Source organism: Passer montanus, unplaced genomic scaffold (assembly GCF_014805655.1).
Source record: "Passer montanus isolate IOZ18808 unplaced genomic scaffold, ASM1480565v1 scaffold20, whole genome shotgun sequence".
NCBI lineage: Eukaryota > Metazoa > Chordata > Aves > Passeriformes > Passeridae > Passer > Passer montanus.
The window spans coordinates 7,905,702-8,030,991 of record NW_024366592.1 but is presented as its reverse complement, the minus strand read 5'-3'; the positions used below and the strand labels follow the sequence as shown (position 1 = coordinate 8,030,991).

The 125,290-nt window shown below is 36.7% G+C and overlaps 1 protein-coding gene across 3 annotated transcripts; it reads right to left on the bottom strand.

The window, feature by feature from the left end:
- Positions 1 to 14,359: 14,359 nt before the first annotated feature.
- IGF1 (insulin like growth factor 1) lies at positions 14,360 to 68,962 on the bottom strand. Of its 3 annotated transcripts, none has more exons than XR_005627377.1 (5): positions 68,654 to 68,962; positions 64,254 to 64,410; positions 29,499 to 29,680; positions 22,564 to 22,679; positions 14,360 to 17,705 (listed from the first exon to the last, which is right to left on the bottom strand). XR_005627377.1 is itself a non-coding variant. In XM_039708309.1 (5 exons), exons 3-5 carry the CDS (start codon positions 64,402 to 64,404, stop codon positions 22,620 to 22,622), a joined length of 393 nt encoding a protein of 130 aa, XP_039564243.1. In that variant the 5' UTR covers positions 64,405 to 64,410; positions 66,166 to 66,236; positions 68,654 to 68,907; the 3' UTR covers positions 21,021 to 22,619. The 3 variants fall into 3 exon arrangements, 2 of the variants coding, with proteins under 2 accessions (XP_039564243.1, XP_039564242.1); XM_039708309.1 differs by lacking the exon at positions 14,360 to 17,705 and adding an exon at positions 66,166 to 66,236 and having other exon boundaries at positions 21,021 to 22,679; positions 68,654 to 68,907; XM_039708308.1 differs by lacking the exon at positions 14,360 to 17,705 and having other exon boundaries at positions 22,259 to 22,679.
- Between the last annotated feature and the right edge of the window lie 56,328 nt (positions 68,963 to 125,290).

Here is a 125,290-nt window from a genome sequence, read left to right as displayed (position 1 = left end):
TTGCTACAGTATCAATACTTCAATTGCACTTTTGGTAAATATAAATTAAAATAATTAATTAGCTACTATTACTTCTAATTATCAACTATAATTTTTAAAGGAACTTCATTTATTCTGTTATCTTGTTGCAAAAGCATAGACTCATTGAGTTGGGATGGGATCAACCTCCTTGCTCAAAGCAGATTCAACTACAGCACTGTGTTTTGGAGGTCATTTGCAGGTGGGCTTGAACATCTCCAAGAGTGAAGACTTTACAACTTCTCTGGGCAACCTGTTCTGGTATTCAACTCTCTGACATTTAAAAAGGGTTTTTGCTACATATGAAACCAATTTCCTTTATTTTATGTTGCCTCTTTAACTTTCAATTGTTGCTATTGAAAATTCCCTGGCTCGGTCTTCTGTAGTGCCCTGCATCTGAGATTTATACACATTCTCCCTTGAATCTTTCTTCTCATGGATAAATGATCCTAGCTCTCTCACTCTTTCTTCCTATGTCAAAAATTGGTAATTATTTTTATTTAGGTGAGGAAATTTTTTTAAATATTTTAAATACAATTCTAAAGTTTATCACAACAGCCTTATTTACGTATTTTTGTTATTCCTGGTATCTATTTTATTATAGATATGCTGATCCTAAAATCATCATGTTTTTCCCCTCTCCCTATTAAAATATCTCCTAGGACCTCTGCATGTTATTTTAGTGTGTAAAGTGTGAATAATAATCAAATACTTCTCATTACAGTTTAAAAAATGAAAAAAATTACAGTAAGCATCTGCAGTTGTGTAATATTTAAGGTGCAGTGGTTGTAATTAATACTGTGGAATACTGAAGTACATTTATTTCAAAGATATTTTAATTTCTGCCATCAGGAGGTGTGTATCCTTTCACATAAACAGCACTAGAAAAACCGTATCTTAGGTCAGCCTGTTGGTACAATCATTTCCTTTTGGTTGACAGACTGTTCTTCACTCCTTCAAAATGGCCAAAAAGTATTTTCTCTCTCTTCCCTTTCCAGCATGTCGGCATTAGCTTGGAAAATAAATAATAAAAATCTCCAATTTTACCTTTCTGAACTGCAAAACCACTGACAGTAGCTACCTATGTTTTTTCCTAACTTCTATTTTCAGTAACACAAGATTCCTAGTTAGTCTTCCTTCTTCAAAATTTCTTTCCCTGGAATTAATTTGTAACTTTAAATGATAATATTTTTCAGTTGCAAGTTTGTGCTAATATCTAGTCTTCTCTATACACTGTCTTTCAATAAAGGTCAGTGAGGGACAAGAAAGAAATGTCACATCAAATGAAACAGATCAGCAAAATTCTTTTCATGGGGCTTATGCAGAGTAACAAGTGCTAAATGTTAAGGTTTTTTACTCTTGTTCAGGTTCTTTCTTACTTGGAGGCATGTCCCTCTGGTCAAGCATCTTACAATCCCATCCTGCAGAAATGTGTGGAAGGCTTTGAGTCTCTTTCTTGCAAAATTTTACGCATACAAATGAAAACAGCAAAAAAATCAATAGTAGAACACTTTTTTCCCCCACTGAATTATGACTTAAAATAATCATAATTTCATACAAATAGCAGGTTGTAAAAATAAATAATAAAACACCTTACTCTGAAATATATCAAAGTATCAATCAAGTACTAGGGTGAGTGATACAACATCCTCACTGTTTTTTCAGATTGATTTGAAGGTGAAGAGACATGAATTCCATTTGGATGTTCAGAAGAACTTCTTCACTGTGAGAGTGGTGAGGCACTGGAACAGGTTGTCCAGAGAAGTTGTGGATGTCCCATGCCTGGAAGGGTTCAAGGTCAGGTTGGATTAGGCCCCAATCTACCTGGTTTAGTGGAAGCTATCCCTGCCCTTGGACAGGAACCAGATCATCTTTAAGGTCCCTTCCAACCCAAACCATTCTAGGATTAGCTATGGAAGTAGAGGGTTTTTTTTCCTATCTTATTTGTTGGTCCAATGTGCTCTTCTTATTATTAACTTTTAGGTAATGTTTTCATTTACCAAATACAGCTTCACTTAGAAACCCAGTTAACTTAATAGTTAAAATCCTAAAATCCCTTTTCCCTCCCATTCCCTATGTGTTTATGAGCTTAGTGATTGTGAGAAATGTTATGTTGTTCATATAACATTTTCATTAACTGCATGATACTACAGGTCTTGTTTTGCACCAATCATATTGAGCCAAAATCTATGATTTATAATCAGTAAATTTCTTGACTGTAGCGGGATTTTTGCTCAGTTTAAGACCTTCAGAATTTGGTCTGTAGTTTTCTCTGTACTAAAAGAACTTGATAATGTTTTCATGAAATAAATCTAGTATTTTTTTCTATTGGTTTCTCCCTTCCAGGATCTCATTTCCTCTAAGACATCTGGCATGTAAAATTGGCTGACAGGAATGTTGCCTGGTGCATGAGCCTTGGAATGTTAGCACTCTAAAGCTCAGTGCCATATCATGAGTGTGTTTTTCATAATGTTGGGAAGGATAAGTTTCCAGTTTATTCTTGTGCACAGACTGAGGAATTTTCTTTTGACAGTGCCTTCACCAGTTGTTATATGTAGGAGCTAAACCTGTAGCTGGTATTGTACAAAGAGCCACCGTGTGTTTGATTAACCAGTCTCAAAACAAGACATCAAAGCTGAAAAGCTTGATTTGATTTCTCTCTGAATTGAATGCCATGAATACATTCACAAGGATTTTAGATGTTTTTTCCCCAATTTGTTTTTTTACTTATCTGTTACAAGGTTGATGGACTGTAAAAATATTTGTGTTACAGAATAGTCATGCTCTATGCCTTTCTAGTAAAACAAACAAAACCAAGCACCAGTCAACCTGAAATCATTCTTTGGCTCCACTAATACAAGGGGTTTCAACTGATCATACTTTATTTTGGATGGAGCTTTTGGGCAGGCTTATAGCTGAATTATTGTTAGTTTTTTAATATAAGGAATGTATAATTGAATTGTTCCGAGCTGCTGTTGTCTACTGCACATAACATATGAGTGGTATTATTCCATTAGTCAGAATTGCATCACATTTGAGCTCTCTCAGCTATACTGAAGTCAGGGAGCTGCAGCTTCTCTCCAAACCTTCTTAAGGTTCCGTGTCTGTCACCTTAAATCATCAGGTGAGTGCCAAATTCAACTAAGCTCTTTGAATATACTGACGCTAAAATTGCTGCGAGAAGTAAAGCTAAGGAGGAAACAGGAGTGGTGGGAGCTAGAAGAGGAATAAAAAGGTGGGGCTGAAAGCTAGGAAGCAAAAATGAATTTGTTAAAATCAAGGCTTAGAGAAACCAAATGTGCACTGCATAAGTTTCTTTAGAGATAGCCAGGGATAACTGACCAGGCAAATGTTCCCTATGCTTCAGTTTCTCAGTCTGTTTTCTCCTTGGTGTCACTGCTCCTCTTTCTTGCTCAGAGCAGGCTGAAGCTTTCTCATTTGTAGGTTTCCACTCGACATATTTGATTTTCCTTTCCCGTCTGGTTTTCCTTAATTCTGTATTATACAAAAAATTTTCTCTTTTGGCTGCTTTCCATCTGTGGAATTCCAAGGGGAGAAATCAGATTCTTTTTTTATCTAGTAAACAACAATATAACAGTGAAATACCACATTAACTGCCCTACTAACTGTAAATATTTTCACACTAGCACTGTAACAAATGTGTATAAACTCTATTGCTATGGAGGTAGGGAACTTGCTTGGTTTTTGTGTTATTGAAAGAGAAGTCACCAAAACCATGCATTTTAAAAAAATTATTTTAGAGAGCCAAACATTTTTCAGACTGTGCATAGTCCTGAGTCTCTGCTGAGAATTTGCTCCAAAGATAGAACTTAATATATCCATAGAAAGGGTACTGCATGAATCTGACATCTATGCTTCCTTCAAATTTCAGTTCTTGGTCTTGCACAAAGGAAATAGTCTCTTGTTTGTCACATGAAAAATAAACCTTTCTGTGTCACATACACTTACAGTTTAGAGGAACATTTAAAAGAAATTTATAAGTAGATTATTTCTAATTTCCAGTAAATTGTTGCATAACGCTGTGTGCATAAAGGATTTCAAAATTTACACCAGAAGCAGATTTCAACATTTTCCTTGAAGAATTAAAAACAAATGTGCAGAAGCTTGAATTTTGAACTCAACTTTATGCATATCTGTAATATTTTGCTAAATATTTCATAATTCATCTGTGCTGTATAGATTCAATGATATCACTTGCTTGTCAGACAATGCAGTCAGTGGAAGGCAACAGTCTTTTTATGTGTTTCATTTACGCTGCCATATTTTATCCAAGGCTGAAACATTCATGTTTTCTTGTATGTCATGTTTCCTAGACCAGTGGTTATTTTTACATCCCTTTGGTACTTTCCTTTCCAGACCATTTATGGACTGATGCAAAATCTGAATGCAGCATTCCAGTAGAAGCTTTAATGCTTCTGAAGTTGCTGTATTTTCTTTCCATCTTCTACTCTTCCTCCCCTCATTCTGAATGTGCATTTTACTATGAATTGGCTCCATTGGAAATGAAATAAATTGTTAAGTAAGTCTAGTTTGCTAAAGGTGAAGAATACTTCTCCTTGTTTAATGAAATTTATGTGCAAAATATAACAGCCTTCTTCATATTTTTTCTTTACTGTGCTTTTTTTTTTATTAGGATGGGACAAAGTGAAGAATACTTCTCCTTGTTTAATGAAATTTATGTGCAAAATATAACAGCCTTCATATTTTTTCTTTACTGTGTTTTTTTTTTATTAGGATGGGACAAGTTTATATCTAGGGGATTGTAATTTTGAATCTGTAGCATGATGTTACATGAGTAATAAGGTGTTCTAAATTGCTGTATGAGAAGCCTTGTTATGATTTCTCAGTCCTAGATTTTGTGCTAATAGGGAGATGAAGCATTGTTATTTAAAATAGCTCATCATATCCATGGCAGGATAAATTTAACACTTTCAGAAGACATTTTTCTCCACTGGCTAAGAACCAAGCCTGAAAACTAGAATTTTCCAGAGTTACACCTAGTTGTTCATTTGCACTCATTCACCGCAGTGGAGAAAGAAATTTCTTGAAAATTCCTCTTAATTTTTTTCTATAGTGAATCAAGCAGATGCTAAGCTAAAGTTGGAAGCTGAAGTTAGCAGAAACCAGAAATCACTTGCTCAGTGTTTCATGATATCTATAATTCTATAGAGATAGGTGCATGTGTTTGTTTATATCGATAACCGAATTTAGATGTTTTATCCCAAAGCTGTACCTGGGTCAGCTGGCATTCTTTTTCCAAGTTTTTCCCTGGATGAACTCTTCTGCATCCTCTAGAACAATGAAATGAGGAGTTTGAAAGAAGTGTTTACTCCTCAAAATGCTGCTTTGCTAACGTCACACTTGATCTTCTATATCAAAAGATTATTTACAAGAACAAGTTTAAATTCTTGAAATATTCTGTAGCATATTTTCCAAGTATAAGTTGGCAATCATCTGAAAACTGGGACTATAATTTCTTAGTTATAAATTTTGTCTTCTTTAGATCTTGAATTTAAGGTGATATGAATGGCCTTAAAATGAAAGAGTGTGGATTTAGATTCGATTTTAGGAAGTTCTTTCCTGTGAGGGTGGTGAGGCACTGGCACAGGTTGCCCAAAGAAGCTGTGGATATGCCCTATCCTTGAAAGTGTCCAAGGCCAGACTGGATGGGGCTTTGATCATCCTGGTATAATGGAAGGTGGTCCCTTCCAACCCAAAGCATTTCATGATTCTGTGAATGTTTCTCTTCTATCAATAATGATGTGCTTCCATACTCTTACTGCTTTCTTCTCGACCCCGTATGGAAACAGAGATGTCTTTACTTACTAAGCCTTTAAAATAAACAAAATCTTGGTCCTCTTCTGACCAGAGAGCATGACAAATAATTATGTGAATTTAGTGTATTGACTTTTCTGTATTCAAAAACTGCTCAAATCTCATTTAAGTATAAAAACCCTCTGTGAATGTCATTAGGAATATTAATGAATATTCACATTTTAGTTGCCTCCATTTGGTTTTGATAAGTCATTTTTTAATTGCCTGTTAGTCTTTTCTCTTATAAGAGTAAAGTTTTATTCTCCAGAGATTGAAGGAATTGTACTCACTACATGAATTTATTAAAGAATTCTCTTTTAATTGAAGTTAAAAAATTAATCAGCTGGCAAATTAGAGTGTATTTGTTACAGCTTGCTTGTATGAAGATTTTGCTTCCCTTATAATACGAGATTCTTAAACTTACTGGCCAGATGGTGTTCGGAAGAGGGGTCTCTGTTAACAATTCAAAAAGTATTGATTTATTTTCTTAAACTATCTCAAATTTTTTGTCTCTTGAAGTTTTTGCCATTTTGACAGCATAGTCTCTGTTGTGGAGTCCTGCTGATAAAGAATGCATTGAGAAACATGTAGCCATTGCTGCTTTCTCCTAATTCAATATCACTTGGTTATTTTCATGATTTAAGTTCCTGTTTTGATCCCATCTAGACATAGATTTCTCAAGTGATTATTAGAGAGAGACAAAATCCCCTTACCTTTTCTCTTGGCAGCTGAATTTTTATCTATGTTTTTTCAGGAAACCAATGAGGCTCTGTTTTGACAGAAGAATAATAAAAATAAACCTATTATTGTTATAATAGGTTATAATTGTTATAATTGGTATATCGTTAAGATTGCAGTTGAAACTAGTGCATGGTAAGTGTTGGCAATGGTTGTAGAAAACTGTATTTGTTTTCATTTACAGGCCTCTTCAGAAGGACTCTGATATCTGAGGATGGTACTCAGCAGTACTAAGTATGATTTCTAGGCTGATAGAATAGCAGCTTACTGCCCTTGTGAATTTGCAGTCTGGGAGATTCCAGTGGCTGAGACTTTCATACTTGTACAGCATTATAAATGAGATAATATATTTTATATATATATACATATATATATATATATATATGCACACATATCTGATATGTTTATCTAACACTATGTTCAGATGAATGGAATAGCTTAATTTTTTTGAAGTTATTCTGAAAAGCCTGGGTTGACTTTATGTATGTGTTTTAGCATACAGATTAATTTCTTTGGCAAATAAAGAGTTCAAAACAGTGATTAGCAATGATTAAAGGCAAACCTAAAGATGCAAGCAACAGATTTAAATGAGTGAATGGGCATTGTTCCATGATATATAAATATAGATAATCTCTTTGTAACTGGATAAGGACATTGTATAAATACTTGTATAATTGCTTGACAGCACTTCCTCTTGGTGTCAGTTCCTTTCTCATCAGGTCTATCCTGTAGCTGTTGCTCTGTTTTCCAACTCTAGAATAACAGAATGGCTGCAGCAAAGTATTTGGTTGTAACAGTGGATATAAAACCAGTGCTGGAATTCTGGAGTGCTGCTCTTGGTTTTGTTGTGAATTATCTGGGGTTTAGCAAATTAGCTAGAATTCTTTCTTTCCCTTTTGTTTGATGCAAAAAGAAGATAATTCTGCTTAATTTTCTTCTGAAAAACACTGTGATATGTTCCAGAAGTAAAAAGAATTATTTCTCCATGATCTCATAACATAATTATCTGCAGTAGTTACTGTCAACTTTTTTGTTATGTTCAAATTATATGGCATATCACCTTGATAATGTGTTCAGGCTTCAGTAATCTGAGCTACCACATGACACATTTCTAAACTGAGAGTATTAGAGGGGCTTTTGTCATAGATTATTATATATTTACTGTTATGTTTTAGCTTTTACATTTTTGTTTTTGTCCTTTCAGTTCCCTGTAACTTTTTAGGTTGAAATTTTGCAGATTTATTCTCTTCCTGAGCAGTATCTGTAGTTGTATGAACATTCTAAAATTTGGCAAATAATAGAGATTCCTGGTAAGGGGGCAAGCTGCATACAAAAGAATCCACTATATTATAAATCCATGAAAAATTATCATGGATAGTTTTTAGCCAAATATTGAAAAAAATTTCTTAGAATAGAAGAGACATTCCAAATAAAAATTGCATTTGTTTGTTCCACTGTTTGCACTGATAGATTGATAACCCTTTTCAAATTGTATATTGCACATTAAGTCAGCTTTTTGTGCAGCTGGAGAATCTCTCATCTGCACAAGCATGTGCTGCATACATCTAATGGTTCTTGCTTTTTCTAAAGCTTGAGAGACTTTTAGAAACTGATATAACAAGTCAGGAAGAAATCACAAGATACTGGAAGAGCACTGTGTTGTCATGGATTAATTCTGATTTTTTTAATCAAGGTCCCAAGGAAATTTACCTGTATCTGACACTATTGTGCTGACTGATATTGGGAAGTTATTCTGTCCAATTCATAATAAAATAAAAACAGTGTGATTCATTGATCACATTTGGGAATGTAAGAGGTATAATGGAAGTTTTTAAAATATTCTTTGGAAATTTTCAGCTTTAAGTAAATAAGTTACTGTGTTTATTTGCTGCTGGGAAGCTTGAAGAAATAGAAGGCACTGCAAGGAGGCGACAAAGTTTCTTGCTCATGGCCTAGGTTTACTCACACAAGAAGGCATATAGTGTGAAAAATATTTTCTGAGGCATTCTCTGGATGGATAATTATTAGAATGTGAGGAATGGGGAAGAATGTTTAGCGCTGATACTTTTTGTACGAAGAAACTTGTTTGCACAGAACACAACAGTTGAAAAAGGAGCAGAGAGTAAAAAGGGAAGTGCTTCCAGTAGTGATGAATGGTAAAGATAATGCCAGCAAGGATAGTTTTAGGACAGAATATATAATAATTGTCATTTTCTGAAGCAATAGTTTGTCAAGGTACTGGAAAATTACCTTCAGATGCAAATTCCATCACACATTTACAGAATGTTCTTTTCTTACAGTCTACAGCTTCCTCATGAGGGGAAGAGGAGGGGCAGGCACTGATCTCTTCTCTCTGGTGACAGAGCCTGAGGGAACTCCATGAAGTTGTGCAGGAGAGGTTTAGGCTGGCCATCAGGAAAAGTTTATCACCCAGAGAGTGGCTGGGCACTGGAACAGCCTCCCGAGGGGAGTGGTCATTGGGCTTCAAAAAGCATTTGGTCAGTGCTCTCAGGCACATGATGTGACTCTTGGTGTTGTCCTGTGCATGGCCATGACCCTTCCAATTCACAATACTGTATGATTCTATAGTGTGTTAGCTTAATGTGATTATATACACACTTCCTAGGAAGCTAACTCCAACAAATGGTGGTGGCAGCCCCTCAGTAAATGTTACCTGAAAAGTAAAGATCTGCTTGCATAAAGAAAAGAGAAGGTGTAAAGAAATTAAAAATCTTCATGTTGCTAAGAGTTATTCATTGACAAACTATTTGAGAATGCTCCTTCAAAAATCAAAGAAAAAATAAGTTGATTTGGGTTAGGGGTTTTTTGTTTGTTTGTTTTGGGTGGTTTTTCTTTTTTTTTTTTTTGTGTTGGACAAAGGAATAGAAGAAAATAAAGGAAAGGAGAAAAGTAAGACAGCATAAATGGAAACTAGCCAAACAAAATCTAGTCAAGAGAGTCAAGGGGAAGAGGCTTAGCAGTTTGAGGTATATAAAATATAGGCAGTCTGAAGTTTATAAATTGTAATTTATCTGAAAGACATACAGTAATTTAAAATACTTAAATGAAATATAGTTCAAATGTAACACGTATTAAATATTGTTGAAGAATGTCAGTGAAGGAAGAAAAAAGGAGAGAAACTAAAAAAGAATGAAACTCATTGCAAAGCCTTCTGTTGAAGTAGCAAGAGGCATATCATGAGCTCATAAAGGAAAAATATATCTATATTAATAAACTTACAGGGGAAATATTTCAAGAGTAAGAATTTTAATAATTGTTATAATCAATAATCAATATCACTTTCATTGTTGAGAAAGATTTTTTTTTTAATGGACCTACTTATGGTATATATTGATGTACTGATTAAAATAACTTACTGAGCCTTGGCCCAAGACTTGGATGGCATTTCATCCTGGTAATTCTGTTACTGCACTGGAGCTTAGAATAAGTAAGTTTAAAGAACCAGTTGGTTTCCTTTCAGAAAGGAAATAGAAATGCAGACAGACTAAAAGAGAGATCATTCAAACCAGACATTTTCTTTATTTAATGCCCAGGAAAGTTCCAGTCTGTCTCAGAATAGAATGGTTAGAAAGAAGATTGACTTTATCCTCAAAATTACAGAAGCATTCAGAGCCGAACTTGCTGGACTCTGGCATTCTGCAGGGTATGAAAACACAAGCTGTAAACTTGGAAAGTTTGAAAAGGAGAACCTGGATGTCAGTGGTTACCTCTGAGGGAAGTAGAAGAGTCCAAATTTGAATGTGAGATCTAAGTTTGTAAGGTGCTGGTGAAATTACTTGACTCGCTGGAGGCCTTGGATACACTCAGCATGCTGCAAGTTCAGCCTAAATTATCTTGATTTTCAGATTTGAAGCAGTATGGATGGTGAGATAGGTAGTGCAAAGAGTGAGATTAAGTATAGAAAGGCATGTTTTAAGATTAACTGGTGCAGTGGTTCTGGCTGGCACGGCAGAAAATAGGTAATATTTGAATGAAGATTAAAAGATGGGTAAAAAAAGATAAATGTTGTTTAAACAAAACATGAGCAGCAGGAAATATGTTTCATAGTAAGATTTATTTGCGTAAAAGGCTACTTGAAGTGCTTTGTCTGAATTCAATTGCTTATTTATTGATTACTAAACAACAACTCAATGTGCTTTAAAGCAGTACAGGATTGTTTTCAGCATGTTAAATTACCAAGAAATTTACTGACTGAATTGGCTCTAGAAGTTATGTGTACAAAAAATATTTGAAGCTGGGAAGTACCAACAACGATAACAATATCCAGATGAAGATCTGCAGGAAAGGCAATGATATAAAGCATTATTTGGAAAGTAAGGGTTTGAAGAATGTGAAATGAAGAAAACGCTCCCCCTTGCACAGTATGAATAGCAATTCTCATGGGGATTCTGCAGGCAGGTAGTTTTAATAAAAACCATATGAATTCAAACACAGGTAAGAGACTGATTCTCTTTAATTTGATTTAGAATAAAAATTATAGATGTGACACAAACTTAAATAATTAAGGAAAAAATGTATCTGAAATACTAAACCCTAGACAAAAACTGAAAAAAAAAATGGCAGTTTCTCTGTGGTCTGTTAATGGTGGAAACAACTGGTTTTCCCTGCTCTATCTGCTTTTGAACCCAAAATATTTTCAAGTGATTATAGTTGTGTTGTCTTATGAGAGGCTGAGGGCATGCTTAAAAGTGTAGCACTGGGCACCCCAAAAATTCTGTCACTGTGGCTTTGCCTCCTCCCCCTGCAAATTTTAAGCTGATTGAGGTATGTGCAGAATCAATGGGAGCTCTGATTTCATTCCATGTTTAGTCTGATGGCATTCAAACCTTTATCTCTCAGCATGCCCAAATCAGTAGACTTTATCAGCTTTTTTGTTACAAGGACTGGAAAGACTTTTACCACTTTTCTTATTGCATCAGGTCACCATGTAGCAAGAATAGGTGGTACATGGAACAGAAGGAAAAAGCAAAAAAGAGTGAAAACATTACTTAGTGGAGAGAACACATGCTGGGAAGCAAGTCCTGGAGAGCTTGGAGTCTGATACAAAGACAGTGCATTTTAATTAAAATGGTTGTTTTACCAAAGATTAAGTCCAAGCACTCCCCAAACAAACAAAACCAGCCCAATGGTAATCTGAAAATCCTGCTTTAATCTTTGTTTTATCTCAGTTTGACTAACACTTCTCTTCCTGATCTGTTCAATTTCTTCTCAGTGTTTTGGTTGTCAAAATACAGAGATGACAAATGACTTCTTTGCAAAAAAGCCGGCAGAAAATCTGTGTACGGCTGATGCATCGAGCAACATGTGGGGAATGTTAATAGCTCTGTCACCCTCTCAGTTGGGAAAACACTTCTCAGAGGTAACTCCTTTTCACAGAGATGAAACATTGGCTTAAAACCACCACTAATCCACTTCATATTTTTACTTGTTCTATCTCTTGTGCACACTTTTTAGATAAAAGTTGTAAGAGCCAAATTTTAGGCAGTAATGTAAGAATAAAGGGTATTTTAAACCAAGTAAAGCTGTAGAAAATATAGGACAAAACCACACATAGCTTAATGAAGTTGTCCATGTCCATTAAAAAAATCAGTCCAGTTCTCCATATTCAGTATAAACTTTGCACTAATAAAATAAGAATGTCTTCCATGACATTATTAACTGCTGTTGTTGATAGTCCCAATTTTCACTAAGCTTCCAGACATCCTGCTGGCCTTCATATAGCTATGATTTTCTAAACTGATTATTTTTCTTTAGTTCCAAAACCTGTTTCAAGTTAGCACAATAAATAAGATGATTTCCAAGTAAGTCAATATCCAGGTTTGATTAATATGCAGCAACTCTTAGATCAAAATTCCTATAAGTTAAATTCTCTGTGTCTGAGGAAGCAGACAACTGAAGAAAGAGGCTGAACACAGAAGTTTTTATTTTTTCTGAACTGTTAGTGATTTCTTGTACATTTCTTCAATCGGTGTTCTTATTTTGCTTGTGTTAGTATAGCCTACCATCCATTTGTATTTATTAACAGGCTGTTCATGTAAAATTAAAAACTTGTGGTAATGCAATACATGTGATTAACAACTTAAAAAAACTGTGATTAAGATTAAAAATAATGTATTTTTGCACTTTTCCTTGACTGCATTGCCAAACTCTCCATTTGTGATCTCTGTTGACTGAATCTTGTCATGAGAATGTAAGAATGAAAATGTGTTGAGTATTGCTGGGTGATTATTTTTAAACCAAAATCTCCCTAAATTGCTGAAGCATTACGATAAAACAGTGGGGGTTTAAGCATTACTGCCTGTAAATATTTAAATACAGAGAATTTTGTGGGAAGGATATCACTTCAGGGATTATGCAGTTAGAGACTGTGCATTTGGAATCTGGAATGTCTACTATGACAGCAAGATAAAAGCACAAGGAGTCAGAGTAAGGATAAAATGGGGTAACCAATCCAGGAAACTGTTTTGCCCTTTAGCCTAAATCAATATCTAGGGAAAAATACTAGAACAAGGCAACATGCAGTGAAACTCCTACCCTCCACTGATTCACAATTTTGATACTTTGGTGACCGGAGGCATTTTTTTGTCAGGTGGTAAGGCTGCCCTCAGACCTTCCAGCACCGGAGTTCAGTGGCAGAGAGGAGCATTTCCCACACCTAAAGTAGATGGAATCATGAAGCATTTCAGGCAAATGGAGGTACACAAATGTTTGGGACCACGTGGGATACATAGGAGGGCGGTAGGGGAGCTGCACTGTGGCGTTGTGAGGCTGTTCTCAATCACATTAGAAAGATTAAGGAAAATGTCTGAGTTTAGTGGCTGAAAAAGGCAAATAGTGCATCCATCTGAGAGGGCCATGAGCTGTGGACATGCACATTAAAGGACAAGTTGACAACTGGGAATGGTCTGCATAAATTTACCATCATCATGCCTGATCAGTCTGATTGCCTTAATATCACCTATAAACTGTGTTCTTACTGTCCACCCCTTCTCCTGCTCATTTAGGGAAAGGCTGAACACTGAGGGTTCTGGGACAGATTGCATCAAGGTTTCACATATGGTGCCACTCCACTGTCAACTGGGCGTTCCTGCTCATGTCCCTCTTCTGCTTTTTGTGCAGGTATAAAGAACTTGCCTCTCTTTCCATGGCAGTTTAGTGTTTAAAGGATTTTGGATGAGGCTCCTAATTTACAAACATTTAGAAAATACCAGATCACCCTGTTTTTCCTTGACTAGGTTCGTGTTATTTTTTTAAAAAAAGAACTCCCAATAGATTTCTGAAGCTTACCTTACAAGAATCTTCCTTTTCCTGCAAGATGCCATATTTATCATATAGTATTTATTCACCTACCCACAGATTCTCTTCTCAAGAATAGAAGTGATAGAGATACAAGTCAGATACCGGCTACCACTTAGTTCTTTTATAGTGAGGAGCTTTTGAGAGACCTCTGTAAACCAGAGTTCAGTCATGTTCCTCTGTGCATGAACACAGGCAGTTCCTGGTCATTCACTTCTATCAATTTTGTCTATAGGTTCCATAATTTCATCTGCTGACACTTCCTTTCATCGAGGCTCTTGAGCCACTTTCCATGCCAGTTCTATTTTAGGATGAATGGAGCCTGATCACCCTGCTAAGGTATGTTCTGATTTTGGTATTTTCTGAGAAAATTGAAATGTATATGCCAGGGAAGAGAAAGGAAGAATGCAAATTGCTGCAAAATCTGCATGGATGATGAATTTTCAACACATTTTTTATTAACCATAATCCTTTATTAGACCTCACAGAGGTGTAAACTATACATACAAATACATTAGAAAGGTACCCTCTTAACAGTAATGCTTCACATTTTGGACCTGATACCAAGAGGGTTGCAAACATTTCAGTACATTCTACAAACCAAAGGGTGCATTAGCCTTTATGTATACAGAGTGACAAAGCCCTTTACTGAAATCAAAGTAGATAAAAGTGAAAATCAGTCAACTACCTCTTCCAACCTTTACCTACCATAAATGCATATAAAAGCCTTTAAAAGCATGAATACACTATTATTTATGGAGCAAAGTTTACTGTTCTAGACAGCTCATAGAGAGAGGGGAAGAGAATGGTCAAGATGGCATTACATGAACTGCAAACTAGCAAAACGTCTTGATTTTTTGTATTATTTGTACATATCAAGAGCTCCATTTTTTGATTTATTGGTTGTTACTAGAAAAGCTTATAAGTGCTAGATGGGGAGAATAGCGCAACAAAGACATTGTTGAGGTATTTGGGGGATTCTGCAACACAATGATGTTACATACACAGTATGAAATATTATTTGTCATCAAGTAGTGACATTGTATTATGAGTAAGCACGAGAAAATAAAAAAGAAAGAATAAATCCAGTTAGAACTTTAATAGATATTTAAATGGTTTCTAGTAAATGAACACTTAACACTTGTCACTGTTTGGTTATAATGACTTGAAATGTTAATAGTAGGATTATTCAGTAGTGAAATCAGAAACTCATGTATCCACATTCATGCTTTGCATTATGGAAACCCCAGTTTTAGTCAGGATACAATTGAGGTCCAACACTGAAGAAAAGAGGACAGTTACTCTATGGAAAGGCTGCCCTGAAAAGCAAGTGCTACTAATCTCTTTGTTTAGCATTCTGGGTGGCTTCACAATAATTTGGGAGAAAAGAAAGCTTATACATGATTTGATTATCAGCAGCAGGTGGTGCTGCTTCTACTTTCATTTTGTTTCCTGACATTCTTAGTCTTGATAAACATGTTTAATATTCAAACCTAAGACTCCAAGGATTAAGAAACTGTGAAACAACCATCACATTCTGACAAAAGCAATGAGAGGTGTCAGACTACAGGTGAAGCTGTTCAGAATATAATAAAGTACCAATCTGCTTTCAGTGGAGCATTTTATGACTCATGTCTGATGAGACTTAGTTTAACCAGGCAACTATTATCATTATACACTTTTGAGAATTATTTTTTTTCAACTTGTTCAGGATTTCTATAGAATTCTGTTGGACTAATTCCTTAGAAATGGTAATAAATGAAAAGATAGGAGTTATACATTGTATCATGCACTCACTTGCATATGTTGTATTATATTCAAACTTGTCTCTAAGGGGAAATAATGGAGAGAACCATGATTCTTATTCAGTATTTATATCAATTGCATTTGAAATTCTAGTGTAAAAAAAAAGGGATATAATTCATTGCTGTGCGCAAAGTAAGGATGTTTTACCTCTTAATTGATAACACTTTAGTCTGTTGGTTTCGGATCCTTTGTCTTCGATCATTGTTGAAATTAGAATTTTTTCACACCATAAGTCAGGTTAATGCCAGTAAACCAGAAAGAGTGGAAAGTTAATTTGAGTTTTAAATTTACAAAGTTAAATATTTCACTACAAAATAAGAGTTTAATTTAATCAGTTGTTTATATAGTTATCTGGATAAACCTTTTTCTTTAACATGAGTATGTGAAGCATTCCAATTGGTCAAGTTAGAGTCCTTTTTGTTCTGCAGGTATTTTATTGCTGCTTCAGAGGAATGAAATTATACTAATGAATGAAAAATACAATAAAATGCAGCACCTTTGATTTAGTTAAAAAATGGTGTGAAAAATTATCTCTCAACTGTATTTGTCCTTGTTTCTTAAGAACTTCAATAATGTGTGAATATGTAGATATTTTAGGTGGGTGTATGTTTAATACTTGTACCAAAGGATGTTTAGCAGCAGAAGTATCACATTGGTGCTTTTTATGACTTGTGTGCCAAGATGGCAAAATAAAAAGTTACTGAACAACACAGAGAAATCAAAAATTAGTATAAATAATTTTGGGTATAGGAATTTGCTAAGCCTTTTCCACTTCTGATATAGTTAAGAGTGCTGTAGAGGGGGATGAATTATTCTACAAAAAACATATAAATGACAAATTAATAGTTGAGGTGATGACAGAAATTATCATTCTGCTCTGTTTATATTACCTATTATTCTTACTTTGAAGAGATGTTTACACTTTAAAAAATGACACTTAACAGAAGTTTTATGGAGAAAAATGAAATAGAAGATAAAATTTTAATACAGGTTTTTATAATATGGCCCTCAAAGTTAGTATTTTATATCTGATAAATATATTTGCCTGATGACAATGAAGAGGTGTCTTATGGTTTAAATATCTGGTCATTTCTTTAGGTATGAAAAATAATGACCAGACCTAAATTGTGACATCCATATTACACAATGTTCTTCTAAAATTAGATTCCAGTTGGATTACTGAGCATAATCCATAAGATCTGAAGAGAAAAAAGCAAGCATTTCAAACTTTACTTGACAGGAAAAAGAAAAGCATAATATACACATGCACATAGACATGCACACACTGTAGCACTGTCTATACCCATATATGTGTACATGTGTCTGTAGATGTGTATATATACACAGCCACGCCCTTTATGCAGCCTAGGGTAAGATTTCCTAATGTAACCATCAGGGAGGTCCTTCCTATTTTGGCCCCTGCCAGAATGGCATCTCTATACTCTATGATGTGAAATCAAATTTCTGACATTCCCATAACACGCTTTGACTTTTTTTTTTTTTTTTTTTTTTTTACAAAATGAAGATTTTTATATATCAGATACTGTGTGTTTGGGTGTTTATAGTCCAGGAGAATATTCCAATGCTGTCAGAAGCAACATGTTTAGTGTAGGATTAGAATGGGTAACAACTCTGTGTTGAAATCTTTCTTTCCTTCTTTCAAGACAAATTTAATCTAGTTGCTTTACTGAATGTCACTTCCACACATTAATTGGATAATTAGTAATCTCATTAAGAAAAATTCTTTATTTTATGCGGATTGTACCCATGAGAAAAAAATATCACTCATCTCCTCCTCCTTATCCCTTGCCCCCAGAATCAAAACAAAGTGAATAAAAGCAAAACAACCCTCCCAAACAAACAGACAAACAATAAAATTATGTTGCAACAGTCTTTTAACTAAGTTTGCTGGGTGGAGCAGGACGGAGGAAAAATGTTGGTTTTCAGTAGAAGTTGGGTGTTTGGAAGACTAATTTCCACTGACCAGTATCCTAAAAAGAGGGACCAGTATAAGTAGACCATCCCAAATAAATTATTACTATTCCTTTTCAGACTAAAAATAAAGCATTTAAAATATATTGATTATACCTTCATCAGAACAACATAAGTATTCTATTTGGCTTATAGGTTCCAAGAATCTCTTTTTGGGCTTAACTTAGCATAATTTCAAAACAAAAAAAAAAAAGAAATGTGAAATTTTGCACATAAGGATGCTCATAGTGACCACATAAAGTAATAAAAGAAAAATAATTCACAGACAGTTAGCCATATATTTCAACTTTTTCTCACAATTTGGAATGGGTGAAAATTTAAAAAAACAACAATTTCCTGTTTGGAATATTTTTTTCATTCCTTGTTCAATTCAGATGTGCTTGCATCTTTTGTGGGTTTTAAAACATTAAGTTTTCGATTATATGCCATGAGTAAGAAAGTAATCAGGTAAAACTAAAAATGTGTGCACAGTAAAAATCTCAATCACGTCATGCCACTGACCAAGCCAAACTCTACTCTGATTTCAGACTAGAGTGTGGCTTAAAAATCTCTCGTATGATATTGGACTTGCATGATCTGAAAGGCTTTCAGTCACATCAAGGCTTTCAGTTCCCTGACTACTAACACTTTTCTTCATCTGAATTTCTGCCTTGGAACAAGGATTCAGGATTTCATTTAAAATCTATGACTTTTTGTGCCATTTTGACTCTTATTCCTGCCCCACCTGTATCTATATAAGATTTCTTTGCTGTTTTTTGAGTGACAAAAAGTTGAAAAGTTATGGCTAGTTTTATTTCTATCTTAATAACCATACCTATGTAATTGTCATTTTCATACATTAAAAAAATATTTATGCTTTCTTTTATATTTTAGTCAAGTACTTTCTTAAACAAAACAATAGCACCACTTTGGCATTGTTGGCCAAATCAGTAACAGGTAAAGAAAATATGCAAATACACTTTTCTGATCTTGTCATATCATGCACTTTCTTGTTGAATGGAGAGCCAAGAAGACAAAGTGCTTGGCCTGAGGTCTTCATTTGTCAGATTTAATCATTGGTACTGAGAGAACAAGGAGCTCTGGGGCAACTGAGCATGGCTTCTTGTTGTGTATGGAATTCAATTCTGTAAAGAAAGCTGACCACTAATTCACCCTTCAATCTTACCAAAGGGATGTGCAGGGTAAGCTGCCTTGGGAAAAAAGGGGGCTATTTTCATGCATCCACCAGGACTGGATGCAACATCTCAGGTTTTGATTTTCTTGTCTCTCTTGGCTGAATGGTGCAAATAAGCTCATACAAGTCCTTCATGGAAATGTTGGTTTATAACTACATTTTCAGCAGAATAAAGAATTTATTGATTTTCCATTTAAACTCTTAATGACTAATTATGTTTACTATGGAGATGACACTTAAATTTTGCTACCTTGATGAAGGAGGGATACTAACTGAAGTGGCTTTAGATGTGCAGTGCTTTTTGGACTGACTGAAAGTAATGAGGCTTAATTCACTTTTTAAATTATGCATTCCAGTGATATTCTGTGTAATAGTTGGAATTTTAGGTATATTCTAGAAAGCAGAGATCTTTGATCTCTGTCATGTGACGTACACAATAGGGAAGGGTGAGAAATGTGCTTTTGTTTACCATTTCAGTGATTTATGAGAATCAATGGCATCTGGTGGGAGCCCTGTTCCTAAATATCTGGAGTGCTTTTAAAAATCCAGCTGAACATTTCAATTTCTCTAATTAGAAGTTTTTCAAGACAGACTGCTTTGTACTTTTGGGAGGGAGATGCTTTGGCTCATGTTTCAACTTCTTTAAGTAGCGGATTTATTGTGATTATTAAGCTAAAGCAGCCCTTTATCTTTCGTACTAACTGGTTTACCATGTGCTCCCTGCCAAATGACTGGAGATTTCTTATCCAAAGTGCATTCCCCACCCATGCATTTCTCACCTCTATGGGGCTGGAGCTACTTCCCATTTTGTAATATCATTTATTCTCTAGTAAAGCAAAGTGCTGACTTTGAAGTTTGCAGCTATTCAGTATTTATTTTAGTTGCTTTCAAGAATTGTTCCAATTTGTTTAGACAGTTGTCAAATTGTGATAAATATTTCTGTCTCTGAGTGACACTTCCTAATTATGGTTTTTCAACAGGAGAATTATGGTGTGTGAATCCCAAGATAAGACCAAAAATTTGAATTAATTTGCAGGAATTAATGCAAAATGATGTATAGTTATTCAGTTAAAAGCACATCAGTAAAAAACTTGTCTACAAAGAAACTTGCTGTCACAGATGTCTCAAATTGCTTGATACACTCACACCTTTCTTCCCTCTTCCCCTTAGAACTTCAGAAGAGACAGGGGACAGAAAGGGTCATGGGGCTTGAAATGGAAATCTGTATTATGTCTGTGACATCAAAATAATGGCTTATTCTTAGATTGCGTTGCAGAATTCTTACAGCCACTAAAGTAAAACTCCTTCCCTCTCCATCCCCCCTGCCAAAAAAGGCCTGTAGGAGCTGTGACAGGTATCAGAATTGCTAACTCTTTTATTAGATTGGTGGTAAATAATTTAGATTAGTTTCTCCATCTGTTTCTCTTTACTTTCTTCCTTTTTCAACATAACTATCTCAGTCAATGAGAGCTGTGACATATTCTTTTTATTCATTTACTGTTCTACTTTTACATTGCTATGGCAGCTTATTGTGCATATAGACATCCATCTCACAGAAAGCAGAGGGTTTAAAGAGTTGTATAGGAATACATTGCACTTCTTAAAAATACAAACCACAAATTTTCTATGGGAATAGAAAAGGAGCTACAATAATTTGTTAGACTTTTATGACCTTTCCTGCTTTTTTCACAAGGGACTGTTGAGGAGCTTGATATGCAGTCTGGAGAGAACTTTCTCTTGTGTTTAAGTCAATAGTTATTCACTATTTTTTTTTTGCTTTTAGAGCCCTTCCTTCTCCAGAAGGGATACTGCAGTAGAAAGTAAGGCAGATTTGAGCAGCTTTCAAAAAGAGATTCTTTCTTTATACATCTAATCTGCCACCTCCCTAACTGCTCCCTTCATACACTGTTTTCCAGGCTCCCTTTGGAACTGTCCAAGAAATGCTTCATCCCTTGCCTGAGCCTGCCACATGAAGCATGGTGAGGGGAAAAATTTGAATGGGACTGCATTGGAGTTCTTGGACAGGGTGGAACAGTCCCTTCCTCTTCCTTCCCTTCTCTCACAGACAGGTTTGATCATTGCCTTGGGACACTGTTGGCTGCTTATCCCCCTTCGCTGCTTGGCCAATCTACACTGGAACAGTCCCTTCCTCTTCCTTCCCTTCTCTCACAGACAGGTTTGATGATTACCTTGGGACACTGTTGGCTGCTTGGCCAATCTACAGTGGGCTGATTTACAAAAATGCAGCAGAGGTGTTATTCAAGGAAGAACCACTGCAGGGCCTATCAAGGTTACATGGCAGGGATTATCTGGGCATCTCTGACTCCCACAAGAGTGGGTGAATGGCACATTTAAGTGAGGGTGTAAGGATGTTATGGTTAATCTCTCCTCGAGGACTCATTCTACACTAGTAGTTTGGTGATTAGACTAGCTTTTCTGATTTGGAGAGATGCAGCCCAGCTCACAGTCAGGTAAGCCATGTCTGGCTGTGGGAAGAATTAAAATGGAGGGGAGCTTGAGTACCCCTTTATGATTGAACAGAATGCTGATATTTCAGGAACATTTAGGCACTGGTGGACTACTCTTTGAAGTCACTTGTTTTCCAAATTGTTTTTCAAATTGTCTCTCTGGGCCTGAACATGAGTTTGCATTCCACACAATCGGATGTCAAAACACCACCCTCCAAGCATCTAAAAGGAAACAAGTATTTTCTCTTGAAAATGGTAAAGTTATTTTCATGTTAAAATCTGAAGTAATTTTAGTTGATTTAAGCTGAATATTTTTGAAATTTGTTATTTAATCTTTGGCTTGGTCTTTCCATATTTGCTTTTACCTATTACCGTTTTGGCCAGACCCTTTCATGTAACAAACTATAAAATAGCACCGTTGTACTATAAAACAGAGATTTTTTACATACTGTTTGATATATGTGTATTGTTGATATGCTAAATTTTACATACTGCATTATATGGAGGAAGAAAGAAGTTACCTATACTGTTACAAAATAATTACCTGGAGGAATCATTACTGGTTTGAGAGCCTATGTATGCTTTAACTGCTTTTAAAAATCTTTTGTCTCACAAATTGCAAAAAAAATTTGCATGTTTGCAAGAGAAGGAAGAATAAAACTGTCTTAAAACAAATGCATGTATAACCCATATTTTGTCGAAATGCCACAGATGGAATTAATGGATGTTAAAATTGTATATGTTACCTTACTGCTGCTGTTACTGGGAATGTCAAACTGTGCAAATATGAAGGGGTAGACAAACGATGTTTTCAGACACTGTAAAACAAACAGCCTGTTGCTTTTAAAGAAGTGCAAATAAAAAAACCCACCACTTAGACAAGGCTGATGAATCACTCCAGCAGCCAGTGTTCATAGGTTAATTTAGTGCAATTGGATCCATCAAAGGCCCAAAAAATTTGTAGGCTTTTGAGGGGCACAGGACTTTAAGAGTTTTTGTGCAGGACATTTAAAACAGGTTAACAAACAGCAATATATCAACCACAGAATTTTTTAGCTCTGGTCTGGTTAAAATGTTCTGTTCTCTAAAGACTTAATATTGGAATGTTTAGTTGCATTGTTCACTGGGAGAATGCCCATTGGTTGAAATTGCATCAAGCTTTTTAAAACAAAGGTTTTTTTAAGTCTTCCAATGTTTAACAAATAATTTATTTACAGCAAAGTATCCTGCAGATGGCACATTCATTCTTCATTCTTGTGGATGGCATGTTCTTACATTCTGTAGTTTCTGTTTCCTGTGTTCCCTCTACTTGTGTTCTTCAAATGCACTTCCTGAAAGTTTAGAAAGAAAAATTTGTTACAGGTAGGTTTAAATACATTGTGTGGTCACAAAACTTGTAATAGCGAGAAAACAGTTGTCCAGAGTGTTGAACTTCTAGATAATTGTGTTTTAATCAATAATTCAGTTATCTACAGAGAACTTAACTATGCAGAACTTCTGTACCTGAAATACCCTGCTCTCCTAGACATAAACATTTTGACTGTTGTCATTCTTGATCTTGGCAGAAGAGACATCTGCTGCTGGAGCCTGGATGGGCTTAGGGATACAGCAGGTACCAAAGATTTCCTTTCTTTCCCAAAGATATTTAGAAAAGGAGGATGTAGAGGGGCCAGGGAACTTTCGAGTTGTAACTGCAGGATTTATGTAATCTCTTGGGCTTTGGTACCAGGTGTTTTCAAAATTGCTCTGCTAACTACATATTGCACAGATGGCACAATAGATTCCTTGGATAAGACCTTGAGGAGAAAAAAAATTGTGGGCTTGCTGTAGGAGCTGCAGCCATATAATTTGTATTCTCAAAACAGACAAGGTGATGTGCCAGGCAAATCAAGGGAGCTTTGGAGTGAATAATGCCCTCAGTTCCCTGTCATTCCACACACAGACCAGCATCAGCAGCAGTGATGGGGGTGGTGTATGCATTTCAATTTGATTTCCTTGTTTGCCACTCTAGTAAATATCAGCCAGGCCCAAGACTGCATATTCTGTATCAGACCAAAGCCAGAATTTTTAAGTGACTCTCCATATTTTTAATACTCATCAGAAGTCAAATACTTAGTTCAGTGAAATTATGGGTTTTTTCTAAGAAATGAAAAAACCAATGTGTGTAAAAGGTGAAGCCATGTGTATGCAGCTCTACCACTGCATTAGCTATTATTTAAGCCCAAAAATGAGTCTCTACAATTTAAAGTAATAACATTTTCTTGCTTTTCTAATGGACAGAAATAAAGTGGAAGCTAATTCAGTGCATTGGTTTTGTGGGGGTTTTTAGTGATTTCCCATAAAAAATACTCTTCTACATATAACCTTTCCATTTCCCTTCAGTATCTATTAAAAATAAAATCAGAAATTAAATTTAAATTAAAACAAATCAGAAACTTTCAAAGGATCACAAAACTTGAACTCATAGAGAGCTTATTAATTTTCACTGGATTTGTATTGGCTTCTGATGGATGTGAGAGGAATTCTTATTTTAAGTATGCAAAACAAAAATTAGGCAGTACTAGTAATTGTTAACTTAATTATAGCACCACCAAGTATAAAACATTGAGCCAAACTAGGATTTATCAACACTGACAAGCCAAAGTTGTTAACAGCAAAATAGTCATAATGAAGAGATGTTTTTGTAAGGAATATGCCATTATAGACTAGATTAATCATCTAGTCACTATTTCTGTGAACAGTTCAGAAGGATACTGGCTTGTCCTTATCCAGCTTTGCTAATATTGCTGTAGAATAGCATCAATCAAGTACAGAATCAGAAATGTCAACAGAATTCTTCTTATCCTTAAATTAGAATATATTTTGCTTTTCATTGCCTGTTTCTCTTCCAGCTTTTCCAAAATGACCTTTGCTGCCTTCACTTTTTCCTAAGTTATACATTAGTTTTCACCCTGAAGAGCTCATTTTGGGTGAAGTCTTAAATTTTCACTGATTAAAATCATCATTGCAGCATTTCACAGGAGTCTGCCAACACTAAGGATCCTGCCTTATTCTACAAGTGCTTATATTGGTTACAATGAGCTAAGAAAACTGGAATTTCTTTACTCATATGCCCAGTTTTTTTTTTTCTACACAGCAACAAAACAAAATATTCTCCTCAGTGCTGACCCTAGGTGCTCCTCCTTGAAGAGAGTTTACCAGCATACAGGAAAAGCTCTATGCTTTATTTTATTTGCCAAAAGTCATATATTCTTAAAGATTACAAACTCCTGATCCATAAAATAGACAGTGAGAGACTTAAAATGAAACAACAGCCATTTTGCATTGCAGTGACTTTCAAAGTCTATTTATATTGAAAATTAACTGTATATTTCTGAAATGAAAATATAAATTCTCTGTGCTGCTGTTGTCGTCTGACTTTGAAATGGCTTTATCATTCAAATAAAGCAGGTACTAAGATGCAGGTGTGTTTCACTTACAGATTTTAATAATGACATATAGGTGGAAAAAGAGTTGTCATGATGCAACTAGCTTTGAAATTTAAGGAAGACAGCAGGTTGCTTTTAGAACACTTCTTTCTCCAGAATCAGCATTTTGATACATTACTACCAATAAGTGGTACATGCATGCCAGAAAATGCTTTTCCCCACATAACACATTTTTTCAAGCATGAAATAGTAAGACCACTGGGGGGAAAAAAACCACAGACCCCACAACCAGGTGTGAATGCTTGAATTAGGTTCTCAGACCTGCGCTTGTACTGGTGTAGGAAAGTTTGGTTTGGTTCTCAAGTCTTTGAGAAGAAGGCAATCAGAAATAAAACTGCTCTGAGCTGACATTCAGGCTCAGAGAAAGGCAATCATAATTTTAAGATGAGAGATGCAAAATGTGATCAATTTATAAGTTAGCTAAAGAACAGGAAAGCAGATTTCCATCACCTTCAGCATGGCTCTTTGGAGATAAGGCAGTGTTAGCAGTCGGATTACAACTGCCTCAGTAATGGTCATTTGACTGAGCTGGAAGGATGCTGGGAAGCAAGCAGCAGCATTCTTATCCCATTAGGGCAGACATTCAAACCTCATATTGGCATTGAAAGTTCTCTTGCTCTATTGGTAATAAATGGAAAGTCTAATGTTTGTAGTAACAGGCATGATACCTTAGCTATGAATTCTCTGGGGTCTCTGAAAGCTTTCTAGTTCTGTGGGCAGTGTGATCACTGACATAAAAACAGGGCTGCAAAGCAATTCTCTGAAAAAGCCAAGCCCTTCTATCTGTTACACCTAAAAGTTCACTCATTGGCTTGGTAATGTGGCGTGGTTTCAACAGAAATTAAGATTGGTGCCGTGGTGCATATTTTGGCCTGTGAATGTATCTGAGTTGATACTGAGCCAATTACAAAAGAATCTGCCAGTCTTAGAAAAATTAATGAGAAATAATGCAATACTTCTTCTGTTTTCTTAATGGCATTTTCTGAAACTAAAAATACCAATATCTTTTCCCTTTCTCTCTTAGTCCCACTCAGTATTTATTTAAATTTTGAAGATTAGATAAAATATGAAATGTGTTTTTGAGAAAGTCCACCTCCTATTCATACTTTGTTGGTATATATATTTATGTGTATTTTTCTTATATAAGGTCTAAAGAAGAAAAAGGACTGTAAATCTGAGGAAGAGCAAAATTATGTCTAGATATGCACCTTTTTTGCCATTTTGCTCAGGTTGTGAGGGGATGACATGACACTGTGTTCATGAACAAGTTCAAGTTGTGCCAGGGCTGGTATAGATGGCATGGCAGGAAAACTTTTTTACACAGAAAACATTGTCAAGCCCTGTAAAGGGCTGCCTAAGGAAGTTGTGGAGTCATTATCTCTGCAGTTATTTAAAATATATGTAGATGTGGCACTTACAGACAGGATTTATTGGTGGACTTGGCAGTGCTGAGTTAATGGCTGGACTCAATGTTCTTAGAGTTCTTTTCCTACCAAAATGATTTTGTGGTTCTTTTTTACTAGATTTTAAAATCAGCCTTACCAGCCTTTACATTCAGTAGTAATTTTCAAGGTACCTCATAATCTTGAACTTGGAAGAACTTTGTGACAGTTTCTGTGACACTGCTTCATTTGAAAAGGTCACAATCTTCCCTCATGTCTACAGTTTTGGAAATTGCTCAGTTGTTTCCTTTGGTAGGGCAGTTGTTTTTCAAAGAGCTACTCAATAGTTTTCCAAATTGCTGTTAAAATTTAATTCACTTAAGGATAATTGACTTTAAGCATTTTTCAGAAGAGAAAGAAACAAACAAAAGAAAAGCTAGATGGTACCATGACACCAAAGACAGGACTTAAACTCCCCTTTTTGCTCTTGTTTTGCCCTTTAAAGCTCTAAATATAGTGTAGAACTAGGAGAAATCATTACTTTGTTTTCCAGCAGAAATACTGAAACTGTAAATAAGAAAAGATCCCTACTCCACTGATCTAAGATCATCTACCAAATTGTGCCTAGCAGGAACCATCTGCACAAGGGACTGGGGAAATAGACCACTTACTTAAGCACTAGAAACACTAAAACAAAACCCCAAATCCTGGACTTGTCATTTAAAAAGATTGAGGAGATGCTGAACAAAGACTGTCCAATGTATGAAATGAATAAGAAATCTGAGAGGAACTGTACAACCTCTTATATATTGCACCTAGTCCTACCTTACATCTTGCATCTAAATATGAAAATTTGAAAAGATTGTATAAATACAATAATAGCTATATATATTCACTTTCTATGAAAAAGATATAGATCTCATATATAGCATATCATATTGAGAGAAACATTGTTTAACAGAAACATAATTTGACTTAAGCATATCTATTATTTTAGTTAAAATCAGTACCATATCAACACTATGAACTAGCTAAATACATTCATCCTGGGAGAGTGTGTCCAAAAAAACTTCGAACACAATTGCCTTACTTAATGGCGGCATGTACAACTGACTGCAAAAAGAAAAGAGAAAGAAAAAAAATTAAATGAGGACATGTACTGGTTTTTCCTATTGAGTTCCACTTCTCTTCCCTCCAGTGTACTTTCCTTTTATCTATCAGAAATCTGAATAATAGTTTCTCCTACCTGTTCTGTATTTTCATTTCCTCGAACTAATTTACTTCATCCACAGATAAAAATGAAAATTTGTTTGTATTTCCCATCAGATTTGTTACTGATTATTGCCAAGTTCCTATTGAGAAGAATTTATGATTTCTTATATTCTATTCAACATGTTCCTTTACATGTACAGTTTCCTTAAATGTGTTTTCTTTAATATTAATTTATCTCTAATTTAATTTTCTCTTATGTGTTTTAACATTCCATCCTTTATTTGGGATGCATGTTGCTTCATTCAGTTTTGCAATATTTTACATCTTCTTGACCTCTTTGATCTAATTCCCTCACCCTTTTTTTTCCTCTTGTGCTCCTCATTGTCATTTTACTGCTCTTTTCACCACTTCATTTTTTTCCCTTTTTAATTTCTAGGATGATTTCTCCAGCAGCTATGCTCTCTCAATTACTCAATTACATACTCCCTTTTACATTTTTTTCCTTCTTCCAGTACCCCTCCTGGGTTCTACCTCCCCTGATGCTGCAGAAAGATACAAGGTCTTTCCTGTCTGTAAAAGACAATGCTCTCCTGCCTGTGTTTTAAACTGGGAAGAGGACATCTGCCTAAAGATGACATCATTCCTTAGCTCTCCAAGGAAAGTGGTGTGGAGATTCATCAAAGAGCTGGCAGGTATCTTGTCTCCTTTACTCCAATGTTTTATCCATTGCCGTAGCAACAAGCATGGGAAGGAGCACACTGATTCCTGGCCAAGCCTGTTTTCTTCTCTCCAGCTTTCCTTAAGTTTATGTGTGCCCTGACAGGAATAAACCTAAACCAGGGGTTTCTTGTCTGCAGTTGATCTCCACCTGAAGAAGTCTTCACTTGTTGCCCTGTGTGCCCTTTGAGGTCTCAAGGTGATGTTTCCCAGGAAGGATCACTGATTTTTGGAAAACTCTTGAGGAAGGAAGGGGAAAGGATTCTATTCTATGAATTGACTTATGGAAAAGAATGGATGCTGGAATGACTACAATAGTTCTTTTCATAAAGTTGATATTAAGGATTTTAATATACAGCACTGGTTTCTTGACTTCCTATGAAATCTTATGTTCCAGGTCTTGTAAGCAAAAATTTTCAGATAACTGCAGGAGTGGTGCCAACATGTGTGTAGGACAGACAGGGTCAACAGTAATAAAATAAATCATGGGGGGCTTACAGCAGAAGACAGATAATATGTAAAACAGATGTTCCAACCTCAGCCAGGAGAGACAATTGAACATGAGCTTAATGTAGCCTAGTCTAAGATAGGTTTTCTGAACTATAGTCTCTGTTGATACATAGAGTATACATACAGTACACATATGTGCAGTATTTCTGGTATCAGTGGAACAAAAATCTGGATACTCAGAACTCCACAGCTCTATAAATAATACCAATCAATGTTGGAAGTGGCTTGGAGAATATCTATATATTGAACTTTAAATAGTTAAAATGAAGTATACAATGATTGCAGTGACAATCCATTTAATTTAGTTCTGATAAATTTAAAAAAATGGAAAAATAATGAAGAAGAAAAAAATTTGTTCATTTAAATGTAAAATGAATAGCAGAATGTCTGATTTCCTTCTTGAGCACCCACTCTACCTCTACCTAACAGGGGAGCATGCCTGAAGAGATTCTGGATAGATGAGTTGTTAAATGTTCAGTGTTTCGTTTCTCTTTTGAAAGAAGTCTTAGGTGGTATTTATGATTGGATGATGTAGGTACTTGTCACTTACTACCCTATGGCAGTATGAGACCTCACAACTTCTGGTTCAGCAATTCTGTGTTTTATTCAGTAAAGAGATGAGATGGAACACCACTTCCCACTTATTTCCCACCTTGGCAACTATTTTCCTAAGTTTCACTAAATCTAGTAGGCAGAACACACCAATTGTTTTCTATGTTACCAGCCTTGATAGAATTTTCCTTCCCTAAAACACGTAGGGTTTTTTTTTGGTTGGTTCTTTTTTTGTTGCTCTGGTTGGGTTGTTGGTTGGTCCTTGGGAGTTTTTGCCAGCCCAACCTACCTTTTGTGCTTTGGGCATGTCGGTGTGGCGCTGGGCGCGTACGGACCGCGCGGATTTGGGCGGTTTTATTGGAGCACAATACATCTCCAGCCTCCTCAGGTCACAGCTCTGGAAGCAGCATTCATCCACTATTCCCTTGTGGTGCAAGCGTCTACTGCTGGATCCATACCCCGTGGGCTTGCCTGTTCAAAACACAAAGGGGAAGTTTTTAGGTTAGAAAGGAAATGCAAAGGTCTCAGGAGCAGTCATATTATTGAGGTGTATTATGTTAACTGAATCACCAATGGCCATTGTAGAGGCTGCCTGTGTGTATCTATTCTAAGACCCTGTTCTCAGACACCCCTTTGGATATTCCTTTCCAGATATTCCTGGAAATGGACAGTTTTGATCTCCATGTGTGGTTGCTATTTAAACATTTGAGCGAATCTATGCCTTCTTAGAAAAGTATTATTAAAATATTTTATCGAGCTGCATTAGCTTCAAAATTAGAGAGGGAAGACACTGAAATCTGACATTTGGACAGGAAAATTACCTTTTAGCTTTTGCATGAAAACATTGTTGAGCTAGCTGAGGTAGCTGGCGTGTAAATACCATAGATCACGACTGTGTTGTAGGCAAGTATTTCCTAGTAAAAAAGGCTACACTGAGGTACTGTGTGCAGTCAGAGTGTGTTCCAAAGGGAAATACTGTGTGCCACTGCACAGGCTGTAAGGTCTGCCAGCTCAAAAGTGGGAAGCTGGAATCAAAGTTACAAAGTAACCGATCAAATAGGAAGGTTGATGGAACAGATAAAAGTGGAAGATTTTTATATTCCATAGATTTGAACAAGATAAGAAATGGGACTGATATCACATGGCTTTCCTGTGGTTGCATTTGTGCCAGCCATCTATGGAAAACACTTAATTGGCAAATATTTTGCATTTTTCACTCAGCTCCAGTAAAGGCCAATATTTTCATTCATAAAACTCTTACACGCTTATATTTTTTTGTCTTTTTTTCCTCCTGTGGCTTATGATTTCCTTAGTAACTGCTGAATTCTCTGTTGTCCTACACAGAGATTAAAGACCCATTATTTCCTGGGATTGTTTGTACACAACCAAGTTGGATATGCAGTTGCCCTGTTATGACTAACTAGAAATGAAGGAACTGTAAATTCACAAAAAGTAAGTAGTTTCTTACTACATCTATTTTAAAATTCTGATAGAATTTGATTTTAGACAGTAAAATTCTGAAAAGATTAAGTGTTTTGTTTTGACATTTTCAGCATTAAATGTTTCCACTTACAGAATGATCCACATTGGTTAAGAAATGAAAAATATGGAAAAAAAAGGCAAGCATGCCAAGAGCCAAAACATGAAGTAACTCAATTCAGTCAGCTCTACCAATTTCTTTTCTTGCCTTTTTTTTTTTCTCTTCTCCTTCTCAGTTATATCACTGAGACCAAAAATCTGTTATTCACAGAGTTTGGCAGGAGTTTACATTTCAAGAATTACTCAAGTTAAATAAAAGTTAAGGATAACAAAAAAGATGAATATTCAGTTTCTCTTTGGGAACTTATTGCCCCCAATGCTGAAACAGCAAAGTCTAGGTTGATATCCCCTTGTTTGTCCTGCAGCTGTCAGTTTGAAAAGACAACACAACATTTTACAGTTCCCTGTGATTTAAACATGTATCCACTGATGAAGAACCTTTGAGGCCTTGGAATATTACCAAATTAAAAGACCTCTAGTGGTACAGTGTGTTTCACATTTTAACCAGCAATTCAGCCAGTTAAGAACTAACGATCCCTATGAGCTTTATAAACCCAGGAAACAGGGGTTTTAAACGTCTTTTTTACCCCCGGGGACCATAAATTAAAGAAAAAGAAAAACATGCTTACTTAGTATATTGCAATCCACTGGAGGCCTCTATATCGTACATTGCCTGCTAAATTATTTGTTTCATAAAACTAAACAGTAGAGCAAGCCAGGAGTAGATTACAGTAATATTTTGGTTTGCATCTGTGTGTGTTGTTTTATGTGTATCATTGAAAAGTACTACAAATACTAAGATGGGGAGTTTGGTTTGGTTTTTTTGTTTGTTTTTTTTCCCCCTAGATTATTTTCCCTCACTGAATTGTAAAATGAAAACTTTTCCCAGGAGATTTTTCCTGAAGCTTTTCCCTGGAGATTTTTCCTGATATCTGCCAATCTGGTTGTTTTAGCTTAATACTTTTAAAATTGAGCACTCCTGATAAAGTGTGTAGTGTCATTACTTTGCAGTATACCCTCAGCTGTGGGTCTTATGCCACATATGGTCTTGTTCCCATTTAAAGCAGGGAAAGGTAAATTCTGTTCCTGGATATGCAGGTGCCAGATGAACTGTAGGTACAAGAACTGGTTAGTTAACCTTCCTTTTCTTTTATCAGTCTGTCCATTTTTCATAAGAAGTAAACCCTAAAAACTTCTGCTCAAGTTATTTTACCCTTCCATGTCCATATTTAATGATTTATAAAGTTGATAAAGTACCTTTACTAACCTATTCCTCCTGCCTGCTTTATTTAGTAATCAGTAGCAACATTTTTCCACACCATATAAATATGCATAAATAGTTAATTCAAATCCTGAATCCTGGAATCTTTCTGGTGAAAATCTCAGAGTACTTCAGAATCATTTTTAGAGTAGCCAGACCAAAGACATCTACGTATTTTTCTTACAGAATAATAATTTTATAAATGACTATATAACATCTAATAGCTCTTCTAAAAGCTTGTATGGGACTGTAACAAGATGGGAATGGAATCTTTATCACACCAGTGATGATTTCATAATGAAACATGACATTAACTTATTTGTAGGCTTAAATATTCGTGCATCATATGGCATAATAAATACTCATCCTTTATATAGAGATAACATTAGCATTGGGAAGTCGGAATTTTTTATTCCAATAAATGTTTTCCCAAGGCTTTCAGAAGTCCAAAGCAATCAAGTATACTTAAAATTTGTGTGATACAGAAAGTGATATTACCTAAAGTGCTGTACAACAGAGAGAGCAAATTAACAGAAAAAAGATTCCTTTCCAGTATCATGATCCACAATCATAATTGAGAAGTATTTGATGACTAAAGTAATTTTTAAGCAATAGATTTTAAATTGCTGCTGACCTCTTAAGTGCTGCAGTATACCAAGATGCTATCACAGAGGAAGATGAGATAAAGAATTACAAGGAGATACCACCACTTCTAGAGATGTTATCACTGTTTAGCCCATCTGTTCTGGCAGGACTTGCAGGGTCAGATGGTCCCAGTTCATCAAGTTAACAAAGTATGCACTTAGATCTAGGCAAACGTTCAAGCTCCTACGTGGTGCGTTGGATTAAATCACATATTAAACAGTGAGCTCTCCTGCACAGGGACTGATATAACTAAGCACTTCAGTTGCTTTTTAGACAAGAGTCCATACTGGTAAATAAATGGCAGGTGGTTCTGCATTTTTAATATAATTTGTACTCCTTATTTTTGTTTTAATAGTATTGCCTTCAGTATGGACTGCACCTTTTGTGTCACTATACTGAGCCCACACAGTTCTTTCTCATCTTTCTGACATAATTTGAGTGCTGCCTCCAGCTGTTATCAAAAGTTCCTTCTATTTATTCAACCTTCAAAGTGCTGCCTGTGGACATACAACAGTCCTAGGCATTCCTTTTTGCTGATGTACACTAATTTCCTTGGAGGTTTCTTTCCTTTTTTGTCAATGGCTAGCTCAAAAGAATTTCATATCATGTAGGTCAAAATTTTCTTAATAGATATTTGGCTCTTATTTAATCTACTTTATCAAATCTGTGGATGTCTCCTTTGGTGCACAACAAGATACAAAGTCCAGTCACAGTGATGTCTCCTGAAAGCAGTCCAAGGTATCAGATTCCAATAGTTCAACAGCTGGCTTCTCCACTAACAACACTTCCCTTTAAATGATGCAAAGGCAGTGGAGTAATTCAGCAGGACTTGTTTACACTTGGTTTCTTTCTGTTCTTCCTCATCCCACCAAAATATCCTCCTGTTGCTGCCACTGGATCTGTTCTACCACTGGTTTCAATGTGAGAAGGACTGGTGTAGGTGGATACAGAAGTTTCAAATGTCAAATTATCTAGGCATTCTGTGTAGAACCATAATCTGCTGTTGTAGTATTAAAATCAGAAATCACATGAGAAGTAGCCCAGGATAAATGCAATCTAGGACTCTAGAAAAGAACTGGGGTTATGTGTTCTGGAACATTTATGTGACTTTGTATTGGCTGTTGTGTCTTTTTAGCCAAGCAGTAGAACTTGACTGGCATGTAGACTGTAATTCAGAAATACATCATAAATCTGAAAAACTGCACTTAATCCTAATCTAGTATTAGAGTCAATCTTCAACTGCAGCTTTTAAAGAATGGTGAAAGGCCATTGACCTATTAGAGTGCTGTAGTCTTGTACCAAGAAACTCAAAATGTTTCCATCAAAACATTGGGGTCAGGTGCAGTTTGGAAGCATTGACAGCAGCTTACAGCATCAGGAGGTATGGGAGCATCCTGTAAGGCAGCAGGTCAGTCAGTCAGGATTTTCCTCTGGCCTGAACAACAGGCTGAGAGTTTGTGTTGCTGTATTATAGCAGACTAATTGAATAAGAACCTCCTGTGATCCAGACTGGGAGCTGGTGGTTGGAGAGGTTTTGAGTTGCATGTGCTGTGTGCCTTATGGTGGCACAAAAGGCTAGGGATGCTAAGCTTGAGATTCATCTTGCTCATCTTTGGTCTCTGATAATTAGGGATCTAGTTTAAGATTGTGGTATCAACAGGCAGCTGTGTATTAACAGTGAATTTTTCCTTATTGAATGCTTTGCTTAATATTAAATTTATTCTTGTCCTCTGCAGGAAAGATTGTTCTTTCATCAGCTACAGATAAAGCTAATTGATCTAGCCTTAGCATACATGCACAGATTCTTCTAGGAAACTGAACTCAAGGAAAATGAATTAAATTAAAAATTATTTGTCCTAAATCACAGAATGTATGCACCTGGTGGAGTGCAAAGCTGTTCTCTTTCATTTCCAATTTAACAATTAAATATGACAAATTGTCCTAAAGAACATGCCAGCCAGTGTGCTGTTTAATTATGTATCTCTGTATCTCTTTGGCTAAATTCTGTATGTTAGTCTAGTACTGTCTATTTTTGCATTATAAATGCCTTCATATGCAAAATAAGAGACTGTTGATATCACTTTTCATCTCCCTGTAATCTTGAACAAATGGATTAGTGTTATATTGGTAATACTTCTTGAGGGTGCTCTGGAATTTCTCATCTGTATTTGAAAAATTATGAGTCAATGTTCAATCAGCAGGAAATTCCTGGGTTTTGATACTTCTATGAAGTGTTAAACAAACAAGCAAATAAACAAACAAGCAAATAACAAATCTTGGAGATTGTTGTAAAGTCCCCTACCAGAAATACCTCGAGGTTTAAATGTGCAAAGTAGGCAATCTGATTTTCATGTAAATAAGTTGCAAACATTTTGAAGTGACAATATTTAATATTTAGTTTCCATTTTCCTTCAATGTTTTGTTAATGCAAAAAAATTATTATGCTTAGACTGATTTTTGTTTGTATTCATCAAAATGAGCATATATTAGCATTTATAAATGCTCAATGAATGGATGCCCTAGCTCTGAAGTCTAATTTAATATGCATGAGAACAGAGGATAAGCTTTGTCAGTATGCAAAAGTAAAATCTTTATGAAAGCATCTGCATTTGTGAATATTGAAATTGCACTACAGCTACTGCTTTGTGGAACTACTGAGTCCAATGCATTGAGATGTTTGCTCTTTGCTCTGAAATCCTAGCAAGTAAGACTGGGAAAACATGGACACTCAGTACTAATCTATAAGAGAAATATATCAGGACTTCAGAGTGTTTTGCCTGAATAAGTGAGATATATAAGCTTCACCTTTTGAAAAGAAGATAGCTCTTTGATATTTCAAATGCAGAGTAAAATAACTATTTCACTTCTTTAAAGTCAGTGAGACAAGTGTAGCTTTTTTCCAGAAGATCTTAATTTGTAATTTGTATGACTGTTTATTTAGTCTGTCCCATAGTTAAATATTTTTTTCTTATAGAAATATCCTTTCATAAATATTTTTTTCCCTTCACTTAGAATTGGGAAGGAGTTCTTCTCTTCCCCTAAACTTATTTCCAAAGTACAGCACTTGTAACATCTTCTTCTCACATACAGGAGTGCTGTACTCTACTCTTGCTGTGGAATAGATGTTTTGGAGGCCGTCAAGTGTATTTTAAGCATGTGACAGAGCCATTATGCTTCACACAGTAATTCCCAAGCCATTTGCAGTGTGTGAAGAGATAGCACTACAGTTTTGAGTGTTGTGCTGGGATATGAAGCGGGAATTTCAGTGTTTAGATATTTTTGAGGAAAAAAGAACTAGAAAAATAATGGGAAACAATATTGATGTCTTATTTTGCACCAAAACAGTGCTCTGGAGGGTGAAAACCTTGCAGACCTAGCACAATTCACAAGCCTACATCATATTCCAGAGCTGGAAAGTGCCAGATGCTGCCAAAAAATATATATACTTTGGCAAGGGAAATGCTTTGCTGAAGAGAAATTCACTACTGCAAGAATAGCCAGGTTTATCAGGGTTTAGGACAAGCTAATTAGAAGCCAGTAGGTCATTGCTAAATCTGAATATTGCACCTTAAAGTGCATTGAGGAGGGCAATGATAATACAGACATCCATCCATAATGAAAATACATCCTCTCCTCTTACACAGGCTCTCACAGGAGATAATTACTGCTTAGTCTTGTGTGTGGTGGAAGTAGGAACAGTCATGATAGAACCTTTCATATCCTTCTTATCCCAAGCCAGTGTAAAACTGCATTTTATTTGGATTACCTAACTGGGTGAAATATAGCATTGCACATACAACTGAGTGAAATTGTAGCATTGCTGAAGTCACTGGTAAATTAGTGCAGTCAGGATTATGTCTTGATGAATCAGATGGCAGCAGTTACTTATATATAACCTGATCCAAGGTCTGCTAAAATCAATGGAAAGATTTCCACTGTCCTTAGTGGGCTTTTCAACATGCAGTTATTGAACACTTGCTATTTATTCCAACTTTAAAGCTCAGTAAGTAAATGTTATCTTAGTGGCATCTAAAGAGATTTCAGGGAATGGATGTGATGAGATTCCTTGAAGGAAGTAAGAAGAGGAGGATACTGATGTACAGTGTGAAGCTGAATGACTGATACGTGCTTAATGCCACTGACCACACAACACTCACTACATTGCTTTGCACTTTGTAATCAGAATTTTTAGATCTAAAGTTACTCTTTCTCAGCTGTAGGCTGAGAAATGAAAGCAAATAGCAAATGACAAACATGGTACTCTAGCTTTTGCATTTTGGCATCATCATCTGCTTAGAGGCAGAAGGTGGGAATGGCTGTTCCAAGTCCCATTGAATACATTTCCCATTGTAGGAGTGCACGTATTGGCACACATTACAATTTTAATTTCTACAGAATAGTCGTTACAGGAGGATTAAGTAGGTAGGCACAGGCCAATGTCATCTACCAGAGAGGGAGACAACTTTCATTTCCTTATTATAAACAAGTACTGGTTGACAGCAGCTGAACATGAGCCAGCAGTGGCCCAGATGGCCAAGAAGGCCAGTGACATCCTGGTTTGAATCAGCAACAGTGTGGCCAGCAGGACCAGGGCAGTGATGGTCCCTCTGCTCCTGGTGAGGTCACACTTGCAGTGCTGTGCTCACTTTGGGGCCCCTCACTACAAGAAAGGCATTGAGTTGTGTGCAGAGAAGGGCAGAGAGCTGGGGAAGGGTCTGGGACACCAGTCTGATAAGGAGCAGCTGAGGGAGAGAGCTGGGAATGTTTAACCTGGAGAAAAGGAGACTCAAGGGAGACCTCATCACTCTCTACAACCACCTGTAACGAGGCTGTAGTGAGATGAGGGTTGCTTGATTTTCACTTCCTCCAAGTAAAAAGTGATAGGAAAAGGGGAAATGGCCTCAAGAAGTACAAAGGGAGGTTCAGGTGGGATGTCAGGAAAAATTTCTTCACTGAAAGGGTGGTCAAGTGTTGGAACAGACTGATGAGGGGAAGATGGAGTCACCACCCCTGGAAGTGCTCAAAAAATCTGTAGGCACTTTGTGACATGGTTTAGTGAGCAAGGTGGTATGCAGTCAAAGGCTGGACTTGATCTTGAAGGTCTTTTCCAATCTTAATGGTTCTGAAGGTGTGGCAATAGAAGAGAAAGTAGGAGGGGAAAAGAAGGTAAGGCCAGTAAGGGCCTGGCTCACTCCTCACTGACACCATTAACTTCAGTGGGCTTGCTCTAATGTGCTGTGAGGTCTGTCTAGGAAGGTCTCACATCATTGCCAGGGGCTTTGCCAGGGAAAAGCGTCCAACCTTGTGCAATGATGCAGCAACAGAGCCTAAGGAATGAACAAGATTCATTTTTGTGCCTATGAAGTCCTGAATCTTTAGACTTTGCTATTGAACTTTTCTGTACAATGACATTAATTACTCCAGAAGTTACTTTGAGCATGGTCAGATGACTTAATGCTTTTGGTGAAAGTCCAGCATGTAGTTTTCCTACAGCCAACAGTTTAGATGTGAATAATTTCCCCCCAAAAATAATTTTTTATTGTTTGCTACTTTTTGCCATATTGGGATGCTTTTACTTGTGAAGATGGACTTGCAAGATTCCTGATTAGAATGTACAAATTAACCACTACATTCGGAAGGGAAATTAAGATAGAAAGATTGAGACAGATTCTTTGATCTTCTGAGATGCTAAAGAGTACTGTACCCTAAATTACAAAAGCTCTTTGTAGAGAAAGATAAGAACTAAATTTGAGTAATATTTATGGAATCTAACTATCAATTATTTACACCAGAGAAGGCTGTGTCACTGCCAGGAACTGAACCTACATCAACATAAGCACCAGGCTTTAACTATATACCTGTCTTTCTTTAACCACATTTTTGAGTCAGTTGGACATGTTAAAATATAATCTTGAGATGAAACATTCATTTGAGGTCATGATGCTCCCGTTAAATTTGTCAAAGGAGATAAAAGTGAAGCTTTCCAGGGGAGTACAGAGTCATTAGGGAGTGAGGATGAGGTCATTGGGATGAGAAAGGGACAGTGCATTGTGGCTGGAAAAAAACCCAGAACTAAAGCTAGCTAAAATATGGTCACATTTGGTTCATCTTTCTCTCACACTATCAGTTGTAGCTCCATCCTTTAGTGATTTGGTTTTGCAAGTAGAAGCTAGGAAAATCAATTCTAGTGAAAGGAACATAGAGAAAAAGAAGCCAGTTCTGTATAAGATGAAACTACACTTGCTGTCCTTGTCCTTCCAGCTCACCCTGTTATTGCTTAAGACATGCAGGGGGATTATAAGGGAACACTGGTATAGTGCAGGGAGAAATTAGTTCCAGTATAACACCTTAAGTACCAAAACTACAGTTTCTGTAGGATCCTTGAAAATAGAAATACTTGTAAGCAGTAAAGCTGTTTTATGAAACAAAGAGGATGCAATCCTTCTTTTGTGGGGCTGACAATCCCCTCTACAGTCACACTTCCCAAAAGGGAATGCAGTTTCTGAATAAATTTTCTTTCAGTTTTCACTTGCTAAGTTTCAGTGGCCTTTTCAGGGAAGTTCAAAGATTTTAAAAGTTCATTTCTATTAAAAGAAAACTTTTTATAAATAACCAGAATTATTACTTTATTTTATTATTTTCTTTCCAACTTAAGTTTGATTAATGATTGAAAGTTTTGCATCAGTTAAAGAGGCTTTTGAATGGCTTCTCTTATTTTGCAATCCTGTTGTCCTTTTGCTTCACCAGGCTTCTTCTCTGGGTCATAGGGGAGTACTATAAACTTTAAAAGGGCTGTGGCAATGTTGATCTGGCCTTTAAATTTTAGGTACTCACTGACTTTTCTTGAGCCACAACATCCACAATTATTTAAGCAAGTGGCTCCAGTTCAGCAGAAAAGCAGTAGGATGAATAACTATTCTGATAAGTGTGTAGAGTTTTGCATTTCTCTTATAGGTGCCATAATGTGTAAGCTTAATGGTGACTCTGTAAATCCTGTTAGATGTACTTTGTCTGCAAAATCATTCTTCCCAGTGCTTGGCCAGTGTTTTTCACATCATGTCATCCACTTTGTCTGAACTATGGTGGTTATTTATAAAAAAGTGTTGTGGAAAAAATTCTTAGGCATCACTGGCCAGTGGAGGGCTTACAAGTTGTCAGAGCAAATGAGAAAGTAGAACCAAGTAATTCCTATAAAATGCATTTCTAAAGGATCTCTTGTTGGTTATTAAAAATCACAGTCCTTTTTAATTCTCAGGTCTTCAACACCTATCACTCATTTTTTATTCTTTACATGCTAAAAAATCTCAAAGCCTGGAGGACTTTGAACAAATCTTTTGATCATCTGAAAGCAGAGATTCTGGGTTTTGTCTTGGACATAGACATCAGTATGAATATCTTTAGTGTGAGTCTTTAGATATTTAGTTCTGAGGTTATAAGTTATTAGCTGTGTTTGAGATTAAGAACCCTGTATTCCAATTAAGAGTTAAGATGTACAAAGGAAAATGTTCAGGCATACCCTGTTTGTACCCAGAATTTGGCTTAATAAGATCATAAATATCTTCAGATAACTAGCCTTAAGTAAGTAGTTAATTGTAGTTAATCCTACAATTAAATCTGGTATTGATATACATAAACTGAATCAAACAGCATAGAAAACAAAGCTTCCATACAAGAAAGCCACCTAAACACCAACCTCCTTGAAATTTTTTTGTTTTTGCTTCTTCTATCTGATTGGGTACAACTGAAGGAGTTGGAGAATGTCCAGGTGAGGTTAAATTATTTTTCAGATATTAGATGTGCAGTTGATTTTCATTTAATAACATATCCAAATCAGCTTTCTCATTATCTACTCAAATGTCATTGAAAAAATGAAAAAATACTTGCAACCTCCTGCACTATTAGTGTTTATACAGTTTACAATATTTCTTTCTTTCTTTTAGGTCTTCTGTAGCAAAACCTTTTAGAGTTCTTTCCATCAAGAGAGATTTTTTTGGATAAAATATGACCATTGCTCTCACTGAAAATTTGGGCAAAATGTATCCCAAATTAAATTGAATTTTTTGTGGTTTGGGAAAGTTGGATTAATTTTTTCCTTTGTTTTTTTTCTTCTAAATTCCTCTAAACTCCTCACTGCTTGCCAGAAAAGGAGGTGCCAAAACAACCCAAGGAGGATGTGCAGTCTCTCCAGAAGTGAGCAGTACAGCAAGTTTAGTGAGTGTGGCTGTTCACTCATTTTCCCCATTTGTGAAATTTAGAAAAGTTTCATGTCTGCAACCAGGATAAAATCCTAAATGGAAGGACAATGAAGTCAGTTCCACAATTCTTCTTGTCTAAAATGGGTCTGAGTTTTCCCTTCTTTGTTTCTAAATGATTACCTAAACTGAATCTCTTGTGATTTGGCTTAATTATTTTCAATTTCTCATCATCTGTTAGTTGGTTGTGTCTCTCATGTGTTCTTTCTTGACTACTTCTGATACCATTTCAAAACTTTTCTAACGAACTTCCTAAACTCATTCCAGAATTCTAGGTGTTCTTTGTTTATCCCTCTAGCAGTTAGACAGCAGGGCATTAAATACATTGCTATCAATTTAAACTTCATAGTTGTTTTGACTTTCCATTCAGCGTCATAAAACTGCTATGCAATCAACTGTGATCACTCTAAAGACAATACCCACAAAAATAAATTATTGCATATGATTTTCTCTATGCAGCTTCAGAACAGTATTGCTTTAAACCAGATACATTTAATGTATGTCTCCTTTAGAACTGGTGACAATAAAATAAACAACATCCTTGCTGTTTGTTTTTTCCCTCTAATCTTAATGATACAAAGCATAAACCAGAAGGTTTTTATACAGAAATAGCTGCACATTATGGACCTGTGTGGGACTGAATATCTTTCTCTCTTTGTCTATCTCTCTCTACTTGCATGGCTGTGATCTTTTGCCATACTACCACTTGCAAATAGATCTGAGCACTGGAATATCCTGGATATGGTTACATTATAGTGCAAACTGGCTATGTCTTTGGAAGGTTTGAATTATTCTGTGATAACTGATAACTGATAAATTTTACCGTAGCACATAAGATTTTCAAGAAGGGTTTCTGTCCTTTCAATTGCTCACATCAATTGCTCTTAAGGTCATGGTCTGTTGAAAAATTTAAACAAAATATTTATCTGACAAGGGCTGCAGTTTATTTCTATATTATTCTCAAGTTTTTGGATTTTTTTTTTAAATTAAGACTGTCTTTATGGTCAGTCATACATTATGACATATATGTTTGTTTGTTTGTTTTTTACTTCAGGTCTGAGTCTGAAATCCAGGAGGCTTTTTAATTGTTGAATCTCCTGGGCAGTGTGTGCTGTTGAAATGCCTGAAGACTGACAGTGACATTATTCATAGTTGTTGTTCTCCTGTGTTATTTGTGTACAAATTATGGCCTGTAGGTCCATTTCTTATTCACACTAGAGGGCTCCTTCACACTTGCTTAGCAGTGTGGCAGCACCTACAAGTCAGAGCAGTGGAAACATGCTGCAGTGCAAGGGTTTGCCTGCATTTCAGGACATAACAGGCTCCTGTGTCTTTCCCTCACAGAAATTGCTTCTGCATATTGTAACACTGGCACCTCATGAGCAGTGTCAGACTGTTCTGTGGTAATTTTCTCTCCTTCTTACCACAAGGTGGGAAGAACAGAAACACTACAGAACTATTTCTGAGCAAAGAGAAGTTAAGATTTGCTTCCTGTTCAGCCTAAAGGTACTCATGAGAATAATAAATATCATAACCAAGCCAGCTGATAAACTGCAAATCTTACCTTGAATGTTTCCTAAAATTAGGTAAGATAGTTGGAGACTATTGAAAATCATTTGGACTTGCCTTTCTGCATTTGGAGTGGAGGAGTTGATTTAATTTCAGTACTGGGGACTAGTGTTTTTATAGTTTAGGAAAATGCTTGCGCTAACTCTGCATGTTGCAGTAGTCTTTCCTGTCAATATTTGTATCTTAGCCTACAGTAGATCAGATAACACAAAATAACTAGAAAATTAGAAGAAAGCTTAACTGTTGGAAGAAGTTACCCCCATGTGACGACTATTCTTGACCTTTTTTTAAGACTAGAATTTCAGGACATTTCAGTCATCAGTTGTAAATACAGCTCTGAAATTTGAAAACTAAGTTGGTAGAGGAGATGTGAAATCAGGAAGCAAAACACTTCTCAAACATCTGTCCTGTTCTCTGTTATCTGTCCTCTATTTCACAACATGAATAGTTTTCTTAATTTTCTATACAGAAATTTCTTAGTATTAATCAGATTCAGCTTTCTTAATGTCTAATTTAAGTGAAGTGTTATGGCAGAAAAACCTGAAATTTACTGACAAAATAGCTGTGCGCTATAGTTCAGTAAACTTTTGGTTTTCTAAAATAACTGAAATCTCTTCAGTGTGAATGGCTGCGTAGAAAACAGCATCTATTCAAATAACAATATTGGAAATTGCTCCCAAAACACTGAGTTGTGTTGATATTTTAAAACACTGCTACTGTTTTCCACAGCTTCAGCACTCAAGCTCTGCCCTGCTCTATGTCAGCTTCATGCTTGGGAAATGTCACTGGAGTGACAGCTGGCGAAGTGAAGGCAAAGAGCAGAGAAGCAGCACTGGAAAAGGCAAAGAGCAGAGACAAAGCACTGAAAAAAACCCACTTGGAACATACTTCTGTGTTGTAGGGAGAAAGGATGCCAGAAATAAAGAAAGCAGCACATGGGTTTTAGTGTGCACATGTTCCATCCTATGTAAAAGACTGTTCAGTGCTGGTTGTATTTAAACATACATGCACCATGGGCAGCACATTTGTCAGGACTCCTTGCCGTTCTTCAATAAAGCAGCAACAGGGAAGATTATCTTTCTCCTACTCCAGGGTGACGTCACTACACCGATAAGTAGGACTTAGAAAAGGTTTATGTTCTTAGCACTAGATTTAAAGAATATAATGCTCCTTTTAGTATAGTAATTTCTAGCTCTACTAGTTTTCAATGTTTATCTTGTAAGATTGTTGGGAAATTCAGAAATCATTTCTCTGGCTGGAGAGGAAAAGAGTGGGGTGATCTAAGGATAAATAAGCTTTCTGCTGTGGAGTTCCTCTACCACTGTATCACATCTGGCAAGTGTCCACAAGGTCTCTCAAAGTGATATGTTGTAAAATTGCTAAAAATGTACTCTTTGAAAACTCAAAATATTGTTAAATTTTTGTATTGAAGTTGGTAGTAGTCATTGAGTACTTGTTTCCTAATAGAACAGACATTTCTGATTTATTATTTCACATTTTAAACTTTCACATTAGGCACCATACTGGATCAAGAGAAAGTATCAGTGACAGGACACTTGTTCTTTCCTTTTAATCAAAAGAAAACAGATATTATTGTACCATGTCCTGCATCTAGCTCAGATTAGTTTTGACTCATTTCCTTACAGAAATTGCTGAAAACGCTCCAGAGTTCTTCATGGACAATTCATTCATTATTGTCTCATTGCTCTGGCACAATTATATTAAGTTGTATTTAGTGGCTGGAAAAAGAGAAAGATGAAGAGTTAGCCCTTCTGGATGGGCTATATGGCATCTGCTATAGCTCAAACTGGAGTCAGTGGGGGGCAGCCCAATCCCTAAAGAGCAGTTCATCCTGATTTACTGCACAAAGTACATATAAGTGTTTGAGAATTAAATACTTCTGCAAAAGCAAACTAAATATCCACTATCATCATCTGAGCAACAGAACAAAAAATGTAGTAATCATACACATAAATTCTGATTGTTTGGCATGGTAACTAATTGTTGGAGAAGGTCAAGACACCTAATCTCCAGATTGCCTGACATTTGCTAATTTTAATCTCTGCCTTAATGCTGTTATAACTTAACCAAAAGTTAACTGTTTGCATTTCAGGTTTTGTGAATTGTGCATATTCTACAGGTTCATGAGGTGTTTTGTTTTCTTCTTGTAGAGGAGTTGGAAAGAAAAAGGTGCAGCTAAAACCACTGAGTCATTTCTGACAGTAAGATTGGAAGCTATACAATTTTGCCCGTTAAAATGTACTCCCCTCCTCCCTGAAGTGTAGGCCTGTTTTACTGAATAACTTTTGTTCTTCCACCATGTGAAGGTGGAATTTGGGGAAGAGGCAAAAAGGAATCATGGTTCAGGTTGGAAGGGATCTTAAAGATCATCTAGTTCCAACTCCCCTGGAGATTACTTTGGTTCAGATGTTTTTCTTGTTATACTTCCCTCACGATAATTTCAAGGAATTGTCATCTAGCAACTTTCCTGCTGTTTAGAGTGGCTGCTGTCATTTGTTACTGCTGCCATAGGTGAACCTGCTGCCTGATATTGACATTTCCCCATCTGAACACTGACGTGAGGTTTCTCTTAAAAACATTTTTTCTTGGAATCTACTGGTACTGGAGTTAAACAAGGTGTGGCTGCTTTGTGGTCAGGTGGGGTGGTGTGGGTGTTTCTGTAGAGATGCTTCACAGTCTGCACCAACCAGGGCTGCAAAATCGATATTTGTGTGTCTGTCCACTGATGGGCAATGGCTACTACCGGGGCAGTCACTGCCCAACCCAGACCTGGTAAGGAAAATGTGACAAGGTTGCATGTGCTGTGCGTTTGTGAGAGCAGAACTGTCCTTGAAACCTGGTTCAAAGATGATTCACCCTCAAAGGAGTCAAAGTCCTAGTTCAGGTAAGGTAGCTGCCAAACACAGAACTTTGTTAGCAACTTTTAAAGGCTCCTCTGTCTTAAATTACATTTTGTTCTGATTCATTGTTGTCACCTCTTTTTAGATGAGGTTTTTCTGCCTTTTTTGTAACACCTTTCTCTTATTGCTAATTCTCACCTCCCTATCTCCTTGATGCAATTCTTGATGTTGTGTAATGAAAGTTTTTAGAAGAACTGTATTAGAGTGTTGCCTCCTTTAAATTCATGATGGATACCTCAAAGCTCTAAGACTTTTTTTTTCCTATTGTTTCTACATTAAGAATACTGGAAACTTTTGAAAAGAGTTTCTATTAAATTTGAAACAGTAAAAATTTTCTCATGTGATTTCTCCAAGTCAAAATTATTTAACAGTTCTGAAAAATAATGCCTTCACAGTTCATCAGCACAATTTTGACCTAGCAATGATAGATATCCTAAATACAGGGAAGTCACTCACTTCAGAAAATTAATCTCATGGGAATATTGATAGATATGGGACTAGGAAAAGAGCATGCAAGGAAAGTGTGCTCTTCTCTGAGGTAGTTCTTTGGATTTATTGGCAGAATGCTGTGGAAAATAAAAGAAATTGCTTACTAGGCTCTACCACTTTATTGAGAGGATGCGAAGGAAGTGTGAAAAGTGGAATGTGTGGGGGAATTAGAGTGAGAGCAGAGTATTTTGTTGCTGGCAGATGTGTGCTAGGCTTCACCATTTTACTGGGGTGGTACAATTTAGTTGTTATGACACATCCAGGAAGAAAAACAGAAAACACGAGCTGGAGGCTTGGAGAAAATTAAATGATGATGACTCAGAACTTACACCCCAAAGTAAAATGAAGATTGAAACATTGCACCAATTTGTTTAGAAGAGAAATATGATGCATACATGAAAAAATGAGCTTCCTTCAAGTTATTGGAGCTTTGCACTGATCTTTAGATGAGGAGGGTAATATTAGAAAGTTAGTGTCAAGGTGAAAGGCAAGGATGATCATGGATAAACTACAAACTGAGCTTATATTTTTGCTGTCATTTTCTTTTCAAAGTATTCTTTTTGTTCATTGTGCAGTCAGCCCCACATCTGCTTCTGCTGAAAACAGAGGAAAAGTGTTTCAGTGCCTAAAAGTGTTATTGTTTGACTCGTTTGGCTGGGAGAATGAGTCTCAAGTAACCTATGAACTCTGTGCCATATTCCTGCAGTAAGCAAAGGGCCTGCTGGGGTGATCTACTTAACTTGCCATTAAGTTTTATGTAAACTGTTATAACATTGTTTTTAAAAGGGTTTGCAGGATTCTCTGCAGTAATATGGCATATATTAACTTCTAGACTGAAAGTAGTAGCCAATTTGTATCCCTTATGTAAACAGATGTATTTTTTTTTGCATTTACTGAACTGTCTTCCTAAGTTTGATAGGCTGTTACCTATAATTTATCATCAGTACTGCAATGTGACATTTAGCTTAAAACTTTAACCCTTGCAGTATTTAGGTTGTATGTGGGTGCTTCTAAAAAGTAGTATTGCGTTGGGGTCCTGAGTTGTTACCTGACTCAGGGGATTTCAAAAGCAGTTTTAAAAGGTGAATAAACATCATTGCCTCATTTTCACACGTGGTGAAAGTTAGACAAATACAGATAAAATTAGTTGGTTCAAGGTTATGTAAACCAGTTAGTCCCACAGCCAGAAATAGTCCTAACCCTCCCACCTGCTTACTCTTTATCTATTTTCTATCTAAAGAAACACTTTTCTCTTCTCTGAAATATAGAAGATGGTTTACACAAATTAGGCTTCTCATATTAGAAAGTCTAATTTCTGGATTCTTGGAATGCACAGAAAGGGACTGTGCTAGTCATAACTGCATACTGCTGGACTCCTACATTTCAACATCTCATAATTTCTTTTTCATGGTTGCAAAATGTATTATTAAATTTTCTGTACATGTGAGAATTTGGCTAGCAAGAAGATCATCTTACTCAGCATATCAATCAAGTGACTGTGTGTTTGATTCTGTAAGTAATCTTGTCCAGAAGTCTTGTGCACTGTAAGTAGTGTTTATAATTGCCTGGTGTTGAAAGGCAAGATGGTGGTCTGGTTACCAGAGAAATTCAGGTATTTTTATCTTTGCCAAAGAAGCTGTAGTACTGTCTACCCAAGACAATGATGTTGCATGGAGCACATCACCCCTTCTGAAAATGTAACCTCAAATCTCACTGAATACAGGCCAGCCTAAGGGGCACAGTGAGCTTTTATTTCACATTTTTATGCATCATAAAGACAGTGCTGGTGTTCTCCTTGATGGATTATCAGGAGGGCAAAGGCTACATCACACCACTGCTGCTGACTGTGATCACAGAAAGGCACAATCAGACCGACATTCGTTCCTCTGGTTTATAGCTCCAACATGCTGATATTCCAAAAGGACGGATAATGGATAACACCAGCTACTCCACACCACATGTCAAGTGGCAAGGGGTACGTGTCATTCCCTTTACTAGTACCTGGCAATGCTGAGCTCTGTTTATCACCAGCCACTTGGCAACAAGGACTATTCTTGGTCAGGGCTTTGCTGTTGCCCTGCAGAGCAGCTACTCTGGAATTTCTGCAGCTCACAGGAACGAGGCAATTCCTGTTGTTCCAGTGAGAAGATAATGTTTCCCTGGAAGGCCACTTAGGGTTGAAATAAAGGAGAGGAGGATTACATTCCCAATTTCTGTTACATGTTGTTCTCCATTGCTTGTAGTTGTTGGACCAAACCTGTATTAAACTCACTTGTGCTGTTACCTGCACCATTTACTCAGCAATTCAGGTGTGCTATGGGGTATATTTTTTTTTTTACTATTGATTGCATATATTTTGGTGCTTTTTGGCCCATATTCAGTGTAAAAGCCCAAGTGTTTTGCTGTCCATTAAAATGATCATGATTAGCTCTCTTACTAGACTATATCATTGTGAATTAGATTGGTGATGAAACCTTTTCTGTGTTTGGTGTCTGAATCCAAACTTCCAGTGTTAACATTGGCTTAACAAGCTTTATATTTTCTGCTTCCTTTATACAAAATACAAAGAGCTCATATTTCAAAATAAATCTCCTGAACTGTACTTTATTTAATAGCTGACACAGCTGAGATTTTAAGAAGCTGAATGCACATATAATGCATTTTAAGAAGTGACATTGCTATGGTTATGGGTTACACAACAATATGATGTCAGCCCTCTGATTGGTGCCATGGTATTTAGCAATGCCACTTGGACAGAAAAGTTCACACACAGAAGCCTGTCCAACAGTTCTAAGAATTTTATATCTTTTGAAGTATTCAATATATTTCTTTATGTGTTGAAGCACTGGCCTTCCAAAACCCTTGTTTTCATTTTCCAGCAATCTCAGTGAACTTGGGGTCATTGGATTGTTTGCTTTCTCACTGGCTACACTGAAATCAAGCAGCCATCAGCTAAATTAGTATAGCTTGAATGTGTCTAGAAAGAATTCAAAGCAGACCTTTATGACAGCGTTATGACTGTGCTTTTAACTTAGCATGAGGATATAATACAAACTTAAGAGGTAGAGGTGGTTCAAAGGAAAGGTGAATTTTAGTACTGGCTCAAAATGAGAAATGATGGGACTTTCAGATTTCAGCTGCATGTTTCAGTTTTATGTGATTGTAGATGTTCCAGAAATAAAACAATCTACTTTTGATACAAATTAAGTTTTGGTTTTCCAAGCCATCTCTCCATCTTCTGCAACTATAGGGAAACACTAAAATGAATACTTCAGCAAGATATTATCAATGTATACTGGCATTTTGGCAATCATAGCTTATCAATTCCTTTGTCTGGAGGGGGAAAAAAAAGTCAAATTGAGGCCAGTTTATAAAAAAAATCATATTTATCTGTTTAGGTTGTTCAGAACCTCCAGTTTTCCAAGTGTTATGTACAATATAGTGATGCAGAATGGAAAAAGGAGGAAGGAAACCAGGTGACATACTAAGTGTTTTTTTATTTAGTAGATTACTGTTCATTGCAAACAAGGCTTGGTGTGTGAAAGACATAGAATTTTTATGGTGACTGTTGAGAAATGGACTGATGGCTTCTGCTAAACACTCACATCATAAAATCACTTGAACGGATCCTCATCCAGTTGGCAGTTTCAACTGACTACCTGTATGGATGAGCCTAATTCATGTCACTACAGAAGACAGGAAATTGCTGAAGGTTTAGAAGGAAACTGAGCTGGCAGTGTGCCCTTGCAGCCAGCAAGGCCAATGGTATCCTGGGGTACATTGGGAAGAGTGTGGCCAGCAGGTCGAGGGAGCAGACCTGCCCCCTCTGCTTGGCCCTGGTGAGGCACATCTGGAGTGCTGGCTCCAATTTTGGGCTCCTCAGCACAAGAGAGATGAGGAGCTCCTGGAGCGGGGGCAGTGGAGGGTGACAAAGATGATGCAGGATCTGGAGCATCTCTCTTATGAGACACTTTGGGAACTGGGTCTGTGTATTCTAGAGAAGACTGAGAGGGGATCTCATTAGTGTTTATAGAATACTATAGAGGTCGGTTCCAAGAGGATGGTGACAGACTTGTTTCGGTGGTGCTCAGTGACAGGATGAGGACCAAAGGCCATGAACTGAAACACAAGAAGTTTCACCTCAACATGAGGAAGAATTTCTTTCCATTGAGGGTGGCAGAGCACTGGAACACTCTGCTCAGGGAGGTTGTGGAATCTCCCTCTTTGGAGACATTCCAAACCCATCTGGACTCATTCCTGTGTCACCTGCTCGAGGTGACCTTGCCTTGGCAGAGGGCTTGGACTACATCATTTCCAGAGGTCCTTTCCAACCCTAACAATTCTGTGAACTCTGAGAAGTGTTAACACAACTAGAGTACTTGATGAACTTTTAGTGAACACCTTCCATGGGGTCCTTCCTTAGCTGAAAAGGAAATTTAATTTGTGTTTTCTCTTAATTGCTTTTAACCTGTTCATCTAAAATCAGAACTCTTGACCAAGAGATTTCAGAAATTTAAAACTTTAAATATTTTTGCATTGACTTCTGTTTATCATCAGACACTTGGCAGCAAATCTTGTTCTTGGTCAGAGCTTTGCTGCTGTCCTTCACAGGAGGTGCTCTGGAATTTCTGCTGCTCACAAGAATGAGGCAATTTCTGTCAATCCAATGAAAGCAGAAAGAAGCTAATGAGCCTTTGGAAAGGTGTTTGGATTTGAACAAAACCAGAGGAGGACTATGTTGTTTTTTTCCCAGATTTTTTGGCAAAAGTGTTTTGTTAGTTCAGGTAGGATAGAGTATATGATAAAGCTGCTTTTGAGGAAGGGGCACACTTGCAGCTTTGGTTTTGCCTTTATCCTTCATTGTTCCCTGTATAAAGGGAAAGTACTACTTCACTCTATTGCTAGGTTAAATTAATTGACATTTGTATCCTACTTTGAACCTGAAAAGTTCTAACAGAAATACAAAAATTTTTTAGGAAATAAAAGTTTTTGCCATCTCCAGTTGAATATTCAATCACTAGGGCTAAAAAACTGTAGAAATATTAGGAGGAACAGATGATTTCCTGGGACATTTTAGTGTATAACATATTTGTCTGAAGGCTGCAAGAAAATACTTCTATGATGAGCACTTAAAAGGATTATATGAGGGAAATATTAATTCTTATTTTCTGCAGTGTTTGGATCTTGGAAGTCAATTAAGCTTGAGACCACCTATTACATAATGAAGACATTGATTCTTTTCCTTCTCCCAAGAAGTGTATATTCTGCATAACTATGGATATAATTCTTTTTGTTAAATGCTTTAGTCATTTAGTGATGGGCTGTGTGTAATAATGTAAAATTTATAGGCCTGTGACCAAAATTAAGACTAATACTCCCTGATTTTAAGGAATTCCTAGACACAACTTCAGTCATTGTTTCTTGCATTAAACTCTGTTTGCATTGCAGCATGCTTACAAGTGAGTTTAATTTACACATTCCTGTATTATTTGCTGTTACACAAAGTAATACTTTTTAATAATATTTATTCCTTATATTACAATGTACTTTGAATGATTGCAGTAAATTTAGGTGCAGTCAGTCTCATTGCAGTGGAGACAAGGTCTAAGCCACAAGTATCTGAAACTCCTAAATAAGACATCCTAAAGAATTTTGTGACAATTTAAATTAAATTCTCCTGGTTAAAAGACAAAGAAAATGATAAGATATGCATTGTCTCCAACTTTCTGCAGTGATTATAATTTTTCCAATGTTTGGTTTTCATCCAGTATTGTTTGTGGTGCACGTTGAGGCTTTGGCATCTTGCAAATGAGGTTAGTAGAAAGGTAGCATTTACAGTACTTATTAACCACTGTCTATTCCATAATGCCTCTTAGAATATTTATTCAAATTCAGCCATTATTATTTTTAGCTCGCTTGGGAAATTATTAGCTTTCATCTGATGCCTCACATATTTATTCTAGAAATAAGAAGATTTCATACTAAGCGCATTAATGTGTTTAACGTCAGAGGGGAAGCCAAGCCATTATGCCAATTCTCATTTTGAAGAGCTTTTAATAGTGATAACTTTTTCACAAATAGTCAATAAGGTCCATAAGAAAATTTAGATAAGTAGCTAAGGACCCTGACTTGTATTTCCAAAGATGCTGAAGCAACTAAAAACACAGACATATGCTTGGAAGGATTAGAAAAACAAATCAAAAATTAAAAAAAAAACCTACCTAGGTTCACCTGTCATTGTTTTTAGTGGAAAATAGATGACTGCTTTTGAAAAATCTCTTGAGTGTCCATCTGCCTCTTCAATGCCTAAAAATCTGACTCATATGCCTTTAGGATCTTCAAAGGTCTCACTGGCTATTCATGAGACTCATGCTGCTTTTTGAAAATAGAGGAACACTTCTCAAAAGTTGGTTTTGAATCTTTTACATGTAGCCATCTACCTGCCACAAAATCAAGACTAATTTAGGCACTTTAGCAAACAATTATGTATGAACCTGGACAAATTAGAGAGATGGGCAATCAGCAACATGAATTTAGCAAGGGTAAGTGCTGGACTGCATACCTGGGACGGGGCAACCCTGGTTGTGTGAGAGAGGTTGGAGAGCAGAAAGGGAGCTGAAGGTCCTGGTCAATGGCAAGTTCAACATGAGCCATCAGTGCCTTGGCAGCCAGGAGGGACATCCCTGCCCTGGGGGCATCAGGCAAGGGAGGGATTGTCCTGCTCTGCTCTGGGCTGGGGTGGCCTTGCCTCCAGTGCTAGGGTGCTTTTGGGTGCCACAATGTAAAACAGGCATTAAGCTCTTAGAGAGTGTTCAGAGGAGGCCATGGGGATGGTGAAGGGCCTTGGGGGGAAGCTGTGTGAGGAGTGGCATTTCAGCCTACAGTGTCCTTGTGAGGGGAAGAGGAAGGGCAGGCACTGATTCCTTCTCTGTGGTAACCAGTGAAAGGACTTGAGAGAACAACATGAAGATGTGTAAAGGGAGGTTTAGGCTGGATTTAGGGAAAGGTTCTTCACCCAGTGGGTGATTGGCCACTGGAATAGGCTCCCCAGAGAAGTGGTCACAGCACCAAGCCTGACAGAGTTCAAGCATTTGGACAGTGCTCTCAGGCACATGGTGTGACTCTTGGAGTGTCCTCTGCAGGGTCAAGACTTGGATTTGAATATCCTGATGCGGTTGTTCCAACTCAGCATATTCTATGAAGAACTGAATGGTAGATGATCTTTAAAATTACACTACAAACCATTCAGGTTGGTCTGAATAATGTTAAAAATCAGGAGTTTTTTGATGTGCGCATACCCTTTTCAAATCAGGAACAAATGGTATCTATTGATTGCTCAAAAGAGCCTTTATTTGCTGTATTTATACACAGAAAGAAAAATATTAGAAGTTCAGAGGGTAGTTCTTAGGAAAAACAGGTGACTAGTAGGAAAGCAATGGGAATCTAGTCAAGGGAAAATATTTGTGGTGTAATGACACTTATGGCCAAAAGACCTAGGAAAATCAATGATCAATGTTTTCTTTAGTGAGCATAGCACAGAGAGCTCATGAAATAGAATTCCTCAGACTAAATCCTACTATCATCAATGAGCTGAACTAAAGCCATGTGAAGTTAACAGATAACCGTGAGTGAGTATCCATGGAATCATAATTTTGGATTATGAAGAAACTCCTGGACAGGGCCAGCCTTGCTTATTAACATTACTATTTTATCTTTCTCTGGCATTGGCTTTGTCCCTTCTTCATTATACTACATATCAGATTTTCCTTAACATTTTCTCTTTGCCACATGAAAAAGTAGAACTACACCTTAAAAGCATTACATCCTAAAATAAAAAATAAACAAGATATTTCCACCTGTTTCATAATTCAAATATAATAATTTTGCATTCAGAATCAGTTGCAGGTTATTTGATTCTTGATGGGGGCAGGGAAAACCTTATTTATTAAAAATTTTTTGTTTTTCACAGATTTGAATTTCATCTGTTTCATATCAGAGTATAAACTATTTGAAAAGAACAGCAGACAGTAAGAATATCACTACTTATGAATTCTGCTCATTTTATTAGTCTTCATCTTAGTGATAACAGGAAATAGTTGTACTTTATTGTATCAAGTCCTACTGCTTTTAAAAACTAAAATGAAATGACTATGAAAGAAAAATTAAGGGAGTTGACTTAATGCCATTGTAGCTGCAGTTTGCAGCTATTTTTTTGCAAAAAGAAAGACGTGGGGGAAATTCTGCAAAATGTCTTCCTTTTTTTTTATTCAGTAGATTTTCTTGACCATTCCACATTTTAAAATGTTTTTATCTTGGAATAGCTATATTAAATCTAGTGTATGTAATTCCTGAAATAGTGGTGGAACTCCTTAAGCACCTGAAGTAGTTTTTGTGTCTCATATGAGAACACCCTTTATGTCTTTAAATGCAGAAGTAAATGTGAAGTGACAACATCATTTCTACCCCATTTTCCTCAAGCCAAACCAGGTGGGAATAGTACAATGCACAATAATAAGAGCACCTTGAAATAAGCTAAGTCATATACATATTTATTCATAGCAAGTATAAATAATTCTTCCTTGATTTTAGTGCTTGTTTTTTACTCTGCTTCAAAACAATACATGTACTGAAAAAGGATTATCAATGTCCTAACAACCTAAAGAACAGTTCCTGTCCCTATAGATGGTTTGGAAATTTTAACTACCATGATTACTGTTCTCTGCAAAGGGATCACTTCAGAGAACATAATGAAATGCCAATGTCTTGGAAGTGGTTCTGTGCTTTTCTATATTGCCTTGGATGAGGAGGGGTACTGGAATGAGGAGGGTAGAGATGCTTTGTGTTCTTGTTTCAACTCACTGAATGGTTTACAGCCTCAGTGGGATTCTTTCTTAGCTCAGTCACGTTACTGCTTTTAGAGGTGAGATCATTAGGTCAGCAGTAGCTATATTTTAAATCTTCCAACTGATAGAATAGTTTGGGTTGGAAGAGACCTTTAAAGATCATGTAATCCAACCCCCTGCAATTAGCAAGAACGTCTTCAACTAGATCAGGTTTCTCAGAGCCCCAGCAAACCTGACTTTGAATGTTTCATTGCCTGAGTATCTCAAAACTGTACTTGAGTGTCATTCTGTGTCTTTCTCCATGATGATACCATGAGAGAAGGCACAGCCCTCTAACAGAGAAAATCCTTCTTTAATGACATCTGATATTGAGCTGTCTCTGTAGGTTGTAAATATTATTGTTGTCTCAATTTCTTTAAAAGCTGGGAAATGAATACTCGTAGGAATAGAAATGATCTTGTGTGAACAGCAGTGTAAAAAACTGCTTCATTACTTATGCATGGGAAAAGTGCACCTTGTTTTGCAGAAATGAAACACGAAGGAGTTGCTAAACTTGTTATAACATGTAAGAGTATATTCTATATATTATATCAAAAAAGAAAAGATAAACTTTTCCCTTGCACTTTTACTGTGTCCAAGTGGAGTGCTTTCTCCAGCAGGATTCACACTTAGTCAGATTAAAGCCTGGGAGTTTTTAAGAGCTAGAGGAGCAGCTCTAACTAGTGTTACCTGCATAAGGCACTTTCTGGTCTTTGCTTAACTGCACTATACCATAGCAGCTAAAAAAAGCTTGGATTTGCTTTGATCTAAAATGGGATCTGTATGAGTGCATCCTTACCTCTGCATGGAAGTTCATTGTGTGGTTTTAAACGGATTAATTCCACCAAAATTTTGGCTCCCAATGGAGGGTCCTTACTCAACCGACTTAACGAGCATAAGAGTACAATTGCTACAGATTCCCTGCTTAATTTAGTGGAGAAAGAAAAGTATGTCCTAGGGAGAGTTCATAACTTAATGAGAACCCTGAAAGTTTTTTAGTCCTCTCACTGACTGCAGGATGAGCTTGAGTAGACTCTTAAGTCAGAATCCTCATTTAAGTGCCCAAAAGTAGATGGACTGAATCGAACCAGAATTTCCTTATTTTAGGTCACACTCTGTTCAGTGTTAATCATTCAGCAAGTTCATTCTGTATGTGGACAAATTAAAATTATGTATGTCTAGGAAGATCTGAATTTAAAAGTCTTTTGTCTGAAAAGATATGAAAGGGGCAGTACAGTCCATAACATAAAATACAGATGAGACCTTTTTGAATACATTTACGTTTGCTATATAAATCATGGAGGCATATGAACATCACCTATGCTTCCTACACCTCTATCCTCTCTTGAAAATATGAAAAAACCCAAAAAAACTTCACCAAAAAACATCATAAGGAACACTTTTACATTACTGAATTCCAAAATATAAGTAGGATTGTAATGCAAATGGTTTCAACTAGTGCCTCTGTTTTTCATTCAGTGTCCATTGATTTAGAGAGAAATGCCAGAAACAATTAGAAGAAAACTCCAGAAGTGTTCTAAAAGCAAATATATATGGTATTTTTGCATTTAATCTTAGCTATATATTTCAGAAATAAACATGGCTTTTATTCAGAACATGTATTTGCCAATAATACATTTGATTAAACTAGGAAAATTAGATATACTATCAGTAGCTTGCTCCCAAATTACACAAGAAGAAATTAGATACATTTTCAGTAGCTTGCTCTCAAATTTCTACAGTCTATGAGTCACCAGATTCTTCCTGCCAAACTAAATATGTCTGTAGAAGGCTGGAAACTTTAATGGAAAGAAACATAAAACTTGAAATACGTAGGAAAAACTAAGTTTTTTTCATGGAAGACCTGTTGACTAGTAATTCAGGAATTTGGGGGATGTAGAAACAAATTATTGCAACAATATTATTATTTATCCACTGAAGTTTCAAGGTAAGAAGCGTATTCAATTTAAACCTGCTATGTTAACCTAAAATAAATATCCTTATTAGCTTTCATGCAGTCTGAAGTAATCAATGAAGACTTGCAAAAAGAAGCCGTAAAGTTTTCATTATAGGAGTAGAAGATTATATCCAGTCTTTTTCATGGGGCTGAGCTAAAAGAAACCTTCAGCATAGTTAATGGAAATCTGAAAAAAAAAATCCCCTCTTGTAAATTGGATTTATTGTATGTGATCTGGAACAGCCTTCAAACATAATTAGGAATGTACTCATCTTTTCAGATGCACAAGCTGAATGACATCTTCTCTACAATATTCTCCATGACACTTAGATGTTTTATACCTTTGCATAAACCACGTATTTTAAAATTTTCTTTAGCATACGGAGTTTGTGTGCATAATTTAAGATTTTATCCATTGCCTTAGAAGGATATAGCTGTTAATGAACCTTCTCTTGAAGTCATACCAATTTTCAGTAGGATTTGTTTTACTTAGAACCTGCTATTTATAGGATTTGGGGGTATTAAGTGTTTACTTTTTTGGAGATAGAAATAGTGATCCTAGAATATTTATTTTCAGAAAGAAAACAGTCTGCTGAGCAGGATTGAATCAGAATGGTCTGAACCATCACCTTCTTTTTTCTGCATACTCAGCCTTGTGTAAATTTCTGCCCAATACACAAAGACACAAACAATATAAACAAATAGCTCTGTATAAAAAATATTATATAATTTCAGGTTTGTGTAAGTTGTAATTTCCCAAAGGAAGTGTTTTAACATTTCCCTACTTCCACACTTTTATGGGCACATAAGGAAGCAGAAGGGCCTGCTGTCTGAAAGCTTCCTCTTACTCTAGAAGAGATATATTACATAAATGGGAAGACTGGGATCACAGCTGAATTTCAGAATAAGATGGGAAATATTTAAATATGCTGTAGACTCAAGGGAAAAAAAAAAGCAAGAGACACATGAGTCCTAGAAAGTTCCTTTGATAAAAGGAAGCTGTTCCAGTTTTCACTATTAAAGAATTTAACGTGAGAAAAGAAAATGCATTCTGCTCTGCCTAGTAAGAGTAAGGACATTGAAAACATGAAATTTCTCTGTGTATGGGATTCAATCAGAAAACACAGCAAGTATCTCAGACTAGGGCTGGATTTTTGTAGGAATTTAAGTAACTTTCCACAAACTGGACTTACCGACTGGACATTATATGGTATGCCCCTCCAAAGATTATGGGCGTGTTAGAATTTTTGTTCTCAGAACCTCATTTACTGATGCAAACATGAAATATGGCTGTCATTACTTAAAAGTTAGGCCCAGCGTTTGGGCTTTATCTTTCATAATGGTTTTGCACTAAATGCACTACATAAAAAGTAGGAATTAATGGCTTTTCCTTCCTCCTGACATTGAAGTTCCTGTGGCTATTACCAGAGATAAATTTAGCATAATTCCTTCAATAAGCATACATTTGTGGTATTTGTCTTGATTTCTAGACTGAGAAATTACTTAACTGTTGGTTATCTCTTGCATTTGTTGTCATATTTTTGAACAATTAAACTCATGTCACAGGGAAATACTGACGTTAGGAATGGTTTAATAAGCAAGCCCAGATCCATCCTTTGTTAGTAAAGCTCCGAGGTGGCTTCAAGTCTTTATTGGATTTTCAGTGATGTGAAAGGGTTTGAAATGTGCCTAAGAGCTAAAGTGCTGAATAAGCCCTAAAGAAATGGCTCTGTGAATTTCTGCCTTTGGAATGAGCACTGTGCATGGAATGCCCTCCATGCACAGGTAGGAAATGCAAAAGGTTTTCTTTAAGGGAGTGTGTGGCTCTGCCAAACAGAATGATTTGCTTTGTGACTCCTGCTGCTGTTGATCAAGAATCACAAGTGCTTTATTGATACCAGAACAAACAAGGAGGTCCATAGGCAAAGGTTTTGGCTGATTCCACAGAGCATGTGCCAGAGCTGAAGTCAGGGAAGGGTTTTTCTCAGTATTTAAGATTCAGTGGAAAAGTAAGAGGGGCAGCTATGCCAAGAATTAATGTTGATCTTGCCAAGCGCTTCTTTGAGTGACTTTATCCAGCATGAGACTAAACAATGTATTAAATACACATCTAGCAGTTAGGGAATCAAATGTCAAGTAACAGCTTTCTGTTATTTGAGACCAAATTTGAAGCTTGGTCTAGTGCATAAAAAAGGTAAACACCACAAAAAGCATTAACATCTTTAATATCTACCAGCTAATAAGGGCATATATAAATTGAACTTCTGGAGAAAATGTACTTATTTGGTTTTGATAGTAGGCACTTTGTACAGAGATGTTTCTTGTTTAAATTTTGATCAATGATTTGTTTCCAGTCACTTCATTAAAATTATCAACACTACTGCAGTCTCTCTTAAGGAAAAGGTTGAAAAAGTATAAAATCCTTGGTGACCTGAGGAACTAGCTGTAGAGACCTGTTTGCAGGGACTAAATTTAGTGTCTATCAGAGGCTAACTCCTCTTAGATTTTGCAATCCACAGAGAAAGAAGACAGAACCTCTCTGTTATTAAGGAGGTAACTTAAGGAGATTAACCTCACTAAACTAAGGTTAACCTTTATTAACAACTCCTTATCCTTTCTTAATGTGGTAAAAAATGAGATAATTCTTTCAAAGACTGGCTTATTTTCAGACATCTTCCTCAATGTTTACTACCAGGGGCAACAAAGCACACATCAAACATGTGTCAGCTGTTTGACTGCACAGTGATATCATTCCAGAAGCCAGAATTGTTTTCTTTCTTATACAGATACATCAGTAGCTGTGCCTATAGTTCTGGTTCCCTGAGCACTGGCCCTGCAGACTTGGCTAAAGCATACCTGAGTTCCTTTCCAGATTAGCTTGTAAGAGGTAAGGAACCTAGGGACAGAGAGAGGAATACACTCAAATCTTCCATAGATACAATATTTGGACATGAATGGGGCATGTAGCCAGACCAAGCAACTTAAAAACACTCTCAGATCTTGCTGTGTGAACACAGCCAAGATGACCAGCATATGTTTGCAAAGATTTGTAAGACTGTCAGTGACACCAGAGTCTGTGTGTGTCCGTGGCAGCTTTTCAGCATGCCTCTGCTGGGCTTCTAACATTAACATTCCTTTCAATCAGGGATGCAGAGAGGAGCTAATGACTCATAGCTCCTACAGGTATAGAGTGCTTAAAGAACTGAGTGCCATGCCATCTCTTGTAATTATGCTGATAGGTTTGACAGGCCTAGAAACTTTAATAACATCTTAAAAGCAGACTTCCTGAAGTAAACAAGGAGCTCTTAACAAGAGGGAAATGGGAGAAGCAAAATGTAATTGCCTATTGCTCTGCTGCTTGTTTCCTCCTTTCTAAGGCAGCAATTCCTCCACATACACCTTAGTTCTACAAAGAAATGGGATCTCATGACAGCTCTCATTACCCCAAATTATGTTCACGGGTTTATCCTGATTTTCTGATGATTATAAACTAATAGTCTTACATTGTGCACAGCTGGGGTTTTCCCAAGGACAGTGCACGGTTTTGATTGTCTTAGTGGACAAAAAAAAAGGAGTAAAAATCTACAGTAATTCTCCTCAAAGCAGTTGACACAGAGAACATTAAGCTGGATGCCAGAAAAGCCCATTTTTTATGGGACTCACTGCTTTTCACATGGAAGCATGTGCTAGATCTTTCTCAGTCCTCTGAAGAATATCAGAGGAACTCCAGTGTCTCAGGTACCTAAATTCAGCTCTTTTTCATGTAAGTGATGGTTTAGAAGATTCACCACAAGACTAAAGCAGTGGTTTTGGCAGAAAAAAAAGGTGGAGTTTTAATTCATGAAGTTGATTGTCATGGTTTCAAATAAGTATTGTCATCTAACTTGGACTTTAGAAATTAGAAGACTGAAAATGTCTAAGGAATTAAGAAATCTGTTTCTTTATTGGCACTTGTGTATTGTTAGCAAGACTGCTATCTATTTATTGTAAAAGGAAAAGATATATTTTCAAAGGAGAAGAAACTAGATAAAAAAGAATAAAGTATTTTCTCCTTAGAACAAAGTACTAGATCTCGTGGTAGTAAGAGCCCTGAGCAAACATCATGAGCAAGAATGAATGATTGTTCATGAAATTCAACATTTACGAGAAATTCAACATTTACGAAGAATTTTTTTTTAGTAATCTACAAAGTAAATTCCTGTGATAAGACTTAGGCTTTCAAAGAAAAATTTCCCCCCTCTTAGGCTTTCAATTTTGTAAGTTTCCTGTAATTTCTCCTTTAAGTTTTTCCAACATTCTCTCCTCTCAGTGTTGCTTTGTAATGAGTGTACCATGGTAGACCTTTCTGGACATTAAAATTTAAGTGAATATTGAAGCCATCCCACTTGGCTTCATGACTGTCAGATCCAGAGGTTTTGAGATTGGAGAAACATTGAGAAAATCTGTGTTCAAGTGTAGCTGCCTTTGTAACTGTGGCCAGGTTCTCTGTCACCTTCTCCTACCAAAACCTAACACACATGAACCTGAGGGACAGAAGTTCTCCTAGAGAGATGTCCCTAGATAAAAGGTGGCAACAATCTGCTTTTCTCTGGTAAATCATAGGAGACAAAAAGCTGCCTGGGGAGTTGCCAGTGCGGGTTGGAGTTAAATGCGACCAAGGAAAAAAAGTAGATGCTCACTTTGGGGATTTGTGCTGTGTTTTCCCCTAAAAAACTTTAAAAAATGCTCCTTGTCAGTCTATCTAAAGACAAAAGAGTGGTAGAAATCACATTTGGCTTTCTCCTGAAGTCAGTACTTCTCCTTGTGTGTGGTGAGCAGCTGGGGCATCTCCTCAGAATCTGTAAAGAGTTTCCTTTTATAGCTAGAAAGTTGGGCAGAGTAGACTGTATAAAGGAAATTTTTGTCTTCCAGTCCCAGCCATAGATACAGCCTTGTGGCTGGGAAGCACAGAATTTCAACAGAAAGTAATACAATTATTTCTATCTTCATTTCCACCCACAACTCCCAAGGAATAGCCAGAAGCTTTGACCTTGAGTCTGAACCAGGAATTCCACCTCAGCCAAAAGGTATTCTTTATATTTGGAGTCTCTAGTGAAACACAGAATGATGGAAGAAAAAAAATTTTACTCACAGTTATTTCCTGTGCAAGTTAAAGGCAAATACCACTATTGATTATACTTTATTTAAAGGAACCAGAGTATGAGAAAAGAAGGCTTAAAATACTACTTTTATTGACATACTCTTTATAACAAAATAAAAATTTCTTTGGGTTTTTATCTCTGCAAATGATGTGGCATTCTTAAAAAGTCCCAAGAGATCAAACAACATTTTTAACTTCTGATAGTATCCTGCATTTAGTTGTAGTACATTTAAAATGAGGATCTCAATTTGTTTTACCAATGTTACTGGGATTACTTTTCTCTAGTTCTCTATTTTAGATTGAACTCTAACAAATAAGAGGGAGAGGGTTAAAACAGATTAATTTTCTTCCTCATAAAGAAGAAGTAGCCAGGTAGAGCACACACATTACTTGGCATCCAAGGGGTCACATACATGTCAGCTTCATAACATTCCTGTTGAATGATGCAACTGCAGGCTATTGATTGCAACTGTGCAAGGCTCCTGAAATGGGGTGGTCATGCATAACTAAAACCTTGCATAGTTATCCGTAGAAAACAAGGTCGACACTTATGGTTGTTGTTACATTACTTTTAGTGAAAACTCAGAATGTCAGAAAAAAACAAAGATTAGAGAGAAAGTCTAAACTGACAGCAGATAAAGGTCAAGATTGCAAAGGTAATGATCTCCTTTGAAACACTGGAAGGCCATCATGGTGTTTTAAATTAAGGATGACCTAGCTTAGGGTAGAGGTTTGAAACAGATTGTGAAACCTTAGAATAACTGAGACTGAAAGCAAAGATAGTTATTGCTAATGATTAGCATTTCACATGACCTCTTACCTTGAGGATCACAAAGTACACCTAACAGTAGGTCTGACTGCTGGGCAGGAACAGCTACTCTTGTGGAAAGCAAGCATGAGAGGTCTCTGAACCAGCAGCAAACATTTTGCTGGTAGAGAAACACCTGAGATACATACACAGTAAAAGAACAATTGCTCTGCTGTTCTTAGGATGTATTGTCTCACTGTTTTCTGGTGCAGAAACACCAGGGGAGGGGGTGATGGCAATCTTTACATGCACTCCAGCAATAAAACATTTGTAGAACACTCAAATAATCCCTGATGCTAATAAACGCAACAGACTTTGGTATATAAATGAACACCTAATGAGTTTGTAGGAAAATGTAAATTCCTGTATGAGAGATTCCAGTACTTTTAATACTGTGTTTAGCACCAGAATACTAAGCTAAATAGCACCTTGGAGTAGGTGCTTATTTACAAGAGTTGAGGTGTTAAATACAGAAAAGGAGGGTTCTTTGAATAGTGGATTACTTTGCATACGTAAAACTAAGGTTCCAAAAGTAAACTTTAATAAAATGTGCCAAGAAGATCGTGAAAATCTCTACAGTTCATATGTTGAAGAGATTAGAATTTTCTTTAATTTAGAAGTGCAAGTGTCTGCTTTTGTTTTATTGCAAGCAAGGAGAAAACATTCAGTGCAGTGACTCCATGAATAGAAATAAATAGGAATAGGGTGGGTATGATCAGAAAACCAAAAATGGTAGCATAGAAGACAAGAAGCTTCAGCCATGAAGGAATATCAAGGATATCAGAGAAGCACATATTGTTATTAAAAGTAAGTGCTAGCTTCAGAGGCTATAGGAGAACAAATTCTATCATGTTTTGAAAAATGTATTAATGAATGAATTCAGAATTAATATATTCCTAACTATTTGTTTTTTAAGTGGCAAATAGCTGAAAATCAGAAATAGATTTCTATTACATAAATGTTGACTATTTCTTGATCCTCACTATTGCAGAGTTAATTTTATCTGTTGCCTGTACTTTATTATCTCACCATGCATGAATTTTTCTCCACCTGTATTCAAATGATGAAGCATGTGGATACTTGGATGCAGTAACTTTCTGCTTGCTGCCTTCCAGCTCTTCTTTTTTTTTTTAAACCAGATGTTGAAGCTTAGTGTGTTTTTAATATGAAAAAGTGTGTACTTCAAGTGTTTACTAGTAGTCTGACATAACAGGTACATGTAGTTTTGCCTCATGAGTGTCTTGGGTTTAGTATGTACTCTCATTCATTTAATTTCAGTGACAGGTCAGTGGAAAGCAGGATCACAGCAGGTGAAATAGCGACAGCTGGAAAGTGGTGAAAAACAATAACAAGTCTGAAACTAAAAATTTATCAGAAAGTCAGAGAGGTTTAACACAAGCATAACATTATTCTTCACTGAGGCTTTATGGTAACTGAAGGCTTGAGCATCTTCCAGGTATAAGATACCAGTCCTAGCTGGCAGCCTGCATGATCATAGCTAAGCTCATTCACAGCAGTTGCAGACTCCAATGGATTACATGAAATTGTTTAGCAATTAAATGAAAGAAAGGGTGGACTTACTGAAGTAAAAGCCTCTGTCTCCACACACAAACTGAAGAGCATCAACCAGCTCAGCACCACAGAGTGTTTCTGGGCCAGCAGCAACAGAACTGGTTAAGGTAAGCAAACACAGGCCAAGGTAGAAGAAATGGATGTAGGACACAGTGTGCATCTTCACCTGCCAAGGAAGCAGAAGTAGTGTCAGAATTTCCCTAAAGAATCTTACAAAAAATGACTCCTGCACCTTGTGAATGAGAATGAATATATACTGTGATTTCTTGGACAATAAACATGGTACCAGGAAATGTCTCCCCATGAATTTGCAACTGCCTACATGTTCTAGTCCATGTATTTTGGAGATGGATTATTTATTCTGGTGAATACTCACAATCATATCTAGTTTGGGAACCCTGTAGTATCTATAACTTGTATTTGCTTCTGGAAAGCAAAATATGGAAGAGTGGAATAGACAGACAAAGGGAAGCCTGGAATAATATAAATAAAGAAAACAACCTTGAATTTCTTTGTCTCAGAGCAGGTAAGCTAAGAGGGAATATGACAGGTGTCTGCCAATGCACTGTGGGAAATGGGGGTGGCATAAGATGGAGAAGGGCTGTTTAAACTAAAATCAACATTGTCACAAGAATAAATGGCTCTAAACTTGCTGTAAGGAAATTTGACCCAATAGAAAAGTAGTTCATTAGCACTCCACAGTTCTCCAGCCACCTTAGAGACGAAAACACCAGGACAAAGCAAAAATGTTGCAAGGTTCTACTTGCCAGAATTACAGGAGTTGATGTGGGATCTTCTGTAGTAGAAGACCACGTTCACTGACTCTTACAGTTCCCTGTTACTATCAGGCAAACATTTGAGAAATTAACAGGAGCGTGAGTTTTAAACCATTAAAGATTTCAATTTTTACTTGTTGTAAGCAGCTGTGCTTCATTGACCTTCATTATTCCCTCATAGGCAGATGTGGCCATGAGGTTCCTACAGAGGTGGTGATTCTTTTCTCATTTACATTTGGTCACAAACTCTCTTTTTCCTGTACTTGTGACTGAAGAAAGGCCAGTTCTCAAGGGGTGTAAAATTGCCCCAATCCATTTACCCACTTCTTTTTGTATCCCTTTAAGTCCACCTAATTTCTTACCCAACATGCAAAGAAGATAGCTTTTTCTTTTAATACTAGAAGAAGATGTTTATGTATAGTAGCAGGACACTGAGTAATGTGCTTAATGCATATTCTGAACTTGTTTAGATCACTTGCCAAAAATGATAGTTTGGAAAGGTGTAAATCTGCATTTAATTTCATTCTCTTTCAAGGTTAGCATTAGCATTGCAGTCAGGTAAGAAGTTACAAATCTGTCTTCCACATACAGTTAAACTTGGCTTAAAACTGCTTTGTGTTAGCAGTCTAGTGCAAAGTATTTGAAAGTAAAATGATTCATCTTCCCTAAAGTTTGTTTCAGGGTTTCAGGGACCATTTAATCTTTAATATTTCTCCACTGAACTCTTGAAAAAAAGATGAAGTTATCTATTTTCTGATCAATTGGGATCTGATCCAGTGGGATATTGAGCCTTTTTTAGTCAATAATTTTTAAGAATTCTTATTTTCTTGGCAAGAGATCTTAGTGCTTTGCTGGATGAGTCTCTTATTTCCACTGTGAAAATAATGAACAATTTTAAATCCCATGATATATCATAAAAAAAATAAAAATTTTCCCTTTCACAAGTGTCTTTAGCCAACTTTGCCATGCAAACCCCAACAAGCTCCAATGCATGGTCATGACTTCAATGGCAGATGGAGAAAGATCAGATTATAAATGAATGATGATAACATGAGGCACTATTTCCTGTAATGGTTCCATATCTTAACAGCAATTTCTTTTTTCCTTTGCCATATTTTTGAATTTATAAGATAAATGTGATGCACCTGCAGTTTAAGATGGTTCCCAGTTCTGAGGAGGTAAAGCAGAAAGCTGTTTAGCACACTGCCTCAGAAAGCTGAAAGACATTACAAATACAAGAACATTATGTATTTAACAATTTGTTCTCGTATAACATTTGGTTCAGAAAGAAACATAAATTTTAGACATTTAACAATTTTTTATTTTTCAAGACTTCTCAGCTGGCTTGCATTTTCAGATAAATATCAGCACTGAACTACGACAAAACAGATTATCTACTGTTTTTCCTTTAGTGGAAGCCAAAAAAGGCTGCACAGTATAAACCACAGAGAATTTCTAACTTTATCTCCAAATTTAACAACACTCAAGAACTTTCAAACAAGTAAAAACTTTGCAGGAAAGAAAACAGGCTCACATGTTTGTAGGGTTCAATCAATTATTTGACAAATTAAGTACTATTTCATTAAAGCAAATACCAAAACATAGTTTAAAACTTTACTTCATCATTTTAATTAAACACAACATTAATTGATTCAATATGCCTATGATAAAATCAAAGTACCCATTTATATCTGAGGGGAATATTCTTAAGAAAATACAAAGTTGTAATCCAATATTGCTTCGGGTTCTCTACAATCAAGCAGAGTACTTACATTACCCCCAATTTGACTAGAAAGTTGAGAGCTTAAAAGAAAACGCATTGGCGTGTAGGTGGGGTCTATCGAAGCATCTAATTACATTAGGAAATTGAATACAGGTTCAAGATGAGCCTGGTTAAGCACTTCTTTTACTTGCATAGAATGACTGACCATATTTTCACAGCTGCAATTTCCTTTTTTTTCAGTAAAATAGTCAGCTTTTGCTACATTCCTCTTTTAGTAGTCCAAAAGAGTAGCACTACAAAGGAATGTCATATATGAACACTCTACATCTCATTCACTCCTTAATTCTTCTATGTAAGTCCCCTTTGTTTAACAAATTATCACTTGACACAAGTTGTATATAAGAATTCTTTACATACTTGGTCATTTCAGTAACATGTAAGAACATCTGCAAGAATTATAAGTATCGTGCAGAAGGCAACATTTTTTTGGAGACTATATGCTACAGCAAGAAATCAAGAGTTATATGTTCAAAATTACATTTTATTCCAGAGGGGTTGAGCCTGATTATCAAGCCATAGTAGAAATGTGCAATTATTATGAAATATCAGTATTCACTAGTAATTGTTATATAAATAAAGCATATATACTCTGGAGTGGATCAGGGCTTAAATACTGTTAACTTTGAGCAAGGAATCTGGGCTACATGCTAACCTAAATCAATATGTTCCATTGATTCCAAGGAAGCTTGGCAGGATGCACAGCTGAGGAACTAGCACATTACTTTTATGTCTCTTAGTGCCTTGCTCAATACTTAAAAAAAAACCCCAACCCTTCTTCTTTCAAGTATGTTGGAAAGGATGCCCATTTATACATTAAGGGAATGATTTCATCCCTTGCAATTACAGATCTGTAATTAGGTCATTAAGGAATGAGATAAGTGTGTTTTAAGTGTAAGAACAACTAAAAAAAAATATTACTCTCTAAGCAATTAAAATAAGATAATTCTTTCAACTACATAAATATCCTTGCAAAATACTAAGGGGAAAAAAAGTTCTTGAAGGATATAAATTTGCAGATAATGGAAAGTTGGACTAGAGCCAATTGACAGAAACAGAGGTCAATGCACCTACTGAAGTCAAATTTACCTTAAGACAGTTTATATTATTGTGCAGAAATTATAGGGTCAAAACATCAAACTTCACATGCAAACTTTCCTGAGAAAGCCCTCCCTAGGAGGGAAAACTTGGAGATGAACATGTAAAGGAATTTCCATTTTCTTTATGTACAATTGCTTAAGCTGTACAAATATGCAAGGTCAGCAAGAGTCGCAGCTGGTTTCTAATGTAGAAAACAAACTGAACTTCTCATTTACTTTTAATTTATGAAAGCAAAAACCAAGTAAATGCCACGATGCTGCCAGAAAATTGCTGCAGTGACAACATCCCTTAAAAGTTTCCTTGTGAAAGCATGAACATTTTCTCTATAACTGTGTATAATAAAACTGCAGAAACTTAACATGTGAATAGTACCTTTTTTCCTATAAAACCCTGCACCTGCAGAAAATAGCTAAAAGTTCTTGTTTTCAGAAGCATTCATTAACAATATAGACAATGATGTAAGTGGACCTTTTAATAATGACATAACTGAAATATTACAAAGTTCTCTGAATAGAAGTGAAATTTAAGACATGTATTTGCAATAGTTTACCCTTACAGTTATCTATGTAATTGCAACTATTACATACAGCCATTTTCCAGATCCCATAAAATTGCATGTTCAGCAATTTATAAATAATTCTCAGTTCTAAAATAATGTTATTGAAAAGTGCACAATACTCCTCAAGCCAGCAGCAGACAATACACAGCAAAATAAAACTAAAAAATTATTTGAAATAGTAATAAAGATTTACCTTCAAGAAATCACACAAGCAGCACTTAACTAATTGTGTTGAAAGACTGTTGATTTTTTCCATTGCTTCTTGAAAGTGCAAAGTCTGGAAATGAATTTGTTAGCAGTAATGATGAGAAAAAAGAAATCCAGAGAGATGTGAGATGTTGAGAGCAATGTCACATTTCAATATTGAGGACTTTATTCCATTGCGCAGGCTCTATCTGCTCTGATTTTAGCAGTGACAGTGAGATTTAGCAAACAGAAGAGGGATTTAGAGAAAATCCTCACATTTATCTACATTACACAGACACTGTAGACAGGAAACAGCTGGGGGAGCATTTGCCTCTCTCTCTCTCCCTCTTCTGGCAAAGTTACCGAGTAAGGACTTTTTTGGGCATGGTGACAAATAACATCATACCTTTGCATTTTAAAACTAGAGCACAGAAGCATATTTTTTTCCCTTTAAAAGAATGTGAATTAGTGACTGAGGGGTTAGCAGACAAAAAGAGCTTGTGCTGCCATGAAAAATAAGAAAACGTATTCTGGTTAACTTTCCAGGTAGCTGTGTGTGCATTTGTATTTATGTGTGTGTGTGTGTGTCTGCATTTCAAATATATGAAAACCGATATACCTATGGGCAATGTTTGTAAATATGCATACCTTTGTGTATATATACACACATTTTATTTATGCATAGCAGCATAGGTATTTTATTTATATAGTACAAAAAGGCAGGCAGGCAGTTATCTACTTTTCCCTTAATGTGTCTTTACGTTATTAAACTTGGCACGCCTATATGCTGACTACCAATTAAAACCTCCAACTCTCTCTGTGATTAACCCTAAAACAGCAGTTTGTAATTTGCTAAAAATAACAGAATTGTTGAGAACTCCTTGTAAAAAGGGCAAAATAGCTTTGTGATATTTCAACAACCACACAGGAGAAATAAAGTAATTTCCTAGAACTTACTGAACTATGAATATAGTAACACAAGTAGCCCAGTTTGGGGGGCTTCTATGACATTTATCTTAAATCTGCTGTTGTAATTATACAGTGATTGCCCCCACCCAGCCCTCCTTTTTAGTAGTAATCTTCAAATTTCTCTTGATAACAATTTAAATGACACTGGGAAAGAGATAATTCAACTTTATTCGTTCTGCAATACCTAACTTCTGCCTTTTTATTTTTCCTCAATTATGAGTATATTATAAATAACACCAGCTGGCCAGCAACATGCTCTCACGGGTTATGATGTCATTCAAATCCCTCAACTGTGTTAGTGGCTTGCAATGTGCTCCAAGCCAGCTGTTTTTCTATTTATAATGTATGCTTGCATTTCAATACTTAGCTATTGAGAATAAAGTTGTGATGTTGTTTTATGGACACAGTTTATACTTGTTACCCTTTGAGTTTGGAAGATGGCATTTAAAAGTAGAGGAATAAACAAGGCTGCATCTCCAGAGACCAAACACATGTCACAAGCAGTGCATGATTTCCATAAAAGCTCTTTCAGAACATTGCATTTTGTCCCTGTCTGCTTGCACTAAGTGAGGGTTGCACGCTGAGGTGCTAGCTGTACTTTATTACTGAAAATAACAATTGAGATCATGTTGGCCCAGATCTGTTGTCAGTTTTCAGATCCACCTTGAGCTATAGGGTGCTTGTCAGGCAGAAAGGACACGTTTAGTTATTTGTATCTTCTATGAATGGCTGATACTCTGCTCTGTGCAGTTTTAAGCAGTGTATGGCTAGCTAAGCTAATTAATCTTTGGAAGGCATTTCTTCTAATGTACCATCATGGCAGAAGCATAGGGGTCCTGGAGGTAAGTTTGCTTAGTTCAGATAATACTAACATTTCAAGTTATTCTGGTACACATTTGTACTGCAGGTGCTGTGTTTTAATGTTCTGCTCTGTTTTATTCTCCCCTCTACATTTCAGAGGTGGCACCATTCTGCACATACCTTGATGAAGCCTGCTGCAACTCGCAGGACATGTATCACTCATTCCACCAGCCTCAGAGAAGGATGTGGGAAGACAAATTAGAAAGCTCTGATAATCTTTACCTTTCTCAGTACTACAGATGGGTGCACACTCTTCTGCCTTTTCCTTCCTAAATAACAGAAGGAATACACTCCTTCCTAACCTGCCTGGGCTTCAAACACACTTCTCACTCCTCACTGCTTGCTTTCTTCTAGTTTCAGCAGGCCTCTCTTGCTTATGAGAGCAGCAAGCAGTAGAAGATTCAGCTTTGGGCTGTCAGGGCAATCAGAGAATTATAATGTCTCTAATCAACTAGTAATGCTGGTTCTCTCCACAAAGCCATTCTCAACACACCTGACCAGCCCAAGGTTCTGTCACACCTCACTTTCTTTTGGTTCTTGTTTTAAAGTGGTATTGTGAAAAGGCAGGAAAACAGAAGAGATTCAAGAAAGGTTTCCATCAGGGATTTTTAGACTTAGTGCAGTGCTTTTCATCACATAGCCCTTTTTTTTGTTTGTTTGTTTTGTTTTTTTACAGAAAATTAAAAATCACTTAGGTCATACTGATCTGGGGATCACTAGTTTCCTAAATATAGCTTCTATGCTGGTGATAGTATTCTAGTCAGTATAGCAGTCACTTAACTATTGGAGATTGGTTGATTTCTCCCTTGTTAAATAGAATAACTTTTTAACCACTTAAATGAAGTACTGTGTGACTGAATGATCATGCAGGTGTATACATTCCCTTAAATAAAATGCACCTGTAAACGACAGAGTTTATGGCAGTTTTCAAAGTATTTATGAAATATGTACAGTTTTCAAATTTGAATGTATGTAGCTATTCTACATTAAAAGTCAGTAGTATAGATATCCTTGTTTGGCTTCTTAGGTATAACCTTCAGCATTATAGTAGCCACAAAGACTATGAAATGTGTGAGAGATAGAACCAGGTATTTATGTGTATTTATGTGTCCTGACCCTCATATTTTGTACTTTAATACTCCAATGATTTCACTAACATGCTCTAATGCTATAGATCTCATGTGTCAGTTTTTCCAGGAGCAACTCTGTTTTATAGAAGCTAACAAATACAAAAATACACAATTATCCTAATTAATATATTGTCCCTACTTGAATCCTTTCTTAAAAGGTAAGAACATTGCCACAATAGCTAAAAATGCCTGAACTAGTGTACCTTTGTCATTCATCCTCCTCTGTTAGATCACTCTTACCAAATACAATTATTTGTAGCTGTTGTTTGGGGTTTTTTTACACTGATATTACAAGTTTTCTTACAGAAAACCAAGACAGAACCACTCTGTTGGATAGAACCACTGTAATAGATATCACCACTATAACTGATACCACTGAGAGGGTGGTAGGACATGGTTTAGGAGAGGCTGGAAGAAGGCAATAAACACAGTGGCTGGCAAACAGCTGCTCTTCATTATATAAAGAGGGTGGTAGGGCATGGTTTAGGAGAGGCTGGAAGAAGGCAATAAACACAAACAGCTGCTCTTCATTATATAAGATGGCCAAGACAAATTTGTCTTTGGAGGAAGCGATGAAGGGGAGAATTTTATTAACTTGGAATTCTGTGTTGAAGTTAGTGATTAGTCAAGTATATGGTGGAAAATTCTTTTCATCAAATTAAAAGTAAAAAAAAAAAAAATTGCTAATTGATTTGAGATAAAGAACTTTTTTTTTTAAAAAAAAAGCCTCAAACACCTTTTATAACGGTGACCCAAGCAGCATCATCACCAGATGAAATACAAGAACAAATTTAATGGGAAGGATGAGGGCATGCAGACTGAGCTGTCATTGCTTTGTCAGTATTGAAGAGACACCAAGGAGAAAGCAGTGCCATGAAAAACACTTTCTCATTTGGGCAAAACAAGGAGAGTGCAAGCTTCATGATTAGGTTTTAGGGAGGACCACAGAAATTAAAATACTTTGCATTTGCTGAACACGAGAAACACGACTGTTTCAAGATCAGGTTGGATGTGTGAGAAAGTCCAGAATCATGGCTTAGCAGTGGTTAAAAAAAATTATTTTAGTAACAGCTCAAAACTAATCCATGGACTTGTAAACTGATAGTGTATGGTGAAAATGCTATGATGAATAAGCTAAAATTACTTCAAAATGTTAATGTACAGCATTAATTAAAGTAGCTACTGTTTTCATAGCTTTATTTTAACACCTTTATTTAAAGGTATTTAAAACCTTGTTTAAAACCTTTTTTAAAACCTTTATTTAAAGGTTTTCTTTGCTTTCTGAAACAAATGTGCTGAGAATAATAGAAAGCCAAATATTGATCTTATTTTCCTACTCAAATGAAATATACATCAACTATTGGTTATAATTGTTCACAATATGAACAATTAAATTTTTTAAAAAATTATACTATATTATGGAAGCTACATATTAGTTGTATCATGAAATGAGCTATAGTTACGACTATAAAACAAAATTATAAAATATGAAATTTAATATGAAATAAACAAAACTAAAAAGCTCAAACAAAATGTGTTTCAACATTTTTGAAAGCATTTTTTAAGTTTTTTTTTTTTTAATACTGCTTTGTGGGAAATTTTGAAATAGTTTGTCCTGATTCAAAATACCAGCATTTTCCATTAAACTGGAAATTCCCAGTTTTTGCTGTTTGTAGTCTTGCTCTCACTTTCCCAATATTAAGTCCTGAATAGGTCATCTTTGCTCAAAAAATGTTGCTTACTTTCCTATTCCTAAAAGCAGCAAAAAGTCAGAATTAAAAAAGAGAGAAATTTAGGAGATATGACTGCATAAACTCTATCCTTGCATTTGTAGAAAGGAGGTAAAATAAGTGGGAATTGGGATGGGCAACCATTAACATATAAGTGTATGAAGGGTGATTTCTATGATTCATTTGAGTGCCTCTGTCACAGAAAGAAGAATGCATAACCTTAGATATTCCCTTAATTTCCCAGACTGTGTCTTCCACATTTAGGTGGAATGTAGAGACATATTAATTTTTTTCCTGAGTCCTCATTAGCATCAATGCTAAATCTGTGCTCATAGATTTTTATAAAATAGGGTCTAGCACATATGTTTAATGGTATTTTGCTTTTTCTGTAAGTTAGACACATGAATGCCAACGCCTATGTATGATTTTTTTTTTTTGTAATTGCTGACTTAGGAAAAACTGTAAAGAGAATGGAATACTGTAAATTTTATTACAAGCAGGTTGTGTATGTCCATACAAAGCAAACAGTGTAAGAAAATGACAAAAATGCCCATCTATTTCATCTTGGCCAGAAGAATATTTGCATGAGTTAGACACTTCAGAAACTACTCCTTACTCTACTTAAAAGCAAGCTCTATTTGGAGATGAAATAAGATGAAAAAAAAATAAATAAAAAAAAACATCTGCTTTGAGAATTTTAAATGTATTTAATTTGCAATTAATCTGGTGCTTATTGTATGTCTTAGGACTATTTCTTCTGGGCGCATTTCTCTCCACTCTCATGATTTACTACTCAGAAGGGGCTTATCCCATTAAATTTATACAGTGTTTTATGGACTGAAGCCAATATGTTCTGCACGTTCAAATACTGAGCTCTGTCACTGACATTTTTCAGTATATTTTCTTCAAATGGAAGTTACAGATAAATCAGTCACCTCTAGTTTGGCTCATTGATGTAGTGATACTCTGGTTTATTTTGAACAAAACATTAAAAGCTAATGGAAAAGAAAAATTAACCCAGGTCCATAAACAACCTAATCAAATTCTTAGATTTTGGTCAGCTATGCTTTCATCAAGAAACTACTGAATAATTTAAGTACTAAAAAGAGTCCACAGAAGCACAAAGTTTCTCCAAATAAAAGCTATATTGACTCTGATTCATGAGTGCTTCTCTGTAACAGACTTCACTGTCATTTTGAACAGAATTGTCTGATCAAATGACCAATTCTGATTTCCTTTCCCTATTTTCATCTTAAAATATGAAGTTCGTTGAACTATAGCAGATTGATCTTAACCTGTGCATGGATTTTGTGGTTCTGAGCAATATCTGTTTAGTAAGCTTGATGTATTTTACACTCTTGATTTTTATCTGCTTTGCTTTGGTAATATTATTTTTTGTCATTGGATGTGGTTTTAGGTTTTCTGAAAGGTGGTGGCAGCTTAGGCCATTGAGACCAATTTTGCAAACTTGTGGTTCTGGGCTTCAGGGCAACCTGTATGTAAATGAATTAAAACAAACAAAAATGCACCTTTGATCTGTAGCAGATCTTAAATATGGTTACGTTGAACTTGGCTCTTGTTATAAAACTTCTACCTTTGAATGACCTGAGCCACTTGAGTAATTTCTCCAACCAGTTCCATGTTTTTCTCTGTGAGATAGGAATAATAGTTACTTTAGGTACTTTGAGACTCAGAGGGAAAGCAGAGCAAACCATATTATGTATTTTTTGGAAAACCTTATGATGGCTGAAAGAACACCTCTGTATGTTTATAGGAAGTGACAAGCTACTGTGTTAGCCTTGCACATATTATGTCTCTGTCATCTTCCAAATGTGTTAAGCACAGCTGGAAGAATTCCCAACAGATGCTTCCTTTTACTTATTTTCTTATTTTTTAGTATTTCACCATTCACAAGTGTTCTTGTCAAAAACCTTCTTCACAAAACTTTTTCTGGAATGATTGTTGTACAATACAAGTACAATTAGGTATGAAAAATGTTTATGTTTCATTACTATGCTGCTTAAAGAAGCAAGGTTGTTATTTAAACTTAACTAAGAGAGGAGTAAAATCTCTGAAAACAATGAAATGTACTGGAAAGGGAACTGCATCCCAAGAAGTAGCAGACACCAAAGCCTAGCTTATGGATTACTTAGGATGTAAAGGAAGAAATTATTAACTAATCCTTAGTCTAAATATGGACACATGACTGGTTTATAGAATAAGGTTCTGGTTCTACAAACAGACCCATGAGCATGACATTTTTTTGAGGCACTGAACCTGCCTTTGTGCAGAAAAAAACCCCCTTTTTGCCCAGGTTACTGGCTGGGGTGCTTTTCATTGATAATGAACACGTGCAGTGCTAACTGCACTTCTTTTGGTGCTAGTAGGTGGCAACTACCCTTTAAGATTGGCAAGATCATTTTGAATCCTATGTACGCTTTCTGTGATAGTTCAGCCTCTTTTCCTTCACTGTTATGTAGAATCTTAGATTTTAAAAAACCCAACAGAGTAAAAAAGCATGATTATAAAGGTTTTCTAATATGATAAAAGAAAGAAGAAAGTAAGAACACGTTTTAACTTTGTTAAAGAAGGGCAAGTCCTGTGAGGAGTATCATGGGCTAGAAGTTTAAATGATGAAGAGAAATAAATATTAAGCTATTTTCTTTCATTGTTTGGAATTTTAGCTTTCGTCATAAAAGATTAAGAGAAGGGGGAGCACATTTACTTTGTGTTCTATGTTATCTGTTTAAACAAGACTTTCCTGTCTCTCTGTCTACTTTAGACCTCTCCTATTTCTATTTCCTAAATCTTTATTTTTCTCGCTTTTTTCTTCTTACATAGGATATTTTCTACATCAAAGATTATTATTGCTTCCTTAAAAAATGTTGCTTTTTGAAAACTTTTTTATGGGCAAGACCATTATCATTATGGTAAATAACTGAATATTGGTGCAGTTTTGAGATCATCGAACATCATCAATGTTTCAAAACACTTTGAGATTTGAAAAGCCTAGCAGACTCTGTAGCAGATTTTATCAGTGGACCAAAAATCTTTGCTTAGTATTTGATTTTAAAGTTTCTCGTTCTTTGTAAGTTTCTATTTTCATTCTTTTTTTCTTTTGACATAAAAGAAAGAGTACATGCAAGCACTGTATCTACCTATATTTTGAATGGTTATATTTATTTGGGAATTTTTTATACTTTTCTGTCTTTTGGTGAATGATTCATATTTTAACAGACTTTTTCACATATAGCCTGTGTGGCTCCAGTCATTGTAGTGGATCAGTATGGGACGAGGTCATTCACAATCACAAGTATGAGCCAGATCAGCTGTGAACACAATATCACATTTCAGCTAATAAGGCAGAGCAGAATTCAGAGTTGATGTGGTTTTGTGCTGCTTGCAGAAGGAGACATGGCATTTCATTCTTCATAACAGGATAGGGGTGAAGGCAATTTTTATGTGAGCTGGCATAAAGGCTGCAGGTACAGAATTAACCTGTCAAAACTCCAACAAATTTTAACAGGCACACTGAGTTTTGTTTGAAGCTTTGTGTCATGTATGCTGAGAATATTTTTATCTAGTATTAAAAGCCCTAAAATTCAGTACTAATAATTGAACCATAGACTTTAGCAAGATTGGAACATATTGGCTTGGAATCAGTTGTTTTTTTAAAATTCTAGAAATATTTTTGATACTCTTTACAGAAGATTACATTATTCTGATAGATGCATTAAATTAGTCTCTTTTATTCTAATATTTACTGATAATTTTTATCATTTTCTTCTACTCTTATTCCAGAAACATTGTTTACAGGGAAACAAAGAGTATGCTATGTGCTTTTCTGTCTTTTTGTTGTGATAGCTATATATGATTCTAGTCATATTGCAATATGTGTACACTTACTGTTCAGTTTATTACTGGAAAAACATTTCCCTATTTTGCCTGTACTTCTTCCATCATAAGAATCCATAACATTATTACAGCATAAAAATAACATCCCTTTCACTCTAAATTAAATAATGGGATTTTATGGTTGAAAAATAAAGTGCAGGATATGATAAGAATAAGATACAGTTGCACCTGAACCCTTTCATCAGCCACCACTGTGCATTCAGCTTCTTTCCTGAATGAAAATAGAATGTTTTTGGAAATACTCTGTAGCTTAGTAATAGGACAAAAAGTGTGGACTCAAGGCTACCTGAATGAGCACATATTTGGCATCTCCAAGAACATTTTCCAGCCTTGCAAAACACCCTTCTGAATGGCAAGCATATAATTTCTTGGTCTTTGAGCAGAGAGCTCAATTTTTCTTCACAGTTTACTCCTGCCATGAAAATGGAATCTCACTCCTATCTGGTAAAATTATTATTGCTTCTCTGCAGGTGCACATGGCATGTGGTACCCAAAGACTGGAAAATTGGTATTTTGTTCAGTGCCATACTTACCAGCAGTGTTGTGTTTGGTTGCTGTGCCTACACTTCACTGGGCAGACAACCCAGTCATCACCTTTTTGGGATATCACAGCAGGGTAGGTCTCACAACATGGTCAGGTCTTGACTCGAGGCTCAAAATGCACATCTCAGCTGGGCAGCTCAGAAGTCCTTCTCAGTTTCACTGTCCTTATGTAGTCACAAAAAACTCATTGACTAAAGATTGCCTGAGAAACAGCCTCCTGAATTTTTATGTGTCTCAGTCTTCCTGGGAGCAACAATTTCATGACCTTGCACTTCAAAAATCCAATGTGATCTAGAAGCATTCCGTACTAATGACTTGTACTTGCTGACTGCTACTGGGTTTTCTTGGCTCTCAGGTGAGCTGAGGAGTCTAGAGCAATCTTCATTCCAAACACATGGAATGCTTTCATAGCTCAGCAAGCACATTGCCTTTGGCTATCTCACTGCTATTAGGTGACAAACTAATCAGGTGTTCTCATGATACAGCTGGGAAACTCTGTCAAGGAGGTTTGTCACATAAAAACAAATGGCTTAACCAACACTTTTATTCTCCCAAAGGTGTGAAGACAAAAACTGATGCCAAAAGCAGGTGTTAATGACAGGTACTAGGTCCCCCATATTATCCTTGTAGTTGCAGATGGCTGGTTTTTATTTTCCTTCCTGTCTTGCACTGTTACATCAAGCTGTGCATAGTGAGAAAAGAGCTGTCATGGTCCATTTGGGCTTTATGCAGGGAGATATTTTTAACATTCTGCCATAATCAAATCTAATGAAGTCTGTATTTGATTTTTTTTTGTCATGTGTGCCACTTTTTAAAAGGTATTGTTTGAACAACAGGTGAGACAGAATGGTTTGACAAAAAGGATAAAAAGTATTTTCTCTTCATTCATAGCATTTGCTGGCTTCCTTACCACCCACAGAACTGTTAACATGTGAGCTTAAATACTGTTCAGAGTTATATGGGTAGTGAAATCTGTCCTCAAAACAACTGCTTGAACTGGTAAGTAATCCTAATATTAATGAAAATGTTCTCAGAATCTTGTCTTACAATAGAGTATTTTAAATATCCATATGTGTACACGTCTGGCATGAGTTGATCGTGTGTTATAAGAACCAGCTGAAGTTCATGATGTAACCATGTTAACACTTTTTAATAGCTTTTTGAGAACACAACACAATTGTGTTAATGATAATCAGTTAAAGACTATTTGTTCCAGATGTTACTTTTCTAGGCAAAAAAAAAAAAATCTTTCATATCCCTGCTTAATATCAAGTAGTCAGAAAAGTCCTAATGTGAACCTAATCTTTTTCTTTAGATAACATACTACTGAGCCATAGCTTGAATTGGATATGTGAATACAAGTGTGAAAGAAACATAGATGCCTAGAAAAGCTTTTTTTTTTTTTTTTTCTGGCATGGATCTTTAGTTCCCAGTGGCCTCAAGTCCCACACCACAAAATCACTATAATTGGCATGGCTGGCAACTTCTTCTCTTATTGTCAAACAGATCTTTTACAGTAAATTTGTAGGAACTCTGAAATTGGTCTAATACCAGAAGTATCAAAAGAGAAAAAAGAAAGCAAACCACACACAGATTCAAGCATACCATTAATTGACTGACTTTTGATAAACTGTACTATTAAGTGACCTATATCAACAAAAAAAGACACATTTATTTATTAGTTGCTTACATTTCAAAGGGTCATCCAAGATAAACTTGACATTTAATGCCTCATCAATAAGAAGGGTACATTTTACTAGACTTATAGTAAATAGACATGTCCAGGCTTGTTACTAATGCTAAATAAACATTTATCTTAAAGAATATATCTTCAGGAAAGAAAATAATTGGCACATTTGGAGGTGGGGAAACATTATACATGGAAGTCTATGCTGCAGTAGTAGCTGGAAAATATCTTTAGTTATTACAGTAGACTGCAAGAAATACCTTCTTGTAGGGCTTTGCACTCCTGTGTGAAATAGGAACAGGTATGATGGCCCAGAAACACTCCTGCTCTAGGACAAAAAAAGGAAGGAATTTCACGATGGGCTGTAGATTCCTACAGTTATGTGCTTCTCTGCATTGCTCCAGAGCATCTCTGCAATGAAGACATCTCAGGCAGAGGACACACACAAGACCACAATGAACGCGCGACCGCGTGAAGTGACAACACGAGATGAGCACACGACTTTCAGCCACGCCATGCACGTTCACAGGATGTCCTTGGCATGCAGTCAGCTCTTGTAAGGATGCTTCCTCCTTTCTTTGCTCTGTACCATAAACACTCTGTGATCCATCATCCTGCTTTTCATAAAGGAGCCTTCTCATTGCTGCCCTTCAGCATTGCCATTGGCCTTTCTGTGACTGTGTGTTACTGGTCAGGGCGTTGAAGAGGAGTGAGCAAGGGAGCAGGAGGCTCCAAGGAAGGAGCTGATCCTACTGCCCAAAAGGAAAGAAGTATTGTTCTGCCCTGGCATATCATTCTTGGCCTGCTTTCTCAGCATCCCCTGTCCTACCCAATGAGGTGACTACAAGGAGTTTAGCTGCACGGAACAGGTGCCACACATCTGCTGAGATTTCCTCCAATTTAGTCAAAGAACAAAGGAATTGCCTGTGAAGCAGGTGGACTGGCAGCGTGGAGAGTGCTATAAGGATCACTCAGGACTATAGAGCTCTTCAAAATGCCTGTGGGGAGGGCATGGATTGCCACTGTTGATATGAATACAGGGAAGACCTTGACCTTGTTGGATACTGCTCTTGCAAGGTAAGGGAGATATACCATCTATATCAACATGTATTGGGCATTAGGCTGAAGTAATAGTCTCTTTGCAAACAGCAAAACCTTTTTTTTTTGGTCAAGTGTAAAAGTCACTTCTGTTTCTCAATTCTACTTCTGTTTTACAATTTAAGATGATTTTATTAGCCTTACACAGATAAAAGAGTTGTAAAATATTGTAAAATCTGAAAGACAGGCCTATTTTCTCACTTGTTAAATACCAACACTCTTCCCCAAAAGGCATAAAATTATTTTTGCTAATACAGACAGAATCTATATAAAAAGGCTACCCATATTAATCACAGTCAGATTAAGCACTGACTTTTTTTTAGAAGCACTATATCATGTTTATGCCCTTGATGGTCTGCCTTGTTTTGATATTTTTATAGTGTTAGCACATTTTGCAGTTCAGGGAAAACCAGAAAATTGAAATACCAGTCATGCAGTGACAAGGTTGTTTTTTTCCAAAGTATTTAAGAAAAAATTTCATCCCCTAACAGACATATGTTTTTTTTGAAAGAACAATGGGCAAAGTGTGAGTGCCATTAGCCTTCTCTGTCATGCAGACTGTTGAATTCTCCACAGAGCTTTCTTTAAAAAGTATCTGTTATCCCATTTTCTGCATATGAATGCAGACAGAATGTCCTGCATAGGGAACAGTGGCCATGTAGACAGGAGAGATGTTCCACTGCCTTTAACTGCATCCTCATGACTGTAGACCTGGATATCTGATTCACTGAATTTCCCTTCCCAGGGAATGATGTACTCCACTTCCTCTTGCTTGTCCCAGATATCATGGTCACACCTTCTCTCCAAAGGGAAAAGATGCCTGCCAGTGAGTTTGGTCTGTTCAGCAGGGATTTGGAAAGGACATAGCCTATGTAGAGCTATAGGGGTTAAAGTCTAATATGAGATGATGGGCTGTGCTGTGTTAGGCATGATGTTTTGGAATACTGGGGTGGGCTGGCAGGAATGCAGATCATCTAAGCTGTGTAAGGAATTCAGAGCATGCTGGAGGAAAATTCTCTTAAGGTTTATTTCTTGACATTAAAACTGCAATGCTCTCAGTTTCACATAAAGGGGATGTGGAGTGCTAGACAATGTGGGCAGTCAGAGAGTCTGGTCTTGAGTGTGTTGCTGAAACTGCAACAAGGCAAACTGTAACTGCAACACAGCAGTTGACTTGACTCGTTCTGGCCATAGCCCTGGCATGGGTGTTTTAACATGTGCCAAGCTGATTATAGTCTGCAGGAGACTATGTGCCAACTGAGAATTGCTGGAAGGCAGGCCAACATCAAAACAGTTAGAGGGTAAACTGCTTGTTGACTTTGTGAGTGACTTCTGGGAAGAGGGGCAGCCTCTGGCAGCCTCTGAAATTGCTGAGAATGGAAGGAAGTAGTGTCCTCTCAGAAATGCAGTTTAGGGTGGTTATGAGAAAAAATAACCCTTGAGCTTCTTTGAGACAAGAGTTGTGGAAAGATAAAGTGAGTACATGGACTCAGTGTGGGGGAAGGGAATGAAGAAACTTGCTGGGTTTATTAGGAAATTGGTTCATTTTGCCTTGTTCACTCCAGTTCAGTCTGGAGAATTGGGACCCTATGTCAGTCAGTGAAGTCAGGAAGGTTTGGAAACCATTGGTCCTTATTTTCTACAAAAGCCAAAAAGAGAATGTATATAAGAACAGGCTGTTAATAAAAATGGGCACACATCAGCCCTTGCACTTTACTCTTTCTGCTGGTAATGGGCTGACCAACACCCTCAGTTTATCCTTGCCAGTTTTCTTCATAGGGACTGAAATTCATAAGTCATTGCTGTATTTCTTGGCTTTGGTCTGTGATTAAAATCATTGCAGATGGAGCAGGACTGGATAGGTAAACTTGTGGCACTTAAATCCAGACATTTATTCATGATAAATTGCATTTAGTTCATTAGATCAATCTCTCCGAGCATTTTTTCTTCTGCCCTCAATTCCCTGTATCGCTAGAACCAAAGGGAGTTGTAGTGTCTGCATGTTTTTAAAATAAACAGAAAAATCCTTGATGGTGCTGGACTAGATGTTCCTGATAACATGTTGCCAACAGAAAAGTTCTCATCCTTGAAGAAAGTTTTTCAAGTGGTCATGACACTCTCAATCGCGTAAGCCTCTCTTCAGAACAGACATTCGGTGCCCTCAAATGACTCTTCAGACTTGGCTCAGAAACAGGCTGACACAAAAGGGGCTAATTAACACACACATTTTCATGTGGAGGAATCTGGTTTCCAAACAGATTTTTACCAGTAATATAGCTGACAAGCTGAATCTGCTAGGACTGTTTCTTCCGTCCAATTTGAATGAAAATGGGAACAAGGGATAGGAGAAAGAGACATTTCATTCCAGTGATAGTACAGACATGATGAATTCCTTTGAGCCCAACTTCTGCCATGTTATATTTCTTCTTAAATGGAGCAATGCACAAAATATAAGAGGCAACAAATTAAAATACAGATGTTGCATGTGCCATTTACATATCCACAGAAAATGTGGGTATGAACATTTCAGGAGTGTGTATGCATTTATGGAGAAGAAACAGAATAGGGGTAAAAAGGTGGTTCCACGTTATAGCACTGGTACATTATAAACTCCATTTTTCACTTCTGCTATAGACTTCAGATCCTGTAATTTCCTTATAATGGTTGCAGCAGTATAGCCCTACTCTGCACAAGATATTTTTATACTGTTTGTGTGTCTGTCCAGACAATTGTGACAGGACTTTGAGGAAAAGCAGTGTGATTAGTAGAACCCAAAATTCAAACACTTCCTCTACTCCCTCACACTCTCCCCAACACCTTAGGAGAACAAATCCTTAATGTGCAGAACCTTGGGTTCTCCTACTTCACATTCTCTCTATTCCACCTAGATTGATTCTGAATTTTACTGCCACCTTTATGGGAAATTATACATACACCTCTCTCACACCATAGAAACAACTACCAACTGTTGATAGCTAATTGCTCCAGAATAATCCACTGCCTGTAGCCTTGTATCTGACAGAATATTGTAGTGGCTTCTAGTAAAGGGCTCTGGCGATACGAAGAGATTTTCCCATGTTTTGGTGAAACTCACAAGGAGTCCATTGTAACATTGTGCCCTTTGGATTAAGATTAAAGAAATTACTTTTTTGTCAGTTTATCAAAGGAAAATTAAAGTTCCTTAGACATCAGTTACATTGAATCTGAGCCTTTAATCATTCTGACAAGAAAAGATAGAGAATTTGAGCTAAAGAATGTGTTCATAGCCTTACTGTTGGATGGTTGGTATTTAACTCTGTGTAAACTACAGACTTTTACCAGAAAGAGTTTTAACTCACTCAAGTTATGTACTTCTGTATCATTTCAGTTTAAAGTATTCTACCACATATCACTCTATACATTTATCCCATATGGTAGACTGAATCACTACAAAAACAGATAAAATTCTGTAAATGTTTGATTCACAAACCTGTTTGGTTTGCATGCAGCAATACAAGGAACTCGAGCAGCAGTATGGGGGGAAGAAAGTTGTGATTCTCAATGACACTGCCTGGGCAGTCTTTATTCCATGTGAAACTCTATTTGCAATATTACCAAATATTAATATACTGAAAGCTGTTATAAATGGGTGCTGGACCAAATCCCAGAAAAACCTTTAGGAAATGCTTAATGAAAAAAAGTGTTGAACTTGAGGCTTATCTTTGAGAAAGTAAGAGAATGCTAAGTGGAAATTATATGTAAACAGAAGATGACCTGGTTAATACATGAATTACTATGCAGTTATTTCAGATTAGAGGATTTCCACATCTGACCAATAGAAAAATGTACAAACAAGTTATAATTCCAGAAAGAAAGCCTCCTGGACAAACAGCTGGGGGTAATTATGAGACCGTGACCAAGCCATCAACAGTGTAGGTGTTACTTTCAGTTTGGAGCCAAAGGGAAAAGGAGGCAGTTTAAAAAGTGCCCTGGGGAAGAGTAGGATGGAGCTGTAAATACAGTAACAAAGAGGGGCCACTTTAAAAAGTAGTAGTAGCAGTAGAGAGCATGCAAGGAATAAAAAAATATACAAGTTCAAAAGAAAAACAGATTTTTAGAAGCAGGAAAGTGCAGAAATAGCTTAGGAGTGGTCCAAAGTCAAGCTGAATCAGATGTTACAATCCCGCCACCCCCAGCAAAACCTAAATAAAATATGTATCTAATTTTCCTTTCTATTCTTCCTAGAGTGGGTTTGTGACACTCTTCTTCTCTTGCCCTATAGTTTCCATTTTTCTCCTTCTATATAATTTGCAGTGCACCAGAAGTTTTTTTGATTCCCCTGTGTTACGTGCTATTCTTCACTTTTATTGATGTGCACTTTCCTGGGTTGTCTGCATCCTTTAGCATTAATTCTCCTTTTCACTGCTATTTACTCAGTCTACCATACTGAGGATTTGGGATAATGAACTTCAGATGGAATGAAGTATACAAGAGAATTTTCTTAAAAAAGCTTTGCTTCTAATGAAACAATTTTTTTTTCTTTTTTGCTATGAGGGATGTCCAATCATTGAATGCCAGGGTGTAACTTCTGCCATGTAGTCTAACATTGTGGACAGATACATTTTTGACAAATGTAGTCATCTACTTTACTTTTCTGATGGCCTTTGCTCAACAGAACAGTGTCAAATTTAGTATTGCTAAATGAGATGACTGGAATTGTCAGTTCTACAGTGATGTAAGATGCAGAAAGAGATTTATCAGTGTTGTTGATCCAGAAAGAGTAATTTTTCTTTCTGAACCTTTAAAAATGTAAGCAAGACTGACCAGTTCCAGGCCCTGGAGGAACTACGAGATGAAGTTCAGTCTCTCATTCAGAGCCAAGGAAAATAATTATGACAGAAGGTCAGTATGCATTCACACAGAAAATAGGTAATGCGAATGAAAGAAGCCAAGTCCTGTCACTAAGTCTCATCTGAAACACCTGGTGCAAGCAGATAAGTAGCTCTCTAGTTTTGTTACAACTTGATTAAAGTACAGATGAATTTTTGGTTGATTTTTAATTATAGGCTTTCTGCTATGTGTTTTACCTTCAAGCTAGTTCAATTTTTTTCCATTTCATAAATTGCCTATTTAGATTTTACAACTTGCTTCTTGCCTTTGGACCTACTGTTTAGCGCTCTGAAATACTGGTTTATAATTTGATTGACACTAGGAGACAACAGGTACTGGTTTATAATTTGATTGACACTAGGAGACAACAGGTACACTACGTGTAGGTTTTGAACATTTTTTTAGCCTAAGTTTTTGTAGGAAGAACCATACAAACATCAGAAAATCTTTTTACAAAAAAAAAAAAGTCTTGAAGGCTGTTGAAAGAAAACGTTGAGCTACGAAAAGCAAAAAAATAAAAGAGATGTAACTCTAACTTGTTATGTTGGTGGGGACTGAGAGTGTATTCCACTGTTTGGGAGGTGTCAATTTGAGCATGCTCTCTTAGCCACAGCCCTTTATAGTGGCTGAGGTCTCAACTTGACCCAAGTGCATGTTTAGCCAGATGTCACTTGCGATTACAGGAATTTGGACTGACTTTCAACTAAACCACAAACCTGGATGAATGAATGTTGTTCCAGATGCATTATCTCATAATCCTAAAGAAAATAACATCTCAGATGAAAGGACTATAGAACTTTCCTTCGTATGAGCTTTGAAAGCAAAGGCTAATCCTGAGATCATTGAAAAGGTTTAACCTACCACTGCATGAAATTTTAGTCAAATAGAACTTAAGAGCTCTAATACTTTTAAAATCCCCTCTAATTAGTAAAAGAATATTGAAAATTAATTCAACTGGAAACAGTGATCTTGAGAATTACAACAATTTCTCACTTTAAAACATTTCTATGCATTTTTATGTGTTTGTTAGCTTACATTGTGCTAGTAACATCTCAGTCATGCATGGAATATGCTTCATTGTGGGGAACTCTTTGCACATACTATTATGCAGAAAGATCCCAGAGATAATAAAATTCAATAACCACTGAATCTTTTAGGTTGGAAAAGATCTTTAAGATTTTTGAGTCCAACCATTAACCCACTATCAAGTAAAAATTTGTTGACATAATGATTTTCATTGAATATCTGGAGAAAAGAGGACTGGGAGAAGGACAGTGAATGTTTTGGGGACCTTCAATCAATAAATAGCCACTGTACTGTTGCCTTTTTGCCCAGCCTGGAAATGAAACTTGAGGTAATTTTGGCAAGGAGGTAATATAAAAGAGGATCTTTAATGAAGGCTTTCAGAGGAAGTTATGGAAAGATGTTCACCAAAGCCCACCCCTACAGGGATGAGTACACATTTATAGGTTTTAGTAATTGATAAAAAGTACCAATTAGGAGGAGAAGTGGTGATGCAATTCCCTCCCAAGTCAAGCCTCTCCTCTGGAGCTTCCCTTCAGCACTAGTTGTACTTTGTTCATGAGAATGTATCTCCAAGAGTTGTTCTTGACCTTGGTTCCCAGGAAGAACCAAAATAGCAATGATTCTTTGTACCTTCCAGGGCTTGGAGCTCTGGAATTTGTTGTGTCTTTTTGCTTAGGAAAGGCCATGGAAAGGTACTGGGAAAACTATCCACTAATACAATGGGTGCCAGAGTTACAAATGTGTTTTTGAAGAGTACAGAGAACATATAAATGAAAAAAGGCAAAACCCAAACAGCATCAGTACATTTCTGATCATATATGTGTATCTGTATTTGTGATTAATATCATCAATCTTACTCTTCTGCGCTTCAGAAGACACTCCAGGTCACTAGTTTAGTTACTGGCTTTTAGCTTAAGACTTTGGATGAAATCTTCTCCCCGACAAAATATTCCAGAAGACATGAAAATAAGCAGAGCTTTCAAACAGACATGTTGGACCTGTATGTTCACTGCACAGCTGAAGGTTCACTGTAGTCAATATTGTGCTATCAATCTGGATTTTAAATCAAGTTACGGTGCGTTAGCATGCTGTCTTCTGTCAGCTGAGCTATTGCAAATCTAAGTGGGTCTTCTTAGCCTCTAGCGTGTGCAGAAATGAGTCTCAGTTTTAGTTGTTTTCATTGCAGACTGATCTAAGTCAGAGTAATTTCCCGTTGTTTCTGGCAGAGTGAACTGGCAAACAAAGATCACGTGTCGTACAATAATTTGTCAAGCAACTTGATGGTGTGTCTGAGCCTTTATTGAGAGCTGTCTGAGATATTCTAAAAAAATGTATGCCTGATAAAACTTACAGAGCAAGTTGATTTATATGCAGATGCAATAATTAACAAAAGTAGTCCCATTCAGTGAAATAAGCTTTATTCTGCTTTTGTTTCACAACTTGTTTAACCTCAGGTGATGCTCTTATCATCTTGGGAAGAATAGGGAGAATAAGCAATTACTGGCTTTGCTAAGAATAGCTGGTGCAAGAATCACCTGAAGTAGATTTAAATTCTTTACCTGTGCAACATAGATCAGAAAACACAGCTGTCACACAATTCAAGGTTTGTTTTCCACATATACATATAAATTAGCTACAGAAATGCTTTGATAGTGTTTTCTAAATGTGGTGTAACACAGCCAAGGAAACAATAATTTAAGAGTGCTGAGGTAGCCATCCAATGTCATTGCAAGGCTGCTCTAAAAAAATCTTTGAAAAGTCATGGCAGTTGGGCAAAATTCTCAAGGACTGGCAGACAGCAAAAACACTCCTATCTTCAAGAAGGATGGGGAATAAAAAGCAGCTGATATTGTTTATTTTGACTTTTTTAAGGCTTTCAACACTCCTGTAATATCTGCATAGACAAACTGGTGAAGTTTGGGTGATGCAGTGAGGTGGATTGAAGACTGGCTGAACTGCTGGGATCAAAGGGAAGCAGCATGAAGCTGTACTGGAGAGCAATCATGATTTGGGTTCTCCAAGACTGGGATAATGGAGCTAAAATTGCTTAACATCTTCACTTATGACATGGATAAAGGGGCAGAGTGCACCCACAGCAAGTTTGTGGATGATGCAAAATTAGAATGATTAACACACTAATTGGTTGTGCTGCCTTTTAGAGAGACCTTGGCAGGCTGGAGAAATGGATCAACAGAAATCTCCTGATTTTTAACAAAGAGAAATGTAAAGTCCTGTGTACCTGTGAAGCTTCGTAGTTTAGAAAGTGTTCTCCAACTTAATTCTTCCCACTGAAAGCACTCCAAGATACACACCTCTCATTTGCTCCTTGCAGCAGGCTGGAGAGGAGAACTGTAGGCACAAAAGGTAAAGCTCATGGGCTGAGATAAGAACAATTTACTGGAAGCAGCAATGAAATTCGTAAACAAACAGTAACAGCAACAATGCTAGTGACAGAGGGTAGAAGAAACGAAAATGTTATTGCTCACTGCAGCAACACCCGACCATAGGCAATTCCAGATGGTTCCTGCTGCCATGCTCCCATACTGCTCCCTCTGGCTCTCACAGGCCTACCACACAGCCCCCTCTGCCAAGCTTTACCCCACTGGAAGGAGCCCCTCCTCCCCAGAAGAGATTCCCTTCCCCACCTGGGGTGGTTTGGAATAACCACTAGGTCCTGGCCATTCCCTCTCCTGGTAACTGCAAAATAGAGCTCTGTCCTGGCCAGACCCAGAACAAAGGAATAGCCTCATTCATCGGCACAGGCTGGAGAACAACCAGTTGGAAATCAGCTTTACAGAAAAGAACCTTGTGCCCCGAGGATTCTAGTGGACAAGTGGACCATGGGCTAAGATTGTGACCTTGTGGCAAAGAAGGCCTGCCAAGTTCTTGGCTGTGTTAGCCAAATAATTTCCAGAGGATGGAGGGAAGTGTCTGTTTCCCTTTTTCCACTCCAGTCATGACCTCCCCTATACACAAAAAGGATACTGTTGTATGTGCTGGGAAAGAGCATGAAGACAATTTACGGACTGGAACATGTGGATGACAGACAGAGAACTAGAACTGGTAAACCTAGAGAAGCCTTACAGGGATATTTTCAAAGTGGAAAAGGGGGAGAAAGAGTGAGAAGGAAGTTGGGTTCTTCTCACTGATATCCTGTTAAAAGACATGAAGCAATGGAAACAAACTGAAACACAACATATTTAGGTAAAACATAAGAGAAAGGTTTTCAGTGTGAGTGTGTCCAAAGGCTGGAAGAAGTTGCCCACAGAGATTGCAGAGTCTCTGTTCTTGGAGACATTCAAAGCCCCCATGGACAGAACACCACACAAGGAGCATTAGTTGACCCTACTCAAACCAAAAGGGTGGTGTGTAAGGGGAGAAGAGCTGATATTTTTAGAGGCTTGATAGACAATATCCAGAGATTCCTTCCAGTCCCAATGATTCTATCCTTCTGTGGAATGAGTTTCAAGAACTACACTTTTCACACACTTTTCACAAAGTCTAGAATGTCAGCGTACCACTGTCATAACTTAGGTGACCAAAACAGTCAGAAAACCTGATTAAGAAAAATGTTTTGTGGATCACAGTGCACAAGAATTTAACCTTGACCTTTTTCCTGAGGTTGTGACAAATTAGTTGTGCACACAGGTAGCAGAGAAGTATGGCCAGGGCGGTTCTTTGGAAGAAGCTAATTTTGCTTCCATTTCTAGAGCCCATGAGAAAGTTTTGACAGTTGTCTTGGCATTCAGCTGTTTACAGGAAACCATATGCAGGACATGCAAAGCAGAAGTCTGAAACCATTGAGTATTCTTCACTTTTCATGAGACTATATTCTTACAGAAAAGTAAACTACCCATATTGACTTATCAATAAGGTGGAGAATATTTTGTCTCTTAATAAACAAGACTTCTAAAGTAACACCTCCCATTCACTGTGAAATACCCAAGAGAGTATTTTTCAGAAATTGAATAAAGCTATATTTCTAGCTCTCAGTATTAACTTATTTGGGATAACATTTTTTTTCTTGTGTGGAGGCAAATAGCTGGGTAAATTATACTATTATTACTAATTTGGCTCAAGTCACAATTATGATGTTCAAAACTAGACAGTACTTCTACAAATATCTTACTTTTTTTGCTGTCTGAATTTTTATATGTTTTAACTTTCAGCAGTAAATGTGTCACTCGTCCAGAAGCTTTATCCAAAAGTCAAAGTTGGCACACACTCCATTATACCAAATAATACCAAATAATGAAGAAGAATGGAGACTGATTATTAATGCAAAATGGCTTGAATAAGCGAATGAATAGAATGACAAAAATAGATTAAATAATTGAGTCTCAGAAAGGATGTTAAAATGTACGTCTTACATAAATCAAAAATGAAGTGTGTACCACACAGAATGAGTCATCCTGTGAATAAGAGGAAGATGAATTCAGATGTTATTTGCCACTAGTAATAGATGGTACCACTCTGGTTCTGCCAATCTGCTAAATAATAAAGATGGACCTAATACAGGAAGTCAGTAGGAGTTTTGCTTGGCTAAGGAATGTAGCATAGAGCACTAGGAAAGTAATGAATTTAAATATGAAATATCTGTTGTGTTGCCCTACATTCTAATCCTGTCTCCAGTGAATCAACTAGCTAAATAATTATTAGCATCACTGAGAACAGGGAAGAACCCCCTCTCCACTGGTAAAAATTAATTTCTTTGTTAGATGGAAAGTAAAATTTAAAGTAATCTTCAAATAGCCCATAAAATGTTAGTTTTTTATCAGAATAGTGAATCTTAACAGATTTTTTTTTAGTAATGTCCGTCAGTGAAGGACAAGGTAGAAATGCTCTTCATTTTAGAATCAGTAGAAATTTAATTTTTTATCATATGCCAGAAGAAACATGAAAGAAATGGTAAACCTACAGAACAAGAGTCTTTTAAGCATTAGCATTTAAATAATATTACATTATCAAATCTGAATTATATAAATAGGCATTACTACATTCAGCACTGAATATTTCATTATTGGATTAGAAAATGTAAGTTTAATATCAAATGGCATTTTCATATGGATTTCTATGCATGAGATGTCACAGATGAAGCTTGAAAGTTGCTATTGTTTTTAGCCATGTCCAGATTGGATCAGTTTTTAAAAGGCTCCTTCTTTGCTCTACATATTAGGCTGAAAAAAACCCAGGACAATGACTGCTATTTTATTGCTTTTACTAATCTGAATTCTCAAGTTTTAGTTTGTCACTGCTAAAGGGAAAGTAAAAGAAGAAGAAATAGTGGCATGATTTTAGTGCACTAAAAGTAGAAAAAAAAAAAATAGTGAAGTAAAAAAAGGCTTGAGAGACAGAGGGGAAATAAACTTGGCAAAAAAAGTCCTGAAGTGCAGGAAGGTCAGAACAGGAGAGAAAGCTTGGAGGAGACAGATGTGCCTGGGAACAAAAAGGGTAAATGCAATTTCTGGAGTAGAGCGAAGCCTTGGACTCATTAAAGCAGAGAAAAACAATCAAGAAGGAGACTTTGGGGAGCAAAGAGAGCAATCACACCTTGGAAGGAAAAAGAGAAAGAAACTGGGAAGTGGGCCTGAAAGAGGAGAGCAGGGGAGAATTGAGAAATGAGGTTTTGGGAGAAGAGATAGGGCTTTGTTAGGATGGAGTTAAGCAAAAAATATTGCTAAAGGCTCCAGCTCTCTGAAATGTCAGCCAAGGTGGCTGTCTGTAAATCTCTGGGTTTATTTATTTGTCTTGCCACAATATATAAAGGAATTTATTTAGTTAGTGAAATGCATTTTTCTTGCATTCTGCAGAGCCTATTCTCCCTTTGGTGTACATGCTAACAGGAGATTGTTGAATAAATCGATGGGAGAACAGATGTCTTTGAGCAGTTTTCCATTGGCAATTTATTCTTGCTATTTAGAATTTTTAAGAATATGCAAACTTTTGGAAAAGTTTGCATAGAATGTGCCTAATTCATGCAGGCTAAAAGCTCAGAATTTTGTACTTTATTATGAAATATGGAGGGCTGACAAATGGCTGGATGATATAACCCTGAATCACTTAATCACTAACATGGTTGGATTGCCAGTGATGTTATTGCACCAGAAAGTGCTCCCCTAAGTGAAAAACGGTTGTACACTGTATTCCAAAGACTATCTTGGGCAGTGAATTAAGTAGTCTGGACAATTAAATGATTTGGTGAATGCTGGAATAGATCAATCAGTCTTTGATTATGATGTTCAGAGAAGTAAAGAAGTTATGGAAAAAAAAGAGAGGAGTTCTGTTAGCAGTATAGTTATTCCACTTAATTTATGAGGTTTCATAGAATTTGTCCAATTATACAACCAGATATGTCACATTAGGAAAAAAGCCTTCTTCTTTTGCTCATAACAATTAGTATGTCACTTTTCAGGTGGGATACCTGAAGGTGGCAGAAGGCCTTGAAAAGTACTGTTCTTCATATAAAGATTAAGAGTAGGTAAGGAGTTTAAAAATTTCTTTCAGTATTTTTCTTTCTTTTCACTGTATATCAGCTCAATGCTTTGAAAAGTTTCCTTCGTTGTTTAATCTGATTGTTGGCTTACAACACTGAGCTGCAAACTGAGCTAAACCTAAACCCCAATGAATTTGCAGTGCCTCATCTACTAATGTCCACATTTTGTCACAGGCTTCATAATTAATTAAGTACATAACAGTGTGTTTTTACCTGTTGGCAAATCTATAGCTGATCTACTCTGAAGACAAAAATGAGGAATGCAAAATATTTTCACAGCAACTATCAAAAATACTATTTGTCTTCTAATATGGTGTGACATTTGTTTAATTTTGGAGTAGGTTATTAAGAACCAAATATTAAAGACTTCTTGTATGTTGGGAACACATCTAGTTGGGGATCCTGATGGTCTAAGTCTGTTCAATTTATATATAAAAATATGCAATATACATGTATATATAAATTTTCCCTCATTGAGTGTCACACTGACACATGCATGCATAAATTAGTCTAAAAACAAGGTAGATGGGTTGCACAAATTTTTTTGGGCTGTTGCAGTGTAGGTACAGTGGACAAACCAGTCCTGAAAACTAGAAGGATAAGAGTTCTCTGCCATGTCATTGAGGAGAAGAAAGGACAGACTTGTGATGTTAGATGCTGGAATTGTCAGGTTCCATGTGTTGAACCAGCTGCTGTGAATAGAGTGGTTCCTGGCATCTGGTGTGAATCATCTGCTGGTGGCTGGTATATGGACCCATAATCATCATATCACAAACAGGGAAACTTTGTCTGGAGTCCATTTGAATGCTGACTGTTGCAAAGGGTCTTTGTCTTTAGCAGGGATCGAAACCCAGGATGAATAGAATTCTGAACTATTCATTTAAATCTTGGCTGCAGGAAATATTATTTTCCTTATTTAGACTGGTCTGGAAAAGGTGGATGTCATACTTGTTTTGAATTTTGTCTCTTTGGGGTACCCATCTCAAAAGCAGGCTGAGCAGCTTTTGTCACATGTGGCTGATGCACAAAAGAGGCTGGCATCACAGGACTTGGCTTGCAGCTGACCTCTGGGAGTCTGCATCCACCGCCTCCCACGGGGGTCTGAGTGAGTGCTAGAGCCCCAACGGCTCAGAGAATTCTGCCAGCTTGCATCAAGTTTACATTAAAACTCGAAAGAAAGAAAAAAAATTCAAACCTTTCAAATGGAGAAACATTTTTTGAATTAAGATTTATTACTTGGTTTCATAATCTGTTACTTGACAGCAGCTGGCTATACAAAGTGTGGAGTCTATTGGATTAGTTTATATAACAGATGGTTCTGTTTTCAAATTTACTCCAAATGTTCAGATGCTTTAGTAAATTAATATTTCCCATCTGATAATAGCTCATGGATTCAGCTTTAATCTTTGGTCTTTCAAAAAAAAAAAAAAAGAATTAATAAAGACCACTGGGAATCATTGACACTCAATTTGAAAATGATAGCCTGGGGAGTGGCAGGGCTGGGGCAAAATGCATAAGAAATTGCACTAAGAGTATTGCACTGAGGTTTAAGCTAAAATCACAGTGCATCCAGTGTTAATGTGTACTTCTCAAAATATTTTTATTGGAAAATTTTGAGACCTGTTTAATGTCTTAATTGTGTACATTTTATGAAAATCAGTGTTGAAAGAACATAAAACAAGACCAGGACAATAAATTAATTAAGCTTCATGGAAGTTCTGTGAAGTGGGTAAGACTATCATTATAGTGCAACATCCTATTGCAAATAATAATTCTAATGAATGGTCCATCCCATATATATTTTAAAAAAATCATTGGAAGAAAAAGGAAAAAGAAATCCAAGACAGCTTTTAAGCACCTGCAGGCAATACAGTGTTGTCTGTTTCCTACTCAGTAGACATATGGAGATGTTCTATGTCTGCATGTCAACCTTATATCAACTTTCAACAATTTTTTTTCTTTGTCTTAACTGAAATCTTAAAAAAACCTTACTAAAGGATGTGAGGAAAATAGGACCTGCAACCAGTGAAGATACAGTTCCAACATAAATTTGCTCTCTGTATATAGATGTGATATAATACCAGTTTATATTGCATAGTACTTTTAATTAGGCAGCCCACCTCTTCTGTAGAACTCCAGCCTCATTAATGACTATGACAAATGGTGCTCATTGAAGATTGGTCTTTATTTGGCAGTTCTTCACAGTCTCATTTTTCAATATATGACTATATAAATTATTTATTGTGTGCCATCCAAACCCTGTCCTGAAAATAGAAATTTTACAGAAATATTTTTACTGGGCTCATGCATTAGTGCCAGTGGATCAGTTCAAAGAGAATATGTGACTGTAGACAGGATTTCAGAACACTGGAGTTACATGCCCAAACTCCACACAAGATGTAAAGGGAGGGTGAAGATATTTCAGAGGGCTGTGTGGATTGACTCTTAGGTTGAGTAGACAGCTGTCCAGGGATGACACATAGAGGGTTACTGAAAATAAAAAAATGTTCCTAAAATCTTTCACCTGTAAAATCTTAAAAATCTTACTCAAGAGTATGAGATCATACATCCTTGCACTTTGGACAGAAGCCTATCCCTTATCCTTGGTGAAATATCTAAGTTCTTGCTTTCAATAAAGAGCAGGGAACATTATTATTTCAGAATTTGTCTAGAGGATGAGGCAGTAAAGATTTGAGGTTACTCTTACTGTGTTGTTGGTTGTGCAACAGTTTACTGGTTAAGCATTCACTTGGCATTTTAGAAATCCAGGTTGCATTATTTTCAATCTCACTCTGATAGAGGAATAAAAAGTGTGCTCAACAGCCATTCCACTGTGCACTAAAGCAAGTTCTACTCAACAAGGCAAGAAAGAAGACAAGGTGAACCAGTATTTCTTAATTTAATGGCTAGGGCGTGCAGTTGAGAATGAAGGAGAAAATGAGTGAGCAGCTGCTACTCAAAACAGGGAATATCTATTTTGCTGCTTTTCCCTATGAGGAGTCCTTAAAAAATATGAAAAACCTACAATGGAGTGCAGGGCTTTCTGATCCAGTCCTGCTGCTGCCAGGAGCCTAAAGCTTGTCCAGAAAGTTTATGAACACCATCCTTTCATGCTGTGGCAGAGTTTCAAAAGCAACCAGTGTTTTTACCCTCCCTTCCTTGCATTCCCCAAAGTCTATTGTGTGGAAGTTTTGAGTATGACTCACCTCAGAAGAAAGGGAAAATTGAGACTGTACCTCCTACATCCCCAAGGAATGGCATATTGACTAGACTGTTGCCTAACAGGAGGCACCACCTTCTTGGTCAGTTAGATTTTAACAGAAATCAGTGGGAGTAAGCTTTTTAATAGATAAAAATGGGAGTTTCTAGAGCCAAATTAGGCTAAGAAAAGCATGTTGGATTGAAATAGGCCCTTTTTTTATAATGACATACCTCTCAATGAATAATCTGAAGTAGAATTTTAGACTCTTACACTGTGAGGTGATTGAGACTCATGGAGATGAGGTGTTTCCAAGATTGGGTTGAAACACAAAGGTGTTATAGGAGCTCAGAATGATTTAATCTTATTTTTATCAGAGAACTATGACAGACTACAGGTAAAACAGTGAAAGAACATGGAGTGGCCAGGCTGACAGTTTAGTTGACATTATAAGAACAGTGCATGTGAAGAGTAGAGCTCATCCTGCGGCCTCTTTGGTCTCACTGATCTCAGTTACAGGAGTAAGAGCTCAGTACACTTGCTGTGTGGTTTCACGCAGCACAGCAAAGAGCAACCATGTTGCCCACGTGAGAAAATTTTAGATTCTTTGACTTTCCCAACAACACCTAAGAGTTGCACCTAGGATCTGAGGCAGAATCTATTTACCCAAGGGAAACTTTATCTACCCTAGCCTTGAGAAGATCCTTCTGCCTCCTGCATGTTTCAGTCTCAGTGTCAGGTTTTATGGCAAAACTCAGGTAGCTCTCCCCATTGAACAGTCAGCCTTGAGCACTATGTACTACATCAGGCCTGGCTTCACTTGGAAGAGCTACATTGTCTGTATCTCTGGTTGTATCTGTGTATGCACGAGGGAGGCACATCACAGCTTCCTAAAGCAGTTTGCAGTAATGCATTAACACAGGAACAAAAATCAGACCAAAAAACCACAGGACATTCAATCCTGCCATATATGGTGGATCCTCACGTGTGTCATCAGTGCTCTGGGTTCTTGAGCACAGCTGTTTAGCACTTGAGCTGACAAAGTAATCTGTAGTGGCAGAAGGCTTTTGTCTTCCACTAGGGGGGAATGGATACACATACTTTGCTGGTGAGTTAACAAATCTTTGCTGGCTCATGAGCAGATTATGAGACTTGGGGGTAGTGGGTTAACTGGCCCTAAGGCAAGGATTAAGAAAGCCATAGCCTCAAAATAGAAACACACCCCAAGAATGATGCCTTGTTTTATTTTATATGTCTGTATTTCTGTGAGCTTTCGAAATACTTAGGTCAATTTTTTTTCCCTGTGACCAAGAGGGGAAAAATATGAAAATGTAGGACTTTAAGAAGAACACCATGTATTGCAAGATGCACAGTAAAAGTGTATGGGTAGGTGAAGCAGATAACATTTTGGTGACTGGAAGCTGGGTTCTCAGTTCAAAGCCCCTGAGCTGCCCTCACCATAGACACCAGTTCCTGTGCTACACACAGTGGCCCAAAGCTCCCTCAGTCCATTCACTGCAGTCAGTCGCAGCTGACAGGGCAAACCATCCTGTCGTGTCTACATCCAGTTACTGTGAAGCAAAGGTGACATGGCCTGACACTTAGAGACCTTTCCAAAATCCAAAACAGTGATGTGAAGATCCGGGTTCTTGAATCTTTGGTGGCTGAAGTTGGGAAAGCTTTTGAGTTTGGGTCTCAGTCAGGCCCTCACTGCTGTGGTGTGCCAAGGACTCCTGGCTTCCCAACAGCTTTATAAATGGAAGCTCTTCTGACTGTGTCTCCTTGGGCCTCAGTTACTGCTCTCAGCTTTTAATTTCTCTATGTGTTCACCCTCCTGTTAATGCCAGATCCCCCCTTTTCCCACCCCTGTGGGAATGAATTTTCATTCACTATGGGCCTCTCCACTTCCCACTGTAGTCAACAAGTGCTTTTCTATTGACTTCCATGCAAACAAGATCTGGCCTTTCCTATTTTTTCTCTCCTCACCCACCCACATCTGTCATCTATCTATTCTTATGCTGTTTCTTTAGACTTTTTATTTTTTTTAATTCTGTGTCCAATGTTATAAACTTCATAATTTTTTTTAATATTTCTCTGGCTCCTTTATGCACTGTAATCTGAACCTTTTGCTCTAAACCTCCCTAACTTTTCACACACCCATTCCCTTTTCCCTCTTTCATTTTGTTTCTTTTCCAGCATTTTGCTTTCCTAGTTTAACCTCTCTGACTGACATAGGAAACAGAAAAATAAACAAAAGTACTAAGACTTTCATACAGTAGCTGCGTGAGGTGGTGGTTTGAATTCATCAAAGGGTATTAGTTTTTCAAATTTTAATAGCCTGGGTAGGAATCTTGTTCATTATTAATCTGTGTTAGAATTGTAATGAAACACTGTGGTGGTGGTAATTAAATTTCAAGACAGATGCTTCATAAATAAAGAAGCATTTCATAAATATCAAATTATGCCACTATCCTAGCATGTGCAGGTTCTCTGTCATTACAGAGATGTGATAATTATCACTGGTTATTCATTACAATTTAAGAATGGATAAAGAATAGAAAATGTAGGCATGAAGGAGGGAAATACCTGCAGCACTGAGGCTGTACCTTAGATCTTTTATATGTGAGTTTTAGAGGGTTTTGCCTTTTTAAATCAGCACTCATTTCAGCATGGAAAATTAATATGTAGTTAAGTAGTACCTGTCTTCAACAGTACATTTAACTGTTTCATTAACAGTATGTTTCACTAACTGCTGAATAGCCCTTTTTCTTGCACCAGGCTCTCTCTTTGAACACTACTCTGTTCCCACTGGTGCTTTCATAGATATGGCAAATTTGAAAACTTATTTCTTTGGGTTTTAAAAATCTCTCTTGAAGTGAGACTGACAGACCTGTAGTTTCCAGTCCTCCTTTCTGCCCTTCTTGAAAACTGGGCCAACTTCCAGTGAGCTGGGACCTCTCTGGATTTCCAAGACCACTCAAAAATCATGGAGAGATGTTTTACAATTACTAAAGTGTTGCAGTGAAGTCCATTTTGTGAATTGGAGAGACGTTCCACTTACACATCACTGGCACACAACACTTCTCTATTTGCATATAAATAGCAATAGACCCATCCTAGTATTGTATCCACGTTAACATTTTGTGTGTGCAGCGGTGTGCTTTGTTGTGTAATTCCAAATCATGTGCTAAAGTCCAGTCAACACCTTTGTAGATTTAAATGCAAATCAAATAGTTCTGGCATTTAATTTTTATTAATCACAAAGTACTCTAAACTTTCTCAGAGTCTGATCTTTTCATCCTAAGCTTATTTGATCTTCATCCAAGTAACCAGCATGATTCAGTGTTCTCCCAGGATATAATATTATAGTTTGCAAAGTGATTGTTAAATGCATTAATAATTTCAATGGGATCATTAATAACATCTCTTGTCAGCGACCTAGCTTGGATAATAACTTTCTTGTGACTTGCATGAAATAATTTTTTTTTTTCTGGGGGGAAGGGTATCCTTTTCCAGAGGTTTCTAGATGTCTTTTAGTTGTTTTCCAGTGGCTGAAATAGCTTTTAACAGTGGTATGTCTTGAGGTTGATGCATTCATTTCTAAGAAAATGTGATAATTGGTTAACCAACCATTCCTCTGTAGTTGTCCTGATTGCTTAACCTAACAACTCCGCCAATATTTTCTGTAAATAACAGTAATTATATGTATTTTTCATAATAATGTCTTGTTGATACAGAATAATTTAAGGCAGCAAATGTCTATTGACAGAAATCATTAATCTAATAAAATAGTATGGCAAAGACATGTCTTGTGGACTGAAAATTAATTTGGCTGAATTTCAGTTTATAAGAGCAATGCTGGTATTTTCATATCAAGAAAGACACCGGATTGCAATGGGTAGCTCTCTGGCTGTTGGCATATTGTAAAGAAACCCAAAATGCAATGTAACTTGGAAAGAGACAGTAATCACCTTCATCTCCCCATTTAGCTCTGCCAGTTTGATAGATTGCTGTGTGGCAACATTCATTTTGCAGATCACCGTATCCTACTTGAATGACAGCAAGCTATCCCTGTGCACCTCCAAATTCCCTATATTGCTGTCTCCTGCTTGGTCTCTGTGGAATAAAGCAACTACTTTCTGCCCACAGTTCCTGCAAGGATCCCCCTTCCTTTTCTACCTTGCTATGGTATGTAGCAATGGAGTCAAAGGCCAAGGTGTTGTCCTTTATCAAAGGAAATAAGTCAATACAGAAAATTCGGTTGTGGAAACAACAATATATCCTGCTAAAACAATGAGAGGGAAATCCCTGCCAAATGTTATAACTCACTAGCAACCAGTTCTGTAAGTTGTCTCTCTGCACTGTCTGGTGTGAGCAAGCCAGATTTCACTGTTTTAGGAAAATGAGAAAGTCTTTAGGTAGGTCTGCTTGTAACTGTCCTTCACTGAAACACATTCTGCTGTCTCTTTCCATCTGATGTGTCAGTGTTGTACAGCTGAAGAGCAAGATTTATTATGCATTATCAGCAGCAGTCCCACCTTTCAGTTTTTTGCACATACGTGGAAATGGCAGGATGGGTCCATAGCTGTAGACTACAATGGTTACTGAGGTTGGTGTTCTTTGCACAGTGAATACAGGTGCAAGATAATTCATTTCCTGTTCCATCCCTTGCAATGTTCAAGACCAGGCTGGATGGAGCTGTGAGCAGCCTGGTCTAGTGGAAGTTGTCCCTGCCTATGGCAGGGGGTTTGGAACTAGACCATCTATCTAGTTGGTTGGCCTTCCAACCCAAACCTTTTTATTGTTCTATGATTCCGTAATTCTATGTCTTCTGTCTTTCTAAACCTAGAAATTTTAAATAATATTTATCAGAAGCATACTGTTATAATGCTACTTTTGGAGGGTTATCTTGGATATATTATGTTTCAGTCAATTCCCTAGGTCAAGTTAGAGCCTCCTATAAAAATCTTCATCTTAAGTCAGCAACCAGCGTGTGCAACAGAGCTGGTGGTAGCAGCTGGGAAATGCAGGCATTCCCACAACGACCGTGTCATTGTGTGCATTGGCATAAGCATCACTCTTGGAAATTTGCCCTCTTGTGCTTGCCCTCTTTCCCTACCTTTCCCAGAAAACAAAAAGCTCACCACTTCGTAGTGGTTGCTTTACTCTTCTGAATCATTTCACTGAAGCAAAGCCTAAAAAAAATAGGGGTACACAGTTAGCTAGAGACAGAATTTTCCAATAAACTCCAGCTCAGACAATGATTAGTAGAGTGGAAAGAAGGATATTCAATCTGGCCTTGTTTTACACAGCCCCTAAAGGTGTTATTTATTATCAAGGTACTAAACAAGATGATAGTCAAGCATTGTAGCTTCAGTTCTGTGGAGTTTTGTATCCTGTAACTTTGATCTTCTTGGCACATAGGCAAACTGGGTAAGTATTTATCTCTCCTATTCAGATGAGGGGCTGAAATTTATGTTGTTAGCATTACAGAATCATAGAAATTAAAGATGGAAAAATTTTATTAGATCATCTACAGTAGTAGTTCATCATCTTGCCAATACAAGCATTTTACTATAGAACAATGACTGCTTGCCCAAAGCCGCAGAGAGAATCAGTGTCAGAGCCAGGATTAAAACTCAAGGAGTTTCTGGCTCCCTGTCCTCTACTCTGACGGCGAGAGCATTCTGCAGAAAAGCTAGATTGTCCAAACATTAACAAAAACCAGCAGGGATGATTTGATTAATTCAGATTTGTTGCTAAAAGGCCTGTAGTGTTTTTGATTAGCTCTTGGGCCCTCATCAGGCTTAGAGGGGTGTGTGTGGTAAATTTCCTTTTACCAGTTTGTTACCTACAAGATCCTGAAGTGATGTGTATTCTTGAGAAACATGCAATTAAAACACTACTTCCAGAAAATCCCTATGGATCAGCATCTTTATGATAAATAGGTCAGACTTAATCCTGTAAGCTCTTGAAGATAGGGGCTATGTTTTCAATATGTCTATATAGTGCCTTACTGGACACTCTGAAAAGTACTGTGATATGTGTTAATAATAATAAATATTTATTTATTGGACATGAGAGGTAAAGTTAAAAGTTATTTCTGAGGGGTAGATTTTTTGTTCATAAGCAACTGCACCATGAAAATTCCATATCCTTAACTTGCAGGGCTATTTGTGAATACTGGTTATTCTGCATCCCATACATATTTTCAAGCATGAGTAGCACATGAGAGGTGCTTGATATTTTTATTATTACTGTATAGCACTCTGTATATATATATTATAGATGATTATGTAGCACCTACAGAAAGAACACTAAAAAAGTCAGTATTTGCTGCACAGCTTGATTTTCACTTCCACACCAGAGTCTTCACACACTTGTTTCTACAATGAAAGTATTATTATTGGTACTGGAGAAACTGCCTACTATTATAGATTTCAGATGTATCTCATTATATGGTCTTGTTTTCAGTAGCTAAACTTTAACAAAGTAAAGAAGCTTTTCATTTATATGTATCCACCTCAGATAGGATTTTCTGAGAAAATTTCTAAGAAAATTAGAAGAAAAATTGCAACTATTTTACATCTAAATCCCTGTGTTTTGTAACAGGAATAGAAAATTTGTCAAAAGGGGATCTTTATGTTGGATGCCTGCTTTCTTTCTGTTTTGAAAAAAATTTTCAGGATATTCTGAGATGTTCTAGAAGCAGGTTTTCTACACTTAACTTTTTCCCACTTAAAAATGAAGTTTTCCACTGGTCTGATTCTGTTTACTCTTGAACACCAAGTCTTCTGCCTCTTCAATGCTCTTTTGGTCCTTCCCCCGTTGTCAGATGACTTCTCAGACACTAAAAAATGACACTCAGTGTTGAGTCTTGCATTGCATTTTAGCAGGAATCTGAGAATGAGTGGTTGCACGCTGTGGCAATGCAGAAGATAATGAGAATTAACTCTGCATGCAGCTAAGGTTGTGCTTTCACAATCACTTGAAGATGATCTAAGTAGATGCTTCTGCCAAAAGTGGTGACCTCACCTATCCCCAGACAATGGTGGCATATTCCTGCTTCTTGACTTTGAAAGAACTAATCCAGATGACATTTACTAACTTTTCAGCTGAATTAGCTTCCTAACACTGTATCCATGAACATGATAGCACAGAAGTGGGAATAAGGTTGCTTACCTATGACAGGGACAGGGAATGTTAGCTCATACAGGCAGCAGCTGGAATTATCTTTAATTAGTGCTAGCAGTCATGTCTTCCTCACCTTTCCATTGATGATATATAATCTTTAAATCTTCAGTCAGCAGCCTGTCAGTGTAGAGATTAGTGAATAAGACATGGTTGGTAAATGCCAACAACTTTTTAACATGCTTCTTGAGATATTTATCTGCTATTTAAAAATATTATGGATATTCATAGGGATTTTGCTGTATGTCTGTATTTCCTTTATTGTGTTATGTACTACCTGATTTGCATATTTAATTTTGCTGTGGAGGATAGAATTAATTTTGTTTTAAATGTCTGCAATGTAAAATTTGGAAACTGACCTGACCAGCTAGACGTCCTTTAATCAATGAAATGTTATTGGGACTATTAAGTGGGGGGTCTCTCTAAATAACCTGTCATTAGGATTAATCATGCTCTGGAAAAGCTCACCTTGCTGTATTGAGTAAATAAATAAAACAATTAATTCTCTACAGATGAATAGTCACATGACAATTTATACATTGTTATATGAAATTAAGCCAATCAAAAAGCCTAGCCATCTAACCTGGTAAACTCAAGGACTGGTTAGGCAAGGAGAACAAAAAGATAAGGTTTCCTTATGGGAGTATCCATGCTAATATTTGTGCCCATCATCTGAGTCTTACCAGGCAACGCTGCTGTACCCTTCAGTTCAGGCATTCTGGCTTACTTGGAGCTGTAGTGTCCAGGCTGAGGGTAATTAAAGAATAAATTCTTCACTGTGAGTGCATTGGGACACTGGAACACATTGCCCAGAGGAGCTGTGGATGCCCCATCCCTGGAAGTGTTCAAGATCAGGTTGGGGCAGCTGTCCCTTCCAATGACAGGGGCATGGAGCTAGATCATCTTTAAGACCCCTTCCAACAAAAAAAAATTTGGTGATTCTGGGAGACTGGGACAGAGAAACTGAAACTGGTTGGCAAATTCATGATGCAGCTGGGAATAAATGGAGCTGAAGGCAAGAACAACCAGTAAGAGCAATCAATGACCAACTCAGCTGCTTTTCTAAACCATAGTCTGTGCCATGCAGCAGGGTGTATCAGCCCCATCCATGACTCAGGGGTATCAGAATAGTGCAATGTTATGGATGTTGCCATTTCCCTATTTTTCTGTTTTAAAAATATAAAAAATATAAGTATGGGTTCAAAATCAAGCACTTGAAAGTGAGAATTACCATTAAGATAATCCCTAAAGGATCATCATCCATGCTACATTTTCTGAGAAAGAGAGATATCAGTTGGGAATTTACACTGTTCCTCTTCAAGGTTAGCATATTTCCCTGAATTTCAAGGTTATACAAGCCTATGTAAAAAAACCCCAAAACCAGATGTGCCTGAAAAAATGAAATTAGTATACTTTCCCCTAATTTCCAGTGGAGGAAAAAAGGAACAGGTGAGTACATGTAAATAAATCAAGCATGCTGTTGTACTGCTGCACACAAATATCTTCAAATTATTTTTTAAAAATCAAAAATATTTTAAAAAGCGCCAAACTTTGGGATTAAATAATCCTTGCAAAATATAAATAATTTTCTAAAACCTTTGTAAGTATTTTTGTTTGTTTTTAAACTAAATCTGATGAATGCCACTTTGTACAGTATTGTCATGCTTTGTTTGGTGTCATGTACTGTGGACTAACTGAATCAGAGATCTAGCTACACAATGAAAATCAGACAGATATTAAGTATTTGTTGAATTGAGGCCAAAGAAGTAAAGTTATCATACAGTTCCATTAAATTATGCTTTAAATATAAGCACTAGATATGTGTTAACTTCAATTGAGTAATATGTAAGAAATAAACAGCTCACTTTCCAGCTGGGCATTTACAGCCTTTGGCAGGTAACTGCAGTAGCCCCAGAGAGATTTAAGTGGTCAGGTTAAGTTCTATGCATAAAAACATGAGGCATAAGAAGAGCTGCAGCATATGAGAACAAGGGATGATCCCAATGAAAAACACATATGTGCATTTCATATCCTGTGAATTCTCTGGCTCCAGTTGGAGATCATGCCATTGTTTCTAAATAGCTCTGATATTCCCCCCTGTGTCAGTGCTCAGCATTGTTAAAGTTTAATACTACTTCTGTGCTGTTCAGTTTTTTAGTTTTCTTGGCATACTCCACTGAGGAAGAGGAATGCTCAGGGCAAAAATGAATAACTTAATTGCTGGGCCAAATTCTGAGTCCCTCAACTGAGCAGAACTCCCACTAATTTGAGAGGAACTTTTGTTCAATTGACTGCATAACTTGAACCATTGTCCCATGTTAGCCTCTGGTAGCTTGGTTAGTCTCATTGCAAGATACACAGGGAAAACATCTTAATCTTGAGGAGCTGATTCTAAAAATGTGTCACTAAAAACCCTCTTCTAAAACAGTTTTTATGTTCTAGCTTCACTTTGATTTTATATTCTCAGCTGCTGGTGGAGCAGGTTACTTCTATACTAGCTGAGGCTTTGGTTTTGAATTATCCTGCTGCATCTGGGAGAGCAAGAATAAAATTTCGGACGGTTTTTCAATAAAACAATATCTGTTTGGAAATTACTTACATGTTCTTGCAAGATGATTGCTCTTGCTAATCCAGCTAACTGCCTCAAATTCACTGTAATTTCCGATAAGCAAGCCACTGGGAAACTTTGTTGTGCTGCATTCAAGGATGGTTGCAATTCACAGATGAATAAAACAGGGGGCTCTCCCTCCTCTTCTGTTTATGACAGTCAGTTAGCAATATGTTCTGTAATATTCCTGGAAGAAAGAAATAATGCAGCAAGAAATAGGGCATAAAAGACTATTTTTTAAGGCTTCTAGTCTGGCTTCATGCATGGTTGCTTGGTTCTCAAAGCAAAAGCACCTCATACTATTATTATATGAAAACTATTATTAACATTTTTATTGTTTAAAGAATTTATTTTGAAAAATAATTTAAAAGAGAAAACCAGCCAGCTTCTTGTGGCAATAAAGGTAAGTCTTTCAGAACTCCTCAAATTTATTTTACACTATGCATTTTCAAGTCAGAAGAGAAAGTAGCATTACCTTCGATGGAATTTAGATTTGAATGAAAAAAAACCCCAACATTATAAATTTCAGAGAAATAGAAAATTTCAGCTTGAATTGTCATCTCTTGGTCTCATGTACTGACATTCATGGGAATATTTCCATTCTGTTTTTCATGTCTTGTGACTGAGGTTATCACAATCTTATTTTAAATCTTGTCTTAATAACCTTAGTGTTAAGCCCCTTTTGATGGATTTAGGAAAAACAGTTTAAGACATTTGTTTTTCATTCAATGACTTAAAGTGGTGAATGACTTCACCGTAACACTCGTGAGTTGTTTTTATCTTGATAATCCAAAACATGCACCTTATTTTTGTTCTCAGTTTGTCAAGCTTCAATTTCCAGTTGTTCTTTCTTGATATTTATCTTCTTTAATTAAAAAACAAAACAAAACGAAAAAAACAAAATTACTACCAAAACTATTCTTATTTAATCACTAATAAGCTATTATCAGGTCATCTAGTTATCCTTGGACAAATTGACTAGACTGAGCTGTTCTGTTCTGTCATTCTATGACTAATTTTCCATGCTATGATTCATTCTTTGCTTTCCTGAGCACTGCACAAACTTTTAACATCTTTGTTTTAAGTCTGGACATCAAGAATTACACCTACTATTCTAGTAGTGGCCTCACTGGTGAGAATCACATGTAAAAATCACTACAAAATGCAGTATTCAAATTCTATTGCCATAGGGGCCAGGATAGTACCTAGCTACATGATAGATATAAAAGCTGTAATAACATTCCATCCCAACCTTTTCTTTGGTTTTGGTTCTTGTGGTTCTATGCACTCACCATGCCCATTTAGCTCTGAATTTTGGTTGTTCCAAAACTGTAAAGTGAAACCCATCTCAGCCCACAGTTCTTCCCTTTCTGCCCCCTGAATTTTGTGCTGAAACTATGCAAAAATGTGCATTTTTGTTATTTTTATTTAAACAGCAAAAATAGTTTGGCTCAACTGTGCTGAAAACTGGGTCATGGCTTGTTCAAAATATTTGCAGCCCTTTCAAGGAACATTGGTTGTACTTAGGGCTTGTAAGGAACTCTGAATTCAACAGTTTTAGGTGGCAGGTGAGAACATTGTCCTGAAATAAATGAATTTGCTTTTTAATGTTTCAGAATGTGCTATCGTAAGATATTCCTGTTCATTTTCTTCCTGTGAGTTAGTGATTAAAGTGAAAAGTTCAAATATTTTTGTGTTCAGAAGGTGTCACATTGAATTTAAATTAAGTTTACTGCATATGAAAATCTCTGCATAAGGAATTGAACTCAGGTCTGTTTTCCAACAAAACCTGTGCCTGTGATTTCATGAAAACAGTGCTTTGTATGAGCTGGGCTCAGTGTGGTTGGGCTGAGGGCTCACAACAAAGTCGCATTAGCTCAACAAGGCATCGTGCACCAGCAGAGGAATAGTTACAGCATGGAGGATGTCCTCAGCTCAAAGCAAATATAAGGTCATCCAACAGGAATGTTCAGGCACAGGTTGAATTACAGAAGCTTTTTTAAGTCTTGGTAGCTGACTTGGTGTGTCCTCTCAGACAGTCAGTCATAAATTAATAAAACCCAGCTTAAGTCTCAAGGAAAAAGTAGGAGAAAGGTTATATTGCCTTGCATGTGAAGGAGGCTGGCTGACAAGACAAACATAAAATGTCATAGAGTTTCAGCTGGTATATGGAAACTTGATTGTCTATATGACAGTAATGCACATTGCTGTTAAACAGTATATCTCTTGTGGTGTGTGCTTAATATTATGAAACTTCTGGTAAGTGGACTCCAATTCATAGATTTTAATGAGGACTACAAATCTTTTTGGCAAAACAGGCTGGATTTCCAGCAAATACGGAGCAAACTTTTCTTTGGAGTGGAACTCTGTAAAGTCTGCCTATTTCAGCCTTTCTTTGCTTTTGATCTGATGCAAACCTGTAGGCTTAAAAAAAATTCCTATTCTTCAGCAACTGTTCAGTCTAGCTCTGAAAGCTGAATCAGTCTGGATTTATGGGAAGAGTAGGTTTCATACTTTATCTCTAAATGAGAATCGGAGAATTATACCAACTTTGTAGTTCCATCATTCTCACTCTGAGAAGAACACCTAAACACCTAACAGCTAAAGTAAAGTTGTCAGTTCATTTATGTTATTTCAATAAATAGATGGCAGCATGTTTATAAGAATTCAGTTTGTTCAAAGAGTGAGGAAATCAAACTGTAGGCATGTGCTTTGGGATGGTAGTAAGAACCACAATTTCAGACTGGCATTGAGAGATTTTTAAAGGTATATTTAATTTAATAAATCTTTATGCCATGTCTTGAAATTGAAAGACAAAATACAACCCAAGAAGTATGGAGCTATTTGGCATGACTGTGATGAAAAAGACATGGAATCACAGGTTGCTGGATTTTCACATGAAGAAAAATGGAATTAAAACTCAGCAAGTTTTGAAAATTGTTGCAAATTCTAGACCCATTCCAGCTCTTTGAAATACTTGGGAAACCTTAAAGTAACTCAAGGTGTGAATGTTTGGAAAGAATGAGTGAACTTTTGGAAAGCAAAGTTCACCTGAGTGAACTCTGGGGACCAGACACCACATGATTCTGCTGTGATGAAGTCCCTGATGCTCCTGTGCAATGCAGTGGACGGATTGAAGGGATTTACAGTGCCAGGGTATCTACTGGACCCAAACCAGTTGTTTTCCATTTTCTTCAAAATAGTGTAGAACATGAAACCGAAGTCCGGTGTACATTGTTTTGGTTATATAAGAGTGTGAAGAAATTACAAGTCACTTGACTTAACAATACTTAGGAAAACCTTGAGTAGATGCCCTTAAGTCAGTATAAAGGTAAATTTTTCCATGTAACTGCACCTCAGAATATAACACATCTTGAAGACAAACTAATGAAGTATGCATATTTTCAGGGCTGCAGGAATCACTCATAATATTTAATAGAATGATTTGAAGGTTGGCCAAAATCCAGTTGGTAAAAACACTGAATATTTTTAAGCTTGTGATAGCAAATATACAAAGTCTTCAGGTATTCCCGAAAGCAGTCACTCTTTGCCTTTAGCAAACATAAGACATGATTATAGCTCAATAAAACACATGCATGTGTTCCTCTGTTTCTCTTTCCTTACACCTTCAATTCAAACTGATACAAGTCATATTTTTCTCAGGTATCAGACAAAAGTCTCCTTCAACTCACTTTTGTAGCTAATTTTCTACTTCAAGTTGCTTCTTGAGCTCATATTTTAACCAGTTGTTTTTTTCTTAAATGTCCTTCTTGTTGAATCTCGTCACTTTCATCAGGTGGTCTCATATTTTCCACTAGAGATTCATTGCTAATTATCAATCCACTTTGCTTCACTGGTGTTTTTATTTCTTTCTTCAGCATATTCTGATACCAGTTACTGTGATCACTCAGTCCAGAGATGTATATGTGACACGGGTTAGTCCACCACTCCTATGAGTCCCAGCAGACATCTCCAAAAGAAATCACCAGTCTGAAATCCAGAAACAAGGATCACAAAGTTAATCAGGTAAAGAGATGTATATTATTAACATTTAATGAAGAGGTTTATTTGTCTTATAGTCTTCCACTCCATGAGAAGGCCTTGTCAACTCTAGTGTAACAAGCAAACCCTACCCAGCAAAGATAAATACTAAATTTTTGGCCATCCCTTGTAAACCAATACCATCATGCTTCAGGTAGCTCTCTTCATATCTGCTACAATACCTAAACAAAATGGGGTGAGTTGAGGACAGAGTTGCAGCCCTACCTCTGAATTTCCTGGCTTTTGTGGGCTTAAGTCATACCCTTAATGTTATTTGAAAGTATTTTTTTGTGGTTTAATATATACTATAACTTTTTCTTTTGTGACAACTGGATTTATACTGGCTTCATCCCTAATACCACTGGAAACTGGAAGCAGGTCATAGTGCGAGCCTGTCTTCCAAATATTTTAAACAGAAAGTCACCATTCGGCACTCATCGCTCTTGTTCTCCAATAAAAGTTCAGTGTTCCACCTCAATTAGAATGATACCTCTTATGTCAATACCACATCCAACTTGTAGACTATTTGTCCTCCTAAATGTTGAAGGTGAACAAATGAACAAAAATCTCCTTGTACTTTTCTGTTTTCTGTTTTACTCATATGAAAGACCTGCGTTTAGTGAAAGAAAAGGTATGGGTTTTTTTCACCAGAAATTATTTTCTTGCCTTTTAATTTGATTTTTCTTGGTTGATTCGATAATTATTCTATGGTCAAATGTTTTTATGCTACAGACTGCATTCACATTGACCAAAATCTGCCTATCTCACCAGTAAGTGCCATTTAATATCTTCATATTAAAGCCATAGTCCTTGGTTGTCTGAGTAACATTACACCACATAACAAAATAAGTCCATGTGCAGTTGTTGATGTGAAGTCCTGCCTCCTAATGACTTCTCAGGTCACAGAGCTGAAGAGTATTCCTGGAAGTCAGATCACTTTAATCAGAATGCTCTTCATCCCCCATGTGTACACAAGCATTAATTAAAAGAAAAATCCTTGTCTCACCAATTCTGTGTAGCACTGACTGCCTGCAGAATAAAATATGTGTGATTCTTCCTTGAGGAGAAAGTTGATGGATCAGATCCTCCATTTATAGAACCCAGAGTCATGAGAGACAAGGGCATGTAGAAACCTGTGGTAGAAAATGAAAGAAGGGATCAGTGGAAGGAAAATTGTACAAGACAAGATCTTCAAGAATCCATGGGTACTGCTTGTGTCCCTATACAAGCAGGCAACAGAAAGTTCCAGCCCTGGGGGTTCTCCCACCATCATGCCATACATTTTCTTTTGGGAGAGTGATCTTGTGGTCCCTTCAATGCAATATGAGTGGGTGTTGTCACTGAATCACTAGTCTCACCCTGCCCAACCTTCTGCAGTATGTTCCTGTCATTTTTCTTCACCACTGAATGAACTGGATCATTCTCACTCATACAGCCTCGGAGACAAGCTGGATAAGAGGAAAAATCCCATAGACAAAGAGGTCAGAAAAAATCTTGAACAGCTGATCTGCCCCCTGTCTGATGGAAAAAACTTTGCTGACATCCCTTTTGTAGTTCAAAAGCTCTTGTTGTATATTCAGGAAGTGAGTAGACACTGAATTCTTTTTGGACGGACAGCTGTTGTTGGCAATTGCTTGGTTCCTTATATTGTCATAAAGGTGTAATTCAGCATTTCAAAGCAGTTTGAGAGAAGCAATTTTAGAACCTATTTCTAGACCTGTTTTCAGGCCTTTGTACCGTTTTTTGCCAGAATACTGTTAGGCTTGTTTTCTACTTCGTGCAAAAATTGATAGGATATAATTTGTGGTGGTGGCCATTGTGAGAAGTATATAATTTGGGGACTTGTTAGAATCTGTCTCTTTTAAGGCTATCTGTCATTGTTTTTTAATTTTATACATTAAATAATTAAGCAATAATCATCACTCTCACATAAATGGAAGGCCAGATTTTCTCCCTTTTCAAGAAGCTGAGAAGCTGAAACAGCCTTAGCCTTATGCAGAATGGTGAAAATTAAGTTCTAGAAGATATTACCTTTGCCAGCCACTGTCTAAAAGGGATTGCTCAGAACATTGTGTAAGGTCTACATTTGCAGGAGTAATCCCTTTATTAAACCAAACCTGTATAAACCCTCTCTTTCTTTGTTGTCTGATGTAGCTTTCACTTTGAAGAACATCTTTAACAAGAAGGAGAAACAATACCTTTTTACTCTTGAAAGTCAGTTAGGAAATTTTGGCATTTGGCAGATTGAGTGTTACTTTTTTTTGTCATCTTATTGAACCCCAGTTTTTCCTCACCTGTTACAAGATTCACACGCTTGCCCCTTAAATCTCGTGTACTTTTCTGACAGTGCAAAGAAGTCAAGATGTTTTGTTTGTGGTTTGTTTTTTTTTTGGGGGGAGGGGGCATTTTAAATACATTTGGAGATTGTCATGGTGAACCACATGACCTGTTTCTTCCACCTTCCTTCCTTTTTGGTGGCTAGTAGAACTGTGCACAGGGCTCTTGTAATCCCAGACTGAAACAGTAGAAACAGTATTTTTCTAGTAACTGGTGTAAGTACCATTAAACTTAAGTTTTTCATCTGTATAGTTTTGCAGAAACAACAAAAGTTCACAAGACTCTGAATTTGTTAAAAATGGGGCAATGTTCTGGTAGAGGGGACATTTTTCCAGATTTTCAAAGCTCAAAAATCTCATAAAAATGACAGTATGGCCTGTGAATAGTTTTAAGGTCATTGTATTGCTGCATCTCCAGGTGACAGATCAACTCTTTTTTTTGTCTCTGTTTCCATTCTTTTGGGCTGGTCTCTAAGTAGCAGAAGGAGTTTGTTTGCTCCCTCAAAATACATTACTGTACAGAGGAATGTGTGTGTCTATGCATGGACACACATAAGTGCACAAAACCACAGAGGTTAGTTTTAATTTATTTTAAAATGCGTAAGTGTATTTGGGAGATGGAAACTAAGAGAATTCATAATAAGGCTGAATGTAGTCCAGGAACCTTGTAAGATTTGAGAATAGAAAGCAGTTTTCCAATCTTTCATGTATGGAAATACCAGATGAGTCAATGGGTGTTCTCTGAGCTAGGAACTTCCAGGGCTTCTCTCTCTATGTCAGCAACATTGCCTTATAACTTGTTTTTAAAGGCCACCCAGTATCCACAGCCACCCCTGATTTAACTGGAGCTTTGGGTGCTCAGAGCCCCTGAAACTGGGCTTATGGCTGCCATGGTGCTTCAGGAAAGGCAGGCACACAAAAACAGTTTAGAGAAATTAACATCCGGCATTTGGGTTAATGTAGGACTTGCTAAAGGTGACAATTCCTGGTAGAAAATTGCACTAGAGATTTAAAAAACCCAAACCCTGCTTTCCCCCCCCGAGACCCTCCAACAAAATAAAACAAAACAAGGACAAAAGCAAAAACCAAACAACCAAAAAACCCCAACAACAACAACAAAACCAACAAAGGAAAGAAAACCTGACTTAATCATCGTGTAATAACACTATGCTTTTAAAATACTTTTGACCACAAACAGTTTGGAGCAACCAACTGCAATCTATTAAATTTCAGCTCAAGGATTTTACTTTTTCTCAACCTTTTCTGGTATATTGTATAAGTATTTTTAGGAAATTCATAGTTCTTATTGAGTTTAAAAGAAATATCTAGCTTTGTAACGAGAAACCAATTAATATCTATAGCTTCTAAGGTAGACTTTGGAAACTAAGGAGATTTTTCATTATTGATTGATGGATATGTTCTTTTTTTTTTTTTTTTTTTTCAGGGACTTACTTCATTTTAACTTTAGGGTAAAATCCAGCCTGATTTATGCAAGTGCCATTACGTAGAATGCTGGAATTTTATTACATATCTTTCTTTGGGATGAATAAAGTAAGCAGAAGTTGCCTTAGAGACTGTGTTTATCTAGAGCAAGATTTTTTTTTTTTAATATCTAGCTTATATGGGAGAGATTTTTACATATAATAATTCAAGAAGGATGAAGGTGTAAGTAACATAGGCAATATTTAAATGCTATATAGGTACTTGTAATTACAGTAATTATTTTTCCACATAGACCTTTCAGGAGTTTCAATGAGAATTGAAACCTGTTAATCTCAATGTCATGGAAATAATTATTTTTGCAAATGAATGAAAAATCAGCTATGTTTTTTGGGTAATCTGTTTTGGAAGTCACAAAGCAATGAAATCTAATGACTAAATCCTTCTTTCACAGATTTTCTGAGGCAGTTCATTATCAGCTATTCTACTTTTGTAGGGTTTATTAAATATTTTATGGAAAAATCCCATTTCACATGGTATACAGCTCTTTTAAGCTGGTGGTTCTTGTATCTAGGCATAGATGTGTGCTTAATGGCTAGAAGTGTTCTATAATGCTTCTTGGAAGCTGATTAAAGACAATTAGTGTTTGCTTTGGAGCTGTGATGAATTCAAGTCTTTTTAAAGGATTCATCTAGTGTCCTTCCTTTCCCCATAATTTTTTTTTTTTTTGGCTATGGCAGATACAAAGAGCTGAATGATTTGTATGAATTAATTTTTATCAAAGTTGGCATCAAAACAATTTTGAGTGGTGTCAGAAGAGGTGGGGATGTGGGGGAAAAGATTAGGCCTTTCTCTACGTGGAGGAAATAGTGTCCTTCGGGTAAAAAGTCTGAGGTGATGGGATCAGAGGGAGAGAAAGGAGCTGCTTGGTGAGCCAAATATCGATAGTTCAGTTCGTGGGTAAAGGGGCAGTAGGAACAGGAGGCAGATTTAGCTTGGGAACTCTGATTTTGGTACCTGATTCAGAACAAAACCATTTTCAGTTTGGTCCTTGTAACTAACTGATGGAAGAATTAAAAGAAAATGTAAGTATTGGGGGGGGAAATTACTTGGAAGCATCTCTGCCTACCAATTTTGACAAGAGAATACCGTTGGATTGGTTTCCATTTCATGCAAAAAATGGATAGGATATAATCCTCTAAGATTTGCAATGATGGGCATTATGCTGAATATATGATTTGGGAATGGGTTAGAATTTACCTCTTTTGAGGCTGTCTGCAGTTATTGTTTGATAAATTGGATGTTAAAGCAATAATCATCACTGTCACATAAACAGAAGACTAGATTTTCCCTCACTTCAAGAAGCTGAGAAGAGTGTTAGCCTTATGGAGAATGGCCAAAAGTCATCTGTACTATGTCTTCCACTTGAAAACAAAATAAATGTATTCATGAGTTTAATAAATAAATAAGTAACTCACTGCTTACACAAAACTCTGTTTCAGGGGAGATGCTCTGCTTAGCAGAGTGAATGAACTTTAAGCCTTCAGCCTTCCCATTTGCTTTTCTGGGGATAAATTCAGACAAAGGTAAGTATGTTTAATACAGAGTCTATGAACTATCATGAATTAACACCCTACACAGCATTCCAAATTCATATTTTCTGAGAAAAAACTTTAGTGTATACTATAATAAATTAGCAATACTACTGTAATTTAGTATATTGATAAAGTAATTTTACTAAAATACTTTTAGTAATGAAGCTATTCTAGAATTAGGCTTTGTCTTGCAGTTCATGGAGCTTTATATACTGAAGAATGAAGCAAAAAAAATTGCTTTGCATTTATGTGAAAGCAGGACTTTTGAAGAGCATCATACTAATTTTGTAAAGCTTAGCAAATATTTCTGAGATTTCCAGGAATTATCTTCCTGCGTAAAAAAGGTGGCAAAGGAACATTTTCTACTGGAACTAAGGTTACTGGGGAAAGTTCATGGTCTCAGGGAGGTTTTCAGGGTGATTAACCTCAGGTGCCAAGGCTGATCCACAGTATTTTTTCTCTGAGACATAACTCATGCTGATCTGATTTGATTAAAGAGGTCCAGAAGATCTTACAACTGTCTGTACCAACACTTGTGGATGCAATATTGTATATTCCAATATAGAACATGGCTCAGTAATAAACAAAGAGACAGGTGGGCCTGAATTAAAAAAGGCTCCCCAATACTTCTTTCTGGGCTCCTCATGTAGGTGATTGGCTGCTGGATAAACTAGATCTGCACAGAAGATCTTCATTGCTTCATGAATTGCTGTCTCTGAAGCTTTTGTTGCTCTGTGTAGATGATTAACACACTTGCAGATGCCTCTGCTCTTTCTAGTCCTGATGTTGTCCCAGGTAGAACACAGGTAAAAGTTCCTCCATGGAGTCAGTCTTGCACAGATCCTCTCAAAGACCCACTGACTCAATCTCCTCCTGGATGGAGGGAAAATAAATGTCTTATTATCAAAATATTGTGTCATTTCAAGGTTTTAAGACTTAATGAGGGCCACTGAAAGAGACACAATGGATTTGAGGTGCAATAAACACAGAAACTCCTACAGAGACCCTCTGGGACACACCAGTCTGTGAGAGTTTTGTAAAGAGGAAAGATAAAAGAAAGGTTAGATAGGTCTTCAGTGTGCTGAATGTCTCTCACATTTTTTCATAGAGTATAACTGAACAGTGCTTAACTCAGTCTAAAATTTTACTTTATGGTTGACCTTTTCTAGTTTAATGATGCAGTTTCAGTGGTAGGACACAGGAGACATGCCAGTGACAATGATTAAATAAAAAGAAAACCATTAAGAGAAACCATGTATATTGTTGCCTAGCAGAGAACCAAAACACTGTTCTCCTGAAAGCCACATGAATTTGTTTTCTAGATGTTAAAAAGAGCATTGGACATCAACAGAAAAGAACAGGAAGAGAGCACTGTATTGTAGTAATTGTCCTTTGGATAATGATCACACTTATTATAATATCTCCATATGATTTTTATATGAAAACAAACATTGAATTTACAAAATAGTGTTAGACTTAAATAGTGTGAAGGTCACACTCCAAGCAGATATTTCAAAATGTGCTTCACTTTACTGACTTTAATTACTGTCTCTCTCTATATCTATTTCCAGATATTATCTCAAATCTGATATGGATAAATGAAAACTTAATCTTTTCCCTGTTAATCCCTTTTGCCTTCTTTCTAATCAGTATGAATAATGCTAATCTGTTTACTCAGCCCCAGAACCCAGGCACAGCCTTTGGGTTGGGCTTGAGTCCAGACCTTCACATCCAGGCTCTGCCTGTGTCTTTGCCATCTGAGACCTCTGTTCAGGGCTGGGATAATTCTGTCTCTGAACATATCAGTTTATATACCTAAACTATATATAGACAGCAAAAAACAAGTAGTTTAGATCAGATAAATTTTTAGCAGGCCACAGCTGGATAAAGTGAATCCCTAGATGAGATGATGTGGGCCTGGATCAAGGATTTAGCAAAATGTGAGTATAGAAAAGGTGGAATATGAAAGACGATCTGGAGAAGGAACTTTAAGGAACTTTAAGCATCATTTTGAGACGTCTAGGCAAAAGGGTTGTTTTTATTCTGTCTGGAGTTAATAAGAGCTGCTGCTTTCATTTTTTTATTTTTTTAAATTTCTGAAGAAAGGCAGATCCCTGACTTTTGTTCTCTTCAAAACAAGAATTGAGATACATGTGTTGGAAGAATATTACTGAAGTCACCCAAAGTGTAGGTATTCAAAAAACAATGAGCTTTGAAATGGCATTAAAAAGCACAGTTTTTACACCAGACAAGGAATAGGTGCAGTAAATTAAACCTGAGCCAAAGGATTCTGTTAACTTTTTCCAGTGGGCTGATGGTGACAATTGATACTCTTTAGTCCCTGAAGACTTGAAGCTGTAAGAGTAGGCTACCACCCACAAGATTATGCTGCCTTCATGGCCTAGAATGCAGGCTGATTTTCCTGTGATTTGGAGAATTGGTTTTGAATCAATTATGTTAGGCACCGGGGCAATTCCTTCCTTTTCTTGACACTTGAAGTGAATGACCTGTCAAGGCAAATGTTTGATTTTCTAAATACAAAGTCATTTGGCATATAAACTGCATGGATTTCTTCTTGTTTCCTATCTATAACATACAAAGTCTAAATCTATGTTTGATCAATGGAATGGGAGGAAACCCTCCAATTTGTTCCTGTTTTGTATTTAAAATGTTCTTTTACATTCCTGTGTGAAAAAACCAGGGCTTTTAATAATAAGGTTTTTTGTTTGCTTCTTTGTTTAGGTTGGTTGCTTTTTAATTTTTTTTGTACATTAGAAAAATGGAAGCTTGTTTTTAAGCAGGAAGTAATCTAATTTTTTTGTTGTTGTTTGCTTCAGTGGACTCCAATTACAACTGAATTGGATTTTTATTTATTTGAAGAGGGTTATGAATGTTCATAAAATAGATATTTAGACTACTTGAATGAGTACTATTTCTTCAGGCAGACAAGGCACATAAATTTATTTCATATTTCCAGACTTTTTTACTTCTCTGGGAATTTGAAATGCAGAATTCTCACCTTCCTCTTTCTGGCCTCATCACACATCAAAAGCCCAACAAACAGTACATGAAATCTGGGTTTGTGTGGGTTTTTTTTTGTTTGGTTTTTTTGTTTGTCTGTTTTTTTGTTTGTTTTTGTTTTGGGGTGGTTTTTTTGGGTTTTTTTTGTTGGTTTTTTTCTTCTTTTTTTCTTTTTTTTTTTTCTTTTTTGAACAACTGTTCAAACAACCTCTGTTGTCCAGATATCCAAAATCTCTCAGTGGTATTCACTGTTAAGGATAACCCAGGAAGACTGAAGGTAATAGATTTCATGGGCATTATTTAAGTAAAATTACCATCTAAGTGAAATGGGAAAACATCACATGAAAACTAAACAAAACTGTCTCGTTAAAAGATGTCTTAAGACCAGATGAATAAGAATATAATGGAATCTAGCTTAAAATTGAGGTGAAAAATTGGAAGAAATTTGCAGGAAACTTTTCCACTTTGTTTTACAGAAAATGAATGGATATGTTCCCATTCCTGTGGAAAATTTTGGAGGTACCTCACATAATTTATAATTGATTTTCCACTAAACTGTTGAAGAATCATTTTTGCTTCTGTTGCTAAAGTGCAGCACCAGCAAAAAAACCTGCAGAACATCTTGGCAAATTCTTCAGAAATTACCTCTACCTCAAAAACCTGAAAGTATGAATTTTTGGTTTGTTTTTAAGGCTTCTTGGGTTATTTTTTGTATTTGAAAAAGAAAATATTGTAAACGTGTGAAATACATTAGTTCCATAATGTATTCCTCCTATTCAGTAGGGTCAGAGTACTGTAGTATATTTTAGCTGACCATTTCAAATGACACTCTAAGGTAAATTTTATAGTTTTTAGATTTGAAATTTAATAATTCCTTTTTAGAGTGTTTGCATCTAATCTGTGACTTAAAAGTCATACTTGAGCCAATGTCAAAACTGCACTTGGTTTGCTCTTTCCTAGATTTCCAAGAGTCTGGATATTAGGAGTTTTAAATAATCATCTCATGAGTTTTATTACAGTATAATGAGTCTCTCAACCTTGAGTTGCTGCTGAATTCTCTGCAGGAACAAAAATGCTTTATTATCTTCAGAGCAACTTAAAGAACTCAGAAATTTCATTTAATGTGTGAGAACTTTGCCCAGAACTTGTGTGCAATACAAAGCATTAGGATCAACCTTAATTGAGAAGTTCACTAGAAATCAAGGAGAAATTTATCCTTTCACCTGAAGTACAGTTTTACCTGCACTGTTTTGGTGTCTCCTGTTTGATACAGACAGAAGTGAGACTCACATTTTTACCACTCATTATTGTAGTCCTGCTGTAGAGGATGAAGTCTTCAGCTAAAGGTGAAGGTTCTTTGGGATTAAATACACATTTTACTGCTGATGTCAGGGAGATTAACATTTTGCCCTTAGTTTCCATAAAAATCAACCTGGAATAATTCCCTATTGTCATGGTTCAACCCCAGCCAGCAGCTGAGCCCCACGCAGCCCCTCACTCACTTCCTCACCAGTGGGATCAGGGAGAGAATTGGAAGGGTGAAAGCTGGAAAACTCATGGGTGGAGATATAGACAGTTTAACAGGGAAAGCAAAAGCTGTGCACACAAGTAAAGAATTGTCATCTCTTCCCTGGGCAGGCAGGAGTTGAGCCATCTCCAGGAGAGCAGGACCCCATTGCATGTGATGTGACTTGGGAGGACAAACACCATCACTCCAAACATCCCCCCTTCCTCCCTCTTCCCTCCACTTTATACACTGAGCACGATGTCATATGGTCTGGAATATTCCTTTGGTCATTTTGGGTCACCTGCTCTGCCTCTGGCTCCTCCCAATCTCCCATGCATTCCCAAGTTCCTCACCAGCCTCACGAAAAGCAGCAAAGACCTTGGCTCTGTGTAAACCCTGCTCAGCAATAACAAAAACATCTCTATACTGTCAAGCCAGTGTTCAACACAAATCAAAAATACCAACCACTGTGAAGAAAAATAACTCTACCCCAGTCGAAACCAGCACACCAATGCACTGCACAGATTCTTCTATCCTGTCTCTGTAGCATCTTTTGCAAAATTACTTACACAGTAGATTGTAGAGACAGATAAATGAGAGGGTTTCACTTGTTCTCTCAAGCAACAGACATTTAGTAACCTTCTATTTCCTAGAGCCCTTGAGAATATATTTTAGTTTAGCTGTGATATTAGTTCTGGTTTTATCACTGATACGAAAAAAAGTGTGTAAGAATAATTTCATTGCCAGTACCCTTACTTATACATTCCACTTGACACTGGTGAGATTTCCAGAGATACTTTGAAAAATATTTCTGCCAGTATTCTTTTTTGTTACAGAACCATCATATAGCTTGAAAAATACTGCTTAGGAAACAGGTGCATTCCTTTGTTTCCAATTTCTTAACAGTAATGTTAGATTATCCATGTTATGTTTCTAAAACCTAGTTTTAATCAAGCTTATTTTCAAATGTACCCATTTTTATCTGTATCCTGAGTACACAGACAAGACTGGATGTTATCATGTTTATTTGACTTTAAAACCTTCAAATAAATGTTAGAATATTAACTGAAAATTCTGAACTGAAATACCATTTACCTGACAATATCGTTACCACATGAGGTTCAAGCCAGTCTTGACTATTTTCTACATGTGTTTTAAGCCTTCAAATTATAGCCAGTTCTGTACTTCAAGGAGTATATTCAAGGAGAATATTTCTAGTTTAGATATTCTATATTTAGTAAACTGATTCCTGTCTTTGAATTGATTATTCAGTGACTGATACTAGAAATAAAAATGAAACAAAAAAATCCTACTTGATTTTTGACATAGAATTTAAGTTTTTTTCTCTTGCAATGTATATTTGGTTTTTTTGGGTTTTTTTTGGTGATGATTGATAATTTCTTAAGCTTTGAATAACCATATATCCAATGCAGATCCAATAAGCTTCACCTTATTTAAGGTAATACCTATCTTTAAGACACTCAAGGGAAAGTATGAAATCTGACTTCACATTAGTAATCTATTGTTGTATTGTTTCAGGTTTCAAAATAATTGTCATGCACTCTATAGAATATGAACTAATGACTCAAGGTTTCTTTGCTCAGATATTTTTGCCATGCTATTTTTGCTATATTTTAGACTTTGGCTATGAAGCTTCTCATGCTGGTATTTATTATTAAGTGTGATGTGACTTTATTTCCTGAAGTGACATTAGAAGTATTTTTGATTTATGTGATTTATTTGTAATTATTTAGGATGCTAATTCTGATTACTTAAATTTGCTGAGCCAACAGGCTTGATTGATACCATCAAAAGGAGTCCTTTTCATTTATTATTTGTTTAATTTGGTAATAATAAAATGCTACTTCATAATTAAGTTGATTTGTAATCTCACAAAGACAAAGCTGTCAACGTAATTAGTGGAAAAACGTGGAAAAACAACTCTCATCCCTTCCTCCTCTATTTAATAATGAAATTATATCAATTTTCAAGCTAACATATCCCAAGGAAAAATTACTGTGTAACTTCTCTCTCTCAAAGAAAGCTCTTCAGTCAGTTAAAAAAATGGCCAAAGATTTACTCCATAGATCCTGAAGATTATTTCAACATATGGAAAAATAAGAGGACACAATTACCTTTTTATCAGTTGAGTACTGGCCTTATTTTCACACTTGTATGAGTTTCTTTTAGTTGCTGTTAATTTAGACTGATTCAAGTGGGGTGATTCAGTTGCAAGTTCCTCTGCGTAATTTGTTTTGGTTTTGGTTTATTTAAAAAAAAACCAAAACAAACAAACAAACAAACAAAAACTTTAGAACAGGAATTGTTAAAAAAAAAAACAAAACAAAACAAACAAACAAACAAACAAACCCACTTTAGAACAGGAATTATATGCTGGAAGACACTTTGGCTCAGATAAATACACAGGTTTGGAGTAGGAGAATGCAATTCCATGTCAGACTTGAGAATGTATGATGAGATCCTTGGCTTTTTAAATATGTCTCTGAACAGATTCAAATAGATGAAAACAATCCTGGATATAAATGTGCTGATATAAACTAATTCACTTTTTTTTTAAATGAAGTTGTTTGATAAGTTCAAAAAGAAATTGCAAATACTCCAGACTAAGTTATCTTCCTTTCTTATCTCTCATATTTTCATCTCCTGTGATGTCTCTGAGGCATATAAATTCATAAATTCATTCTAATTCAAATCTACTTTTCTTTCATTCCATTCTGATTTTACCTTGCCTTTCACCTCTATTACTCTTTTTCATCACAGAATCTGTAAACACAATCTCTCTTTTTGGAGCCAGTGATTCTCTTTGACCCAAATTTGTACCCAAGGTGCTACACAGAGTAAGAAGAAATAAATATCAAATAATACAGTATTCAATTCTGTACTGTGATTTGAAAAATGGAAGAAAATTATTACTGTTTTGTACAACATGAAAGAAATTATTGTCACTTAGCCACATGCTGCAGAAATTTATACAGATATCTGAAGCTCTTTTGACACGTTAGCAGCATTGCATGAAAGAAAATTCTGACATTTTCTATTATAAGGTGATTTTTAAAAAATAGCTATTAACTTTGCTAGAATTAAACTGCTGGAGTTGAAATCTCCTTGTCTGACCAGAGCTGGTTTTGTTCATTTTAAGTTTTATTTTCATGGATGATAAGTTTTACACATCATCTTGCACTTGTTGCCATGACAATGATCATCATGAGTATAGTCTTTGGAGCAGGGAATTGCTATGTGAAAGAAGGATGGTTTGAGTTTTAGGGATAGATCATTTACTTGCCCTTGAAAATTTGTTCAGCTTTGGATGACTTTTAATTATTTGAATAGTCTTAGTTTACACACAGAGTTTTGTTAAGAAATTTTCACACACATTTTATGAATATTCCCGGTGTCTAAGGCATGCTTAGGTTGCTCAGAGAGTGGGTGGGCAATTTACACTGCTTGAAACATCTTCAGTCTCATTGAGGAAATACCTGTTTTCATTGTTTTCAGGACACTGCATGAAGATCATTCACACCATACAAAATTTTACTGTTTTCCATGCTGGCTTGCAATGACTGGCTGTGTCTGCATTACACAGATTAGAACAGCTGTTCTTGCCTTTAGATAGTGCTGACCTGCACTGCTTCTGATCCTGGCTTAGCGAGCTAGTTTAGGTATCTGCATTTTCCTCACTCACCTGCTTGTCCATAATCTTGCTGTGTATCCCAAAATGTCATGGAGAAGGCTGAGTGGAGAAAGAAAGAGAGTGGAACCTAAGGCTGAACCTCCCTAGCAAATGGAGCTTTAAGCAATTTACATCAGCAAATCAGATTTTTTACCAAGATCTTAAAAGCAGTACAAGGGACAGTGGTTTTGAAGTGATAGATTTAACTTGGACATAAGGAATTTTTTACAATTACAGTAATGAGACTCTGGAACAGGTTGCCCAGAGGAGTTGGGGGTGGCCCATCACTGCAAGTGTTGAAGGTCAGGTTGAATGAGGCTTTGAGCAAATTGATAGTGAAAGATGTCCCTAGAGGGAAGGAACTAGATGATTTTTAAAGGTCATTTCCAACTCTCACTTCTCAGTTTCTTCTCCTGCTGTTTATTGCATTAGCTCAGGTTGTAAATGACTGTGTTGTGATTATAAAAGTTGTGATTCAGATGAGGACCAACAGACTACTTCAGGTCAGACTTCCAGTTTACAAGATAAATTTCATTTATTCACAAGGAAATTACATTAAAAATACTGCAAGAGTGTTATAGTTGAAAGGTCAAATACTTCAAAACTGCGCCAAAATTGAAGATATTTTTTCTTTTTCAAGTACAGCTGTATGAGTATACTACAATGGTACTTTTAACTGTGTTTTTGAATGCTAAACAGTTTTTTCTCTGCTCCACTTATGAGGCAAAGCTGTTAACGAATGATAGGATAAATGCTAGATATTTTGGCTCCTAGACAAGGTGGATTAAAAATGACAGAAAGCAAAAAGTGAGAAAACAAGAGAGGAGGGGCATTGCTTGCTCTTCATTTCACTGGTAGAATGCAAGGGATAAAGGAGTGTGAGGGAAGGGAAGCTGGATAAAGCCAGTATTGGTTTTTGCATGACTTTGTCTAAGACACCTGTGCTGACCCATCTGATTATTCAATGTGGGTCAGAAAGGTACCCTCAAACAGGAAGACTTTTACTCCTATTGGGACAAGAGCTTTTCTCCTTCTGCTCCCTTTTTTTGCTACTTTAGTGAAATGACTAATCCATCCTTTATGCTTTTGGCTGAAGCACCTATTCCTAGAGCAGCGACGCCCTTCCAGTCTAACGATGGGCCATTAACACCCCATGGCTTGCATCCCCTGCCTTAAAGGTCCTCACAGCTGGACCTCCTCAGTCCCAGCAACCAGCTCCATCCTCCCACTCACAGAGCATTCAGGAGCCAAGCTCTCTGCATGCCTATTCCCCTGCAAAGTCAGAAAGGGACTACTATTCAACAGTCCATGGACCAAGCATGTAGCTTTAAGCGGCAGCCAAAAATCTGAGTGGGAGGAACACCTGCAGCTGAACAGGAATGTGTCAGCAAAAGTGTTCAAACAACAAATTTTTATTCCCTGAGAGGGTAAACATAACCCACAAGTTGCCAGATGATGAAGCAGGAGAGAGATTTGAGGGGCTAGGAATGAATAGGAAATAAAAAAAAGGTGGAAAACATGCCCACCACTCAGATATTCATTAGTGAGATAGCTTGGTCCCCTGAGGACTAAAGCCCTCAAAATGCCAGTGTATCTTACACCACGATTGTTGAGAGGACTGGAAAGGCCCCAGCAGATGCCCTGCTGTGTAAATCCTACTGACATGCCTTACTTCCCTGGGCCAGTTTGGAAGC

Bases quoted from the DNA above. Each gene is read 5' to 3' on its own strand.
- IGF1 (XM_039708308.1), bottom strand. From the start codon at position 68,716: ATGGAAAAAATCAACAGTCTTTCAACACAATTAGTTAAGTGCTGCTTG. The intron at 64,411-68,653 runs GTAAATCTTTAT...CTTCCTTGGCAG, and splicing joins GCTTGTGTGATTTCTTGAAG to GTGAAGATGCACACTGTGTC. The intron at 22,680-29,498 runs GTAGGTTGGGCT...CTAAACTTTCAG, and splicing joins ACATGCCCAAAGCACAAAAG to GAAGTGCATTTGAAGAACAC.